A 121896-nucleotide genomic window follows, 5' to 3' on the forward strand; every position below is an offset into this window, starting at 1 on the left:
TGAGGGCATTTGTGTACCAAATCAGGATAGCCCTAGATTACTTATTAGCAGAGGAAGGGGGAGTCTGCGGGAAATTTAACGAATCGGAATGTTGTATTGAAATAGAATACTATTTCAATAGTCATTGAAAGAGAGACTATTAGGAGTTTGGCAGCGGAAATAAAGAGGGTGGCTCATGTCCCAGTCCAAAAATGGAATTCTATCTTAAATGCCTCTTGGTGGGATAATCTGTTTCATGGAGCATGGTGGAAGAAACTAATATTCTTCATCCTCTGCTCAGTAACAGGAATCATATTCTTACCCTGCCTGATACCATGTTTCATCAGATTAATACATTCAGTAGTACAAGGCATGCAAACAGCAGCCATGCCCATTGTTAGGAATATAAGTAGTAATTCGTGGAGATAAATAGTGTATAAAAATATATATGTGAACTGGAGAGAGAAAAAGGGGGGGGGAATCCCTTCGTTCCCTTTAGGTTAAGAAATCCAACAGGATGACGAGATCACAAAGCCGCAGCAGATGGACATCGCAGTATTTGCATCCGAAAGGAACTCCAGCTGCACCAAGGACGAACATTAATCAGCACCTACGCCCAAAGACACCAAGGTGCTGATGGCCCAGACAAGATGCCTATCTGTGGGGATCAGAACCATCAACACATTGAATCTGAATGCCAGATTCCGGGAACCAGAGAAATGGACCATTCCACCCCCGGACGAGGCTTTGGTCAGGGAAAGACCTGAAAGACCTTCTTGAATATGAAGAACTCAGAAGGAAACAAAGACTTTCTGCCGCAGGCCAAATAAACCGTATAAAAACTGCTACCTTGCAAGCAGTAAGTGTGGACGGGGAGGTCTAGGTACCAGTTGGTCCATTCCTCACGTTCACCCGTATCACTTCCCGGGGGGGGTACGCTGGCCGTTTTGGTGGTGGTTGTCGAGACTGTTTTTATGCTCGCGGAATAAATTTTATTTTTCATATTTTTATTAAAATTAGCTAATTCGCATTTTTTATTTATAACACCCATGGACCCCTAATGTGCCACAGAGAGGACATACCCGGTCTCTAAAATAATGAAACTAGAGGAAGGAAATCCACACAAATGGGCAGCAGACGCCTTGGCCCAATTTGAAAAACAAATAAAAGGAAATGAGATTGGGTATAAAATGTATACCCAGGAAATACCCAGGGAGGAATGGGAAAACGAAAATGGGACTGAATAGTGTTTATGCTTATGTCTTCTTTGTTTGAGCACAAAATCAATGTGTGTGAGGTAGGATCACACATGTGGAAAATAAAAAAAAAGGGGGGGAGAGGGCTAAAAATAAGTATGTATAAATATTTTTAGAAGAACAGCACTAATTAATAGATTTATAAAAAGAGGGGGAGGATTGTTATGAATAAGGTGGTAATTTGTGCCAGAAATGTAAGATTATTAATGTAATATAAAATAAAGTCTTAAGATCATGCCAGAAAAGGAGAGAGGGAGATTGCCACACAGAATGACAAAAGCCACAACTCGCAGCTGAGGAGGAGGTGTATCATTAACATACAAAGAAAAACTAGCCTGCACAGGAGATGGGCACTGCCGATGGTGTGAACGAGAAAACGCCCAGCGATGATGGCCCATGGAGATGTTCACCTCAGATAGACAGAACCATCAAAGACATACATCTGAATGAAGGATTCTGGGAACTGGGGACAGATACACATCAATTCCCGGGGGAGGCTTTGTCCAGCGCAGGACAGAGAATTGACACTGCAAGATATGAAGAACTCCAAGAGGGGACAAAGGGACTCCGCCGCGGGCAAGAAAAAGAGTATAAAACTCAAACTCAGCCAGGCGTCAGTGGTGAACAGGGGGATTCAGTGTGATAGAGGCTGGATCATAGTTCACCTACTCAGATCCCAGGGTCAGGGCCGCTTTTTAATTGGGAGATTTTGTACATTGGGAGAGAGTAAATTTTATTTTTATTTTTGATTTAATTGGCTGGATCAATTTTTACCTACACCTCTTCCTGCACTCCACTCAAATCACAAACTTGCTGAAGAATGAGAGACCCATCTCTATTCCCTAGAAAAATTCATCACTTTTCAGGGTTTACTCTGTTGGCTTCCTTTAGACCGGTTTGCTTCTCCCCTGGGCCTGGACAGTCACCATTAGGAGGAGAAGGGGATATGGGTTATTTCCAAAATTTCTTGAACAAATTAGTGTTCATTCCCATGGCAAAGGAAATAACAGCACAACGTACCATGGATAGTGGTGCCAGGGAAGGAATCTGTGGACCTTGGATTGTTTTTGTCAAGATGAAACTGCTGAGAGTTTAGGACATAAACAGTATAAGGCCAGGGGAGCCAGTGATGCTCACAGTGCTGCTACTGGGTCTGAGTAAGAACCTGCATTGCTCACCAAGTTGGAAAACACTCAGTGCCTAACCCACAGCCACCCGTGAAGGTAAATTGTCTCGTTTGGAAGTTTTTTGTGGTTTGGTTGTTTGGATTTATTTTGGGCTTTTTTTCTATTTACTCAATGTGCAAAGCAGCCAGTGAATTATAAGTACTGCCTTTTCCTTGCTGGAGATGGACCAGCTCATCCACCTTCCTTCATGTTCTCCATTCTCTATATTACCTGTCTTCCACAACGTGGAGGCTGCTCTGTGATTGCAGGACGTGCTGACCTCCTTCCAGTTCACAGACAGATGCTTTTATTCCATCTTTTCCAGAACTCATCTCCTGGCAATCAGCTGAGCTTGCAGTCTGTAGCAGGAATCTGCCACAGAGTGAACTGAAAAGTGTGGCCTTAGGGCAGAAGTGCTGTGTGTTTCTGAGCACTGCCATAGGCTCATTCCCCTCTGGCTGCCTGCATGGAGACCTGTGGGCTGCCTGCACAACGTGGCTTTGAACAGCAGCAGCTTTTTGACATCCCAGCTTGGGACAGAGAGGTACTACTTCCTGAGACAGGTCAGCAAAGACAGAGGAACAGCCCCACTGTGGTGTTACTTGTCTGTGACTCCCAGAGATGCATTTTGGGGTCTTGGGATGCTGCAGTGGCAGCACCTTGTTTTTTAATGTCAAAAGTTAAATGGCAAGATTATACCACTCCTTTTTTTTTTTTTCTTTTGTGGGTTTGTTTTATTTTTGGTTGGTTGGTCTTGGTTTTTGGTTTTTGTTTTTTTTTAATCCTTGTCAGGGTAACTAGTGCCTGACTCCTGTGGAGCTGCAGGGTCAGGACCCACCTCTGAGTTGCCATGCTGAGTGTCCAGTGTGGGAACAGCATGTGGCACATGTTCCAGCAGAGATCCCTGTCCCAGTGCTGGGGGCTGTCCCAGTGCCCTTCTGTGGCTGCCCTGAGCAGTGTGGCCAGGACTGGCAGTGACAGGTGTCACCACCCCAAACAACTTCCCTGGAAACCAGTAAGAACTGGGACTTCTGAGGTGCTGGGGGAGACGAGGAGTCTGCTGATTTAAGGTGTGGAAGGTGGTGCAAAGTGGAGGCTGGGGGGCAAAGCTTTGGAACTGATTACTTAGACAGCTGGATGGCCCAGTCTGTGGAGGGAAGGGGAACCCAAAACTTGTGCTTGCAGTGGGATAGAAGGTGTATCAAGGAAAGGACCTATCACAGAGAAGATAATTTTGCAAGCTCCTGAAATGCAGTGGCACTGAAGAGACCAGGTAGTTCTGTAAGGCCACTGTGATGCTTTTTCTGTATTGGTATCAGAAAATAATTACAAAGTGCCTCCCATACCTGGTGAGGGGGGAAAGCCTGAGGATGGAGGGCCTCAGACAGTTCCCCTGTACTGAACTCACCCCCATGCAAGACTCTCCAAGGTGAGCTGGTACCTGTGGTTACTCAAGCAGATCTGTCTCTCCTTGTAGTCACAGCAGATGCCATGCAGGAATTTAGTGCTGATATCAACAGAGCCACATCAGCACATTGTGTGCTGCCACTCTCAGGGGGTCAGTGGGACAGAACCAGCTCAGGCAGAGAACTCCATTACACTGCAGGGAAGCTTTGTTGGCTTGCAAAGACAGAGAGGAAGGAGAGTCAGAAACATCAGCAGCTTTGATCTCACAACTCTACCAAGAATTAATTAATTTTGTACTATTCATGTTATGGACAATATCGCTCACATCACCAACTTCAGAGAACATTTTTTTTGACTTGTTAAGCATCTTTAAAGGTAAGACACATCTAAGTAAAAACAATATAACATGTGCAATTAAGTTGGTGGTAAGTTCCCCAAATGACACTTTGAAGAACTGAGATTATCTTGCCTCAATTACACATTCAATCCAAATTTTTATAGGGATTGTCTACTTATTATTTTAAAGTTTTAGTAAAGATACATTTTAGTTACATACTGCAAGCTTAAGTGGTTCTGTGGTATCTAAATTGCTGAAATTATTCTTCTAATTAGATTTAGTACCAACTGTTCCCTCTCCTGTGACATGTTAAAAAATTCCTTGCCTAACTTAATGACTGTGTTCATTCCTGAATGATGAGCATGTAACCTTTTTGACAGAGTCCATAATTTTTGGTTGTTTATCTTTGGCATGTAGTAGGAAAAGCCTTGAGAGATTATTTGCCTCAGAGTAATCCTGGAGAGCAGGTTATAGTCCTGTCCTGCACAGTGCTAAGAGTGATCTGCGGCCCTGTGGCAGTGCCACCCACACCCCCCCGCCCCGAGAGCGGGCACTGCTACAAGCTGCTGGCATCAGGCACAACTCTGCTTTAACTGTAGCTGAGGTTTTTGGACTCTGAGATGAGGTAGGAAAATTGGTCACAGGACCAGAACACACAGGTACAATTCTGAAAACGCTTTCCACTGACTGAGAGTGCTTTGTTTTCAGGTGGATTTGGGTTTGTTTTGTTTTTTTCTTTTCCTTTCCACCTCACCTTTAGGAATAAGCTAAAGTGCTTATAAGGAAATGCGCTTTTTTATTCTTACTATTCACTAAAGTGCATAAGAAATTTACAATATTCAGATGCTAACAAGACATTTCCTGTGTGCACCTGAGCAGCAACAGCCAAGGCCCCTGCCCCTACTGTAGCATGGGAAGTCCAGGTTTGCTGCTCTGTACTTGAGGGAGAGCTTGGGAGCCACCTCCTGGAGGATTGTGCCAGTGGGAAGCACATGCCATCCTCCTCAGAGACAGCAAGATGAGGAAACACAGACCTGCTGGGCTCTCTCTTCCACCTCTCCATTCCATTTCTGCTCCTTGCCCTCCTCATTCCACTTCCCAAGTCAGGAACGAGTCAATACGGCCCTTGCACTTTAAGGTGGGACCACAAAACCGACTTTGCCTGCAGAGAAGGCTTGAATGGTTTAGTTTGTACATGACACAAACATAAATGTACGTAAACGGAGACCAAAACCCGATGGCTTTGATATTTCCCTGCAGCTGCCCAGGCACTTACACAACCTCAAGGGTAGGATTTGCCATCCAACCACAGCCCTTGTTCCAGTACTGTCAGTCAACCTCAGGCAGATCCAGTTCAAATGCAAACCTCACAGCCCAGCCCCACAAGGCTCTCTTGTAATCCACACCTTAGCCTGGTACTCACTTTTAACATTCCTCCAGAGCCTTGCTGATCCCCAAACTTCAGAAAGCACCTGGCAAACAAAGCCACCTCCCCAGCAGAGAGCAAACAGAACCTGATGACAGGAAACAAGACACTGCTGGTATTAAATACCTGTCTGGGTATGCCAGTGCATTCCTGCTTTACACATTGCAGTTTATGTTTTAAACAGGCACAATGCAAAGTGCAGATCAGACATCACATGGGCAGAAGCTATTAGATTTTACTGAGCCTGTGATGGGCACAGAACTGTGTGAGTGATGGTTGTCAGTGAATGGCTTAAAGAGCTGCCATGACTGAGACTCTGCTTGCCGTTCAAGAGCTTTTTGGTTGCCCCAGTTACAGGGTTTTATCAGATTTCTCAGCCCTACAACAAAATCTGAGTGATTTTATTCAAGTTTGAAATTAGCTCAGCTCTAAGCAGGTAGTGGGACTTGTTGACTTTCCCCTGCAAATTTTTTTGAGGCAGGGCTTTTGGGCTTGTCAGCTTCAGAGTTTGAAGTTAGAAGTCAGTGAAAGGAAGGACAAGGAGGTTTGTCAGAGTGGTGCTGTGAGACCCCACCTGACAGTCTGTGCTTGGTGTGTGAGGTCGTCGTGTATTTGCAATGCAGGGAATGAATGTCCCCTTCCCAGTTCAGCCCAGCAGATCCCAAGGGCTCTTACAGGAATATTTAGCCTTTACTTCCCTTTGTGACAACTTCATCTCCACCCTGCCATGTACAGCTCCTTGATTTCTCCTGGAGAAAACCTTATGGCAGAGGGTATTTGCAAAGGAGCCCAAGTTTGTTTGGAGCAGAGAGTGCTGAGAGCTGCATCTGTCTGTGCTGCCACAGCCTGGCAATATCCTCATGGAACAGCCAGGGCAGATGGGATTAGATGGAGCAAAATCCCTTCATAAAAGGGATTTTCTCCTGTGCAGGTCAGGCATGGGGCAGGAAGTGAACTTTGGAAATCAGCAGATTTCCCCCAGCAAACATCACTCACATAATCATGAATGGTATGACCTGTGCCCACAGCCCAGGATTCACCCAGCCAAAAACAAGAGCAAAGGGTGGTTTGGGTTTGAGAACTTGAAATAACTTTGAAACAGAATACTTCCTTCCTTCCGCCACTTCCTTCCTTCCTTCCTTCTTGCCTCTGTGGACATGTGCTGAGCTCTCACTGCAGGGAGCTGTCAGGCCTTGAGGGCTGTGAGGGCATGTTCTTCTCACTGAGGAATTGGAAATAATTATTAATTAATTGCAGAAAAGTTTTCTGAAAGCTTTCCCCTTTTGTGCCCTGCTGTGTGGAACAAGGGCAGAGAGAGCGAGCAGAGGAGCGGCTTCAGGCTGGAGAGGGGCAGGAGAAAGGCAAAAGGACCTCCCTGGTGTCACCAGGGCACCTGTGGGGAGCAGAAGGGACACTCTGAGGGCAAGTGGAGGTGAGGAGTGGATAGTCTGGGGCAAAATCTGAACTCATCTGCAGGGAAATAAGTAGGGGATATTTTGGAGAGGAAAGCTGAGGTGATGAGTTCACCCAGCTTGGCCCAAGTTGAGTTTGCACAAAATGGGACCAGAGGTGAAGGTCAATCCAAAGCCAACCCTGCTCAACCTCTTAAGTCCCAGAATAAATTCTACAAGCTGCCTATGAAGGGACTAAAAATACATAAAAACAGAACCAGGAGCATTTCAAGAGCAAACCAGAAGGTTCCTGGGAATCCCATTACTGTGTTGTCATAGTCTTTTTAACAGATCTTTAAGATTTTTATGACAACACTGCATTTCTCTGCTGGGATCACTCACTCCATGGGATGTGAGGTTTATTTGGATTTGAACTCCCTCACAGTGGCCCTGACACTGCTCAGGAGCTGTGAGGAAAAGCAGAGTCAGAGCTCCTGGCAGGGCCACGGTGTTTTCCCCTAGAGCTGCTGCCCACCAGCGTGGCCAGGAGGGATCTGCTTCGGCTTCTTCAGGGAAAGAATGTTTTCAGTGGTTCAGATGAGATTCCAGCAGCTTCGTATCCTGGCGCTTCCCGGGCAGTCGATCCGCTCTCCTGCCCCTTCTGCTCCCAGCCCCTGCCCATCCAGGCCAACTGTGCCCAGGGGAATTTGTCTTGCCAGCAGCAGGGGAAGGACATGAGCTCCCACCCTGGCACTTGGATTGTCCCTCTGGAGGATGCTGGGATTTATGGAATTCCATACATTTGGCTGCTGAAATTTCTCAGCCCAGGGGCTTTAGCTGACAGGGCAGCACAAAGATTGTTCTCTGTGTGATGCCCAGATTTGGGGATCAGTATCAGCTTTGCTACTTCAGATGAATTATACCCACAGCATCAAATTCCCTGCTGGAATAACCTTCTCAGGTTTAGTGCTGCTGAAATGAATCCTGAGGTATTAAAGAATCTTTTTTCCCAGCCCCACAACCAAAGAAGCAGCCAACATGCCTTGGTTCTGCTTTTCAAGGTTGTTTATTTTTCGTTATCACATTCTTTTTTTACCTGCGGAGGTCTGTCTGGCAGGTCGGTTTGTGGCACACTGACCGCCCTTGGGGCGGTGTTATCTTTTTATACTAAAAACTATATGTACTTTATTTACAATAATTTTCCAATACCTATCACCTATGTTCGACAGTCTGTCTCTAAACCAATCTAAAAGTGCCACCATCAAACAGAAAATGGAGGCTAAGAAGGAGAAGGAGGAAGGACAGGGCATGCCCAAATCCCTCCATCTTGCCTCCTGAACGCCCATTCTAAAAACCCCAAAATTCTACTTTCTTCACCCTGTGACAAGTCATCACTCTACTTAAACTCTCGTGGATTGTACATCTTCATACAAAGCTGGTAATTTTTTCCATGGGTTAAAATCAAAGGCACAGGTGTCTTTAACTCTGTGCCAAGGTCTCTGAGTTCCCTGCCACGGCCTCAAGTCCTCCAGGGCAGTCAGAGGAAAGTCCTGAGTTCCAACATAACCTGACGGTGCTTTGTGGAGTGTGGACATTCCCATGCAGAGCTGCCATTTTAACACCAGCTGTGGCAGGAACCAGCAGTGGTTCCAGGGAAGCTCAGTGGGATCAGGAAAAGGACAGGTTTATATTCCACCGAATTTGCTATTTATAATCCTCATCCCCCAGCTCCACTGATGTCCCTGGGGGACACTTGACAGAGTTCCCTGGAATTCAGCTGATTTCACCCGCCCTGAGGTTGGGTCCTGTTGATATTTTAAGGCAGGAGAAGGCGGTTGCCAGATGCGCTCCCGGCTTGTGCTGAGGCAGCTCCTGTGCCCAGGGCAGGATATATCTCCCTGCAGAAGCTGAATCCATTTCAGAGCCTCAGCAGCGCCTCTGCAAGTTCTTTTCCCTCAAGAAAGGGATGCACATCTCTGCTTTCAGCACAGCTTCAGAGGGAAAGCTTTCCATCAGTTCTGTGGTTCCAGGTGGCTCCCTGAAAAACTCCACACTTCATCAAAACAAAACTTCATCTCACTTGAACCCTTGATTTTAAGGCATCTCTGAGGGCATTGCTTGGGGATTCATTTCTGTGAGGGAAGATTCCCTTGACTTTAATACTGCTGATGGATGATGTCCCCAGGCTGGAAGGGAAGGGGTTTGGGGGGCTGGGACATACCTGGGGTGTGCAGGAGCTCTAGGACCTCAGCACCAGGAATTGCTGTCTGAGCCTCTCCTCAAACGCACTGTGCCAACATTCCCAGGCAACGCCAGCTGTTCCTCAGGGTAATTTTGGGGTGTCAGTGGGGTCTGTCTGGGCTGAAGCATCTCTGGGTGCCTGTTCAGAGCAGCCCCTGGCCAAGGAGCCGTGGGCAGCTCTTTATCCACGTCCATCCCAGTGCTGCCCAGGCATCCCAGCGCCCATCCCCAGGATGTGTGTTTGGCATGCTGCCTGCCACGGGCAGAGCACTGAGGCACAGCTCCTCCCCTGCAAATACCGAGGACAAGAGATGCTCCTTCTCTTCCTGGGGCTCCCAGACTCCTCCTGCCCTGCATTCCCAGCCAGCTGGGACACACTGAGGAGCACCAAGGAATGTTCCTGGCAGGGAGTGGGAGTCACCAAGGCCTCCATGCAGCTCTGGCCCCAGCCTCAGCACCTGCAGTGATTTTGGGCTGTGAAGATTCAACTGCAGGAAAGACCCCTCTGCAGGTGGGACCAGCCCTGACACTCTCCAGAAGAACTTTGGCCATGGACCAAGTGATTCCTCAGGACTTGTCCTGCTCATTTCTCCCTGGAAAGGGACATGGAATGAGCACCTTTACAGCTGGGTAAATCCTGGAAAGGACAGGAAACCAGGGTTATTGGAAGAGTTTTGTGCTGTCATGTCAGGTACCAGCCAGTTCTGCTCTAGAGCCAGTCTAGGAGCTGGTGTGTAAAGCAGCATTAGCAGGAAAGAAGGAGCTACATTTGCATAGCAATTCCCTTGCTGGCAGCAGCCATTCCCATCCCAGGCAGGACCTCACTCATGAGCCTGAGATTGACTCAGGTGCTTGGAGCAGGGTGCTGACAAGGCCAAGATTCTGAATTCACTGTAGGCCAGTCACTTATCACTGTTTGACTTGATCTTCATCCTCTTTTCAACTCAGAATCTCCTGTGCTCCCGAAATAAAGAGCAAACCGTTTTCACTGGCTTTTTAAACTCATGGGTTTTTCCATTGGAGAGTTCGAGCCATAGAGGAAGTGGGGGAGAGGAGGGAGAGCAGCAAGTCTCACCCGGTGGCTGTTGGATGAGGGAGGACCGAGCCCTGGCAGGGCCCCGGTTCCACACCAGGCGCAGTCCGGACTCGGGCGCAGCGCCCGCCCCGGATTGGCTCCTCCCGCCTGCGGCGATCCAGCCCCGGTCGTTCCGCGGGGGCGCGGCGGGCGGGAGCCCCCGGGGTTCGGGCACGGGGGAGGAGGGCGCTGCTCTGCCCAGGAGGGTGCAGTGACCTCGGGGTTCCGGGGCGGGGAAGCTCCGCACCCCCGGGGCGCTGTGGGGCCGGGACCGTGCCGGAGCGCGCCGCCGCCTCGTGTCCGCCAGGTGGCGCCCCACGGGCCGGGGCCGCGGGCGGTGCTGAGGGAGCGGCGGCGTCGGGAGGGTCCCGGGGCCACACGGTTAGGGTTAGGGTGCCCGCCCTAAGCGCGCCCGGCCCGCTTCCAGCAGCGATCCAGCGCCTGCTCCAGGGAACCGCCGTCTTTCCCCTGGGCACGGCCCCGGCTCCCCGCGGTCGCACCAGTACCGTAACCCGGAGTCGCGGCGAGACCGCAGCCCCGCGCCGGCCGAAGCGGCAGCGCCAGGCTCGGTCCCAGCGCCCGTTCCCCAGCGACTCTTTTCGCCCGGGTCGATCCCGGTCCTCACCCCAGCCCAAATCCCGCACCCTGCCCGCCGAAGAAAAAGCGGCTCCGCCCGGGACCCACAGCAGACACCAGCAGGACCCGGACCCAGATCTCCGGGCCCGGATCCCGGTGCCGTGCCCACCTCAGCGCCTGAAGCCCCGCGCAGCGCTCCGAGCGACAGTGCCGCCGCACCCCGGGACGAGCATCCACCGCACGAAGGGGCGCGGGCGTGAATCCGCCGGGATTTATGGACCGGGCGGGGCCGAGCGGATTGAAACCGCGGGGAGGACCCTGCGCAGTTATTTGCCCCTCGGCGCTCGTTACGGGCCGGGCTCTCTCTCTATATTTCTTGATATTTTTTCCGTACTTCTTTTTCTCGATACCTCTCCTTTCTCCCCTCCCTCCTATCCATCTACGCACCCCAACTCTACGCACGCATCCTTCCTTCCTTCCTTCCTTCCTTCCTTCCTTCCTTCCTCAGCTCGCCCCTGCCCCTATTCCCCTTCCTACCCCAGTCTCCCCCATCTGCCTTCAATCCTCTTCCTTCCTTCTTCCACCCTGCCTTTCTCTCCCCTGGTGCCCTGCACACCCCTGAAATAAATGGGCAGGAGATCTTTCTCCTTTTTAATGCCTTTATTAAGAAGAATCAGCTCAGGTGGGGAGAAATCGACGGGTTGCGCCCACACCGCGGTTGCTCCCAGGCGTGGCACGAAAAAGATTCAAGCAGGTACGGGACAATGCTCCCATCCTTAGACGTCACTTTAAGTCACTTGTTGGCTCGTGATTTTAGGGGTTTTTCTTATAAAAACTGTAAAACTGTAAAAACCCAGGGTGCACTGCATTTGTCATTTGCATGTTGTCTCTGGTGTCACTGCCCATCTCTTTACGCGGGAGGGTTTCCCTTGGTATTTTCTTGGCATGCGGCCAGCATCAGGGAAACAATCAGTTAATCACCTGCCATTAACAGGTATTTGAAAAGCTTTCCTTCGGCAGCGAAACCAAAGGAGGCTGACGGTCTGGCTTGGTTTTTTTAACTCTGAAACTTAAAAAAAATTACAATTTTCTATTCATAACACCCCGACGTCTCCTCACCTGCCCTCTGTCCTTGTCACCCTCCCCTTGACAACACCTCTGCCCCCCTATTCCCGTTCTCCATCTCCCGCTCTCTTTTCTGTCCACGGCCGCGGAGCTCGGGCTGCCGGAGAATAAAGCCCAGAGGGCCCGAGCCCGGCGCCCGCTGCCCTCGCTGGTTTCTCCCCCTCCCCCGCCCCCACAGGGCCGGACCCGCTCGGTGGGTCCGCCCATACCGGTCGAATACACCGCCCCACACGGTCGGGGTTGCGGCTTTCCCAACATCACACTGGGGGGAAAGGCCATCACACTGCGCTGAGGATCAGGGAGGGCCCCCTCCTCCGGAAGGGGTCCTGGGGGGAGAGGGTATGGATGGGTTAGGGGGAACCCTCTCCTCCGGAGGGGATGGGGGTGGATTAGGAAGGGCCCCCTCCTTAGGAGAGGTCCTAGAGGGGCGGGGGGGTTGAAGAGGGCCCCTCCGGAGGACGGGGTGCCGGGGGGTGCGCGGATCGGGGTGGCCCCTCCAGAGGAGGAGGGGCCCTCCCTGCGCCCACAATGTGATGTGTGGAAGCCGGAGTGCCGCGCTGTGTGTGAACAGCACTGTGGACCTGCCGAGCAGGTCCGGTCCCATGTGGGGACTTCAGCGGGGGCAGGGGGCGCCGGGCTCCGGCCCTATGGGCTTTATTCTCCGGCAGCCCGAGGCCCGCGGCTGTGGGAAAGAGGGAGAGGGAAGGACGGGGAGGGGAGATGTGGGGAGGGTGAGGAGGGAAGCGGGAGGGGAAGGGAAAGGCCAGCTGGGGGTGTGAAATATACATATTATATTATTGTCTCTTCGCAAATATTAAAATTAATACTATATGTTATAGGTAAAAATGAAATAAGCCAAATTCTAATAAAATAAAAAGGAATTTATTCGCGACTGTGTTACAGTCCTGACATCCAACAATCAAACTGACAGGCCAACACTCCCGGGAGATAGGCTGGATGAACGTGGATCTGGTCTCTAGTGCACCAAATCCCCCTGCATTCACACTGGCTGTTCCGAGGCTGCAGTTCTTATACTCTTTATTTTGCCCGCGGCAGAGTCCCTTTGTCTCCTTTTTGAGTTCTTCATATTCAAGTTGGTTCTTTTCTTCAGCCTGAACTAAACAAAGCCTTCGTCCGGGAATTGATAAGTGCGTTTCCTCGATTCCCAGAATCCTGTATTCAGGCGGCAGGTGTTGATGGCTCCGGTTATCTCAGATGGATATCACCTCCGGGCCATCATCTCTTGGGCGTCACTGGCTACATGCGTCCATGAATGCCCATCTGTGCAGCCGAGGTTTCCTTCGTATTGGTATCTCCTTGCCAGTATGCCGCGGTTTCGCCATCCTAGCTTTAACCAGTTTTGGGTGATCTCCCTTCTCCCCTCCTCACTGAATTCCCACTGCCAAATCCCAGCCTGAGGCTCAGCCTGAGGCTCAGCTCCCTCTGAGGAACTGGACTTGGATTTCCCAATCCAGCAGGGCAGCAATGCTGTTTCTCCTCACTGTGTATCTTGATTGCAGCAACTACTTATGAAATAATTCAAAGAAATTCAGAGAATGAAGAGACAATGAAGAAGAGCTGCCAGCTCCAACCAAGGGCTGCCCAGCCCCCTTCTCAATGATTTGCTTTAATTAACCAATGCAAATGAACCAATCCAAATCGCATTGATATGGTTTTATTTATTTAATCGAGTTCTAGAGAAATATTGCAGAATATAAAAGAACATTTTTAACCCCAAAACTCTTCTAGGAGATACACAGGGCAGGGCTGCACTGCACTCCCGAAGTGAGAATTGGGAGAACCGGGAGAAAAGAAAATCCAGACTGACATTCCTGGGAGATTGGTGCAGCTTCTGCCAGCCAGAACAATCCTTGGTCTGAGCACACATCTGCAGGATGTCATCAATAGCCTCCTGGGCCTTTTCATTAAAAGCAATTTCCAAATATAATTAATGAAATATAGAAAATTAAATGGAAACGAAAAGGAGTAGCAGAACCTTGGAGTTCCTGGAGTTAGTCAGGAGCTTTGCCAAAAGACTGGAAGAAAAATTCACATCCCTGACAGAGATAAAATCAGAGGGGAAAAATGCAACCCATGGTGATGAAAAGAGAAGGGAATGATTGGAACCATTTGAAATGGATGAAAGGAAATGGCCTGATGTGATCCCAGGGGAGGTTTAGGCTGGATGTTGGGAAGTCTCACAGTGGAAAGGTTGTCCAGCCCTGGCACAGCTTCTCAGGGCAGTGGTGGAGGCCTCATTCCTGGAGGGATTTAAAGCTGTGTGGATATGGCACTTGGGGACATGGGATGATGGTGGCCTTAGCAGCACCAGGGAACAGTTGGGCGCCGTGATCTCCGAGGGCTTCTCCAGCCTGAAGGATTCCACGATTCCAAGGTCACCCTGTACACGGCCAGCACAGACACACCTGTGCCTGCTGCAAGCATAATTTCCCTTCCTCTCCTTCGCTTGGCTGCCAAACATTCCCTGGCAGCAGGGAACACAGGAGCAGTCCTTGCTGTGGGAGAAGCCAGCAGGATTAGATCCAATTCCCTTCAGAAAGAGCTGACAGGATCCAGCCAGTCTGTCCCCAGCTGCTCAGGAAGCTCCCAGTCCCTTCCAGTAGCAAGAGAGAGAAATCACCTCATGCCAAGGGACAATGACACGAGAGCTGTGGGGAGACAGTGGGAGAGGGAGCAACAGCAGAGATGGGAGAGGAGCAACAGCATGCTTTGCAAAGGGAATACCTGCCAGATCAACCTCCAGGACCTGTGGAAAACATTTTCCAGCTGAGCTGTGTGTCCATCTACTCCTGTCTTCCACTCACTGACTTTTCAGCCACAGCCAGGAGCTGCTCTGGATGGAAGGTCCCCTCTGTGTCCATGGATGTGGCTTTTCCCTCACTGTCCCCATGGTCTATGGGGAGCTAAAGGAGAAGAAAAGGATTGAACAGGGAATAAAGTATCCATAAATACAGCAGATATGGCCACGTGCCCTCACTGAGGTCACAGAACAAATAATATCCTAAGCTGTTGTGATTAAACTCCCTTTTAGCTGGGAAAAGCAAGAGAAAACATTCCTGGTCCCCATCTCTGGCACACTCCCTTCCTGGAGTGCCAGGAAAACAGGGAATGGCTTCCCACTGACACAGGGCAGGGACAGATGGCATCTTGGGAAGAAATTCTTTCCTGTGAGGCTGCTGAGGTCCTGGCACAGGTTGCCCAGAGAAGCTGTGGCTGCCCTCTAGATCCCTGGCAGTGTCTAAGGTCAGGCTGGACAGGGCTGGGAACAACCTGGGATAGTGGACGGTGTCCCTTGTTCATGGAACTGAATGGGCTTTAAGGTCCCTTCCCACCAAACCATTCCAGGATTCCATGGCTCTACACAAGAGGACTGGTGCTCAGCTTTGAGCTGGGAAGTTTAGGGAATCAAATAAATTATCAAATTAAGTCCAAGCTGCTTATATTTTAGGGAATGGCAACCTCTAGACAGTAATAAACACTTAGAAAGTCAAGGGAGATGCCCAAAAGAGCAAATAGCCCAAGGCAATGAGGTGAACCCCTCACCTGACCAGTGACTGCCAGGCTGGGACAGTACTGTGTCTTCTCAGTATGGAATTCCCCAAATAACTCTGTTATGAATCCTGTTTCTATTTCTCCTGAAGGGAAAATTACAATAATAATTATCAATAAAAATTTAAAGGTCACATGTTACAAACAAGTATGTATGTATCTGTCCCACATACAAAATACTACATGTATACAGACTCAGTTAAACACTGAACTTGGCTGAAAGTTTCAAAACTAAGAGGGAAAACTGCTTTTCACCCTGAGATAAGAAGTCCAGCTGTGTTTCTGTAGATGCTTAAGAAATGAAATTACATTTTTTCATTTTTGGATTACCAGGGGAATGGGGACATGGTGATGTCTGGTTTTGTTTTCCCTAAACGCATCATGGACTTAAATAAACCAGAAACATCCGAAAATTGACAGCTCTGAGTCTTGCATCATGACTAAAAGGATTAAAAAGTATTTCTGCAGCTTTTAAAATAAAAGCAATTATTCAAGAGCAGTCCTAGAGGTTTTTCATCCAACCAAGACTTGTCCTACATGGTTCCATGAAAAGATCAAGCTCATGGGAAAACCCCACCCCAATAACTGAGCTTAAGCAGGAAAGACAAATAATAAAATGCTGACCTTGAAGCAGCTTTTACAGCTCATTGGAGTCAGTGGTGATCTGGATGATGTCTGACCACTGCTGGTGGAATTCTGTGGCTGTAGTGAAACTCTGGAAATCAGTTTGGCTACCTCAGCCTGAGGGAAAACCCAGCTGAGCAGTGCCAGGAGAGCTCATGCCATTCATTAACCTCACAACAAATCCTGAACTGCACCCTGGATGACATCCGAGTGCTCCTCACCCAGCTCTAGAAGGCAGCAGAGGCATTCCCACAGCCCAGCCAAAGCAGAAAAGGGAGACAGAGCCAGAAGAAAGGGCCAGCAGGAGCAGTGCAGCAGCTGGAACAAATGGGGAGCACAGGGGGGCACGGATGAAGGCGGGGGGACACCTCAGCTCCCAGCCCAGCAGGTCTGGATAGATGCCGCGGCACAGCCATGGATCCAGGCCCAGCAGCTTGGGAGGTGCCGCTGCTCTGGGGCACCTCTGGCAAAGCACACGGAGCCTCTGGCACACAGAGGGAGTTTGCCTTTCCCTGAGCCCCTCATTTTCAGTAGTTCTGGTCTCAACACCCATTTCTGCTGTGCCTTCTGGACAGCAGGGAGGTGGAACCTTCCCAAAGGGGTCCTCTGCCCCTTCTCCTGGCAGAGGGAACGCTGACCCTCCGAGCAAGACTCCAAGCAAGACCGAGTTCATCAACTGCTTCCAGAAAACCAAATGGGCTTTGAACCTCTTGGTGAGACATGGAGGAGTTTCCATCCCATGCAGGGACAGAGCTTTTTCCAGTGCATCCCAGCAGTGAGTGTTCAGAGGGAAATTAGAACAGAAAACACTGCCAAGGGACAAAGGTGTGAATTCCAGGTTCTTCAGAACCCAGGACAAACACTGTGTCAGGTTTGTGCAGGTTTCCTGGGACAAGCTGTTAAACCAAAACTAGAAATATCCAGTCCAGGATGGGACAGAGCATCAGAGGGTTGCAATGCCTGGATCTTTTCAGATCTAGGCTTGGGAAGTCTCGGCTTGACAGCAGCTGAAGTCCCTCATTGCCCCAGTATTCCTGGCTCCTCTCTTTCTCCATTGCCAGACCCTCTGGATTGTGGAGGGAGTGAAAAGCAAAAGATATTCCCAGTGCTGCCAGCTCTGCTCAATGAAACATGAGAGACCAGGAGGGGAAGGAGCCAGCAGGAATTCTGTCAGTTGTGACCAAACTTGTCCAGCAAACACATCCTCCAAGTTCCTTCCTGGGCAGTCATTAATAAGGAAACCCCAGAGGTTGTAAACAACCTTAATGCAGGACACCAAGCTCAGCCTTTTCCTTGAGAAGCAAATAGGGATAATTTGTGCCTGCTCAGGATCAGAAGGAGCAGCTGATCGGGCAAGAGCCCAGGGCTGAGGGTGGAGCAGAGCTGGGACTCCATGGTGGAGCCCTGCCATGTTCCTCCCCACGTGGCTGCCGAGTCCCTGGCAAGTGCCCGTTCAGTGGGTCACCCTGCTGCCAGCAGTTGTTTCCCACTTCCCACTCTACACTAATGTTTCATCTCTGACATTTCCAATGCTTTGCATTTCAGTAGGAGTGGGGAGCCTGTCTCCCAGTGCCAGGAGCCCAGGACAGGAGGAGGAGCTGCATGGAAGCACAAACTGGAGAGGTTTCTCACCACAGCTGTGCTGATCACTGCTGCCACAACCCAGTCCTTGCAGTAAATCAATTCCAAGTGTTTGCTCCTCCATTCCACCACAGCTCACATCAAATACCAGTGGATTTGGAGCCTTTCAGTGGCCAGGGCAGCTCCAGGTGCCACAGACAAGACCTTTCTGGCAACTTTTCCTTGTCAGAAATTTGCCAAGGGACCCTCAAAACACCAATCCTGTTGTTTTCATTTGTGGAACCAGTGGGATTCTCAACGCTGCAAGAGGCAAAAGCAACCTTAACCCTGGCCTCTCCTCACTAGGACTTCCAAAAGAAGGCAAGGTTTGTGTGTCTGTTCAAATCACCTTCAAAGGCACTGATTTAACAGAGAGGGGATTCCACCCCTCCTGAAATTCATCCAGAATTAGAAATGGACACAAAATAAAAAGGAATTATTCCTATGCCCTACACCACATTCTCGTCTCATCAGTCTGCAACACTCCTCCCGTGTGACAGAAAAGAGAAAGCACACTCAAGGTAGGGTTAAACCGTGTTTCCTTCCTTTTTCCAGGCCAAACTAAGGAAGCATATCCAGAATCCCCACTCTTTGGAGTTGGTGCATTTCCTATTTGGGCCAGAGGAACTGGGAAATCTTATTCCCAGGTCTCATGAGGAGAAGCAGCTTGAAGTGAACACAGAAACCCCAGCAAATCTGAATCTTTCCACCCAATCAATAAAGCCTTACTGTGAATATCAAAACCTGGGCCTCCAGACCTTTTTTAGCAGGATTTGTTAATTTCCTAATATTATCTCTTCCCAACAAAGCACTGGGCATCCAAGGAATATAGAAAGGGGTGTGCCAACCACTGGTTACCTCTCTGGAATGTCAGAGCTTGGAAAGAAGGGCAGCTGGGGCTTTTCCTGTTGGTACCCATGAGCTCCTTCCCACGTCTCCCCCTGTATCCACCAAAAATCCCCAGCTGTATCCACCAGTTCATTCCTCCTGCTTCCTCCCTCTTTTCCTTTACCCAACAGAATTTCAACAAGTGAATATTCCCCTCTGGAATAGCACCTTTCATTCCAAACCTAATAGCAAACAAATCATTTCCTCTGACCTTCACTATTAGGATTTCACCAAGAGCTGGTGGATGGAAAATTATCCTCTCCTGGCCCCTGCTGGATTCTTGGAGCAGGGATTCTTTCCCTCCTTCCCCTGCCCCATTTCAGGCTTTGTTCTGCAGCTTTTGCTTCTAATCCTTGGATCCTTTCCTCTCTCCAGGAGCTCCCCAGCAGTTGCACATCCTCTTTTCTCCCATCCTGATAATTTCTCCAGGAATGGATCTGTGCATTTCAATTCCATTTTCTTTCCTCCAACAGTTCCCACCATCCAGACCTAAAGCTGACACAAGGAGCGCTTGGTGCCCACAAATCCGAACCCAGACCTTGCCATCCCTAAACCAGCAACTCCAAACACACAATCCTGGAAAATTTGTATTAATTCAAACCTAACATTCAGGCCCCACAGCTCAGGCTGCAGCACAAAGTCAATGCAACAAGTGATCCACAGGAGCCATGGGATGTTCTGCTCCTCCTGCAATGGCATTTATGGCTAAGCAGGTCAGAACAAGGCCTGAGCAGACAAGACTGGAGAATCAACACCAAGCAACGACCCCTGTGCTTGACAGAGGTGTGGAACATCCCAGTCCAGGCCCTGGGCTTTTATGTGCTTGCTTCTACTGCAGTGAACCTGGCATGGGAAGTGGTAAATCACAAACCCTACAAGGAGACACTTCTTCAAGCAGAAATAAAATCCAGCTGCCGCAAAGCCCATGGCCACATTTAGAAACCCTTCAGAAAAAAAAAAAAACCAAAAACTTGGAAAAGCAAAGGTGGTATGGTTACCTGGAGCTCCAGGGGACTGAGGGGAAGGTAGGCAAGAAGCAGCCAGCAAACAGCTGCCACTGCTTCCCCCTCCAACCACTGCAGCAAAAGCAGCTTCCCTGCAGTTTCACACTCAGCATCTCTACCAAGCTCAACAGGCCACCAAAAGGCACTCCAAGATTTACTTCAGACTTTTTCAGTGCTGCGCTTGCCATGATCCTTTGGGCACAAGGAACCTTCCAGATGTTCCCACACCTTCACTGGCTCATTTTGGCACAGCTGGAAAAGTTCACTGTCCCTTCCAAAAGGATCTTTCTGACGCCAGAACATCCCCAGCTTTGCTTTCCCCTTAAATGTTCTGTTCCCTGCACAGCCAAGGCCCTTCCAGTGCTTGGCAAGTGCCAGCTGAGTAATCCAAGCCCAGAGCCTGCCTGAGAGGGAGGAATGTGTGTGCTACAGGAAGAGCATCCCAAACCTGTCACTGCCAGCCCTCCCTTCTCACCATGGCTCCAATGGCACCAGAACTGTCCCTGCAGGCAGAAATCCCCTTCAGGAACAGCATGAGCTGTCTTCAATGTACCACTGGGCTGAAAGAACAGACCAGCAGCTCACAGGGAGATCAGGGGCACCTGCTGAGCCAAGCCAACAGGAGCTGTGAGAAAGGCACGGAGGCAGTACCTCACCAAAACTACATTAAATGCCAACACATCAGGAGTCACTCCAGTGTTGACTTCCTAAAGCAAAAACAAAAAAATATTTTAATTTTTAGATTATGAAAAATGCATTTTATATGATTGGATCTTCTCAAATATTAAAATTAATACTATATATGTTATGTTGGAAAGTTATGCTGTATTAATCTCTTTTAAGTAGTGTGGTAAATATAGCTTTTAGGCTATGGCATAATATAAAGTAGAAACTATGTGATGTAAGATACTTTTTGTAACTAGCTCAAGGAATGGATACGATAATCAAGAAATTCTTCACATAGAGATAACAGCAAGAAGACACCAAGATCCCAAGAGAAGAATTACTGCCTCCTTATTGGGATAGCGCAGACTTTGAGGGACCAAGACGATTGATTTACAAGATGAGGGGGGGAGTTGACAATAACCAGAAAACACCCTTTGTTTGAAAGGAATTTCTGCATCATGCATGAGATATACGAATATGCAATGGGCTATTGCTTTTAAAGGTTAATCCTTCCTTAGCAAAATGTGTTCGGAACAGAGCAGAATACCCACGTCTGTAATCCTTTGCTTTTTTATTGTCCTTTATTGTCCTAACTCTGATTGTCCAAATTCTTATTGCTCTAATTTTCATTACAATTTTTATAAACATTTTATTATTATTAAACTTTAAAAATTTTAAAACAAGTGATTGGCGTTTTTCACAAGATGCTTGGGAGAAGTCCGTGCCATGTTAACCCATTTCTCTGCCTTGTTTCCAGACTGCTGATGTTCACTTCCCAGCTCTCACCCGGCTGCCAGCGCTATGGCTGGCTCCACACAGACACACGAGGCTGCTGCCAGCTGCCATTTCAGCAGCTCCCGGGGACATGAGCACTCCCCACACCTCCCACCTCCCTAGCCCGAATCCACCCAGCACTGCCAGGGAGCTACTGGCAGTGGGAATTCTCCCTGCTGGCCCTGCCTGGCAAACCTTGTCTCCAGCTCCGGCTGCCACCTCGCACCTCCTGCGAAAGAGGAGCTGCATCCTGCTGCCTACTCCCGGCGCCGCTGGCCCCACAGCCCATGTCCCCACACCGGGAAACGCCGTGAAAAGCAGGAAGCGCGGAATCGGCGTTGGAGTCGGGTTCAGGCAATCGAACAGACGTCTTTGAGAAGAGCGGGCTCCTTCCAGGATGCGACTTCTTCCCCTACCCAAGGCTCATGAGCAAGATACCGCCATCTTTGGAAGGTCAAATAAACCCAGTGCCGACCCTCCACCTTCGGTGTGTCATCACGTGACTGCCGGCACATTGGCTACTGGCAGGTCACTGTCGGATGAGACACCATCTTTAGTGTGCCGTCACGTGATCAACTTTTTTTTTTTGCTATCTTTTGTACTGGCGGAAGTAACTCCCGGGTGAGACGCCATTTTTGGTGTGGCATCACGTCACCGCCTCACTTCGTCACCATCTTAGGTGCTGGCAGAAGCAGCTTTCTGCTGGGCCGCCATCTTTGGTATGGTACCAGTAAGGCCCTCGCTCCTTACAAAGGTGTCTACTCGGCTGCCTGACGCCGACCCCTCTGCGATGCCGACCCGGCCGCGGTGTCCGTCCTGGCCCCGCCCCTGCCCGCCATCGTGCCTCCCGTAGTGACGCACAGATCGTCGCTGTGGAAAGGATTGCACAGCCCGGCAATAGCTTCAGAAAGAACCATTAAATTCAAGGGAAAGGCCATTTTCAAGAGAGGTGTTGGAGGGGCGAAGGCAGCGTGTGCGGTTCTGAGCTGAGCTGCTCACGCCAAGCTTCTGCCTGGGCTCTGATCTGCAGTTGCCCAGCTCAGACCAAGGGTCCCCGCAGATCTCTGGTGGTGCTCGGAGCTCGCCCTTGTCTGTCCTGACCAAGCAGGGAGGTGACGGGGGCTCTGCCAGTCTCCCTTTTTGTTCTGCAGTGCAGGCACACACACGTTCAGTGCAGCTCTGTGTGAGGTCTCTGTGCTATTCGAGTCGTTGGTAAAGATGTGGGTTGTGGTCAGCGTGAGCGGCTGGGGAAGAGATTTCTGAGGTGAAATTTAGCTACTACACTTGTTTGTGACTATCCTCTAAATCACCACTTGCAAAGCCCTTTGCCAACACACTCATCCCGTTCCTTTGCCCCCTCACAGAGCCAGCAGCTGGCTGGCATCCAGTCTCTTTAAAATGGTAAATAAACAAAGGTCCGGGAGCAAGCCAGTGTGACTCTGATCATGCATTTCAGGGCTCTGGAGAGCTAATTGTCTTCATCAGGTCCTTCCAGCTACGCCTTACACTCTGCTAGAGCAACACCACCTCCTGTGCACTTGTCTTATGTCACCTTAACCCCTCAGATGACACCGGGAGCATTGGCAGGAGCAGGGACACAAAGCAGCAGGCAGGGAACAGGATCATCATCACCTTTTTTCCCAGTTTCATGTCTTTCATCTCTAGCCTGGAATCAGCTTTTTCATATATTGCAGCCAGCCAGGTACTCAGCATTAATTCGCTCAGAAGTTTTTCCTGTTTTGCAACACACAAGTCCTTGTGGCAGTCCTTTAAATCCTTCCATCTGGAAGGACCCAAATTTGTTTATGAACAGTAATTCTTGGGTACCTCAAGTCTGAAACACATCCTCTGTGTCGTAGAGTGAATTCAATCCAACAATTCCCAGATCAATGCCAAACTCTGGGTTATTTTTGGATGAATTTTTCTTCATTTCCCACAATGGAGCAGATGTATGTAGACCACCATACACCCACATAACATATCCAAATGGATCCTTTGAAAAGTTTTGAAGTATTTTGTTAATTTATTTAGCTTAAAATTCTTGACTAGTGTGATCTCAGTTCACAGATTTCTCTAATAAATTGTCCACTGGTGGTTTTTTCCCCAGGCTCACCTTGGTGTTTCTCAGAAAGGGCTGGAAGGTGCTTGCAGAACACCACGGAAATCAAGGAACAGTGACAGTAACCGTCAGTTTCTCTGCCAGTAACTTTGTTACCTTGTCCCACATCACCTCCCATGGCTTTAATGGGAAATATTTTTTATCCTTTACCCACCCCTTATGTCTTACTCTGAAGCATTCTGCTTGGTGAAGCAGCATTTTGCATTTGACTGCTGGACCCTGCAGATACTTAATCTAGAAACCACTTTGATTCATTTTAGATTAAAGAATTCACAATACTTCCCATTAAAGTTAGTGTTAGGTTTGGGTTTTTCCCCCTTAATGAAAGTCTTCAACAACCAACCTTTAAACAACTCAGTCGATTTTGTAAAACTGCCTCCATTTCCATATTAAAGATGTTCTTTGAGAAGCAGCTCCTGACAATATAAAATGTAATATATATTACACACTATACTGTTTGCTGTAAAGGAAAAGAAAAAGAATTCAGCATTAGTTTTTGTATTAGTATATTATATATATATTATATATATTATATCTACAAATATTTGTACATTATTTGAAAAAAAAATCCGCACATGAAATTATTCTGAAATGCTGTGTTAAAATGTTAGTTTTTACAATTGTTGAAACAGAACCGTACTTCTTTATTGAAAAGGATTTTTTGTTTGTTTTTCCCCAAGAAATGCAATTACAGAAATTGATTTGTATCTGCAAAATATTTATGTTTTGATAAACACCACATTTTGTAATTGCAAAATCTGGTAGTTCAATCTGTCTTTGCACTACCTTATGGGATCAGTGTGTCCTGCTCCAGACCTGCAGGCACTTTGCATATCCCCTGCCATGTAAAACCTTCCTAATCCTGTTTTTCCCCTCAGATTTCTCAGCAGAGCCTGAGGCCCATGAAAAGACACCTTATGAATTGAAAAAGTTATTCATATCCATAAATCACCAAATAAACTATACCTATGGGATCCAGAAATCTTATGGGATGCTTTTGTCAGTTCTCAGCACTCCAAATTCACTGGGGTTGGTTTAATCCTCACAGGATCCTGGAGAAAGAAGGGAATGAATAATTCTGCATCCAGTCTGAGGGCTACATGATATGTTGAATAATTGCACATCAAGTGAGGAGGATCAAAGGGACTATTGCAAACCAGCTCATTTGCTGGAAAAAAGGCAGCATCCTATGAGAGGAGAAATTTGTGATCATCAATTAAGAAATATGTAATTATCCCTACACTTAAGGGGTCTGAGCTTCCAGTTTACTTAGGAAGGAAGTCAGCCTCACCTAGATCCATAGGAAAGGTATGGAGCAACTAATCCTGGATTTTCAGACACATGAAGGACAAGCCAATCTCAACCAGTCTGAGGTTCTGTATTGCTCTAAGTTCTATAAAATAGTCATTTACAACAAGTTGATTGGAAATATTCAGAAAATGTAGACAGGCAGAAATTACTTAGTCCATGCAAAAGTTTTTGTTACCTAAGTTGGTGGATTGATTTCTTCCAATGTAATTCAAACGACTTTGAATACTGAAGCAGAGGAAATGTATTATAAATTGGCAGCTAGAAAAGGAAAAATAAAGTTACTCTATAGGGTTTTTTTCATATTAAAATAAAAAACCCATGGGAAAAAATTGCAAATTTTCTGTCACAGTATATTTCACAGCTTGTATACTGTAGTTTTTTTGTTGAATGGATTTTTCAGTAAACTCTAAAATTAACTTGAGGAAGAAAAAAATCAACTAACAACTTCACTGAAAATTTGATGTATCAATACACATTGTGCCTTGATTATACATTTTCCATAACATAATTAAACTATCCTCTTGAAATTTATTCCAATGAGCACCTTTTTAGAAATTTTCATCTATCCTGAAAAGTGAAAAAGGAAACAGAGTAACATATTCTTAAAGTCATATAATGAACACAACATTGAGGATTAAAAGCTATGGGATAAAAAAATATTTTTTGTCTCTTATGTGTACACAGGGATTCAGTGAGAACTGTAATCGCAGCTGGCTTTGCTGTCTCAGCCATGTTCAGCAAAGGAAGCTCTCCAAAGACCTCTTCAGCTGCAAGAACCGTCAAAGCATCGTTGAGAAGTGGAGATCAGGAGGGCAGATAAAGGAAAAAACAAACAGGACAGAGAAGTAAGGAAAAACTTTGTGTATAGAAACACTTTATTTCCTTGCCTGTGGAGGATGTGGAGAAGGCCATGTCCCTGATGCTCCAGTTCATGCATCCACCTGGGTGAAAACGATGGATATAAGCAGAAAGTGATATGGGGAGAATGTGGAATAAAGATGGGGTGCTGGTGAGTGCAAAACTGCAAAAGTGAGTAGAAACAGCACCAAAGCTACACTCGTGGAGGCTGTAAAAAAACTGGGAGAAGGACGGGGAAAAGGAAGAAGACACAGGCAGGAAGCCGAGAGACAGATATAGGCAGTGGCAGCGAAATGAGGCAGGAGCGGGACAGCAGGGGTGAAAACTAAATGCCCTAGGAGGGTGGGAACTAGAGGACAGCCGCAGGAATGAAAGTGCCGACGGGAGAAAAGTGGGAAGAAATAGGAGTGACCGCGGCAATGCAGACACCCCGCAGCCCCTCAGCAGCACGCTCCTAGCTCGCACGGAACACCCGCACCCCAAGCCCCCCTCAGGCGGACCCGCCCGCCTGCGCGCCCCCGCGCAATCTCCCTCCAGCGCCGCGCCCGCGCAGCGCTCCGAGCGGGACGGCCTCAGGGACCGTGCACACAGACACACGGACACACTCACCTATGTGCACGTGTGGCCACGGACAGGCACGGACAAGCGGCCGGAGAGCGCCCACCCATGCCGTGCAATGCTATGTCCCCGAATCAGGGAATACGCCCTGCGCTGGAAGAGACCCACAAGGATCATCCAGTTCCCGGCTCTGCGCGAGACCGTTCCCAATAATCCCACCCTGTGCATCCCTGAGAGCGCTGTCCAAACGCTCCTAGAGCTCTAGCAGCCTTGGGGCCGTGACCATTCTCTGGGGAGCCTGTACAGTGCCCCAGCACCCTCTGGGGAAGAACCTTTCCGTGATATCCAACCTAAACTTCCCCTGACGCAGCTCCAGCCGTTCCCTGGATCCTGTCCCTGGTCACCAGAGAGAGGAGATTAGGGCCTGTCCCTCCGCTTCCCATCACGAAGAAGTTGTAGATTGCCGCGCCGCCACGGCACGCACACCCAGCACCACCCGCTGCCTGCCGGCGCGGCCCCTTTAAATGCTAATGAGGCGGCGCGCGTGCCGCGCCGGCCCCCCGCTGACTGTGTTAAAACTTCGGCGGGGCCATTTTGGGGGCAGTAAGACCGAGCGTGGCCGAGCACCCAACAGCTCTGCCCGGCACTATGAGCGAGGCGCCGGAGACCGGTACCGCCAGCCCCGCGCCCGCCGCGCCGCCCGTCCCGGCCGCAGCTGCCGCGCCGCCCGCGCCTGCCGTCCCGGACGCCGCTCCCAAGAGCCCCGCCAGCGCCGCCGCGTCGGGTGCGGCTGTTGTTGAGGCTGCCCCCGGCGCCGCCGCCGCAGCCACAACCGCGGCGGCCGAGTCGGCGAAGAAGGTGCTGGGTGAGTACCGGGCCCTGCTCGTAACTTGGCGGCGTACCTGCGGCGGCGCCGGGGGTCCGCTGGCGGCCGCCGCCCGCAGCCCGGGCTGGCGCGCTCGCCCCTCCTCCGCGGTGAGTCAGGCCGGGCCGCCTCCTCCTCCCCGCGGGCCGGGGGAGCCGCGCGGCGCCGGCCGTGACGCGCTCGGAGCTGGGCGGGAGCCCGTGTGTGCCTTATCGGCCCGGAGTGTGCGGGCCAGCGAGTGGGGCACAGCTGGGCTCAGCCCCTTCCCAGCACGTGCCGGCGGCGTCTCCCCCGGAATGGGCTGCTGGACACCATGTGTGCCTCTCCTTAATGTTAAGGTCCTGGCACAACTTTTCTATCTATTAAGTATCTTGCTTTGGTAATGCTTCCAGGTTTAGTAGGATTTGTTTGTTTTGAGGTTTTTTTTGGAGGGGCGGGGTTCGGCTTCTACTTTACTGTTAGTAAGAAGGCAAACGAAATGTCATGTTGCCATCTCTGCTCAAGCCCGATGGGTAGCAAGTGTGACTCGTTTTCATTGCGATTAAATAGGATCAACCTGTTGAAAAGGACAGGACTTCAATCTGCAGGCTGCTGCCGATAGGGGTGTACTGTTTCTAACTGTGTAACTTTTGAGGGTTTGGTAAAGGCAAAGTTGAAGCTGACTTACAGTGTAGAGTCCCAAATTTCCTTAAGGATACATAGGACCTTCTCTTCTGAAGGGGAGAACTGAGGTCTTGCTGCAAGAAAGAGAAGCCAGGTAAAGGATTTCTCTGGAGTGGAGTTAGGAAGAATTGCAGTAGAGCTGAGATCGGAGGCACAGCTTATGCAATTCTTTTTTTTTTTTCCCCATTGCCTCATTTGTCAGTAATTAGTACACAGGAATCAACACATTCATATCTGCTGGTATATCTGGCTGCTTCTTGCCTTAATGTGGCTTGTTTCATTCCTGGTAATGCTTTTAGCTTGTTTGCCTATTCCTATTGCTTGGAGAGAAGGGGTGGGGGGAAGTGAAGGTAGAAGTACCTTTCCTGAACTAGCAGGAAAATGAAAACCACCGTGGTGATGGTTTTGCAAAATGGCCTTATTGCTAGGCAAGCTTTTTATTAGGAATGGTGAGGAAAGGGATCACTGTAAATACTAGTTGAAAATGGACTTAAAGTCCACCTTAAATGTCCCTATTAATGGTCGCCTCTGTAGTTAGGTTCCCTTAAGCCTTCTTTTACAAAGACTCTGTTAGAAGCAAAATCTTATGCTTGCTTGAGGCATCCAAATGTCTGACTTCTGAGCATATGGGTAAAGGTTACTCAGCTTTCTCTTTTCGCCTGGTCATAGGAAGCTTTGGCTCTCCTTGTTAAAAACCTATTTTGTTGTGGGTAGGAGTGGCTGGCAATTGCTTCCTCTGATAGTGTCAGAGGACAGCATCTTGTAGAAATATGTGGGCTTCCATTTGCTGGTGGGAAGTACGTCAGCACATCAACTGCCTTCTGTGACTCATCAGTTTAGTTGGTTACTATGTTTTCCTCTGGGCTTGTCCTCCTCCTTGCCAGACCTCCATGCTCAGGCTTACCAGTGACTGTGCCATGTATGTTCAGTGTCATGCTTTTGCCTGAGGTTCTTTTGGCCCACAGTGATACTTAGGGAGACTGTAAATGTCTGCAGGGAATAATATTTTGCTAGCATGCTGTTTTAGGGGGAATATATTGGAGTCACCTCCATGGAACAATGTTGTTTTTAAACTGTGTGCATACTTCTCCACTTAGCTGCAGCCAGCTGGCCAGAGAGTGAGTTTTGACTGCCTCTCCTTCCCTAGCCTCTTGACCCCTCTGAGGGTTTTTGTCATGTTTCTTGGGCTTCTTCCGCATCTTGTTCAAGTAGGCTAACAGATTCCAAAGCTATTTTGCAGGGGAAAGAAGGGATGATGTTGAGGGAAGCAGTGGTACTGGCATTGTTTCTCAAAGCAGGCTGAAACCTACAGGTACCATTGGTGTTATTTCTGTGTTCCCCCATCCCCTCCTGTTGACTTGTGTGAGTGTAGAGAGCTCTTGTAGCCAATGCCATTGTGGTAGCAGGAAGTGTCTATATGTGGTGATGTCCCGATGAAACTAAACCTAAAAGCACAGCTATAAATACTGGTGCTGAACACTGTTTACTGAACCAGTGTTTGGCACTGAAGGTATGCTTTTTCTGTTTCAGTAAACAAGAATTCTTGGGAATGCATGTTCTACTAGGCAGAGTCCTTTTTTCTAGGTAATATCTCAGTCATGTTAAGACTTCACTGCTTCTGAATAAGAACATTTTTTACTAAAAAGTGTATTAAAGAAGACCAAAAACTTCACTTCTAAAAGGGCAATGGGAAAGGCCTGTTATTGACAGTAATAACAGCAGCAGTGCTACAATGCACTACACTTGTCAGACGATGTTCTTACTTTAGGGGTGTGTGAGAATAGCAAGACTCCATGAGCCCAAAGGTCTGGCTGGCTCCGTCATCTCCTTGTGAATATTTAGAAAAGAATAGAGGTGTAGAGTAGATGGAGGTAACAATTTACAGTGTGTTCTTGCCTCTAGCAGAGTGATGTGGACTTCTAAACTGGAGATTCTCTAGTCTGTTTTCCTTTATATTTCCTCTTCAGTTCCTGCCACTCCCAAAACATGTATGTGAGGTTTTTAGCAAGCAGCTGTCTGTAGGTGACTAGACCCTTTTCAAGTAAGTACACGGGTTGCTTAAGTAGTTATAATCAAGCTGTGTTAACAAGTAACAGCTCTTAAGTTATAGAGGCTAGAACTCTCCTTTAACTAGGGGTTTGAAAAGTACAAGTTGGTGGTGTCCATCCAGTTGCTGTGAGGTAAGGAGAGGTTGAACTGCCTCCATCACTGTCGAGTTCCTCCTACACATTCCTACAAGTTGGAGAAACAGGTTTTGCCCGGTCCTGTAAGACAATGCCGTATGGCTTCTAAGTAGATGCTGGTTTCCTGTTGAGACAGGAGCTTGCCTTGATACTGAAAGTCATGGAAAGTGAAGTTGGTCACTTGTAGCTAAACAACTGATGCCTAGAGAGGCTAACCTGGAGCAGAGGCTAAACAGTGTTAAAGGATAAAGTAGGTATTTATTAAAAGGCCTTCGAAGGATACACTTTGGACAGTACAAGAGCCTGGCTGTGGCTCTACTCAAGATGTATGAACAGTCACGAGTTTTCACACTTTAATAAGTTTTGGTCTATTTGCATATTGGGACTAATTGTCCAATTAAAGCTTCAGGTTATGAAGTCACATCCTCCCACATTGCTCTCCTCAATTTGCTGTTGTTTGTGCTTTTTGGGCCGGAAGCTGTAACAGTGTCCTTGGTTCTCAGGCTGGAAAAGGATTGTTTTGTCTAATTCAACTGTGAAGAGGACTTGCTAACACTTTATATGAAGTTTAGAGTTAATGAGACAGTACAGAATCTGAAAACTGTGAAAGCTAAAACTTAAGGCATCGCAATTACACGTCATCTTAGCAGTAGAAGTACTTAAAAAAAAAAAAAAGTAGGGTCTTACTTGGTTAGTGTGATGCTGACAATGCAAGAAGGAGCTTTTCCAGAATAAGGATGTGCTGCCTTTCCGCTTGAGAGGGTTGCACAGTACTTCTTTGGGCAGTTCTGGTTTCCAAGGAAGAAAGAAGGGTAACTAAGTAAAAGGGGAATTGTAAAACATAGCTTCCTTCAGCTATGTTTCCATATCTAGCTACTAACCTGAAGAGAACTGGTGAACTGCAGTGGGATTTTCAGCTTTGCTGCCCATTTCTGGGATAGGAAATTAAAAAAAGGGATGGATGGTCTATTCTGGTATTAGAGGTAGGTTTTGTGCTGTATGGTAAACCAGTGACTGAAGAATAGTGTGTTAAAGCACTGTATCTTTTTACGGCTTTGGAATGAGTCTGGTTGCAACTTCATATGCTATTATAGAAGTATTTATGTAACATTATTGTACTTTCTTATATTTTAGATTAACTTCTTTAATTTTCTTTCCAGCCACCAAAGTTCTTGGCACAGTCAAGTGGTTCAATGTCAGAAATGGATATGGTTTTATCAACAGGTATGTTTAAATTCTGATAGTTGTATTTGTGCTGTACTAAGACTCGTAGTTCACAAGATAGGCCATGTGTTACTGATTGCAACAGAGACCTCAGGACCTGACTACAAGTTCATGCAGTTGCTAGTCAGCTTAGGCCAGGCACTCAGCAAAGTTTCTGAAGCACCTCAGCCCCTAATCAAAGGTTATGTGTATGGGGAGAAAACAGAGTCAAACTCTACAAATTTGGTCTGTTACCTGTTTCACATGTTGACTTCTACTAACTACACTCTTAATGAGCTGCATGTTCTTTAGTGACTGCCTGGCTTTTTTCAAAGGCCTGAGAAAGGTAGGAGGATGAGGGGAAATACTTTTGGGTAAACTTCAAGTGTTAGCTGCTTGGTCAGAATACCTCCTGTGGATGCTTATTGGGATTCTCTGATAGTATCTCACTGAAAATATGCGAGGCCTGGGTTTCATAGAAATTTTCTCTTTGTATCTTTTGGTTTTTTTCCCTCTTCTCTGGGCAGAAACAAATCTCTGAATAGCAATTAGAATCCAAACAGTTGTAGGCAAGATTGGTCATCTGTAACCTTAGGTGTAGAAGACCCACGCTTCCAATTTACTGGAGGAAACTCTGGCTTTTAAGGTTGAAATGTCTTTGTGGTTGAGAGGCTTAAATGTTGTGTGCTTTTTTGAGGAATGAAACTGGTGCATGCTGAACATTTGTCTACAAAAAAACATACCTGGCAAGTTATTTCACTCTGCAAGTCCTTGAGCTTTTACACATCAGGCATATTTGGGTGAGTTGGACAGCATAGAAAAGGGTAGAAGACCTCACGTTCATGGATCTGAAGCCAGTTGTGGTATTAATCTCAGTCTCTGGAGGTTATTATCCAGTGTTGCATAAGCTTTGAAGAAGAGTTTTAATTAGGAAGTCCTCTTAAAATCTGTAATAGCAGTTGATGTAAGAGCCTTCACCTGGTTGTGGTGTAATAACTTGTTAGCTTTCTTCCTAACATGAAGTTTACTATTGCTTCAATCCAGGACAACAAATTTGGGATTATGCTTTATTTTCACAAACTCTTTGACCCACCTGTTCCGTTTGCTGAGAAGGAATTGATAGCAGGGCTTAGGCTCTTTTTTATTGTATGGGAACACAGATTCAAGGTCTCAGACTTATCTCTGTGTTTTCTGTGTGGAAGTCTGAAGTGTCTGGCTTAATCCAGAAAACATCACATTCATGTCTGGGTCCTCCTCCTGTGGACTTTCCTAACAGCTCTTGTGCCTCTTTGCTTTGAATTTTACTGAAAGGAGATCTCTGTTAACAGCTGTGGCCAGTCCTGTTGATAGTTGTTTGACCTCTGGGGTAACAGCTCAGGTTGCAGTCCCTCCGGAAGTGTTTTTGTGGAGTTAGAGTAGTGAAAAACAAGCAGTCCAGTCATCAACTCTGCCCTGCGTAAAAAGAAAACACTGCATATTTGCCAGAAGATTACAGAGAATCTCCCCCGTCCTCTCATACTTTTGAAGGCCGGGATCCCTTTCTGTTCTCAAGCAAATGACCATAGAAGTTCAGAGCAGGGTTTTGGTAGCATAGGCTTAGACAGAATGTATGGAATTCAGGGCATGTGCTACAGGCTGGGAGAAGGAGGGTTTCACTTAAGAAGTCAGGAGTTTCTATTAAAGTCTCTTTAGTCTAAACTCTTATGACTTCTCACTTTCTTTTCACAGAAATGATACCAAAGAAGATGTATTTGTTCATCAGGTAAGACAGCAGGAGTTGTGCTTAGACATGTGTGCTGTGGTTGGTTTCTAATGCAGCTTCCTGGAACAGCTACACAACCTTGTCCTGGCTTCTCCTTAGAATATTTTCTGCAGATAACTTGAGTGGATGTATGTGTTGAAATTTTCAGGGAGAAATGTTAGGTTGTTTTCCTTCTCTATGAAGGGCTAGGTATTTTAACCCTTCTTAACCCTTTTTGTCTGCTCTAATTTGAACACTAAAGGTATTTTTTGGTGTGGATTTTGTTTGGTTGTCTCCCCTTGGTGAGATGGCTCCTCTGTGAATACCTAGCTGCAGCTGTCTGTCCTTGCCCTGTTTCCTCATGTTCCTTGTGCCTTTTGTTTCTTCCTACCCTCTTCACTTGCAGGTCTCTTCTGTCTGCCCTCCCTGGTATTTGAGAGAAAGTGATCTAGTCTGGCTCTTGACCAGCCTGGGTTGCCATCAGCTGTTTCTGCACAAAGCAGCTGCTCTTAGGCAGAAGAAGAGGAAGGCTGTGTGCCAAGTATGCCCAAGCAGAGAGAGCTTGCCCAGCAGCTTGTTATTGGTTAACTTTCCTTGAGCTGTCAGGAGGCTGTTCTAAGTTTATACTGTGACTCTCAGGTTGCAGGCAAAGAATGGAGACAGCATCCTCTGTCTTGCCATGCTGATGTCAAATGATTAGTTGGCTTAGATCTGGTTTTGCATAATTCACCAGAAAGTGCAATCTTGCCCCTAGAGTTTGTCCCATATTAAAATGTCTGCAGGCTCATGCGATCTTTGAAAGCATGAGCTTTCTCTGTGGTGTGACAGTATTTCTATCAAATGTAACCAGAAAGTTTGTTCCCAGAGCTGGTTACTGAGAATGAGAATGTGTGTATATCCTTAGCTGATGAGTCAACACTGAGAGTTAGTTTAGTTCTTGTGTCTTGATGACTAAATAGTGGTAACCGTGGTAACAGTGGTAACTGTTCTCTGGGTTATAGGGTGTACATCCATTATCTGAACCTGGCTGGAGCTGGAAGGGGATAAATCTAGTGCCTGTTATGAGAAAATTATGTTGGGAAGTGTGCACAGTACATATTCTTGGTTCAGCTGGTGGGCTTGAGAGCAAGAGCTGTCAATGCATGTACTGATTTTTGATGGTCATTTTCCTTCCTTAGCAGCCTGTGCTGTGGGCATGCTGACACATCTGTGGTCTGGTGGGATTGTGTCCAGAGGAGGGTGGGAACAATTCTGGAAGAGAACTACGTACTGGATAGGCTGCGCTGCCTTAAAGACAAATGAGGTTTCCTTGGTACTTGTGAGACAATATCCTGGAAGATGGCTGCTATGCTGATGACAGATAACATGGATCAATGTTATTCTGCTTGGGAGGGCTGCCAGCTGAGACCCAAACAGAAAGGTTGTGTTATCTGTGCTGTTTTGTCTCCTTCACCTGTAGAAGAGATTATTCCCCTAAGTGTAAACTGGTGGGTGTGTTTGGAGAGGGGTGGGCACTTCCCATCTCCTGTGGCTGAAGTCCTTTTGGTGAGCAAAACTTTGTTTCAGAAATACCACATCATGTGCAGACCTGCATTAGATTAACCCTGTTGGTAGGCTGAGCATGGCAGAGTAGAGGGCGTTCCTCATCCTGTACATGGATGTGCTCAGTCCCAGAGCCTGAGACATTCTGGCCAGAGCTCCTGATGAGGCTCTCTGAGGAGGATGGCAAATCCTTGCTGTGAGCAAACATCCTGCTTCAAGCTCCCTCTGCACTGATAGTGCCTGCTCTGCCCCTCCCTCGTGCCTGGGAGGGGCTGGATTACAACCCTAATCCTTTCAGAATAAGGCTGACCTAGTTGAATAGATACAGCTTCTCCCTGCCTCCCCTGCATGCATCTGCATGGGGAGGGAATGGGCCCGATCTCATGACTGGACTGAGGGTTAGTGCTTGGTGGCTGGCTACTGGTTGCTATTTATAACTAGTGCGGATTAAAATGTTTTTCTTTTTAGGGCATGCATGGCTTGCTTTGAGTTAACCCTTTGTCTTGCAGGGGCCCCAGGCAGTGTTTTTGGGAAGGGCAGTTCTTCACTTTGCATCCCTGTCTGGTTGGTTGGTGCAAGGTGCTGTCCAGGGCACTGTGTCAGTCAGCTACAGGTGCTGTGAGCAGAAGGTGTCCATCTACCTCGTGGCTGCAGTGTGTCTCACAATTTAACAACAGGAAAAGTGTCAGCAGGCAGAGCAGTTACATATAATTAGGTAGAGTTTAAATCAACGAGCTGTGAGGAGGAGTTAATCCCTTTCTCTTCACTTCACTGGGTTGTGTTGATCATGCACAGCCTGAAGTACCTGCACCAGGAATCAGTGTAACAAATTTTGGCTGTTACTGGGACACAATGCTGGATGTGCTGATGATGTAGTGGTATAAGCGTATGGAAAGAACTCTTTCAAACAGGAACCTGAACTAGCTCTGGAGGCTTTTCTGGTTGCCTGTTCATCAGGGTTCCCCCTGGGAAAGGAAAGGCTTTGTTGTTGAGTGTTGTCCATTAATATGAAACATCTGTCTTCTGAATCAGAAACTGGAGCCTGCAGGATGCTGCTAAACAGTAACAGGGACCATAGTGCTCTCTTCCCTCTGGATACACAGAGTAAAAGTCTTTTCATCAAGCTTAGAGCTTAGGCTTATTAGAGGCTTATTTCAGTGATGTTTATCTGCAGCTGAAGTAGTAAATCTTTAGGGTTTCTGCTTGGATTTCTAGGATTTATTCGAAGCTGTCCTGATTGCCTTTATAAAACAAGCTCCAGCTTACTGCAGCCTCTCACCTTCTGTTGGCAGTTGCAGATCTGGATTCCTGAAGTTTCTGCCCGTAAAGCTGGGAACAGAACATGTGGAATACTGTTGCTTTTGTCTTTCATTATGCTTTTGGAAGAATACTTGAGGAGCTTTATCTATCTTATGTGTACACTCTGCTGAAAAGAAATTTCTTAGTCCTTTCTTCTTCTGCACTAAAGGGGAAGGAGTTTGAAATACAGCTTCTTGACATCTCTGTCACATGCAAAGCAAAAGTATTAAAAGTTTTAGTCAGTTGTTTCAGTACAAATAGTACTAAATCATTAACTTTGCTGCAGATTAAGGGTTTTAGTACTAGTATATAAAATTTATGGAAAAGCAAACATTTTGATCTGATTTTTAGAAATGGGACAGTTACACTAAAAGGTCAGCAGAAAGCAAACAAAGTTGTTTGAGATAATTGTGGAGTCTGCTTGCTAAAGTAATTCCCAAAGGAATTGACTTGAACAGCTCATTCTGTTTCTGTATTAAAAAACTCAAAACTCTTGGAATGTTTCTTCTTTGACAATTATAGTATGTACACTATTGCATCCTTCCTTAGGCTGTTCAGGGATGCTGCAGGATATAGGGAAAGGTATGGCTAGAAGGACATTTCTGTGGTCTGAAACACAAAGGAGACTGTATTGAGCGGCAAGGAAGGTAGGTTTCCTAGACTGGTCAAGATGAGCTTTAAACTGAATAAATTTTTCCTTCAGCTGGAAATATTTTGGGGCTGTTATTGACTAAATATTGTTGCTATGCAAAGGTAACGGCTCCACTGATAGTCATTCTGCAGTTTTTCTTGAACTGCAGACAGATAGGACAACTGGCTGTCCTGTGTCTGCCCTACATCTGATTTCTTAAGCCGGATTTATGCCCTGTGTTTCCGTGTGTGTTTCTCTTTGCTGGCTCTGCACCTCCCTCCTTCATGCTAACTAAAGTTTCCCACATCAGGAAACAAAATGTGAATTGATCTTTAATAATCTAGTGCAAGATAATAATCTTTCAGTAAGAAAATAGCTACTGGATTAGCTTGTCCAATGTATGTCTTGGTCTTTTCTCCCTGGCATCTTCCAGTTTTCAAAGCCTTGCCTAATGAACAGACCATAGGCTTGTCTTGATAAAAAGCCTTTTGTGGAATCTTAGAAATACTCCACAGAGTACAAGCAAGGTATTTGTAGCTGACAGACTGAAAATTGCTCCAGGAGGTTTGAGTGTTTCCTGTGAGTCTGAGGAGGTGTACAACTGGCTTTGATCCAAACCCATGTTATTTTTATGTAATAATAATAGTATTATTATTAATAGCTGTTATTATAGTACTTTTCTGTCCAGGGGATGGCTAAGATTCAATCTGTCTATTCTGGTACTATTCTGTGTTATCACAGACTCACCTAATATTTGGGGTTTCATTTACAATGCTTCGATAAAATGTTAATTTGTTACACCAGAGTTAGAGTAATTCTTTTCTAGTTGCTATGACTTGACATGATACCATATAGTTAATGCTTCTACAGAAATGCTCTGGGTCTTGAGTTCTCTTTAGATGGTCTACAGCCTTCCTAATGACTGAAGGCAGGAATTGCACTTGCTGCTAGTGCTGCCTTGGTACAGCTTGGAGGAAATCAGGCACTGAGTATGAACTTTGTTCATGCAGAGATTTGCAATAATTTCCATATCCAGTGTGCTGGACAGAGCAGGTACTGGGGCAGCAGCTGATTTATGAACTCATAAATAGTGAGAGAAGAGGAGACCTTGATTTTTATTTATTTATATATTATATTTATATATATATATATTTATATATTGGTGGGCCTGTGAAATTAGAGGCATCTGTCTATTTGAAATACCTTAGTGTGGTGACTGCTCTAGTGTGTAGAGTTGGAATTGTAGCAGAGAAATACTGCCCTTCCCTCATCTGTGGGGCTAAGAATGTGTAAGATAAGTATAATAAAATAATATATTTTTATGCATCTTCCTTTCAAGACGGCGATAAAGAAAAACAATCCACGGAAGTACCTGCGCAGCGTTGGCGATGGAGAGACTGTAGAATTTGATGTGGTTGAGGGAGAGAAGGTGAGAGATCATGGAGCCTCAGGGTGCGGTACAACAGAGATAAAACATCACAAAACTTTAGCTGTGTCTTTGATGTGTCTGTCTGATGTGTTAACCACTGAGTTGGTGGCATTCATACAGCTTTTCTGGGGGAAATCTGTTTTTGAAAGGTGTCATTAAGGCATATTTCTAGATATGTATCAAAACTACTAGGAAACTGCATCCTAGTGCTTCTGGAATCTGCAGTTGCTACTTGAGAGAACATGTGAAGCCTACCGCCTGCCCATAATTATTAACTGAGGCCTATATTGCCCTGAACAATTTGTCTTGGAGTCTGGTAGCTTAACTGTAAGAACTTTCAACTTCCTTATGCTTTTACTTTCCTGGATATTTTTTGAGGTTTATTTTTGTCTGTCAGTTCTTCTTGCTTCCTTCTCTAAACTCAGGCCATTGGATAGGATTTCAGTATCTTAACTCATGATAATTCTCTTGGTTAAGGGTTTGGAAATAACAAACCTCCATTTGCCTTGTGTATGAGAAAGGAATCACCGTAGCTTGGAACTTACGCAAAAAAGGCTCTTTTCTGTTTCAAATTCTCCCTGTAGCTGGTTGTTCTTTTCTCACACCACCGTGGCTACCTTTCTTTTGCCCTTAAAGGGTGCAGAAGCAGCTAATGTCACTGGTCCAGATGGAGTCCCTGTGGAAGGCAGCCGCTACGCTGCAGACCGGCGCCGCTATCGACGGGGCTACTTTGGCCGACGCCGGGGCCCACCTCGGAGTGTGAGTTCACTTTTGCTGCATTGCTACTGCCACACACAATACTGGGGGCTCACTTGATTGTCTGAGTCACTTCTGATCATGCAACATACATCTAATAAACTTTCAAGTTACGGTGTACAAGCATCTTGAGAAAACCAGAACAGTTTGGTATTGCAAAGTGGATAAGCACTATAAAGCTGTTGTAAACTGAGAAATGTTATTTTTTGAGTTCTGAGTCTCTCAATTATATCTCAACTGCTGTCAGATACTGTCTGTGCCTACTGTCTATCCTAGTTCCTTTGGATATTTAGTTATGCTGATCAATTTTATGCATGAGAGAACATTACAGATGATTGCAGGGTTTTTAATTGTGTATGGATGTGGTGGTTAAAATGGCTGTGCAGAATGGGAAGGATACCTGTCAAACTTAAGGTAGACTACTAAGGGCTGTTAGGAGGCTACAGTTTTATCTTCCTACTGGATCAGATGCAGAAGATGCACTTCTGTTTCTAGACATCTTGTTAAATCCCTTCTTTTAAGGGGAAGAATAATACACGAGGAACTCTTAACTCATGTAACATTTTATAAAACAGACATTACCGATGGCTGGCATTTAAACACAAACCACAAACAAAAATCAAACCAGAAAAATCGCCCAAACCAACATGCAGCTTTATCAATTAACAACTAAAGGGGAAAGAGAACCACTGCATCTCTGAAAGATTGAAAGGACTGTGTAGAAAGAGTGTTTGATGTGAGGTAATGCAGTTTATCTATCTTAAAACTTCTGATGTTTTTGTGGGGGGGTCCCTGTGGAATGGGGCTTAGTGTAGAATGTGACACTGTAGTGTCAGTGGCAAATTTGTGTGATGTCTTTGTTAGCTTTTCAAATAAAGAATTGTCCTGATCAGTAGCTGCCTTGCCATAACGTGTATCCCTTACAGTGCATTTCATGTACTGAAATGCAGTTAATATGTATCAGAGAGAATGTTCTAAGAACAGCTTCTTAGTCTGTGAGGAGCAGGAGCAGCACTGATGGCTCCTGTTTAGTCCTCATCTTAACTTTGCCCAAATTTAAGCTTTTTGAGCATCTGCAGCTTCTTTTTACCCAATATGCTGGAATTTCTGTACTGATCTATTTGCTTTGGGCTTGCATTCAGGGTTTTGGTTAATATACTGCCTGTCAAGTATAACACTTGTTTTCTTTTGGTAGCAGGGTGGTGAGGGAGAAGTCAAGGATGGGGTCACAGAAGGAGGACAACTTCAGCAAGTGCACAGGAATCCTACCTACCGTCCCCGCTATCGCAGGTCTGTAGGTCTGTACAGTTCCTCTGCTCAGTTACTCAGATGCTTTTGTGTTCTGTAGAGGCTTCCAAGTAAGAACGCTTACGCAAATGGTAGGCACAGTGAGAAGCATTTTAATTACTTGGAGAAATTTTTTCATGTGCTTATATGTTCGGAATCATAATGGCCCAGAAAGGGCAAAGAATTCTTAGCATCTCATTACTTCTCACAACTGAGCAGCATATTGAAGTGAGCTGCAGTGTCCATGTCTTCCCAGCTGAACACTCATACTTTTCTGGATAAGTAATAACCCAAATACTTTATCTGGGACCCTGCTGGGCGTACTGGTGGATGAAAACTTGTGTGTAAGCTAGTAAATGTGGAGTTGCAGCCCAGAAAGCTGCCCATATCCTGGGCTGCAGCAGGAGCAGCATGGCCAGCAGGCTGAGGGAGCTGACTGCCCAGTACATGAATGGGGCTTATAGTAAAGATGGAGGTTAACTTATTAGCAGGGCCTGTTGTGTTAGTATGAGAGGTAATGGTTTTAAACTAAGAGAGATTGAGTATAAATGGAAGGAAGATGTTTTTTACTATGAATGTGGTAGAACACTGAAACAATGTTCTACTGAAAAGATTGCCCAGAGTGTTGGTAGATGCCTCTTACAAGGTCAGGTTGGAGAGGGCTCTGAGCAACCTGATCTTGTTGAAAGGGATTGGACAAATGGCCTTTAAAGGTCCTCAAGGAGCTGGTTTGTCTGCCATTCACTCAGTTTCCCCTCATGATATTGTCCTTGTTTATCAAGTAGCTTATTTCAATATTCTAAATTCCAATACAGAATTTAGAGATGAACTATGAAAATGATGTAATCCCCATTTTTCCATGTTCAAAAACAAAAAGTAAGAGGTGAATAACAGTGCAAGAGCAGCAACGTGCTGAATTTGATAGGGATAACAAGATTGTTCTTAATTGTAATGACTTGCCTGTTCCATGCATAATGGATCCATCCTTTTGGAATCTGGGTCTAAAACAACAAGCCTTCCACCTCTAGTTTGGGCTTTTCTTTTTGTGCATATTCATGTTTAATTGGGCTCTTTTATCTGGGACTGTGGTAAATGGGATACTACTGATGCTTGCTGCTTGTTAGCATCCAAGCTTAATTTAATCCAAATTTAATTTCTGAAAGTCTTCGCTAGTTTTGGGCAATCAGAGATAGCACCATAGCAAGTTCAGTGAGACTTTTGCATGTCATGTGGTTGAATCACAGGCTGAGTAACTTGTCCATGACTAATGGAAACTTGTGATTTTCTGATGCAATTTTCATATGAAAGGAATGACACAGCCTATCAGTGCACAATGCTTCTGTTTGAGTTCACAGGTATTGCTTTTGTTTGCAGGCACTCAATCCAGTGACACTGGCACTTTTGTTAGGTTCCTTTGGAAAAGCTAAATTGGTTTTTGGGGCTAGGTAGCTGTGAATTAGCTAATGGAAACTGGATTTTCACTGTGTTTGAAAAGTTTATAAACATTGTTTATACTAGAAATAAGGTGAAATGCTCTTGTATACATCAAGAGCATGGACTTGATAGCTTAGTGTTAAACAGGTCCAGCTCACCTGTGATAGGTGTTTTTTGTAATTGGTTAAGAGGGGCAACATGAGGCAAAGAGCCAAGATCCAGGAATGGTTTTCAGGTAGAAGTGAGGAGGATTGCAAGGACTCCATTGTTAATTAGAAATAGGACTAGGCTGGTATGTAGCCATGCCAAAGCTAACTCGGCACAATCAGCCTGTGTGGCCACTTATTGGCTTGTTTCTTCTGCTAGCCAGCAATTCAAAGGGGCAAACTGCATCTTCATTGCGGGATAGACAGCAGAATATGGTGATGTAGTTTCAGCAGTGAAGAGACACCCACTTTCCTTGTCCTTCCTTTCCAACCATATGCCAGCCAAACCCTGAAGGGATGGTTTGCTAGAACTCAAAACTGCTGAGGATGATACTTGGTTTTGGGAGATTTTGCTGGGCTAAAATTACTGTAGTTTAACATTTCTTGGTTTTGTTCTTAACACCTCTTCCTGCCCCTCTCAGAGGGCCCCCTCGCCCACGCCCTGCCCCAGTGACTGGAGAGGCTGAAAACAAGGAGAACCATCACGAGGCCAATGCCATGAGCCAGCAGCCGCTGCGCCGCGGCTACCGGCGCCCCTACAACTACCGTCGCCGGCCACGCCCAGCCAGTGCTCTGGCACAGGAGGGCAAAGAGGTATGGCTAGCGAGCTGCTGAGAGGCATGAGCAGCTCTCCTGCGAGGGAAGGCTGGAGGAGTTGGGATCGTTCGGCCTGGGGAAGAGAAGGCTTTGGGGTGGCCTCATTGTGGCCTTGCAGGGCCTGAAAGGAAAGATGAGGCAAGACAGTTGCGAGGGCCTGGAGTGACAGGACAAGAGGCAATGAATTAAAATTGAAAGAGTAGGTTTAGATTTGATATGAAGGAAAAAATTTCTCCCTGTGAGGATGCTGAGGCCCTGGCACAGGTTGCCCAGGTAAGCTGTGGCTGCCCAATTCCTGGAAGAGTTCAAGACCAGGTTGGATGGGGCTCCGAGCAGCCTGGGATAGTGAAAGGTGTCCTTGCCCATGGCAAATGGTTGGAATGAGGTGATCTTCAAGGTCTCCTTCCAACCCAAGCGATTTTATGATTGTATATAGCAGAGGTTTTAATGGGGTGAATGCCCAAAACCTTCTGCCCTGTGTGAGTTTTTAATAAATATATTCATGTGCTGGATATGTCTGATGACCAAATCTGACATGCTGATTTCCTTGCCTGCTTTTTCTGACCCTCTTTGAGAATAAGCACCTTATGTTAAAAGGAACTGGCAGTGGGATAGGGATTGCTTCTAGATAGTTCTTAATTGGGGTCAGACTGTAACAACTATTGTTGACGTGGAAACAGTTGTGTTATCTTGCTTCCACAAACCTTAACTCTGTATGTAGCATGTGTGATAGATTTGAAAGCTCTAGATCCATTTTCTGAACCGTTTGAACCAGATAATTTCAGGAAACTGTTTTCAAACAGAGATTCTGGTGTAATGAAGGAAGATTTTTGCATTCGGTGTCTACTTCAGGTGTTCCTTTGACAGAATCTGTTGTGTAATACCCCATTGCAAGAAATACACTAAAATTTAATATCTTCTGGAGATGCATTTTTCTTGATTGTTTTAAAAACTGCATTATGCTGGCTGTACTGCTGAAGAGAGGAGGGGTGTGGAGGTCAGCCTTTGCTATAATAAGAGTTTGTTGTGTCTCAGACAAAGGCAACTGAAACACCTGCTGAAAATTCTGCTCCAGTGACAGAGCAGAGTGGCGCTGAGTAATGTCCGGCTCTCCAGGCACCTTTACCATCACTCAGGTAAGGAATATGGACGGTTCTGTTTCGCAATAAAAGCAGAGTGTGTATTCTTCTAGGATTCTGGCCAGATACCCTTACATATGGCTTGATATTTGTGATAAGTTCTGAGGGTGCTGTAGAGGCAAACCAAGATACTGCTTTTCTCTTCTTTCTTTCTTCTGCCTCTGTATTTATCACAAAGTAAGTTTTACTTTATAATTGATTTTGTTTTTTCCAGAAAGCTCTCTGGTCTGTATGGTAATAGTATCTACTGATGAGTTATTTCATTTTAGGAAGATCCTGATTATGGACAGAATAAGTCAGTTGTGCTTATCCAGCCTGTTATAACTCTTTTCATTTGACATCTCATTCTATTTATTGAGACAAGAAACTTAAACTGCGTTTTTTTTACGTGTGGCTCTTCAACAGGTGTCCTAAAGTACAAGTCAAAAGTAACACCAAAGAAACACACAAGCAATAAATTGTCAACAGTGATGACGAAAGCAAAGATTTGAAATACTAAAATGTAAAAGAAAATTTACCAGCAGCTGAGATCCAGGGAACACCTACAAGATAGATGCATGAAGAGAGAAAGAGAGCGAGATTCAGAAAGAACACCCTCCCTAGTTTCAACAGCAACTGTGGAGCTTTTTGGGTTTTTTTCCCCTAGAATTTCACTGTTTTGCTAGTATTGATTTTTTTCAATTTTTCTTTTGGTATCAAACTGAAAAGGGGAAAAAAAAAACAACCAAAGAACTAAAATTGAAATAAAATGCTTTTTTTATTGGATGCTGGTGCTAAACCTCCCAAGTGTGAGGTTTTTTTCTGTGCCCGTCCTGTTCACTGCAGGACATGGGGAGGACAAACTTCCGCTTTCCTTGTTAAGATCTTTTTGAAACTGTGCAGCATGGGTGACGTTCCTCACAAATAAAAGTGATTTCAACTACCAAAGAAAAAAATCTGGTTTAGAGTGTTTTTTCATGTTTGCTTTTTAAAGAATTCATTATTTTCATCTTGTTCCTTCAGCGTTTATATGTAAAGGAGAGCTGCCTCTTTGGTGTGTCTTGCTGGATGATACCTGGGCATGGTTAGGTGGATATACTTGAATACAAAACTTCTGCAAAGAAATCACTAAACAGCTATAACTTACAGTGTTCCCTCTGTTCCTTTGGCTCTAATGATGTTTGATAGTTGGGTTTTCCTGTTACTGTTTTGTGGCAGGAGTTTGGGGGATGTGAAGTGAGTTCCTGGAATGTTTTTTTTCCTCATCTGTTTTGCTAAGCTTTTGTGTTGTGTAAACAGTAGAATCCAAGTTTTGAGACTCTGCTCAAGAAGGACACTGGCATAGTAACTACCATTTTATCTAAGCTTCTGTTTTGAATAATGCTTGACTGGCTTCTCCACTTTTTATTCAAACCAGTAAAATCTCTGTACCTGTGCCATCTTGTGTTAATGAGCAAAGTACTGAGCTATCTTATAATATCAGTGGCATTTTAGTGTTCCTCGCTAAAACTTGGCTGTCTTCCAGGTGTTATCAGTCTGCTTCCAGTTGTTGAATATGGGTGCATTTCTTGTGTCCTTCATTGTCTAGTCCAGCATTTCTCACTGTCTTGCAGTTGTTGTTACCCAACTCCTAGATAAGCATATTTGTTTCTCAAACAGTCATGTTATTCTTCAGGAGTTGAGCAGAGTGCAGGGCATAATTGCACTCAAAAGGTTTTTGCTTCCAGCTTCTGGGAAGGTGAGGAAGGGCCCTTACACCCTATTGCCTTTGCCTTGGGGACAAGGAGGGTGGGAAATGGCCGTGTTGCCCGAGCTGCATTGATTACAGCTGACTGAATTGCAAGGGATTAGGAACCTCTTAATGAGTTGTGAAGTGAAAGCCATAAGCTTGGTTGAGGAAGAAATCTTCACTTGGAAGATGAAGAAATACGTCTGTTTTCACACAAAATAAAATGCAGTAAGGTGAGGAAAATATAAGTAATGGTACCTTAAAAAAATTCTTAAGCAGGATAAAGTTTTTTAGGCTTAAATTTTGCTCCAAACTAAATGTGCAAGCATACTGGGGAGAGGTTGATAATTTTACCATAACAAGCAGATACAGGTTATTTATAAATACTGAAATGGTTCTGCAGCACTTGTCATAAAAACTACTTGAACTGCCTTCATTTGGTGTTTTTGCTTGAGAGATTTGACAGGCTAAAGAGAATTTTCTTAATCTCTGCAAAAATGTAGGTCAGATTGAATCAGGTTAACAAAAGTATCTTAACTACCTAACTAGTCATCTTCTTTTTTTTATGAATGGAGAAAGTGAGGGAGAGATGCAAGTAATGTCCTAGTAGTATTGGACATTTGTCATTGTTATTTCTGTCCTGCCTAGTAAGAATGTTTGCATAAAACAGAAGCCAGTGACTGACATAACCTACTTCCCTCAGTTCCCTGATAATGAAAATTTAAGCTTAACTCTAATGAAGTTTAAAGCACTTACTAAAATTACATCTTGGATGTCTTGGGCTATACATAAATTGTTCCTTTACTAGGCCTCTTATGCTCTTGTTAGCTGAATTTGCCAGAAAAAAAAAATAAACCTGGTGCTCAATAATGAGGGTCATTTCTCTTGGCAGCTGGTGCTTGTGCTGTAAAGAAGGCTATGGGTTATCTGCATCAAGCAGAATTTCAGATGAGAGCTTAGTTTGTGTTATGTTGGTTTGATTTCTTACAAAGACATTTTGCTCCATGGATTTTGAATTTGCAGAGTAGCTGATGTGCTGCAAAAACATTCCCTGTGGCTTGTGAACTTGAGGAGGATAAAGAAAGGAAGAAGACAGTTCTGTAGGCCTTCCTTTGTGCATTGTTTCATTTGAACATGATTGCAGTACAAGGCATTCACAGTCTGGAGAGATGGGTGTACTGTAAGCTTCTGTCTCAGGCAGTGCTGCTGTCACGGGAGAGCTACACAGGTGCTAAAAGTGCCTTGGAAGTGAAACACTTTCTGTTGGAAAAAAGCTCTGGAAATAAAGCCTGTGCTACGGAGTTTGCTATAAGGCGTGTGAAAACAGCTGTGGATGTCTGACTGTTACTTGCTGTGGATTTTTTAGTCTCTTTGCAGATGCTGAGTTCAAAGCCATGGCTTTAGACATCATTCTGCTTTCTGCTGGTTTGGCTTTTTGGAGAACCAATAAGCCTTCAGTACCACTGTGATTTTGTGGAGAGAAAGTCCATGCTCTGAAATCCTCAGAGCTGTAGGGGAAATAATCTGTGTGAGCCAAGTGGCAGTGGGATCCTGTTGCAGGTGTAAAAGGGGATGAGAAGATTTCGGAGGCCATGTCAGCTAAGTAGTAGCTTAAACTTTCTATTTTGTGCTGTTTGCAATAATGGAGCAAGGCTGCTATGATTGAATTTTTAGTCCTAGAACAGGACAATGATGCACTGAGCAGAAAATGGATCTTGATGACTTAGTACCACCAGCTGATGAAATGAGTAATTAATATTTTAAGGTTTTAAAATGTGATAGAAAAGACTCAGAGCTTCATTATACTTTCTGACTAGTGTCAAAATACATTATTCTTCAATGTTTGGCTGTAAGTTTTGACTTGTAAATAGTGATTTGAGGAGGACCACAAAGGTCCTTAAAATTAATTAATTGTACACTGCCGCTTTCATGCCAATAGTGCCTATGTGATACAGTTCTTGTTCAGGAAAAAAAAAATCATTTTAATAGTATGTGTAAATAGAGGTGTTACAGATTCAGTTTCAGGAAAAATTGCTGCAAGAATCTGGACTGAACTTTTGAAAATATACTAAAAGGTGAAACAGCTCATATGGCTTCTTGAGCCTTTCTGATGTAATTGGGGCTATAATAAAGAACTGGAGGGCAGTAGTAGTAAATGAAAAAATATTCTAAACAGAGCTCTAGGACATGTTCTGACATGGTCAAGATCCCAGAGTGTGAAATGTTCTCATTTCAGCCCCCTTTCAGTTGTTTTACACTGGAAAGAAGGGCACAGTTTCAACCAGAAGAATTTCCATTGGAATTTGCAGAAGGCTTTGTATAAGTCTCATGTGTTTCTTGGTAAGAAACTGTTAATGGAAACTCTAAAACAGAATATTGAGAATACTTATGGCTCCACTTGATGACTCTTGGATAGGTTACTCTTGGGCATCAGCCTCTTGACTTACCAACAGGTGCAGTGCATAACTAAGATCAGTAAATTTTGCTTTGCCATGCAAAAGCATTGCAGTGTTACACACCATGCTACTGCTGACACTTCTCATCACAGAAAATGGGTTCTGGGGTGTTAAGAGATGTCAACAATCCAGTTTACTGGTACTGTTATGTGAGCACTAGATGGGGCTCTTACTCCACTTAATTTGTTCTGGAAATTTATAGATGCACCCCTGTGACAGGAAATAAAGGTGTTAGTGTGGGCTATCTGGGTTCTGCTGCAGGCTCTAGGGGGGCTGAAATAGGGTAGATGGTAAGTAATAACCCAATAAATAAATAAAGGATAAAAATAGCAAAGTTAAAATATAAATATCTTGCTGTATAGTTTTTCTAGGAATAAGCACTGCTGCCTATCCCTAACTTTCCTCTCATAACCATCACATAACTGCAAAGAAAATCTTGGGCAGAACTGAAGACCTACCCATGGGAAAGTCAAGTGTACAGTTCAAAGTTTGTTCTTACCATTTGTACCTCTGGAAATACTTGGTGTTAAAAAACAAACAAACCCAAAGTTAAATTGACTACATATTTTTTACTTCAATGGATAAACATTTTGTCTGAGTTTAGATCAACCACTCTCAAATACACAACCTAAACGTTGGCAAACTTTCAGGGATTATTTAGATGTGATTTAAATCATTACCTCTTCAGAGGAGATGGAGGTGCTCTCACTTGCTGCATGGTGGTTACTTTCTTGTTAAAAGAGACTGATTTTAATAAAATAAAATCCTTAAAATTTATTGCACTGAATTCCATCTCTGATAAATTACTCATTTATGTAAAACCACAAACCATGAGATGCTGCTCTTAATTCACATCCTGACTAAAGAATTTTTTTTGTCCTTTTTTAATATTTCACAGTAAGAACATATGGAGAGAAGCATGTTTTATAGCATGATTAGTTTGGTTTCTGCAGCAATGTCACCACACTCACTGCAGTCTATAATTACAAAAAAAAATTTATTTCATGCCACCTTCTTAGGGTTTGAGAGGAACAATCTTTCTGGGGAAATCAGTTCAAAAAAATGGTTAAAAATCTAATGAAAGAAGATGCAACAACTGTGGATGGTCTATCTAAATAATAAAACTATGTAATTGAACACCTAGATGATAATACTAAATAAAACCATATAAATCTATCTGCAGATCTGGAATTTATAACCTGTGTTTCATTTGGGAAAATAAGCAATTCTTCAGTTTTCTTTGAAAGGCATGGGCTAGTACAATGCTACTAGGCTGGCCCTCTACAGCACCCCTGCTCTCCATCCCCCCAGTTTGTTCAGGTTTCTAAGAATTGCAGTTATACTGACCATGAAGTGAGTATGATCTTCTGGGGAAAAGGTCAGAGGGTGTGTCAGTTGTGTGTGGAAACTCTACAGGGATTACTGATGGGCAGCATGCAAATACACACATTGTTGCCTTTTACCCTCAACTATATGAAGCTATATGTGTAATCTCATTAAAATAATTCCACAGACATTCACGAATAAGTAGTTCCTAGCAAGAGGAAAGCCCATTTCCCACCACATTTCTCCCAGCTGTGGTGAAACCTCCACAGCTGGGAGAAAAAAGGACCTAAGTGGTTTTCCAAGGGATGTCATTCTGGCAGTATGACCGAGTTCAATCTATTCCTTTTTTTGCTCTTCACCTATAGATTCCTGTAGCACCTCTTGCCATTTCTTCTCCATCTGCTCTTTGCACATCAGGAAGACATCTTCCAAGTGCTGCATGGCGTTGGACAGGTCTGGGTTGGTCTGGATGGCCACGCAGTCGTAGGCCATCCAGGTTGCACGCACTGCAAACACAACAGGTATTACTATTCTCTGGCCAGGAAAAAACAATGACTGATTCAATAAACAAATTCAATAAGCAAATTCAATTAATAAAATGAATTATTATCAGTTCAGATCTCAGAGAAGGATGGAAAAAAATAGAAACTGCCTATATTAATACTAGATTAAATAGACTGTTCAGTATTGCTTCTTTATAAATGTTTCAAAATAGTTCATAATGATGGTACACTGATATGAATTACAAAACAAGGATGGACACTTCATCGAAAAATGACAGCAAAACAGGTAATCAAATGGAAAGGGTCAAGAGAGTGTTTAAAAATATATGAATATTATATAAGGAATCCTCCCTCCAGACTGGTTGCAACTTGTGTTAGGTGAGAAAGAATAAGATTGAGGACATTGCAACAGAGATGAAATGTTTTAAGGACAACTTAAGTAATGATCTTGAAATAATCAGTACTTTAAATAATGGAATTGATTTTGAAATAATGAGTATCTGACAAAGCTGAGCAAATAGTTTTAGCACTTATGTACTAATGTATGCTTACGTACTTTCCCTTTTATTTTACCAAGCATTCACTATAGTACACTGACCTGAGAGGTGATATGTATCAATTTTTTAGAATTAAGTCTTGTTTTATAGACTATATTTTAATAATTGTACATTAAACACCTTAGTAATATTTCTGGTTTTAACCAAGACTCTCAACTAAGCATGCATCACCTACTGATTTTTAATTCTGACCATCTGAACCACCTAAATTATTTGCATGCTTTTTCACAATTAAGAACCCGAGGACATTAGTTGATGGTGATTGTTTTAATTACATTTCTATCACACAAAAGTTTACAGAATAAATATAAAAGTAAATCTTCAGTGTCTTTAGTACAAAAATCCATATAATTCCTAATAAAGACCTGTACCTGTTAGTTTTTCCATTTCCTCCAGAAGTTCCTCCATATCTGTTTTAAAGTTCTCCACCATCTTTCCCCTGTTATAATAGTTTCCTTCCTGAGATTCTGATTCAGCCATCTATAAGGAAACCAGGAATCTCCTACTTTATTTTACTCTAAAGTGAGTTGATTTTCATAGTTGAGACAAAGTAACATTGCAATAAAAAATAAAAGCATATACTTTTTAGGTTTACATGTGAATTCAGTAAGAAGCTGACCTTAAGGTTGCTGGTGATCTGTATGCTGCATATGACTTGTGACTCATTTTGAAATTAGTAGAAAGAATTAGCTAAAATGTGCTGTGCTTGTGCAAAATAAATATTTTTGGTATCAGTAATAAAGATCATTGTGTCAAACCCTTCACTAGCAAACTTCATTACCCTGTTGCAGTTGTCTTCCAGCTTCTCTCCCAAATACTCTGACCCAGGTCAACTCCTTATTTTCAAAGTTAGTTGTAAAATCCCCATTTGTAACAGTATTTATTTCACAATTGCAGGCTCCAGCCAGGTTAAGTACAAACAATAAATTCTGTCACCATAGAGGCAGATAGGTGAATATGATTCCCTAATCTCTGCTTAGTTGTAGGGAATTAAATTCTAGGAAGTAAAAATGCTTGGGGTAAGGATAGAGTTTTAGAACCTTAGTGTTCACCGAAAATGTGACACAAAGTATTGCCTTTAATTTCCTTTTCTGAAAACCATCAATGGATGGGACGGCACTGTGAAGAAAGAGACAGAAGAGCTTCAGTGGAGTGACTTTATACATCACACTGCAGAGTTTTTATCCTATGATTTTTCAGACTCAGTAGGTATCTGTTTTCCGGGATTTATTGCCGATATGTGCGGAAGGAACGCGACCGGTGGTTTGTAATGGCTTTTACAGCAGTTTAAACCGGTGCCAAACCTCGGACGCTAGGTGTTCCAAGTGTCTCTTCATACAACGAGGTAAAACTGAGGTTAACCGGGCATCTCCCTTGCCTCGGAGGCCTTAGAGAGCCCAAGCCGCGGTGCTGTCCCACACCACGGGCACCTTTCGGCCGCCGCCACGGCCGCGTCCCCCGGGGCGCAGTGGCCGCGCTGCCGCCCGCCCTCACGGACAGGGCGGGCGGTAACGGGACACCAAACACTGCCCGGCCGCCGTACCCGCCCCTCCCGCCCGCTCCTTGCCCGGGCTCGCGAGCTCGGTTGATTCTGTGTTTCACGAATACAGTCGCTTGTGAGAGCTCGGCGGCCGGGGGAGCGGCGCGGTTGGCACTCCGCAGCGTCGGGCTGTGGTTGTGCCCTGGCACCGTGTTCCGTCTGCTCCTCGCTTCCAGCGCTGCCTCGGCCGGCTCTGTGCGCCATCACAGACAGAATCACAAAATCACTAGGTTGGAAGAGACCTTCAAGATCATCGAGTCCAATCCATGCCCTAACACCTCAAGTAAACCATGACACCGAGTGCCACATCCAGTCTTTTTTTAAACACATCCAGGAATGGTGACTCCACCACCTCCCTGGCAGACAATTCCAGTACTTTATCACTCTTTCTGTAAAAAACTTCTTCCTAATATCCAGCCTATATTTCCCTTGACACAGCTTGAGACTGTGTCCTCTGGTTCTGTCAGTTTCTGCCTGGAGAAAGAGACCAACCCCACCTGACTACACCCGCCTTTCAGGTGGCAGTACAGATTGATAAGGTCACCTCTGAGTCTCCTTTTCTCTAGGCTAAACACCCCCAGCTCCCTCAGTCGTTCCTCACAGGGCTTGTGTTCCAAGGCCCTCATCAGCCTCGTTGCCCTCCTCTGGATGTGCTCAAGCATCTCAACATCCTTCCCAAACCGAGGGGCCAGAACTGGACACAGCACTCAAGGTGTGGCCTCACCAGTGCAAAATACAGGGGAAGAACGACCTCCCTGCTCCTGCTGGCCACACTGCTCCTGACACAGGCCAGGATGCTGTTGGCCTTCTTGGCCACCAGAGCACACTGCTGGCTCGTGCTCAGCTGGCTGTCAACCAAGACCCCCAGGTCCCTTTCTGTATGGGCACTGCCCATCCACACTGTCCCCAACCCATACCGTTGCAGGTGGTTATTGTGGCTAAAATGCAGGACTTGGCACTTGGACTTATACATCATCTTATTGGGCTCTGCCCATCCATCCAACCGAGCCATGTGTGTGGTTTGGGTGGTTTCTACGTGTGCTACAGCTGTCCTGCAGATAGAGGACGGTTATGTTAATAAAACTGCCAGTCTGCTGCCTTTCAGTGTGCTTAACCATAAAGAAAAAAGAACATAGGACATAAAGAAAAAGACAGAGGATGTTAAACAGAACCGGGCCTGCCGTGCTGGGCAGCGCGGCACCCCTCCGCCCCGTACCCGGCGCTGTGCAGTTCCCGCACCCGGAGCAGGGGAGTCGCACCCTCCGTGCCTTCATCTCCGCTGCAGCACGGACCGCCCTCCTCCTCCGCCAGCCCTGCCCGCACCGTCCCCGGGCACGGCGAGCCGCAGGAACTGCAGTCGTGGCGAGAGCGGCCGCTCCAGATGGGCTGTGGTGTCAGGGATTTTCCTGTCAGTAACCCAGAAGGTACATCTGAATTTAAAGCTGGGTGGGGCTTCTGCTGCTCTTCTCAGGGAGTCTCTTCCTGCCTGCGGGATGGAGTGAGACGTCTGACCAGGGCCGGTAATGACAGCACAACGAGCAGCAGGTTCACGGCTAAGGAGAGTAGGTTTATATTGGATATAAGGAAAAAATACTTGCCAGTGAGGATGGTGAGAAGTTGGAACAGGTTGCCTTGAGAAAGTTGTGGATGCCCATCCGTGGAAGTGTTCAGGGTCAGGCTGTATGGACTAGTGGAAAGTGTCTCTGCCCACGGCAGGGGGATTGGAACTGCATCGTCTATGAAGGTCCCTTCCAAACTGTTCTATGATTCTATGATTTTTGCATAATTAAAACAAAAAAAGCCAGAGAAGGTGTTTGCAGGACTAGGCAAAATCAGGTTAGAATTTTTCTGCAGAAAAAGCAACAAAACTCAAGGTTTGTCAGGTGTTAATAGATAGGAATTACCTGCTTTATAGCAGAGTCCCATTTCTGAATTGTCCGTGGTCCAGGTCATGTCCCATTCCAGATCAATATCCAAACACTGAATGGTTTGGGCTGTCTCTTGTTATCCTTTTTCATCCTCACAAACACAAACTTAGTCCTATTTTTAAATTATTTGGTATATTAGTATTCTCATTATGCAGCAGACTTGCTCATCTCTTGCAATTACCGCTCATTTCCCTGCCAACTGAGTAGCTGATTTAAAGATGAGATTCTGTCTTCAAAATAGAATTAAGTATTTATTCACCTAAGTTGCATGAATGCAACTTTATCACAGAGCATTGTGTTGCTAAAGTTTTGCAGGGGTTCAAAAGCAGCTGAGTAAAATCCCTGAATAGAGGGAGTGCTAGTAAATTACTGGACCTTTAGCTGGCTGATGAAGATTGATGCCTAATCATTAGGTCATTTCAGTTTTCTACTTTATTTCTTTTCATATGGTGCAACCTTTGGAAATTTCAAATAACAAATACCGCAGGGCTGAACTGAAAATCACAACAGAATTGCCATTAAAAAAATAGGCTTGTAATTTTTCTTGATTAAGAAACGTGCTACTTAGAGAGGCAAAACTCATGAGGCAGAGTAGACACTTGAGATAATGATGGGAGGTTTTCTTGCACGTTAAGATTGTTCCTGTGCTGTGCCATGTTGTGCTTATCTGCAGAAACTATATCAAGGGTGTGTGTACCATAAAAGTGCTGCCCTTCCTTCTGCATGGCCCCTTCCCCCACCACATCTTGTTCTTTCTCACAGCGTGCTGTTACCAGCGATCCTTGGTTGGCTCTGCAGCTGCCTGGCTGCTGTTGTTTGAGATTTACACATCAGCCCCTTATCTTCTGAGTTTCTATGCCTTGTGGGCTTAAGTTGACCAAAAGATCAGTCACAATATATCAGCTATAAGCCACAGTTTTAAGTCATATTAGAAGGTGAAAATAACTCAAGAAGTTCACTGCTTAGTCCCAGAACCCATCTTGAGGCTATGGTGCAGCAGCCTATGGTGCAGTTAGGTAGGTTTGTACATGTGCTACAGCTGTCTTGGAGATCAAGAGGATGTTTATGTTAATAAAACTGCCAGTCTGCTGCCTTTGAGTGTGCTTAATCATAAGGAAAAAACAAAGAAGGATAGAGGATGTAAACAAGTAATGTTTTCTTTGTGGATGCACATACAATACAAGACATAGCAGGAAAATTCTGTTTTTCACAGGACAATAAATTACTTCTGTCACTTCACTAAGCAGGGCAAAAAGCATGTTGATGAATGAGGAGGATTATATAGGCTGAAGCCTGAATTCTGAACCATTAAAATCTTATCCGACCAGTCAGACTGGGAGCACAACAGAGACACTGGTGGGGGAAATTAAAAGCTGCAGCCATTGTTGCTTTTGCATATGCTTACCCTGAATATTTAACCCTTTGCCTTTGACACTCTCTTCCACAGTAGGGAGGTGTAGAAACTGAAAGGGGGAAGATTTTCAGTTGTCATATTTTTAAACAGTAATCTGAAAAGGTTTTTCTCCAGGTGCCCTTGAGGAGGGTGCCTGTGGAATGTAACTCATTTCAGTAAGAAACTCATTTAAATGAGGCACTGTTATTTGCATTTTACTTACTGTTTAATGGAGAATGAGGTATGAGACAGATCCCCTGCTCCTTCATGGAGATAACACTACAGAGAGTCAATGCAAATTAGTACCAGAATGAGAGGAAAGCTGAAATCAAGAGTCTAAACCTACATTCTGCAGCTGTAGTGATCTTTCTATTTAAAGAAAATTTTCAATCTAGAATATGTCTCTCCTGGTTTCTCAGGAGATAAAAATCCATATCACAGGACTATTTTGCTGATACTACTTTGCCCACTCCTGCCAGTGTCTGTAGAGAGATCAAGTAATGAAAAAGTCATTCCTGTTTTCACCATTTTGCACACATGGGTTAATGCCAGCTGGAGGAATAATGCTAAGGAGAAGTCTCTCTTAAATTAGCTATTGTCTTTTGATACCCAAAAGTATTGATGGTGCCACAACTAAATTTTCACCACAACAACATAATTATATGCAGCAACAAAATGTTAATAGGAGTAGGTGAGTTTGGCCAAAACGGTTGGCAGAGATCACATTATCTGCTGCAGCTTCCCCAAACCACCTGCATCGAGTTTCTGAGTGTGAAATGAAGTTTGTCTCTCAACAAGAAGTAGGTCTCATGGTTTTTACTCTTGAAATGCAGCTCCTCTCACTCCTATGAGTAGGTAAGCAGATAATCTTGTGCAGACTCACATAAGCAGGACTCTGGAACTCTTAACACAAGATTTATCAGTAATAGGGGAGGGCAGACCAACAGCTGGGCTTGCATACATGGATTGGTTGGGAAGAAAGTCCCCAGAACTGAAATGCAGAGGTGTGATGAAGATTAGACCCCACGGCTGCTGAGGACACCAGCAGAGCACAATGGAGATCCCCAGGCCATCATGGCAGGAAAAGGTCACAGGGAAGTTCAGGAATATTGTCTGGTGTGTTTGGGGAGCTCAGAGTGATGTGAGGAAAGGGCAGGGGAAAGCCAAACTTTCCAAAGTTCTGGCAGAATGCCTGAACAGCCCAAGCAGGAGGGTCACCAAGGGGCAAGGCAGAATGTGAAAAACTCTGTGTTTCTGCTGTCTGCTGTAGCATGTTTTGATATCATTAGTCTTTTATCTCTTTCTTCATTTGCAGGCTGTGTTCCTGACGGAATGCTTTTTCAGCCTCTGGAGTCCTGGGGGTTTTGTACAGATTTTCTGTCCCAGGAGCACATTCTTTGTAAACATGAACCTGTAGCCAAAAGCGTATGAATTCTATTTATTACATAACCTGTCCCTCTGTATTGGTGTGCCTTTCAAACCCCACTGCAGGTGCCTGCTGAGGGCTCTTTGTTGTGCCTGTCTCTGTAGTCAGCCCATGCGCAGCTGGTGTGTGGAAGCTAGGCAGACCTGTTCTGCAAGTATCTGCCTTCCTGTCAGCTGTGTGTTGGATATCCCAGGGGAGACCAGCAAAGAGCTGAAGCTGGGCGGGACTGGATTAGAAAAATCAGCGAGGAGGAACTTAATCATAAGAATTAAAACCCTGCCAAGGTAGTCATAGGAGTTAATGGGAGTGGCCTCACAAGCTGGGAACCGGCAGCAGGAGAGCTTCAGGAAAAGACAACCGCCGGGCAAGGGAAGTGGTGTCATTCAGGTAAGTGAGAGAAAGCACTTCTGGAAGATCAGCCCATGACTATTTATTTCTTAAAAGACTTTTATTAACATAAATGTGACCTGAATTAGAAGGTGGCTGTACTGTAGAGTCTATATGTCTGTGTGTGTGCATGTACATATGTGCATGTGCTTACTGCTGGTAGTGAAGCTACTTAGAGCCATTTCTGTGATCATTATGGTGTTGGGGTTTGATGAAAAAAATAAAAGAGGGATGTGTCTACACACTGTCTGATTTTAATTAAATCACTCACAGGCTTTTTTTAAGGAGGAAGAAATTAACAAAGCAATTAAGTTTTGTATAAAATTAGTCTCAGTTCACTGAAACAGGGTGATGCTATGAATATGTGTATAAATATGTCCAGTCTTAAGTAATACATGCTTAGGGCTGAATTCAGAACTAATTACTGTTTTACTGCCATCGCTGTTGCTTGATTGTAATGCAGTGATCTCTAACCCAAAGTGGTGCAGATATCTAGTTTTTCCTGTGTTTACCTGTGTGTGCATGAGCTACTGATTAAGTTACAAACAAAATCTGTGTTAAATCCACCAAGAAACATCCAGAACTTGGGAAACTAAAACTAAAGTTGTCTACACAACTTCAGGTGGCTGTGAATTTATCAAAGCAGATTCAGGTTTGATTTCTGAAACCATTAAGCAGCAATGTGATGTCATACAGTGTTTTTATCACACAGTAGATTTTCCACAAGAGCTATATGTATGTGTGGTCCTTTGAAACAAAAATCCTTCATTCTTCTCATGTTCTGTCATAGCTTTTACTGTCACAGTTTTTCAGAATTTCTGTATTTGTGCTGGGGTTTGATACAGGCTTAATACAGGCACCTACCAGCAAAATCAGAGCTCAGTCAGCAGGGAGACATTTTCAAAAGTAGTATATGATTTTGCTTTCATAAAAGGAAGCCATAGGTGGTAGTGTACTGCTGAAAGTTTGGCCTCTAGACTTTTAATAGCCTGCTCATTAAGGCCTTCAGCTTAATGTATTCCTTGGGGTTTTTTATTATTTTAACTCATTCTTCAGATTACCTGTGAGGAATTACTTTTGGTGGCCTTAATTAATTTGGAATGTTCAAGATATATGTTAATTTTCCAGAAACTATAGTAGTCCATGTCTGCATTAGAAAAAATGTCTTAATCCTCATTCAGGTTCTGTACCATTTCACATTTCTGTACTTAGATTTCCTTATGCAGCACAAATAAATTAATTTTTGTAGATGATCTAAGCAAAACCTAGCACTGTAAGAACTTGCATATCTCCACTGAAATGGTGCCAGTTAGAGCTAACATTTTTAGCATAAAAGCACAGCAGCATTGAGTCCTCCTGACTAATTTTTCAGTGCAGTAGTAACTGTTAACTTTGCCTGCTTTTTCTGCTATATTGAAAAGGAGCCAAGTTTCCTCTAAGTAACCACCTGCTGAAATAGCAGCATGAGCCTCATTATTTGCTGTTTTCTCTATGTTCTAGCTCTTCAAAAGTGGGCAGCCTAATTTTCTTCCACTCCCTTAATATCCTTCTGTAGCAGCTAGCCTAGGTTTAATATGCAAGTATTGCTTCTAATTTTGGACCAAAAGAAAATCTTGTGTTTCCGTATCTGATTTTTGAAACACTTTGTTTTCTTACAGGGTATTACAGCTACCAGCTGTTTCAAAAGTGAGTTATAATACTAAATCTTGATAGCTGAGACAGTCCAACAGCAAGCCACAGGATATTATTTTTAGTCCTTGTCCACAAGGACAGAAGGGACGCTGGTGTAGCTGGTCAGAATTTTCCATTCAGCACAGGTGAAGATGCTGCTTGGTAACCCACAGGTGCCTTGCAGTGAGAGATTAGGTGACTCCATGGGCCAGGGAAGCCTTGAAAAAATGACATGGTCTGTCAGGCTGTTGGAAATAGTCACTAAGGTCTTCTTCAGGCAGAAGAGACAGAATATGCAGTCTAACAAATGCATGGCTGAAACCTGTCGGGCTCATTTTTTTATTTGTTTTGGATGCTGCTTTTAGTAAATGGTGGACAAAGCAGAGGAAAAAAAATCTCTTTTTCTCTGTTTGCTTTGCAATGGTGCTTTATTCCTCCCTCTTTTCTTACATTCAGTGTCCACAACTGCCTACTCCTGTGGTTTCCTGCTGCTTTGGTTCCTGTAATTCCCTGGTAGCTCCTCTCCCTTCCTGCTGCACAGCCAGCACAGTGCACTTGTGCACAGCAGTTGCCAAAGCCTTGACTGTTGACCATGTTCAAAGGTCAGATAAAAGAGGAGGGAAATAGTAAAAGCAGCAGTGAAATGGTAACGGGAGAAGCTAGAGAGCAAGGTTTTGCCACTGCAGGAAACTGAGTGGAAGACATAACGTTTAAGGATTTGTCTTTTATCACTCAGACAGTGTGCTGGACTGCAGTTACTGAATGACTCAGCTGTACTTTATATGTCTGTAGTCACATTACAGCTGGTCCTCGCAATTGGTGCATGAAAAACAAGTGTAAGAATATTTTTATAAAAAAGTGGTGTGCAGTTAACATGGGACAGGATGTCTGGAGAAATAACTGCATTAAGTCCATGTCAGCGCATAGCACTTTTTAAAGGGTCTAATGAAGATCTAGATGAATCTTAGCCTTTATTTTCGTCATATTTAATTAATCAGCTGTTTCTTTAGACCTTTAGCTAATCATTACACAAGGATTTACATGTTTGCACTGATGATGAGAACTGCTCGTAGCTTACAAATTAGACATATTCAGAGGCAAAACTGTGAATTTGGACAACTTACTATCCTGAACATGGCAGGAGCAAGCAGCAGGCAGCTTCTGTGTGGGCAGTATTTGAGCTGTCTGTTCCATATATTCCATGGGCGTCTTAAGTCTTGATATTTCTTTTCAGTCTTCACCACAAAGTTTGTCACTCAGACTTCTTAAGTCTTAGTCCTGACACTTTAAATAACATAATTTGAACTTAATGAGAACTTCAAGGCCATAAAATGTCAGAGAGCATTGATTATTTCAGGTCTTTACAATTATGTGAATGCTTCTGCTATTGCTGAGGGGACAGTTCCATGTGAGAATGAGTGACAGGGGATTGGAAAAATCACGGTAAGGCTTCTGCTGGCGCCCAGTGCTTGTGGATCTGTGCTGACACAGGGAGTGGTTTCACACTGCAGCTTTAGATGAATTAGCCATTCACCCCTGACTAATACCAGCCACTAAAATAGCAGGAAATCATGGCAAAAGAGCAATGGATTTTTCCTGCTAGGTTAGTAGTTTGAATCAAGTTACCATGTGATCGATTGCACAACTGAGAGCAAAGCAAGAAATGAGAACACAGCAGAGACAGGAGATAATTCCTTCTTTTGGCATTGGTGAACACTTAATTCAGCTCAGCTACATTCACATTCAGTATTTGGGTTTCCTGAACTGCTTTAAGCAGCTCCCACAGATGATACCTTCTAGCTGCTTGTTCCTGTCCCTGTGTTGCCCAAGTGCTCATCCTGTTCGCAAATGTGCAAAGAGGAACAGTGTTGGTGTAGGATGAGAGCTAATTAATCTGTCACTGCTGCCAAGCTGTGGAACTGCTGTGCCACATGTAGTGCACCAAGTAGTCTGCTAGGAGCGGTTTGCAAGTGCAGGTGACTGTAGTTTAATTTCTGCTAAGGTTTTGCCTTATATTTCCCATTGTCTAAGAACAGCTGCTTCTGCTATTTTTAGCTACTGTGGTCTTCATTGTATATTTGGCTTTGACATCAGGATTTGGGTTCAGGTTGAGGGTCAGAAGGCTCTGCAGAGGGATCTGGACAGGCTGAATCCATGGGCTTGGTCCAGGTGTGTGGGGTTCAACAAGGCCAGGTTGTGGGTCCTGCCCTTGGGTCACACCAACCCCCTGCAGCTCCAGGCTGGGGCAGAGGGGCTGGAAAGCTGGGAAAGGCCCTGGGGGTGCTGGGGACAGCACTGGACAGGAGCCCAGGGGTGCCCAGGGGGCAGGAGGCCAATGGCACCTGAGCTGTGCCAGCCATGGTGTGGCAGCAGGGCCAGGACAGTGACTGTCCCCTGGGCTGGCACTGCTGGGGCCACACCTCAGATCCTGGGGAAGTTCTGGGAACCTCAGGACAAGAAACACATTGAGGGGCTGGAGCATGTCCAGAGAAGGGAATGGAGCTAGGAGAGGGTGTGGAGCACGAGGAGGGGCTGAGGGAGCTGGGGGGCTCAGCCTGGAGAAAAGGAGGCTCAGGGGGGACCTTCTGGCTCTGCACCACTCCTGATAGGAGGGGACAGCTGGGGAGGATTGGGCTCTGCTCCCAGGGAACAAGGGACAGGACAAGAGGAAACAGCCTCACGTTGTGTCAGGGGATGTTTATATTAGATCAGGAAAAAGTTCTTTACTAAGAGTTATTAAACATTGGAATGGGCTGCCCAGTGAAATTGGTGGAGTCACCATGCCTGGAAATGTACAAAAAGCCTGTGGATGTGGCACATGAGGGCATGGTTTAGTGGTGAACATGGTGGTGGTGCTGGGCTGACTGTGCGATTTGATGGTTTTAATGATCTTTTCCAACCTTTACAGCTCTATGAATTCCAGTGAATGGAATTCAGTCTGTGTAAAGGAAAATTTCAAAAATTCAGTGGAATGAACAAGCTGACATTTAGTAAAAATTGCACAAATTCTCTAATGCAAATCCTAAACTGAAGTAACACAGTGTATGTGTGCACATGATCTAGACAGCACTGATCTTGGTACAGTGTTAACCCACAGGCAAGAAAAATCAGAATGCCAGTAAGGCACAGATTTTGAACCTTTTAAGATATTTTTGTTTCCTTTATTCTGTCTTGAAAAATGTCTTAATCTAATAAAATTAGTTGAGCACTGTCAGTAGTCCTGCTCTGTGTTGAGTATGCACATGAACATGTTAGTTCCACATAATTTTCATGTGTCTCCCATTGCAAAAAATATTAAATATATAACATGAGTTCTGTGGATTTCCAAGTTACCATTCTCTTTGTGAGGATAGGAATGTAAGAACTGCAGTGATATTACTGTTAGACAAGTAAGCTGCAGAAACAGCCTAGTCCAGGAATTTATTTAGTCTTGACCTGAAAAGTAGCACTGAAAGGCACTTCTTCAGAATTACCTTACTGAGCAAAACTTCTTTTTCTGCTTGCTGAGTATTGTGAGAGGATAGAGAGGTAGAGTGTAAGTGCGCTTCTGTAATCAATCTTTTCCAGTGCTTACACCTCCATGTGAAACCACAGCACATGGGAGTGCCAGGGCAAATAAAGACAAATGACTGCCACTGTTTTCATTCCTGGATGCCATGGTTCTGCCCTGAGTATGGTTGGAAAACATGAGTGCCACCCACTGGCACTGGTGAACACTGCTGGAAGGTGCATAAAGAGTAGGGAGGAATCTTTTTTACAGACAGGGACCAGTGTAGACATGGCTGCTGTGTCAGAGCTTTTTCCATGGATCTTTGCTGCTCTCTCTGTAAGCATAAATTGGGATGTGTGTGCTTTTGTGTGCCTGTGCTTGCATGGTGTGTAAATATCAGTGTGCATTTCTAGTAAGCACCTGTACAAAGCCATTGGCAAGTTTTAAGATGGAGCTTGGACTGTTCATGACTTATACAATATGATTACTGGCTACTGGTCCTGAAATCTGTGTGTACCTGAGAATGAAGGAAGCCAGGCCTGGTCCTGTGTATTTGTGTGTAAATGTGTGTGTGTGTTAGAGCTGAGGTGGGTTGTTTCAGTGTGCTTGCTTTCAGAGTGTACATGAAAAGCTTGGTATTATTGCTGTGTTATTACTCCTTTGACTGGATTCCTGGTGTAGCCAGCCTTGGAACTAGGTAAATCTGCTAGCATATTAAGAATGAAATCAAATAAAAAAAGGAAACAGGCTTTTTGTGATACCTTAAAGCACAGATATATTCCATTTTCCTCTTTCTGCTGTCTCTGATGTGCAACTGGTAAAGAATAATTTCACTCATTAATTTTAAGCATGAGGACAAACTATTAAACTTTTCATCACCAAATTCCATAAAATCAATGCTCTATATTTGCCATTGAGGTTAATTGCCTAAAACGCATAGCTGAAAACAAAGTAGATGTTTTCAGGATAGAAGTCATGATTCCTATAAAATGTTCTAGATAATACTGTTTGCGAAGCTGTTACATTTTGGCAATGTTTATAAGAAGCAGTGACTAAACAAGGTGCATGCTTGTACAGGCTGTGGATTTTCAGCTACAAATGCAGAAGAGTTGCAGATGTTGTGTTTCAGAATACCTACAGACTTGGCAGTGCTCAGAAGTTGGTACAAGAGAGCCCTATGACAACTCTTTTTTCTCCTTGTCTTTGTACAGCAACAGGAGGAGTTGTGGCAAGGACTGTAGTCAAGAATGACATTTTCTCTGCATGCTGCTGATCTGTTCACTTGTAATATAGCAGAAGATAAAATGCTGAGCCATTCTGGCATCTTCAAAATGGGTTAGCTAGGAGGGTATTAGATGTTCTTTAAATATAATTAGGTTCATATCTATGGATTTTTGTACATATGCCAGCCTTTAGGACTAGGGGTCCTCATTTGCTTGTGGAGCACTGCAGAACAAGCTTAACCCTAAATTCTCTCTGGTCATGCAGTGCATCGTCCACAGGATGTGATAGTGCATATCCTGCGTCATTCTGGAAGCCTTTAAATCCCAGTGCTGCTTCATGCAGCCACTGATTGTAAGGGGTAAAAAGCTCCCTATTCACTTCACTTGTTGCTTCATCATCATCCTTTCTCCTAATAAACTGTTGTTATTCTTTATGTCTGTGCAGGAAGTGGGGGTTGGAGGCTTGCTTGCTTGTAACTGAACATGGCAGGGGATGCGAAAAGATTCTCACGGATGCTTCTGGAGTGCAATAGCAATGACAAGCTATGTGGTAAGATTCACACATTCCTTTAATAAGATTTCACATGCTTGCAGGAAGGCCAGGTTCACTGAAAAAATGTGCCAAGCCTTTTCTCTTCCTCCACTGCATCCCAGTCCACACAGAAAGATTTGATGGAGCTTTTCCTGTGTTGTGTTTCAGGGAAGAAATGTTTATGGGGATGAAGCCTCTGTGGCTGGATTAATCTCACGTAATTTCAGCCATTTTAGAGAATTCCTACTTCAAATGAGGTGTACAGCAGGCATTAAAGATTCCCTGCAGCTTCCCAAAGGACTAGTTTTGTGGGATTTTGATTTTGTGACTTTGCCATCTTTCAGAATGGAAAAAATGGTCTCGACCACCTCCAAATCTGGGGACATGTGAAAGATAGTTACCTTCACAAGCCTTGCTAATTGCAATGTCTTCCAGTCAAATTCCAAAGGTGACCACGCCTAGTTTCCTTTAAAATGCTCTGTGTAATTTTACTGGAAGGAGCTGGAGCTGTAATTGCATGTGATGACATAGCAAAATCCAGCCCGTCCCATCTCCCTGCTGTCCTGCTTCCAGTGCTGCTTCTGTTTCACTAGTGGATGTGACTTCAAATGGCTACAATTCCTGGCCTGCATATTAAAGCATCTAAATAAGTGACCTTAGGTGTGGGAGTCTTAGTGATTTCATGCAGTTTAGGTACTCAGCACCTTTGAAAAATAAGGTGTCAGCACTAACAGTGTTCAGCTATTCCAGAGGATGGACCACACACTTTTGGTGTTGAAAGTTACTGAAATGGATTGTTGCTACATGGTTATACAGAACTAAGTGTGCTGCTTACTCCTTGGTTTTCCATTTTCTTTCTCTGCTGACAGTTGTGCGTGAGTATCAAACAGAAGTGATCATTGTCCCAGTTCTCCTGGTGGGAGTTTTTGTCACTGTCCTCACTGTGATCCTTTGGCTCCACTGCCGCGGCCTGCGAGCAAAGCAGGAGCAATCAGCACCAGCTGAAACCCAAGGTAAAAAAATGCTTTTCAACAAGAGGAAAGAGTATTGTTTTCACAGCCAAAAGCCAATTCCATTTCCCCATCACTTGAGCTGTTAGGCAAAACCATTTATGAGGATCCTGACTGGTATTCAGCAATCCAGTAAACATTAGGAAAATTGTGAACAATGATATACTTAATTTTGCAGTGTTACAGCAGCCTCCTTGAACCAGGTCTCATAAGCTCTTGGAGGTTTATAACACACCCAAGATAGCTCAGCTACCTTTGGAGGCATAAAATCAGCAGGATGGCTTCTGTTGCAGTGTTGGAAACAAAAAAGTTTAATAAAAGGCAAAATAACAAACAGAGAAAAACCGAGCCAGGTGCAGGAGGTTCTTGCTCCTGGTAAAACACCTCACAAAAGTGATTAGTTTCTTTGTTCACTTATTTTTCTAGTAAATTGCCCAGGTGGGACTTTTTGGCTTCTGTCCAGTTAGCTATCCTTAAGTTTGAGGTGAAGTCCCCTAGGCCTATGAGATGCCTTTTCACCTAATCAGGGAGTGAAACTTCTGGGCCTCTTTCCTTTTTAAGGGGACAATGGATAGTATTGTCACTCCATCAACAGAGGGGCACATTCCTACATTGCAGGAGCAGTAGTGGAATCTGTAGTATGGATGGATCTGGGAAAATCTAAAGCATCGTGTCATGTAGGCTGTTTAACATGCTGTGGTAATAACATCACAAGAGCTGTGAAGTGTATTTATGTAACAGCATATGAAGGCTGCTGCAAGGAGAGTTTTACTAGGGTAATTATGAATGATAGTAATTTTTATGTAGATTACACCTAGTTAATCTATTTTGTATACTGCCATTTAAGAAATTTAATTTCAAGCTGCTGTCACCCTCTTCCTTTGGAGACAACATGAAGTAGAACAGGGTGAGGGGGTAGTAGGTAGTAGAACAGGGTGAAGTAGAACTGGTAAGGGGGTAGGGAAAGGCTTGTGGGTACATGTGTGGCTGTGGAAATGAAAATGCATTTCTGAACTAATTTTGGGTATGTTGAGGGAAACAGATCTTGAGCCTATATTAAGAGAAATAATTGAGAACTGGTAATAAAAGAAAATGTTCATTTTCTTTTATTTTTCATTTTCATGGGAATGAAGTCCAAATGTGTCTTATCTATTAAGGTTATGTAGTTAAATATGGAAGAAATTTCTAGACTGGTTCTGTCTTCATCAAATAGAGTGGGAAATAAATTCTTTGTCCTCTTCAGGGGCCAGGATAAGTAGGATACAATAACAGTTCCTTACTTTGCCCTGATTTCTGAAACACTGTGGAGCAAAAATTAAAGAGCATGGAAGGATGAGCATACTGGCTGATGTCACTCCTATTCTCCTCATACCTGGAGGGTCTGTCCTGGTGTCCTTCCCTGGCAAGCGGCCAGCATCAGGGGGACAATGGTTAATCACCAGCCATTAACAGGTAATTGAAGAACTCCTCTTTAGCAGTGAAACTAGCTTACAGCAACTGGTCTGACTTGTTTTTTAACTCTGCAACCTAAAAAAAAATAGATAGCTTTCTATTCATAACAATTGCCATCTATTACAAGAGTAATAGATGTCTGTCTGCTTTTATGCATCATATGTATTTGCTTTTGTCAGTGACAAGAAAGAATCAGCAGGAACCCTGCTCAACAGAGAACCACTACATCCAGCTGACTGAGAGATCTGTGGAGAGCCTGCTAAATTCTGGATCCTTGACTCTGAAAGAATTAGAGATACCACGAGAGAAACTCTTACCAGACACCTTGCAGCTGATAAAACTTGGGAGCTATGGGAGCATCTACAGAGGACAGCTAGAAACTGGGAGCTCTGGGAAGACAAAGACTGTGATATTGAAAGCCTTGCAAGGTGTGGCCCGTGATCAGGATCCATTTTGGTACAGTCTCTGTATCCCAGACATGGTGCTGGGAAGAGCGTTGCCATCAGTACTGGACAAGAACAAGCTATGTTCAGTACAGTAAGTCCGAGATGTTCCTGTAGGAATGTCTTGGTAGGATTAAAGATTGCTGATCATGTTGGTTTTAGCTGTCAGCCTGTTGTTTGCTGCTTTCTTTTGTTGTTGGTTTGGTTTTTTAAAATTTGTTTTCTTTTGTTCTCTCAGATCCAGCTAGTCCCCAGAAAGTAAAGGATTTCTTGGGAAGGATTAAATTTCATCAAAATCTTGGCCATCATGAGAACCTGGTTGAATTGGTTGGATGTTGTGTAGACCAGCTCCCACTTTATATGATCATGGAAGATGTGTCTCTTGGTGACCTGTTGACATTTCTGTGGACATGTCGGAAGGTGAGTCAAAAGAAGCGATGACAGAATAGCTTCTTGAGTTCCTTAGGTACATATCTATCCCTAAGTCATAAAGTATTTTTTTCATCTCTCCATGCATCCCTCTATATAAATCAAAACTATTTCCATGCTCCAAAGAAGTTCTACACAGTCCTACTTGGCAGACCATTGAAGGGCATTGCAGGCAGTAGAATTAGAATGAATTCATACAGCCACCTGCATTTCTAAAGTTTTCAATCATGTCTCACTCCAAATGCTTTTAAGAAAGAAGAGCAGTTACAACACAGGGGAAGGTCATGGGATGATAACTAATTGGTAAAATACAGAAAATAGAATATAAGAATGAAAGGTTGGTACTTGCACTGAAGGGAGGTCAGCTATCTAGGGCATGGTGCTGTTAATTCTATGTATTAATACCCTAAAAATGGGATGATAGTGACGTGAGGATATTTGCTGATGATTCCAGCCAGTAAAGCCAAGGGCAGACCCAAAGGAATTGCAGAAGGATCTTCCAAGATTGAGAGACTTGTCAATAAAAAGAACAGATGAAATTCAGCATAGTTAAAAATGAAATAATGCACAGGAAGAAGTTTCATATATGTGAATGATGTCTTCATGTCTGCCCATTGCTGATGAGGTCTGATGTATGAAAATATGCAGTTCATTGAAAATGAACTCAAGCTAAAAAAAGAGCCTAAATATCAGGGGAGGTTTCTATTGGATAGCAGGAAGATATTCTTTCCCCAGAGGGTGGTGGGGCACTGAACAGGTGCTCCAGGGAGTGGTCACAGCTGCAAGACTGTCTGAGCTCCTGGATTGTTTGGACGACACCATCAGGGACAGGGTGGGGTTGTTGGGATGTCCTATGCAGGACCAGGGGTTGGACTTAATGGTCTTTTTGGGTCGCTTCCCCTTCAGCATATTCTGATTCTATGACTCATTGTTACAAAAGACACGGAAACAAAACTCTGCTGTTACCATGTAAATCCATCACTCTCCTACATCTGAAACTCTAAATAGAGAAGGATTGATTCCTGTCCTGTTCAGCAGAAGGTCCAGATGGTAGGAAATAAGGCTAGTACATGTCACATTCAAAACAAATAAATGGAGCTGATTCTTCATGATCTAAGGATTTGACTAATGGAATGTCAGTGACTGCTGTGGATAGCCACTGACTGCTGTGGATACTGACAGTTCATATGAGGTCAGTTATGGAAGGTAATCTTTCAAAGGTTACTGAACATGTTGAAACCATAACCATCTAAGGAAGTTTTAAGTAGAACGTATCTGTAGGCTGTAAAGTGGCACAGGAAGAACATTGTATGCTTACCTTACTCTCTCTCTCATCTCTCTCTCTCTTACTGTTACAGGCAGGGTGGTAGGAGAGATGGATTGTTATTCTCATACCAGGTGCCCAATTCAAGTGTTAGAAATGTGCTTTTCTACTCATCATTTTAATTTATAATATATCTTTTATTCACCTGCGTGGATTGTCATTCTTCACTGTCATTCTGACAATTTCTAACATTAATTTTTTCCCCACATGTCAATTTGCCCACCAGATGTCTATAATAGACTTGTTTTACTCAACACACTCTCAACATCACCCATCCACATCCTCCTACATTTCAGTCAATTTATGAGAGATTATGAGAAGGAAGAGTATAAGAATACATAGATTAGAAGGAAACATTCCCCACAATCCTACTGTGGCAAGTGCTGTGGCATTTGCTTGAACCAAGGTCTCTTACTTTGTGTCTAGGATGTAATGGCAATGGATGGTGTCCCCTATGACCTCACTGAGAGGCAGGTATATGAGGTTGGACAGCAGGTTGCAGCAGCTCTGGTAAGTCTGCTCAGGTTGGCTGTATTTTTTCCTTCTTGCTTGACTGTAACACAAGTTTGTGTGGTGGCTGAAGTCTTCTTGGCCTAAGCACTGAGAATAAAGGCTTTGTTAAAATATGCTTCCATTATGTCGGTGGCACATGTAACTTCACAATATTGAAGGTAAGCATAAACTCAGTGACAATTTGTATCAGTTAAATTTGCTTTTAAAAATCATCCTGTCTTCTTTCTTTTCCAATTTCCCAGGCTTATCTCGAAGAAAAGAACTTGTTCCATGGTGACATTGCTGCCAAGAATGTCCTTCTCCATGACAACTTCACTGCTAAGCTCTGTGGTTTGGGCCTGGCCTATGAAACTCACACACATGGTGCCAGCTCAGTCACACGGAAAGTGCCCGTCAAGTGGCAGGCACCAGAGAGGCTCCTGAGCAAACCCCCTACCATCAAGGCAGACATGTATGGCTTCATTTTGGGACTAGAAGTTCACCTGTCTCTTCCACTCCTTTATGTATGATTTCATGTCCTGAAATTCACAGGAAGGCAGATGTAGTTTCAGCATAACACTCCACTTTTACAGCTCATTCTTTCTCCTGTCTGCAGGCCATACCTAGTTGTTTTTAGGTATTTAAGCCAGCAAACAACATTACTTTGTTTTATTTTCTTGCAGATGGTCTTTTGGAATTCTACTGTATGAAATGATTACATTAGGTAAGAAGATTTAATGCTAATTAAAAAAAAAAAGAAAAAACATAGGGAAGCAGCAAATTAACAAGATCCAAAATCTCAAATTTTAGAATGTAAAGTTGGGCCATTTAAATGAGCACTCTGCTTTTTTCCAATTTGCAAAGTCTCATCAATTCCTTTTAGACCTTCTGTTATTGTAAATTGTGGTAGGAAAAAAATCCCAGATTTTGGTAGGGAAGGAAGGCAGTCTTGCACAGAAGCTGCTCTCTGCAACCACTGCCATAGAGTTTTCTACCATTGCTCCTTTTGCCCTTCCAGGTGCTCCACCATATCCTGAGGTGCCACCTTCTGACATCTTATCATACCTGCAGAAACAGAATATTATGAAGCAGCCCTTGAGCTGTCAGCAAGCCATGTAAGCCACTTGCTTTGTGGACAATTGAACATGAGGTTGGCAAAACTAAATGGAAATGAGACATAGAAAATGAGATTTTATACAAAATTTCTAAGTCTAGATTATGCAGAGAGTAATCTGCTAGCTGAGGAGGTTTGTGTCTGCTGCATCTCCTTACTGAGTTCTGCTGCATAAAACCTCTGTGGCCAAAACCTTTCTGTCCTGTTGAAAATGACACTTGTTTCTGTTTGCTTAAGTACCCTTGCATTTTGCTGCTCCACTGCTTCCTTGCAAGGTGCAGCACTGCTGGGGAATGATTTTTCTCCTCTAAGTTATAGGATATTCTCTGAAGCAAACAAAGTATCCAAAGGGAAGATCTAAGATACATTTCATTGTATGAAGGCATAATTTCATAATTTCTTGATTTACAGGTACTGCATCATGAAGTCCTGCTGGCAGTGGAGTGCAGCTCACCGGCCTTCCCCAGCACAGCTCTTGTGCTCCCTGAAAACAGCTATGAAGACCAGCAATGGGCACACAGTGCTGCAGGTGCCTGAGCCAGTGGTGCCTGAACTCTATGCTGATGTTGCTGGTGTTGATGTGCATAGCCTGGTGAGGGAATACACAATCCTCTAAAGGGTCCTTTCATATTTTGGTAAAGCAGAAAGAAGTCTCAGAGTTTCCCTTTCTAAATATTTTGCAAGCTTGGAATGAGGTGTGTATATTGGAAGGGATCCCTTTGTTCTTCAAACATCTATATATCTTCATGCTAGACACAAGAAACTGTTATCATCATTGTTAAATCAACTTGTTGGTATCATTCTGCCCATCATTTGGAAGTAAAGTGTGTTAGGAAGCTGTAGAAAATGTAATGAGAAACTTGAATTAAAGGAGTGTTTGGTTTGTCTGGCAAGGTTTTGGTGGTGGGGTGGACTGCAGAGGTGACTTCTGTGAGAAGATGCCAGAAACTTCCCTCAGCTCCACGATGGACCTGCTGCTGGTCAAGGCTAAGCCCTTCAGCAACACTGGTAGCACCTCCATGATTACATATTTAAGAAAGTGTAAAAGATACTGCACAACAGCAGGTGAAAGAGAGGAGTGTGAATGTGAGCGGAACAGCTGTGCAAACACCCGGGGCAGGGCAGAAGGAGGGGTAGGAGCTGCTCCAGAGCTGAGATTTCCCTGAGATTCTGTGGTACAGCCCACAGAGAGGTGGCTGAGCCCCTGCAGCCCTTGCAGGGCAGGGGCGGGTGCAGAGATCCACCTGCAGTCCCTGAAGGAGCCTACCCCCGAGCAGGGGCATGTCTGAAGGAGGCTGTGACTCCAAGGGAAGCCTGTGCTGGAGCAGAATCTGTCCTAGCAGAATCTGTGGAGAGAGGAGCCCTCACTGGAGAAGGACTGCACCTCATAGAAAGGGACTCATGCTGGAGCACTTCATGAAAAACAACCCTTGCGAAGAAATTCTTGTAGGACCTACTTTCCTTTGGAGGGATGCCACACTGGAGCAGGGAAAGCGTGTGAGGAGTCCTCTCCGTGCGGAGGAAGGAGCAGCAGAGACAATGTGAGAAGAATTCACCACAACCCCCATTCTCCCTGCTGGATGAGAAAAGGTAGAGAAATTGGGAGTGAAGCTGAGCCTGGGAAGAAGGGAAGGGTAGAGGAAGGTGCTGTAATACTTGGTTTTATTTCTCATTATACTTCCTAATTTGATTAGCAAAAAACTATTTTTTCTCAAGTTGAGTCTGTTTTGCCAATAACAGTAATTGGTGAATGATCTCTTGCTCTCCTTGTCTTGAGCTGGGAGCCTTTTGTTATATTTTCTCTCCCCTGTCCAGTTAAGAAGAGGAAATTACACAGTGGCTGGATGGGTACCTGCCATGAGGTTTCTGGAAATTTTTCACCATCTTTTCTGTCCCAGGAAAATGCATCAGTTGGGTATTTGAAAGAGAAGATGTCCTGGGGAACATGCTGTGGTGGTATTCAATAATTCTCTGGGATTTCTCCAGTGCTTTATGCTCTAGCTTCCCTTGGGAGCATGTGCACTGTATTCAAACACACATAAAACCAATCCCCACGCCTCCTTTCCCAGCAACAACAACAAAACCAAGCAAAACCCTTCTGTGGATGCAGAAGCTGTTACATAAATGTCATACATCTTCAATGGAGAGTGTGCTTTCTCTGCAGGTCAGGGGAGTACTCCAAAGCTTATATGAAATTTTTTTATCATTGATTTTCATGGACATGCAGACATGATAAAAAATTTGCACTGGAAGTTGTGGCTATTTTACTTTCATTTAAAAAGAAGCAGAATCAGTCTGTGAAACAGATTTTCTCGCGTCTGTTTTTAAAGTTGACAGTATCTTAGGGTTATTTTTTCTCTTACTATTTTGAAACTGTGAGCACTAAAGATCCTTGTGAAAAAAGACTAAATACACATTAAAGGAATAATTTTACCATTCTGTGTGAAGAGTGGATTCAGTGTTCACTCAGCATCTCCCTACTTAGCATGACTCTTTCCATTCTGGTTTCCATCAAAACTTGTTGGTCTTCTTTCAAAGACAATGGTAAGAAGTTTTCTATTTTTAATGCAAAATGACATGAATGTAATAGTTGTAATAGTTCCGTCACTTAGGCTTTGTCGGAAATGATGTTTGCTTCCATAAATAAATGTGAGTTCATTGCAAAGTCCATTCAAGAGGAAGCAGTCAGCTTTCTGACTTTTCCCATGGTGTTAGCTAATTGCCACCTGGATCTTCATAAACCAGTTGGTGTAAATCTGACGTGGAGAATTGAGATACCTTCTTTTCCAAATGGTAGAATAATAACATCCTTTTCTCTCTCCCTCACTTGGAAACAGTTTGAAAGCTACCGGGTAAATTAGGTAAAATTCAGTTATCTTTGGTGAATAAACTATTTATTTAAAAAATCATTTGATTGGTTCAAACCTCCCACTGAAAAGTGGGTACTCAGAAAGGTCTTGCCTGTGAAATGTGGGTATGTGACATGATGGAGAAGGAAGACTCGTTCACCAGATGATGATCTACAAGTCTCTCTTTATTCCTGAATCGCCAATTATTATACACTTTTTAATTAGCTCATGCATAGTGCAAAATCCCAGCTCACCATTGGCTAATTAGCTATCAGCTATCTACGTGCTGTTTTGGTGTAACTATCACTACTTTCCTAAGCTGTCCTGCTCCACCACCTGTCTCTGTGCATTTCTTCATCCGTGGGCCAAGGACACAGTTTAATTGGAATGGCAACTCCCCTCATTCTCTATCTCGGTCCAATTAATCTCACTGTGACCTTTAGCTCGGAGCCAGCTTGTTACAAAGCTCTCAACAGTGACAGATAATACAATCCCAGAGCTGTGAAAGCATCCCCAGCTCCTGCAGATTTGACAAAAAACACACAAGGTGCCTCATTAAACAGAGGTAACAAATGCAGCACTCTTCTCAGAGCACAGAAAGCAATGCTCTGATTTACACAAATGCTCATATTTTATTTCTGTTGTGAAAGCTCTGATTAAGGAAATCCATGGGAATTCAGATGCTGAGCACCTCACAGCCTCCAACAAAAGATCTACTTTGGTTTCCCCTGCAAGCAAATCTGTGCCAAGACCCTGCTTATGAATTTGCCCACAGAAAGACATTTTCTTACTGTATGATAAGATGTGATTTAATTTCCCTTCAATAACGTGTCCTTATTAATTCTAAGAATGTAAGCATTCTTACTCTGATTTGTCTTCCCCTGGTTAATTTATGTTGGTTTGGAAGTAACTGAATCTGAATGATAATAAATTTTATACTGGCATAATGTAATTGTACATGTGGAGTTACCCTAGTTTAACTGCCCTCCCTGCTTTTTTAAGTAGCCTATACAGAAATCTTTTCCACATAGCAGTCTCCATTTTACGATTAATGTAGACTCATGCATCAATTTCTCCTTAGTGAACCCACTGAGTACTTGGTGGAAATTTTTAAGATGTTTTGTGGAGAATCATGGCTTTTCAGTTTTTAGTGATAGACTTGGTTTTAGTTTTTAATTAGAATATTTTGTTCCCATCAAAAATGTTGCCTTTCTATTATTATATTTAATTTTCTCAAAGATGTCAGGGCCATCTGCATAATTTAATTAGTTTCTGGTGGATTGTTTCTTTGTTCTTCTTAAACATAGCTTATCTTTCATTCAAAGCCTTATCTCTTCTACATGTCTTCTTCAGGTATCTGATCACCTTTTCAGTGAGAGACTCAGTTAGATCAAATAGATCTCCTAAGGATGAGGAAATCCTATCCAGAGCAGGCAGAGAGTGAAAAAAGTGGTCCAAAAAGTGACAACAGACAGGAAGTACACATATTAAATTTTCCTGATATGATTTGGCTTCACCATGCTTTGAACTTTTTTAAACCACACATGAGCAATATGAACTTTGGAAGTCTTTGAACTGTAAAATCTTCTTTGTGCTACAGTGGGCATGTTGCAAAGGACTCTTGTTCAGCCACATGGAAGAGAAGTACTGCAGTACTCTTGCTTTTCTGCCTTCACAGAATTGCATTTTTGGTGAGGGCTTTGGTCGTCATGAGAATGTGAGAGTGCACTGGTTTATGTGCTACCTCCTACAGCTTATGGGTCTATTTGTAGCAGGTGCTGCACCATCAAGAAATAGCAATAATCCACAAACATCCCCCCAACTCTCCAAGACACATAAAAAGGCTACTTTTTTCACCTAAGTTTCATGTTACTCTCATATTTTTGGGTCTTTCTATCTATGATAAAAGCAGGAGGTGAGCTAGTGTTTTCTTCTTGCCTTGTTTTTAAACAGCCCCCGCTTCTGCAAGGGGCATTTTACTTCATAGAATCACAGTCACAGAATACCCTGAGTTGGAAGGGATCCATGAGGATTACCGAGAGGAATTGTTCTTCATACTGATGTTAAACCCAAGATAAATAATGAAGGTATGAAAGACAAATTGCCTGTTTTGATTTTTCATTTCATTTTGCTCACCTTTTCGTGTACAACATTTTCAGAAATAAAACAATGCAGAATTTCACGTCCATCCTCTGATATTATGGGTAAAATGTGCCCTCTGTTATGTGCACCAGGTTTCTGTCTCTATAGCTTATTATAATCTTATGCATTTAAATGGACCTTGATTGGGTGATGGTAATGAAGTGGATGTGCTCAACTCCCATATGGCCTTGCAGAAATATTTTTTTAATTGATCAGCTTCCTATGATTAAGTCTTTAAAATTCAGTACATGGAGGTGAAGAATGATGCTTGGGTGGGTAAGAAGAGACTCTTTTGATGTGGAAAGGCTATAGCAGAGCTGTTGCCACTGGAGAAATCTTTCTTTACTTTCCGCCTGAACCATTGCAACAAGAATGAGAGCAATTAGGTATTTATGCCTCAGCCTGGTCGTGGTCAGTTTTTACTTTTTTCTTTACACCAATAGCATTTCCACAGCTGAGCTGTGGCTCTCAACTCTTGATCTCAGCCTGCCTTCAAGACAAGCTGACATTTCCTGCCTGGTTTAAATAAATGTTTTCAGAAAAAGCATTTCCTGTGAGCTAGTGTTATCTTTTCAAAGGGTGGATTTACTGTGATTTACCATTTGTGATTAAAAAAAAAAAGAGCTAGATACAAGTTGAATTGTCTGTGATCAAAGTTGTGGGGTTTTTTTTAGTGGTGGTTTTTTTTTTTTTTAAATGTGTATTTTTGGAACAAATGTACTCCAGCTCCAAGCTGGAGAAGAGCATTTAGTTTGATGAGTTACGTTTAATAAGTGTCATTACTTAATCTCTTACACTGAATTATTGATTTTATTGATCTTACTGAATTAAATCCTACATTCTATATTTAAATGTTTTGCAATAGAATATACAGTCAGCTGCAGCAGCACAGTGAAGAAATCAGGGATGTAGGGGCAGAATTTAGATTCAGCTTTCTGGCAAGTGACAGAAGTCTGATGTTTATGTCAAAAATCTGCCTACACCGAGCCAAAAACTTGTAAAACAGGGCTAAAGTTCTGTGTTCATTCAGTGTTCATCCTTTGTGTGATTTCTGCTGTGTGCACAATTGATTCTAGGAGGAGCTGTACTAGCTCGTTTTGCCCCCTGAATCACTACTCTGTCTGGATGAGTTTGAAATATCAAAAGCCACAGAATTACTCTATGAAAATGGGTCAACAGCATCCTGCAGCTCACTCCGACAGGACTGTCCCTGAAGCTGGTATGGACCTGCCAGCCCCTTAAACCACACAGCACAAAAGTGGAGTGAGGGAGGAGGAGAAGGAGGAGATCTTTGGATGTAGAGGCTGTGAAAAATCTCCTTTAGACCTTATTAGGCCACACAGCACAAGACAGAGCAACCTGTTCAAGCCCAAGGAGTTCCTTTCAGTAGCCAAAGGTTTATTGTAAAGATTTATTTTAAAATGTCAGTTCCTGACTGTCTTGTAGTTCCCTGTCTTCTTGAAGACATTTGCTGCCACCTTTGTTTTGTATCATACTTTTTTGGGACAAACCATTGTTGAGTTCAGTGGAGCTGATCCTTGAAAACCAGTCCCATCCTGAGCCTCTCTTCTCTACAGGACTCTCTGCCATGGGTTTTCTCCTGTGAACACAAACTCCTGAGCAGACCAAAGTCTGTTCTCTTAAAGTCCAGGCTTGATTGTGATTTTGTTTTTGTATTTCCCCCCTCTTTTCAGGAGCTCCAGCATCTCATGATTACTGCCTGCCTTTGTCCCTGACCAGTTCTTCTCTGTGTTCTTAAAAATAAATGGAGTATAAGAAGAAAAAGGAGGGAAAGGAAATTAAGGAAAGGGGTAGAGAATATTTATATGTTTGACAATTAAGCATATATGTTCCTGGTAGCCTATAAAGTAAAAGTAATCACACAAATTTTAATAGAATTATATTTTCAGATTTTAATAATTATCAGAATCAGCAAAAATAATGATTTGTGAAGGCCCCCCTTCTGAAGATACTATAGTTTCTGTTTTCTGTCTGAAGTCCTGACCTAGCCTTGAGCAAATGTGAGCAACTTTTTTCTACACAAATCAAAGAGTCGAGTGGAAAGACTGGGGATACTGCTGGATAGGTCAGTGAAATTGTTGCTATGGAAAAGGGCTGGCAGTACAAGCACATGATTTTAGTAATGGATTCCACAGATCGAACTTTTTCAATATATTCTCTTGCTCCATGAACATGACATAAGAAATAGCTCAGAGTTTGGTGCAGCCATGGCAGGAACAGATTGCCATGGTTGTCACTGCAAGTCTGAAATGGTAGAGCTTTGTTCTGGAGTGGAAGAATTCAAGTTTCCTGTGTGGGTCACCACAATAATTATTTCTCATCTTGTAGTTGCCCTGTTTCAGTCAGAATAGTTGCTTTGCCACCCCGCAGAGTCACATATGGAGAATAGGACAGAGGCACCACCGGTACTACTGTTACATTTCAGCTTCCTACTGTGGAGTTAAGGTAACCCCCCCTTCAATTTTCTTGTCCCAATTCTCAAACTCTTGTGTTTTGCTGTGTTGTTAATATAAATAAATAAATTTATATAATTAAGGATGTTGGTACGGATCAAACGCACCTGCATTGCTTTCATTGATGGTGCTTGCAGTAAAAGAAAAGAGCAATCTGTAAATTATCCCACTAGAATTGCCTGTTTGCTAAGTGAGGAAATTTAATTCCTCACCTTTTTCATCTTGGTCAAGCCTAAATTGCTTATTTATGTGATGTGAAGAATGCTAGATGACTTCACTCCCCTGTCAAAGCAAGTTTCCTTCAATGATTTATGGAGCATACATCAGAGCAGCAGTTTAACATGAAAGATTGACTTCTTTGTGATCTATTGTCATTGCTTAAACCATTTTGTATTCAAAAAAGCTGATGTATGACATCATTCCTTATGAATATTACTGCTAATAATATGCTCTGTCATTAGAAATTATTCCAAAGTGTTGTGAGGAAAGCTCAACTGACCCTTAGAGAAATCCAGATCCATGTCCAGGCTTTGTGGCAGATGGGACTTCTAAATTCCAAGTAAAGCAAAGTTTAAAAAAGCAACACTTAAAAGCATGTGACAGGGATAAAAAGGAGCATTTCTGTCCGAATGTGAAACACAGAACTGACAAGAACAGCGAAGACAAAGAACAGAGGGGAACAGGGACATAAAGAATAAAGTCTGTTAATAAGGTACATGCATTAGTAAATAAGCAGTCTAGCAGATTTCATATCTGAATTAGAGATATGCATTTGTATGCTACAAGTTTTCCTTTCTGTCCTGCTGTTTGAGATTGGGCAGGATTGGCAGTTCAAGGTACGTTAAAGTTGAAGATTTGCAGCTCCGACAGAGTGATCTAAGAACTTCTGTTGGTGCTGTATCAAAACATTCATGGTATTTGGACTTCCCTTCAGATGGAAAGCTAAGTTGTGACTAATTAATAAGCCCCTATAATGAGTGAGTCTTAATGGAGGGACTCTCACAGCAAAGTGCAAGGTACTGATGAAGTCTGCAATGACTGAATTTTTTTGATTAACATTTGTATCAGTTGGGTGGAGCAGCTGATTATATCAGCTGGCTGTGTAATTTTTTTTTCATGAGTTAATCAAAAGAGCATTAATTTCTTTCTAAGTTAACCAGACCAGCATGGGGACAGTGTGTGTATCTATCTATCTATCTATCTATCTATCTATCTATCTATCTATCTATCTATCGCCTGATACATATTTCTTCCTGGTGCTAGCCAGCATTGCAATGGTGAACATATAATAAATTATGCCAGTGAGAATCACATTTGTATTGTGATTCATGTCTTTATTGAAATTGCTACATTCTGTTAGTTTGCTCCTGTGCTTCCAGCACATAGCTGTGGTTGATTCTGGTATAATGGCTGCTTCCAGCCAGGGTATGCCTGGTGGGGTGCCTTGGTCTGGATGGCGCAGTCCTGTTCAGCACAGCCTGTCCGAGCTCCCAAGCAGCTGCTAGCCACTGGCAACCTTAGCAAGCTCAAGTGATATCAGCTCTTAATGATTATCAGCTCATTTGCGATTTCAGCTCTTTAGCTTGCTAGGTGCTAGGCAGACACGAGGAGAGAAAGGAGAAGGCCGTGTGAGGTTCCGAAGAAATTCCTTATTAGGGTCTTCTACTAAGGTTCTCAGTGACAGCTCTTCTGGTGAACTGGGCAGAAGTAGGGGTTTATATACCTTACAGGGGTTTTGGAAATTGTCCAATGAAATAAATGGGGCGGGAGATCTTTCTCCTTTTTAAATGCCTTTATTAAAAAGAATCAGCTCAGGTGGGGAGCAATCGACAGGTCACGCCCACGCCGCCGGTGCTCCCAGGAATGGCCCGGAGGAGGAGGAGGATGATGGAGCTGTGTCCCCTGGTCTGCAGGCAGAGCTGGGACTTCCGTCCTCACGGGAGAGTAGGAAATTCCCACCTTTTCGGTCTAACATTCCAGGTCCTCTTTCTAGTTAAGACCTTTTTAGGTTAGGGTGAGAAGCAAAAGGATCTTAGCAGATACTGGATTAAGTTCCTCATCTTTAGACGTCACTCAGGTCTCTTAATTCCATGTTGGCTCGTTGTTTTTAGGGATTTTTTTCCTGAAACTTACAGGTGAAATGCATTCTCATCTGCATACTAGCTCTGATGTCACTCCCCTTCCCCAGCTGCCTGCGGGGTCTGGTATCACCCCTGGCAAGCATTAGAGGGGAGGATGGCTAATCACCAACCATTAACAGGTAGTTGAAGAAGAACTCTTAACAACAGGTCACTGCAACATGCAGGTAACCTTCAATTTAACAGCAATTGGTTCAACTTTTTTAACTTTGCAACCTTCAAAAAAATTGATAACTTTTTTATTCATTACATCCAATAGTAAGGGTCAAGGGAAAGTGACCTACAGGCTTGCAGAGAGATAAGCAAGGGTCTGAGAGAAATCTGCTCAGTGAGCTCTGTGGACCTTGTCTGAGGAAGTATTCTTTGGAGAGCTGTCCTAAGGCCTGATTCCTGTGAGGTTTCTTTCAGAAGAGTTGTGCTCCTTGGGCCTGTGCCGCCTGCCACACTGCAAGGAATGAATGCAGCTGCCAGAGGAGGTCTGAGCTCCTGGCTCTGTTCAGGATCACTGTGGTGATGTTCACATTCATAGCCCTCCCTTAGTGACAGACAGTTTTCAAAGTGGTAGAGAAAGGGGAGGAGAGATTTCTCTGAGTCTCTCAGTCATTTTCAGAGGTACTTGAGCACTGTCACTGCTGTTTTGAAGTCCTAGGGGGAGGTAAGCTTGTAATCTCTGAGCTCACGCAAGGTTTGAGTTTATTTCCCTCTTTTGTGACACTGGTGACACGCACCAAAGCTGAAAGCTAGCCTGAAGTTTGAAGCTGGCCTATTTTTGCAAGTGATCAGATGATGTCCACAGGACCTTTCTAACCTAAATTCTTCTGTGGTTTATGTTTGTACCTGGAAAAAACTGGAGCACGACTCCTAGTGTTATGTTGCTGTGTAAATAGCTGCCAAGGAGTGAACCCGCTACCCTGCTGAGCTGAAAATAAACATGAATTGCTTCTAACAATTTCTTCAGTAGTCACTTTTTCTGTTTTCCTCCCCAGTATTATTGCTTAGTGCATTTGTTGATTTATAAAAAGGCAAAATGAAGCTGGTGGCAGGAACAAAGTCAGGAGAGCAGGGGATAAAATACTTTGCAATAACACTGCAGCAGAAGTACAGCCACTGAAGAGTTTCCTACCCCAAGGGATTAAGGACTGACAAATTTACTTTTTTACTGTAGCCAAATGAGTGCAGCCCTTCATCTTCCAGTCCCTTTGTCCAAAGGCCCACCTTGGCCATGGTTCAAGTGACCTGCACCACCCCTGAGGTGTCTGTTTGCCCTCTGCTCAGAGTTTCCTCCAGAACAGATCTCTCCCTAAAGAAGTCGTGCCAGACCCCTCATCCAGCACTTCTTCTCAGGGGACACAGCAGACAGATAAATATAGTTTTAATTTTTGAGACAAGTAGGCCATAATCACTGTTATGAATAGAAAGTTGTATTTTTTTGAGTTTCAGAGTTAAAAACAAGTCAGACCAGTCAGACCTCTTTGGTTTCGCTGCAAAAGAAAAGCTCCGCAATTACCCATTAATGGCCGGTGATTAACCATTGTTTCCCTGATGCTGGCCGCTTGCCAAGAAGACACCAGGACAGACCCTCCAAGGTAAAGAGAATAGGCAGTGACACCAGAGCCAGTATGCAGATGAGAAATGCATTGCACCCGCCCCGAATTTTTACAGTTTTTACAAGAAAAACCCCTAAAATCACGAGCCAACAAGTGACTTAAGTGACGTCTAAGGATGGGAGCGTAGTCCCGTACCTGCTTAGACCCTTTTTGCTTCTCACCCTAACCTGAAAAGATACTATTAAAGAGACGCCCCGGGGTGTTAGACAAACAAGCCAGGAATCTGTTAATCTCCCGTGAGGACGGAATCCCCAGCTCTGTCTGCAGACCAGTGGACAAAGCTGCATCACCCTCCTTCTCCGTGCCACGCCTGGGAGCAGCAGCAGCGTGGGCACAACCCGTCGATTTCTCCCCACCTGAGCTGATTCTTCTTAATAAAAGCATTAAAAAGGAGAAAGATTTCCTGCCCATTTATTTCAATCACAAAATGTCCTGTGCTGTGCAACAGCACCTAGACTACAAGATAGGATGACTGTGATGACTTTTTAGGGACAATCTGGTGGTCTGTTACAGCAGTATTTCTTAAAATACCGATGATTATGTTGTTAGGTTCATTGCCCTAAGCAGTCACAAAATAAGTTATTAGAATTAGCTGGAAGAAGTATGTTTGTTACAGAAATAAAGCTGGTTTTTACCAAGAAAATTGAGATGCTAGTGTAACACCCAGAAGGTTTGAGATGACAAAACAGTTGTTGCCTAAAGAACATTTCTTTAGTACTCCTTTAGTATTAAAAAAATTGTAAGGTTAATTAAAGTTATACAATAGTAGCTTATTATTTTCCTGCATTCGTCAAAAGAATTATTAAAGAATGTTTAATTCTCATAATACCTTAGTTATTTTAAAATTGTTACCTGTTCAGAAGCAATTTGAAAAGTTACTTCTTTATGTTCTTTAGTTTTCTATAAGAGCTATTCACTTTGAATTACAAAACCCAACAGAGCATGTGAGAAAAACAGGAGAGGTGCTCCAAATACTTCAATAAATTCTGTTGTTTTCTGTATTTCTTCTAGCAAAATGTAAAGTAAACCAGGCAGGATCCTTGGCTTTTAAATTCCTCTCACCTGGGGTATTGTTTCAGCCTCTGAGGAGCACTCTCCTGTTTAATATGTATGATAGCTCCTCATGAATATACAAGTCTTTTCTCTGCATATCGAATTTTTGTCTGGTCTCCCTATAGAGTTTGGGGCATGAAAGAAATAGGATTGTGTTTCTTCTGCAAGTTTGTGACTTTTCCATAATCAATATTAGATTTATAAACTATACTGACAGCACTGGAGGTGAGGGAAATTGTGTGGGCTATGGAATGAAACCAGTATATACACATTTTAAGGAAAAAAAATACTACAATACAGCTTTCTTTTAAAGCTGTATTGTAGTATTTTAAATTTTAAAGGTGCTGTACACTGCTGAGCTGCTCATCAGGAAAACCGAGGAAGAATATTAAATATATCTGCCTTGCTTTTTGTCTTGGTGAAAACCCTGTTAGCTTTCTGTTCTATGCTGCCTTCAGGGTGTTAAATGACTGAGCTTTTTCTTATGGCATTTTATACAATTTGAAAGCAGTTCTGCTGTGTACACAGTGTCAGATAATAATGGAGAAAAGCCAAGTTTAGATAATCAGCATTTTTAAAGAATTTGTATCTCTAGTCTATTTTGTTTAGTAATATTAATTACAGAGGAATAAGGGAATTTTTCTCTGTGATATGACTTCTTTTGTATTGCCAGCATTTTGGGTATTAGTGGCGTGAAATATTCATTAATTCCACTATTGTGGTTTGGGATGGAACTTTCAGCTGATTTTCAGCTGAGAACTTCTAAGAATAGTTCCTATTTTATGTAGTTAGTTTGGAAAGCAGAAAAAATATCATGTGTGTAAAAAAAAAACTGTCTTACCGACTTCCTACAGGAGCAGATGCTGCCAGATCTGGCAGTTCTTAGCACTTTGAACCTTTAAAATATGCTTTTCAACAGTAATTAAGTAGCAGCAAGTAATATGTTTGAAATAAACTTCCAATTATATGTAATGTTTCTGCAGACATGCATTTTAATATTTTCAATTAATTTAAATTTCTTTAAAATTTTTCTTTCATTACTTCTGGACTGGACTTCATTACTTCTTGCCAGTTGACATCAAATAAAGCATGTAGGTGAGTCAGACCTGCTAATTAATTTTGTTGCTCTGTTTGTTGTTTGTTTTTTCTTTCAAATTCCCAAGTATTTTGATGAAATGCATTTGATTAGTGTTACATTTGTCAGGAAAAAAATTTGCTTGAAGGAAAACTGATTTTATCAAATTAGTTGTTTTGATGCCAGGGAAGGAGAGAGATTTTAAGCTGGTGCTTATAGAGTAGGCAAAATGTTACTGTGCAACTCTGCCAATCTCAGTGCCAGGAATGTAGCCTAGAGCAGAATTTGTTTCAGATTTTAGATGCAGAGCATGCTCTGATAAAATCCAAACTGAATCTGTTCTGTACTGCCAGTGAAAGCAGAAACAAGCAGCTAATATTTTTCTTTTAGTGTAAATTCTTAAGGCTCCTTTGATGCTCTTTCCTAACCTTTAAACTCTCTTGGTATTTCTTGCTCCAGAGAAATGTATAGTTATTTTGTCATTGTTATCCAGCTGGAAGGATATGGTTATTCTCCTTTATACTGTAAATACTTTCACAGAATTGACAAGCTTTTATCTCAGGGAAGGAGAGAGATTTTAAGCTGGTGCTTATAGAGTAGGCAAAATGTTACTGTGCAACTCTGCCAATCTCAGTGCCAGGAATGTAGCCTAGAGCAGAATTTGTTTCAGATTTTAGATGCAGAGCATGCTCTGATAAAATCCAAACTGAATCTGTTCTGTACTGCCAGTGAAAGCAGAAACAAGCAGCTAATATTTTTCTTTTAGTGTAAATTCTTAAGGCTCCTTTGATGCTCTTTCCTAACCTTTAAACTCTCTTGGTATTTCTTGCTCCAGAGAAATGTATAGTTATTTTGTCATTGTTATCCAGCTGGAAGGATATGGTTATTCTCCTTTATACTGTAAATACTTTCACAGAATTGACAGGATTGACAAGCTTTTATCCAAATTTCATAGCAGTGAATCCTACTTAATGTTATGGTCTTGGGTCCTGCACTAACATTATTGAATCTGTCCCATCTGATGACTTTTTAATCTCTGCTCCACACTTTGGAGATTCACATCTCCTACACCCCACCAGGCAGACAAATAAATATCTTACATAAGCAGTGGTTCTTTGAGTCCTTTGACTAAGGCATGAGTTCTTAATAGAAAAAGCTTATGATAGTTGGTGAGAGTGGAAAATGAGAATAACTGGGGTTTATCTGTCTCACACTGGGTTAGACTAGTTCAACCCATATCTTTTTAAGAGGCAGTACAAAACTTCACAGAAAACACACAATCACCAAATTGTAGCCACCCTATATATTTTTTTCTCTGCTATTTCCTTATGTAAGTTAGTATTTGATTTTCCAGCTTTTAAAACTTCCACATGGCTTACATCTTTCATTTTTCCAATCAAAACCATGCAATGTGGAAACAGAATATTATTTTCAAACTATGCTCATGAATGATCTTCAGTATTTCTCCAAGTATTGATCCAGTTCCAGCAGACAGTATTCCCCCTCTCCTGCTTCAGAGCCCCGAGGTTTTAATGTTTTTCCTACCCTGTAGGTAGCTGATCTGTGATTGTTTTCTGTAGCTTGAAGAACAGCTGCCTTTCCATAACCAGGACGATCATTTTAGTATCAATCTCTGTAGATTGCTTTGAGATCCTTTGGCAATGGGAGTTAGGCTTGACATGTGATGCAACTTGCCCAGAACTATCACTCAGAAAAAATGAGACGTGAATCTGGTAAGTCCTAGGGAAAATAAGGAAACCACAAACAGCTGTGGCAGGAAAGCTCAGCTAAGGCTCTGAACTACACCCTTGCTGTTCCAAATAATTCAGGTACAGATCAGAAAGAAACATGAAGGAACTGGTAACAACCTTACATCACTGTGACATATTAGTGACACCAGAAATGACCATTAATTAACATGTGGAGAAATCTAAAGCAGCCTTGCCTGAAAATGATGAAATTGGTGACTTTCTGGCCACCTACATTAGGCAGTAAAACAATTGTTGCTGAGGACAGGAACCCCATCACACAGAAGGCCAAACTTGAGTTGGAACTGTTACATGAACAAGCTCTGCCGACAGTTTGCTCTTGAGCAGTTTTACCAGTGGAGTAAGGGCACGTGTCATGGCCAAAGTAGTCTTGACTTGGAGAATTTAATTTAATTTATCACCAACTAGAGCAAATTTTTGATTATTGACTTGGCCTTTGAGGAAAAAAAAAAAAGTAAAACTAAATTATTAAATAAATACTTAGGTAAACACCTCTTTTTTTCTTCTAACTCAATTTCAGTCCAACACCACTCCCAAGAAGGTTGAGACCTTCTTGGTCCCAGCTTACCTTGTTTTTCCCATGGATTACACTCAATCTCTCCCACTCCTTTCAATGTGGTGGGCAGTGCAGGAGGCTGAGGTTGGAATGCAGTGATTTCTCTCTGCCAATCCATGCATCTGGCTTATTTTCTTCTGCTCTGATATGGGTTTTCCACAAACCACGGTACCTCAGGTGTGTACCTGCTACGGGTGTTGCTCTTTCTTAAATATGTTTGAGCAGGGGTGTCACACTCTCTGTTGGGTATTTTCTGACTGGCTTTGACAGGCTGAGGTTTTTGAAGCATCCTGGGCTGTTCACATCCATATCAAAGTGATCTGGAAGCAGCTGTGAGGTGGCTCCTGCACATGGTAGCCTGGCAGCCTTGCTATAGAAACCCTGCTCAATACAGACTTGTTCCTGTTACCCCTCACAGACACAAATGGAGTTTTCAGTTGGGTTATTTGTGTGTGTGTTTGTGTGCCACAGCTAGAAATTGCCAGCTGCTCACTAAATCATGCCCTTCAGCAACCAAAGCTTAGATTTTAAGTCACCACACTGAGTGGTGTTCTTTTCTTGTTGCTACCTCAATCTTAATTGCCCAGCACAGCTTACCTTCCTTTTCAAATTGTTTCTTTATTATCTTGTTCAAGCATATGCTGCTAGACCAGGTGGCATGTTCAGATCCTCCCTGGGGAGCAGGCTCTGACCTAGAATTCTTTGCAAAGGAGATTTTTGTAATTTTGTAGTTTGGACAACCCAACACCAATTGCAGAAAGCAGAGAAAATGTCCAAACTACGGGAGCAACTGGCCTACAACAACTGAGTCAAGAGAAGTGTGAGTGCACCACGTCAAATTACAGCTCTTTCTACATGGGGATGCCCTACTTGTGTGTGTTTTCTGCTTTCTGGAAAAACAGGAAATTATTATAATAAAAGAAGATACTGAAATATGACCTGCCTCAGCAGCTTTGTGATTTTTCAAGAGCTCAGAAACTGGCCCAAATACCCACTTCATTCTGCCTTCTGGAACAGTCAAAATTTGCAAAGTTTGTGAAACATGTTCATAGTAAAATAGAAGACCAGATACCTTTTAAATCCTTTAAATAATTTTAAGTTGCCAAAAATCCAACAAAATTTAAATGACAAGAAAAAAATGAGACTTTTTTTTTCCAGGCCCGCACTGTGATTTCTATTTTGTTCCAGTGAAAGAAGTCACAGATAAATGTATCAATGAGCTTTGCAGAGAGCTGTTGCTCAAAGACAATTCAGCAGTATTTCCTTGGCAGTATGTCAAGAGGAGGAACTACCTTATTGTTGCTGCTTCTGGCAAAGAAATCAGAGCTTTTCCAGTCCACAAATGGCAGAACATCAAAATGTTACAACACTGCATTCCTAGAGCTAATGAGGGGGTTCTTTCATTAATTAAAGATCTATGAAAATACAGAATCCACATTTCAAATTATGCTGTGTAAAGAGCAGAGGGTGGTATTAGAAGTTCTAGAGACTAGAGAGATAAGGCTTTTTTTCTGACTCTTTTTCATTGTATGGCCTTGAGGCAAGCCAGTCCACAAGTCTGCACCTCCATTTCCCCAGCAGAGGCTGGAGACAGTAAGAGCTACCCCATAGGGCCACTGAGAGTCTGAATAGATCACTTCTGAAAGAACTGAGACTGGCATATGGAACTTTGTATATAAGTGTGAAGTAATAGCATGCAAACTAATGAAATATGATCAGACCTGTCACTGCTCATTTTCTGCTGTATTCTCCTTGGAAAATATGTACTGAGTGAGTGAGATCTGAAATATTTCAATGTTACATCTGAACAACCACTGTAAAGTGGAGCAATACTTATTTCAGATTCTAATTTGCATTACCACCTTCTCCATCATTATTATATACATTTTTGCATAGTGAATTGCAGCTTCACACCTGCCTTTTCTTGGCTCCCATTCTAAAAGGCTTGTTTTACCCATTGTTTTCTACTTCCCTTTCCTAAATACTTTATTAGATTGCCAGCATATCTGCATAATGATACCATTCCTCCAATCATATGCTAATTTTGCTCTTGGGCTCAGAACACCTCTAAAGAAAAAGAAGGGTTTTCCCTGTGTGAGCTGTTCCCTCCCTTGCCCTGCCATGAGTTTTCTATGTGACAACAGGCAAAAGCATTTAGGATGTCCTGTACCTGCAGCCTGAATGTCTGTAGGAGCAACCACCTACCTAATCCAGAGGAGCTTTTTCTTCAATAACTTTGGCATTAGTTTAAATCCTTTTCACTCCTGCCTTGGAAATCAATATGTTACTTCAGTGCTGGGCTTCCCATGCAATTCTGCCAGGTTCATCTATATCCTGCAGTCTCCTCACTCATCTGTCCTCACTCCCCTCCCACACCTTGTTCCTCCATGCTAGTACCTCCATCTGCACTCCACAAACTGAAAATACACCAGCTTTGCCTCCCTCTTTTCATCCCAACACAATCCAGTCCTAGTCAGAAGGGTCCTGCTTTTTCAGACTCCAATTTTCACCTTCAGTTGGAAGAGAAAGAGGGGGATTTCATAGTTCTTTGCCTCTGAAAAATGGCTGTGTGTAGTGGGCTTCCTTCTTTCAGGGTTTCCTGTGACACAATGCTTTCTTGGCATCCTTTGCACTCCATAGATGAAAGGCACTTGAGTAGCTGTAGACTTTTCTGAAGGCTACAGGTTCTTTTTCCCCTCCTTTTTCACTTGCAAGTTTTTCTGTAATTACCTGAACTACATAAAAAGGCTACAGAGCCAGGGAATGCCCAGATTAGAAGAACAGATTCCTGGCTCTCCTCCTGTAAGCTTTCTCTGGCTCACTACTTTACCTGATAGGGATTTGCACAATTAAGGGTTTTGGTCCCTTTAGGCACCAACAGGTATGAAGAGGTATGAAGAATTCAGGGCTACAAAAGAGAGATGAATATGAACTTCTACTCACTTATTTTTGCTTGTCTGGGCTTAAAGTTTTAGAGATTAAAAATATTACTTCATACCTTTAAAAGATACATTGATCCTTCTGTTAAATAATCTGCAGTAGTTATTGTCTTGGTTTGAAAAGACAGGAGTCTGTGAAGGAAGGCAAAAGCCTCCTGTGAAATGGAAAAGGTAAACCCCCTCCTTCCGAATTATCACAATTTCAGAATTAAAAGGGCTCTCAGGCAAAGATATGGGAACGGGAATAACAGTTCTTTACTAGGAAGAAAAAAAAACTAAATAACAATGTAATTTAGCACAAGCAAAAAAACCACTGGCAGAGTGAGAAAAACCTGACACCCTGAGAAGTCAGGGTGTTGATAGTAGTCCAGCCAGATGGTGGCTGCTCCTCCTGGAGCGGCGATCTGCAGAAGGGTGTAGATCCTTTCTGAAAATGTGGCAAAGGAGCAGCTGGGCCTCGGTTCCTGATTCCTCTGGGAAATCCAGCGAAGAAGGCTGTCTGTGGTCTCAGAAATGCTTGTTTTATGGTGGCAGGGATGCTTGGCTCCTCCCTCTGGGTGAAGCATCTCCCAATGGGATGATGTAACTAATCTTACCAACCACAGCGGGTAATTCAATAGCCCATTAGCAGGAGATTATCTTCCTGGCAGTGTCATTGTTCTTGAAAGAGATAAGAAAAACTGCCTAACCCCCAACAGATGGCAAAAATAGAATACATGCTTATTTTACAAGCCAGGACAGTTATGAACATGATTCTTCTTTGTGTTTCCATATGTGAATTAGTTGGATAAAGGACATGAGCTGTTTCTTTGCTTTTATTTTTAGTTCAGAGAATAGCCATCCTCATGCCTAGATGTCTTGAAACAAAAATACCTTCCTGGGATTAGCAGTGTTTTGAAAAACTTCTACAACATTGTGGAAATATTCAGATGGGCTAATTGCCTCCAACTAAAACACCTGCGTTCTGACTACCTACATACTCCATCCAAGCACCTAAATGACTGTGTATTATTCCATGCATTTTTTTCCACCCTGTATTTCACTGTTCATTTCCACTCTATGGTGGGAGGTGTGGCAGAAAAGGTGGATGTGCTTGTGTTCCAGGTGTGTTTGGGATTAGCATGGTGTGGTGTACAGGAAATAAGGTACAGAAAGTAGCCACACTTCTGGGTGTGTGGGCAAGGTGTGTGTTCACTGTGGGAATGATGTGGGATGTGAGGCATTTTCAGCCCTGCTCAATGGTTGCAAAATGTCTTTGAACCCCAGGTCATGGAGATAGAGGACGGCTGCTGTGTGAGAAAACATCTCTGTCATCTCTGAGAGAGAAGGTGGCTGTAGGGTTGCCAGAGGGTGGGGAAAGTTTCCTGTTCCTGCTGATTTTGCTGGGAAAAGGGCAGGTGCTAGTCGAGTAATAGCAGGATACCAGAGGACACAAGAGGCAAAGAAAAGGTAAAGGGTTTACACTATGAAGAACTCTCTTTGTACAAGTGTATACACCATGAACTCCTGATTTCCCTGACACATCAGGAAACACTCTCAAGTTTTGCAGGCAGTTGCCATCCTCTTGTCACCCCCTGTGCTCCATCAGTCCCTTGGCAACAGCATCCATAATCTGCTGAGCACTAGCAGAAGGGATCCTATTTGGGAGAGCAAAGCCAGATTTTCAGCAGCAACGATACAGTCTTCAAATTTGGTGGCAGCTGTGACACTTGCCACATGTGCTGGAAACACTGAGTGGGAATGCTTTTGCTCTAGTAAACAGCAGAGAGTTAAATCCTCTGCAAACAGTAGAGATTTATTAACGTAGGGATTTACATTCACTGACCTCAAGGTCTGCTGCTACATGGAAAATGGTAAAGGGGTCAAGTAGCAAGCTAGCAAACCCAAGGTTTTATCAGCCTGAAAAGGTTATATCAGCTGGCTCAAGGATAGTGAGGCACAAAAAATGCTGCCTCCTGAAAGCTCTCTAGGTTTCTGAATGGTGTGTGGACACTGCAGGAGGTAGCTCAAGTGATAAAGAGAGGGTTATGACAAAAAGCCAAAACAGGGTCCTGAGCTCTGACAAAGACTCCTCCCAGATATGGGGGGAATAAAGAGTGGTCAGGAAATGAATCAGATCAGTTTTTCCTTCAGCTGATAATTCAGTACATTCAACCTTATTGCAGTTCTAGCAATGTCCTCCCTTGAAAGTTAGGATCTTTATGTTCTTCCCCTGCTTCCATGTAGCACTGTTTTTAGCATTCATTAACAATCTTTTAATTCCCAGAGAACAGTACAACACGCAGATAGCATTAGCCAGAGTGCAAAATCAGGGAGAATCAGACCCTTCCTTTAGGGAAAGGTGCTGCAAGATCCAGCTTTTTCAGTAGAATATTAACTAATTCCTGTAACACATCTATATCCAGGCCTGGGCTGTGCTTTGGGATGGCTGTAAGCTTCCAGGAACATAAACACGTCCTAAAGACTGGCAACAAGAGCTGGGGCAGCTGTTTTGCATGGTCAGCTGTGCTCTGCTTGGGTCAGTCCTGCAAGCGCCATGCCAACAATGAGCTCTCCAGTCACTCTCTGTGCCTCACCCTGGGGAAGCATTCATCTGAGTGACAACACTGAGCTGGACTTTCTCCCTTTGGCAGTCTTATTTCTGTTTTAATTGGTGTTTCTTTAATCTCAGACATGACTGTTTTATGGAAGTGAAAACATCAGTATTCAGCTGACTTGGGACTTTTTATATTAGTCCAGATATGTCCTTCATAGTGATGTTGTAAGGCCCCAAAATAAGTGATCTCTTAACTTGGGTAGTCTCTGCTCCAGGAAAATATTTTCTTCAAAGGAAAGCATCAGGATGACTGGAGAAAGGATCCCAGGTGGAGCAATAGTGACCAAGGGAGAGTATTAATTATTTAACCTCTCTAAACCAGCTGAGCTCATCATTTCCCCCGGGTCTTGCTTTAATACCATTTCTATAGCCCACAAAACAAAGGTTATAAATAAAACAGCCTTGGAGCACAAGCTAATATTCCACATTTGGATCAGGTAAATTACATTCAGCAATGTACTGGCCTGCACATTTTGTGTTAGTGCCTCTCAGCAGTGGAACTGATACAAACATGCAAAGCAGCATGGCAGGTACAAACTCTGTGGCACCATTTTCTTAGGAAAGGGGTGAGAGGGGGGATGAGAGGAGGAGTGGGAGATGACTACTTAGATATACTTTATACCACTTTTCTACCTGAGCCAGCAAATGATACCACAATCCACACAATCCACACAAAAAAATCTTCGAAACTAAAATTCAAATTATTCCAGCTAATAGTGTATGGTGCATCTGTGCCCATCTGGCTGTAGTCACAGCACCCTTCTGCCACACAGGGACAGCTTGTTTCAGTCACAGTGGTAGATATGAGCTCAGAAATGGCTGCTCCAATGGACAGGCTCCAATGCAGGATGAATTACTCTCCTCCTCAGTAGTAGCAACAGAAGCTCTCACAGTGGCTCCCCTCTGTATGCAGTGGGAAGAGAAAGTCCTATTAAGCATAGCAAGTTTTATGCCTGTGGATTTCAGTGTTGTAATCTTGACTTTATCACTCCAAGCAACTCCCTCGCTCAGTGCTCAGGGCTGGAGCCAATGGTCCCCCTGAAGCATTGCCATGGCCCATTCCTGCCCCCTCAGCCAGAGGGACCCACACAAACCACAGGTGATATGGAAGGAGGGAGGGGCAGGAAGTGGCATGTCTGTCACTGCTTCTGCAGGTGACAGCATGCATCCCTTTCCTCTTCACACACTGCTACGGCCTGGCTTGGAGTCAGCTTGGTGCTGAACAAATGGCACCCCCTGGTTTTGCCAGCTCCCAGCAGGACTTCTTCCCCCTCAGTGCACAAATATTCACAAGGAAAAGCAGTCTCATTTGTCACTACTGCAGGCTTCTTTTTCAAGGAATCCCAGATTTCCTTATCTTTGCTCTCCTACCTTTAAAGGACCTTGTGGCATGGCAGGCACCCTGGGCCTCTCCCACTTCTTCCCATGGGGAGTTCCACCTCAGGCTGGGCTGCAGTGACACAGGATGGATGCATGGCTTCGTGAGGGACTTGGCTGGCACAGCACATGGGACTTGTCCTACTGCACCCACCCGAGGCAGTGGGGCATAGCCAGAGGAGGTGACCAGCCCCATCCATAGGTGACAAGGCAGGAATCCTGCCAGCCTGCCAGGGCCTGGCAAAGGCAGGGCTGAGGGCAGAGCCTCAGTGGGCCCATGGCTGTGCAGGGCTGAGGGCAGCTGCAGGCCAGCCCTGCTGGAGCAGCACCACACTCCTGAGGGGCTGACAGGGACAGTGCCAGGACAGATATGAACAGTCCTGGGCCATGGGCATCAGGACAAGTGGCCCAAGGTGCCTGGCAGGGAGAGGCAGGGCTGGTGATGTCCAACACCCCATTACTGTTCAAGGCCTTAAAATGGCAGAAAATGCATCAGTGTATTCATTATGCATCTTAAGACTCTTACATCATCCAGGTGTAATTGAAGATCCCACTAGTGGCATAGCAAGACACAGCTAGGTGTGTATGTGACAGTACCACCAAAAATAGGAGAGATGGGACTTGTCCTGGTAGACAGGAGAGAATAAACCTGGGGTTGTGGGAAAAAGTAGCAGTAAAAGTTCTGGCAAAGCTGTCCCTTTATTTATAAGCCCATATCAGGAAGAAATGCTAGTCACCCATTTTGGACCTATCTGTGATTTTCAAATGCATCTTTATTGATCAGTTGATTAAGCTCTAGTCTGAACTTTATTTTACAGGAACCTGCAGCTAATCAGCACAAAAAAATTACCATCACCACCTCGTAAAATACTAGCGCAAAAACAGAAATGCCACAATTCAGTTGAAAGGACTGGAAAAGAACTAAATTAAATCACAAACTCTACACGTAACAAACAGTTGCCATTAGTCCCACATGTCATTTAAACCCAGCAGCAGGAGAGGAGGACTGAACACAAAACCAAGCACCCCAAGTGCCAACTCTTTCTCCCCTGAGTGTGCTTAACCACGAGCTTGGCATGAACAAGTGGGACAGCAGCAGAGAGATGCACACCATCTGCCTGTGTCTTCTCTTTTATGCTAGAAAGCCTCCTGGGTCTGTCCTCTGCTTCAGAATATTCAGAGCTCACTAAAACAAGAGATTGATGCAGATTTGCACCCAAAGGATGTGAAGAAAGCCTGGTAGCTGAAGGAGAGTGAGTCTAAAAGAGAGGACTGAGCAGTGCAGGCAGAAACTGAAGTTATCCAAGTTGGCAGTAGGTACAATGCATCCAAACACATTTATTCCAGATGAACACAGGATGGAACAGCAAACCTGAAGTTCAGGATGTAATACTGGGGATATTATGCCAACCATCACATCATCTGTGCCCTCATTTTCTGTCTGCCCATTCTGACTACTCTGTCTGCATCCTTTGTGATTCTTCCCTTCTTTCCCATTCTTCTGGTACTTCCCACCCACACAGGCAGTAACCCTCCCACCCCACCTCCCTCCCTGACCTTCACACAGTCATGCCCGCATCTCCCACTTGACACTCCCATCAGCTCTCCTGCTTCATGCACCTCCATGTAACAACACTAAGAGAAAGCTGAAACGTCATTTCCTGTTCCCCACACTCAGAGGAGCACTCATCTTGATTTCTCATTCCTGAGGAACATAGGGAATGGTGATCTAACTTTACAAGTAAGTAAATTGAGTAAACTCCTCCAACTTAATTTGGAATTTACCTGTATTCTCCATCCTTCTCATTTCCTCCCTCTTGGTCCCTCTCTTTTAAATGTAGGAATGTTTACAGTAATTCAGGCCTGATTTTTACATAAGACCCCAGAATTTTCCTGGAAGTCAGCTCACTCTCCAAGACCTATTCCATCATAGTTACAGCAGTCATGGGAAAATGTGCTGTTTGTGCCACTGAGAAGAAACTGCTTTGGCATGACAACGTAAGGCTTGCACAGCATCTGACACCCTTCTAAGAACAACACCGGCTCAAAACAAAGTAAGAAAAAAATCTAAAGATAACCTATTCCCTTTTCCCTTCAAGTCTAAAAGAACCTCTCTTGTGGCACAGAGAGGCACTGTTACCCAATCACAAAAAGCCAGCAAAACACATGCGGCAGTGACTGATTTCCTACGCTTGTGCACATGGTGCAAGGGCTGTACAGGGATGAGACATGGAAGGGAAGGCTAAACCCACAGGAACTCTGCCATCCTCAAATCTGCAGAAGACTGGTACAAAGACAACACTGATAGATAATTTTCTGTGTTCACCAAAAACAAGACCACTAGTAGTTAGTTACCTTAATGCACAGCAAGGGTGACTAAAGTTAGGTATCAGGAAAAGCAATCTCACTTGTAGGCTAGCTAGGAACTGAACAGACAATCTCAGCAGCCTCCAGGATCTTCCTCAGTGAAGTTCAGTAAAGAACAAGTTTGATGAGAAGCCATGGTGGACATGTTTGGGATACTCAGTCGTCTCAGAGCTGGTGTGGGCTCTTGAGGTCCTTTCTAGCCCTGCGCTTACAAGTTTATCAGTTGACTACACTGAAAAGAACAAAAGGGTAATTTTTCTGTCCAGCAGTTGCAATTAAAGCAACAAAGGAAAAAAATTGCAGAATTTTTCCTTCCTTTCCCCAACCTTCATGTCTTATAGCTGAGGAGTTCCTGGCCCTCAGTGTAAGCCCTTCTAATACTGATGAACAGAGCTACTAGCCCTTCTAATACTGATGGAAATGATGGGAAACACAATACCCTTGGAACAATTCACAGGTAGTAGCTGGAGTGATGACTGTCAGCACAGGACAGCCTTGTGTGGGCAGAGTGAAGTATTTCACAGTTCACTGAATGGGAGCCATGGACAAGACAGGACAAGGTCAGTGTACAATACATGGCATGCCTTCTTCATCCAATGAAAGGATTACATGAAAATGGCCATCCTGCCCAGTCACTCTCCTTGAGCTTCACTACACTGGCTTGTCTAGCAGCCTCCAGCACTAACTACTTCCAGCTGTGGCAAGAGAAGAATTGTGAACAGTGGAGTTTCCCCAACCCCCCCAGTGTGGAACCTCTCCTTAATCTTCAAGCTCACCCTGTCCCCCTACCCTGACTCCCCTCAATTTAAAAAATAATGGTGATAATGTGTGGAAGCTGGTGACATTGTGCATGTGGTTCACTTCCAGTTCTCTTTTTCTCTTCTCATGCATCCTCCTCCTGCCTCTCCAGCAACCCTCATCCCCGCCAATCCATTCCATCAGTCCATCCAGCCTGCATGCCTGGGGGGCTGCTGCTCACTTGCCATAGACACTCTCATCGCTGTAGGCCACATAGAGAAAATAATCCTCCTCATGGTTATCCTGCCAGGGGACAAAGAGACAAAGTGAGGAGCCAAAGCTGGAAACTCACTGCATGTGAGAAAGCTCAACCCAGAGATCATTGTAACATGAGCAGGTAACTTCTTTTTCACTGCTCCTCTCTGTTTACATCGAAGGCTTCGCTTCCTAAGACCAAAGAGAACTCTGGTCACAGCTCTGCTTCTACACACAGGCAGGACGCATTTCTGTACATAGGGAATTTACTTGAAGAGCCACAGCCAGGCTGAGTTGCAAGCATGCAACAGAAACAGCTCTGACTGTTCACCAGTATCTCAGCAGTGGTATGGTCTTAAGATTGAGAGAGAGACTTGGAAGGATTTAGCAAGTCAAAAATCACCTCTAGATGGTATTTTTTTCAGAACACTTTGACAAGTGGCTGTATTTCTAAGTCCTGTTTTACATACGAGCAGTAGAGCTGATATGTTAAGTGATTACACTGACACAAAAATTCTGTGCTGTGCCAGCAACAGAGATCTGACCTCAGCTCTAGACATCAGACACTTTCCTTCAGCGTGTTCAGATTTGGAAAGCATCCTGCCTGTGTTTTCTTTTATTATCTTCATTAGTATACAGACTGATGAAGTGTCCAGTTACTGCCAAAAAGTGACAATCCAAACTAGGCTCACAGCACCATGCTGGAGCTCTTTTATTAAAACACCCAGCTAAAGGAGGAATAAAGGAGAAATCAATCCAGGCTGCAAATCACCCATGATATAATGGCTATGGAACTGAGAAATATGGGCATCCAATATGTCTTTAAGGTTGTTCAAATAACACTGCTAAGTAGAAATAGTGGGCAGCAATGCTCATAGCATCCTACATAATCCTCACTTACACAGTGCAAGTGACGAAAGAGTAATTCTAGACAAAGAATAAGTGTTCCATAAGAAAGTATTTCTAGACAGATGGATGCTCAGTGATACTGGCCCTTTTACTAGCTTTTTACTTATTTTTACTGGCTAAAAGGAAATCTCTTTTGTATACACAGCCAAACCTATGCTCACCACCCTCCCCAGCCCCAATCTCTGAAAAGGAAGTGGTTTATTTCAATACTTTGTTAAAGTAGTAGGAGCAATATATCATTGCTGGGGCAAGTATTTGCCACAACCCTTTCAACTAGCAAACAACCAGTTGAATTGATAAGGCTCCCCAGATTCCTGACTGGGGGATGGAATTCCCCACACCAGATGATGGGATACAGCTCAGGCAAGAGGGTGCCCATGTTCAGGCATCTGTGACCAAGCTGAAACCACTGACACTTCTGGACATTGCTCTTGGCAGTGAAAGGCAAGAGAAAAGGGCCAGGCTTACCTCATACAGCTGGCCCATGGTAGCACTGGTGGGAGGGATGGTGTTATTGACGAAGAAGAACAAAGCATCTTCCGGCCTCAGGTGGATCCGCTTTCGGATTAAGAAGTAGAATTGACCAACTGAAGAGGAACAAAGTATGCCTTAAGATGCAGAAGGAATGTTGGAGGGGTTTTTTTTGATGTTGTTGCTGTTTATTTCTATATTTTAACCCTAACCATGGCTGTTTTCTTTTAGTGGTGGAAGTCACATATTGTATATAAAAAGTAGGGGAAAATGAACAATGCAGGACAAAAAGCAAGAGAAGAAAGCAGTAACTTCATGACTGTAACCACATGAGCAGCCAATCCAGTCTGAGCTGGCAGTTTGTCAGGTACACATCCCATGCCATGTCCCCTCTAAATCCACACTCCACCTACTATGGTATGAAATGCTATACTGAGGGTAATTGGTGGGAAGACCTTTAACTAGCTTAACCTTTAGATTCTACAGATCAAAAACACCTTAAGAGAATTTAGCCTTGGTATATATGGTTATAATCATTCCTGAAAAAAAAATCCTTATTATTTACTACTTTGCACAAGAAAGTTTTTCAGTCCATTAAATACTGCAAGAGGAAGAAGAAACGCTGTTCCTTTAACTCATTAATGTTCTTAAATAAAAACAGATGTAAAAACACAATCAAGATCACCATGACCATTCAGAAAAAGAACCTTGTAACTATGACTACAGCTACAGGGGTGGAAAACGTGGGGACTATTGCAAGAACTTGTCTCTTCCTGCAACAAGAGCACAGCCTCTGGCAACTCCGCAGCTAAGTCATCATTGACTGGCCATGACATTGTCCATGATACATAATTTAGTTAGTCACTGTTGTCATGGTTAGAACTCAGTTGTGACACGCTACCTAAGCCAGTGAGATACCTCAAAAGATCTGAGAGAATTCTGCCTGTTGAAATCCAGGCTATAAGGTAGAAATATAACAAGGACAGCAGACAAACAAGATGTTGAGCCTATCTGGATATTTTCTTTGTGCTGATCACAGAGTAAAAAGCACTTCTGAGACCCTCTCGCTGAAGATCAGGAGGAAAGGAGGTAGACATTGTTACCTGTGAGGTCGGAAGGTACAAGATACTTTCTTTTGTCCAAGTCAGGTACTCTGGCTTTGGGTGCTTTTTCCACGATTACCTGTAAAGAGAGAGAGAGAAAGCAAGAAACAGATGAGTATCATAAACCAAAACAGTCCAAAAAGCAACAGTGGATAAGGACATTACCCTCTGATGGTGTTACTAGGCCTTTAGGTATATAATCTGTAACAAATACACAACATTAAAGAATACATAGGTGAGATGACTTAAAGAAGAACAGAAGACAATCTAAAATCACTCTCAATAGCTGTGCAGGGAGCCCAGGCCTGCAGCTGTAAGCATGGGGAGTGAAAAAAAAGAGTCCAGAACAGACATAAAAATAAACCATAATGGCTGAGAAAAAAAAAAAATAGGACACCTTGATGTTCCCAGTTCAGGTTAATTTTGTGAGAAGCAGCTGTCAGGAGGCTAATACATGAACACAAGCAAGTAAAACGGTTTCCAGGTTACAGTTCCAAACTGCCCTGCACAAAATCAGCCCTACTCCCAGTAGTCCCGCATCCTAATTTCTACTTTCACCAACACCAAGTGCTCTAGAACGAAGCAAAGACTTAAAGAGAAACTACAGCTCACTGGGGATTTTTTTTTAAATCTCCAATTCTTCAGGAGTTATTATCTACTCTGAAATTCATATCCTTTAAGTTTATTATCCATAGTTCACATAACTATGGACATTTCCTCAGTCAAGTAAACAAACATACAATAATTAAAACCAGCCTACCATCTGGGCAACTGGATCCATTGAGATCTCTTGACAAAAATACTAATTTGTTTATATTCTAACGCAGAAAAATACAAAGCTCAGCAGCTTTAAGATCAAACAGACCAAGAGGTCTTTTGCTAAAAAACGTAATTTTTGTTAGCAGAGTTAGGCAAAATATTTACCTCAGAAACAGGAATTATTCCAAAGTGACCTGATCTCCTTTTCCATTGAAACCTTTGGAACTACTGCGTTTGTGCAGAAAAAAGCTGCAGGGCTTTTTTTTTTTTTTGTTATATGTATTTTTGAACTGGTAAAAGATACATCATGTTTCAATCTATGCGGCTTGCTGTTCTGCAGAAGCCATTCTTACCACCCAAACTAAATCTCTGGATTTTCTGAACTTCCTAAACTTTTAAATTTCCTTAGGTCCCATAATAGTGAATACTCCAACTGAAACACTGTGGGACTAATTTCTAAGGGTTCCATGCTCCCATTGCTCTTTGGCAACCCAAATCAGCAAATACAGCTGCTGTCTAAGAAAAAAGATTGAACTGCTGTGGACTAAGCATTCTTTGGAAGCAAAACAATGTTGCCCCACCAGTGAGACACCACACCAGAACAAAAAGTTATCATGAGCTTGGTGTATTTATCCTGGACATGGTGCTGTGCTAACCTCAATCCTTCTAGAGCCAAGTGAGTGTCTGCAAAATATCTCACACCAGAGAGGTCCGAACTAGGACATTTTTTCTCTGTGCTCCATTTGAATGTGGCCAGCACAGCCAAACCCCCTGAAATTTCCGTGTTTGATTTTAAAATAGAAACAGGGTTGCCTCAGCTACTTCAAGATTTCCAAGTACCTTCGTTAGCACAAGGCACTCAAGCTCCTTCAGGCAGTTTGAGGTAGGACATACATTTCTGTACAAGATGCAGTTGGTAAATGCTGAGGAAAGGACACTACCCCAATCTCACTGAACAGCAACAGCACTTCTCACATTTATTACCAGCACAGCCAAACAAGGCAGTATCTAACACAATTAACTGCAGTGGGGAGTTCTTGCCTCCAATTAAAAAAACCTACTGACAAGCCAAACTGCTTGCTGTGACTACCCTAACTGGGGCGGGAAGGGGAAGGAGTGGCTTGTAGATTGATCATTAGATAGCAAAGGAAAAGAAGTCATGCCTATGTGAATGAGGTGAGTGTTAGGGCTTATAAACCCCTTGGAAAGGTTTAAATCAGATCACCACTGATTTAAGAAATGTTAAGAAACATCTCCCTCGTGCAAAGATGCACAGAAGGAATGGAGGTGCTGTGCTAAGCTGACTGGCAACTGTAGTCAGTTTGCTGGATAATGCAGGTTATCTCTTCTGAAGCACTAAACCCTTCACATATCTAGACAAAACCTACAAGGAAAATCCTAAGGGCAGAATACAGACTATCCACATTTGAGCTGCTGCTGAGTAGTGACTGTGGTAATGCAGGGCAGTGAAATCTCATCAAAATGCTGAGATGTATCATGGCACTGCAGCGTAGGCTGCCAAAAGGATGATATCTTCAAGGATCCTGCTGTCAGGAAAGGCAGACACAGAAGCGATGTGAAGAACAGAGTGCTGCATGAACTCTGGGCCTTGCTGTGCATCATTCCAATAATCCTTAACTTCAGCACACCCTGTAATTCTGGTCCTGGTTTTCTTCACAAAGTTCTGCTGATGCCCCCTATCCTGACCTCCATTGCGTCCTGCCAGACTAGGCCTTGTCCTGTGCTCCCCACAGGGTTCTTCCTGACACATTTGTCATGGCCTGCTGTGCAATCTGCCACATTAATCCTAAATTTACACCTTCTCTCTCCACCGACCTAGAGAGCCCCCATCATAAATACCCAACCCCACACACTTCAAGCTGCCCTGCTGCATGCTCAACCTATGCTATGCCAGGCCTCCCAAACACAGAGAAAACAAAGGCACCCAAATACTGACTTCCAAAAACTTTTTCAGGTCTATTTGAGGGTCACCCCCAAGACAAACATGCTGCTAGCCTGCAGGAAAACATGGGGTGTAACTGTTCCCCCTCTGTCATTAGTTTTATAGGGGGGGGGTCCTAGTTTTTTTGAAAGCAGTACACCTGTGCAGTAAATCTAGGGCAGACCTCTCCAGTGGGGATGGAAAAAAGTAATACTTGCAAAATGTTTATTAAAAAGGAAAAAAAAACAAAAACCCTACACTTAATAGATTTTCTTCTTTTTGTCTTTTTTTTTGGTCCCAATAATTATTTGGAATTACGAAGTCAGAAGTTTTCCACTGGCACTCCAAAGGGGCCTAAGAATGAGGAAGCAAAATTTAGCTAGATGACCTTGCATTCCAAAAGACATTTTCTCCACAGGATGCTTAAACAGGAGAGCAAAAGGATTGAGAAGTATCATTTTTTTGCTCGCAAAGGAAAAGAGAAAGGCTATATCGAAAAGACAAAACAAACTGAAGCAAAATAAAAATAACAAGGACATATGAGATGACCCGGATGCAGACCATGTTTAGTATGAAGAGTACCCAGTTAACCCATTCACTGATCTCCATTTTCACAGAAACAAGGGTGAGCTTCTTGCCCACTCACCCCCATCCATGCCAGAAAACGATCAGCAGGGTTCGCATTATGGAATTACTGCGGATCCCAGGGAAAAAGGTGTGTTTCACCCCCCACCCACAATGCAGCCCTTCGCGCACCATAAATAGACCCAGCTTCGCACTAAGGAGGAAAGCAGCCGGGGATTTGAATCAGAGCAGCGAGATCACGATCATCTGCACTAAACTCATTTCTTTCGCCTTCAAAATAAGACAAGCAGCAGCCGACGGCCGGCACGGAAAACAAAGGCGGCCGAGCCCGGGCTCGCAGCCATAGCCGCCCTGGCAGCGCGCACTCACGGGGACTCTGTCGGGGTATTTCTTCCGGATCTTCTCCCCTTCTTTTTTCCTGTACTCGAACGGGTGGTCTTCCTTGTACTGGAACTTCATGGCGCCGGGCTGTCCCACCGCTCGCGGCTGCGGCTGCAGCTGCCTGCGACCCGGCCGGCGCTGCGCACACAGCTCCGCCCGCCGAGCTCCGGGAGCCGCCCCGACACAGCGCCGCTGTGACGTCACGGCCAGGCGTCGCCCCGACCCAGCGGCAGGGGGACGCTGCTCGGAGGAGACCCCTCCGCCCAGCCGAGCCGTAATGTCACGGGGAGGTGCCCCCCGAGCCGAGCCGAGCCGAGCCGAGCCGAGCCGAGCCGCGCTCTGACGTCATGGGGAGGCGCCGCGGTGTTCGGGGAGCGGTGAGGGGACAAAGAAGGGCGCGTCCTGTTCGTCTGTTCGTGCACCGATTTATTGCCCGGTAGAACATAAACAAACAAACAAATAAATACTTAAAAGCCGCTTTTTTCTTTCTTTTCTTTTTTTTTTTTTTTTTTTTTTTTTTTTTAATCTTAAAGGCAGCAGAGCGCCACCCGCCCTCCGCAGCGTGACTCAGGGTTATAAACACGGCCCCAGCCGTGCTGGGGCACAGCACCCGCCCTGGGGGGACATGGCTTGGGGCTCCCCGGGTGAGGCCTGAATGCCCCCGCTGGTCCAAATGAATGTGACCTGCGCTCTCTGTGGCTGCGAGATGTAACATGTACACACAAAAATAGTTGTTTGTTCTCGGACCGTCCCCGTGACTGCTGGATCTGGGCTGTTGCCTTATTAGTAGCATGTCGGCGGCAGAAAGCATGCCATGTAATGTGTCACACCAGATGCATGTTGCAAACAGCAGACAGCTAAAGGTCTGCAAACAAGCCAAAACAGCGAGCCAATTTCAGCCCAGTTACTCAGCTGGCACATACAATATCTGGGTTTTTTTTCCCTTAGGAGTAGATAAACTCACAATTATTCACTGATCAGCGGAAGAGCAGCTATTAATGAATGGCTCAGCATGCTCAAATCAGGATAAAAATCAATTGCTGCTACCCTAGGGACAATGAGTTGGATTGTGTTAAATTACTTTTTCTTTGCATACTTTACCTAGAGGAAGCAGAATTTTGCCAAGGCTGATCTTTTATCGGTGCAGGTGTTTTAGCTGTAGCAGAATGTATGTGGAACAGCCAGATGCATAAGGTGATTCTCCATGTCCACACCAAAGGCAGAGGTAAAAGACAGATTTCCTAATTCAACCCCATGTCTTGACTGAGGATGAGCAGGGGTAGGAAAAGGTGTGTTGGGGTGTGATTTTTCTCACTTGAATCATGACACCTACTTTTGGATAGCTGAAGTGTGTCTACAAAAAACTCTGGCAGGTCCTTTACTTTCTAAGCTTTTATTACTGGTACTTTTTTTATACCAAATACTTTTATTAGTATGGGGTATTGTGACCTCCTGCTAATAGTCAGCTCCAGCAGGTGCATGCCCAAATCTCCTAAGGATCAAGCAGCCCACAGTGGGAATGTCACCAGCCAATATGTCCCAGCCTTCACTAGTTTGTGTGCATCAGGTTTGTACAGGAAGCACCATCAACATGTCTGTCCTAGGGCATGTAAACATTCTCCCATGGTTGCCAGGTCAGAGGGGTGAGTCAGAAGGAAGGAACTGTTTTTTGCAGTCCCATAGCAAATAGCTTGGATTGAAGGAACCCCAGGGTTTAGACCCAAGGAAAATTTTGGTTTCATGGCATTAAACTTTTATATGAAGCCTGTGTTTGGCCTCCTTGCTTCCTAATTGCCTGCAGCACAGCAGTGCTGAGGTGTACTGAAGGTCTGTAGTGATGCCTCTTCCACAAGCACAAAAGAGAGGAAGGTTTCTAGCCTGTTTCACTTAAGCCACCAACATATTCTGACAATTTAAACAGACTGATCTCAAACTCCTCTTACCCTGTGAATTGCTGTTTTTATTCTCAGGACTGCTCCCAAGGCAGCTAAGGTAACACCTGGTTTTAATTTCTCATGTCAAATCAGAGAGAAGTGACAGGTTTTTTTCCTGTTCTGATGCAAAGACATGACCCTGTGAGCAGATTGCTAGGTGACTTCTCAGCAACTCCCCTGACTGAAGTCTCTCCCTGCCCTGATGGTGCAGCCCTGGATGTGCAGCCCCAAGACTCGCTCTTCCTGCTTCCCCTCTTTGTCAGGCACTGAATTCCCAGCTCTCTCCTTCAGCTTCAATAATAACAATAACATCACTGGCCAAGCAGGCAGGAAGATGATACATGCAGAAGCAGTGACAAACACCTAAACATGTGACTCAGGGTTGTTAAAATGTCAGCCCATGTGCATGTGACAAACCCTATGTTCTGGATTTGTTTGCCAGAGGGAGGAACTGGAAATGGTGTTGGCTAATTTTCCTACCCTGGGCTGCCAGCACAAGTGCTCCTTCAAGGACTGTCAAAACAATATATTTCTTCTTCATTTAGAGTGTCAGAACAGCTCTGAGCACATACTGTACTGCTGTGTCTGCAGGTCATGTGGGTACATTCTACAAGGGATTTCCCAAGCATTGGCAATGCTGCAATCATTGGAGCAGGAGACAAAAATATTTGCACAGAACCTGGGGGCATGTTTTGCAGTCTGTGCTGTACTATACAGTCCTCCTGCTTATAAGTCTGGAGTCCCTAGCATACTTATTTCTTTATTACCTCCCAGTGGGTAATTTATGCCTCTACAGACTGATTTTTAAATTTTTTTAAAATCCTAATTGTGGACTCTGCATATCCAAGTCTCTTTTGTCAGAAAATTTGTGCTTTGTGGTCTGAATGGTGATTAAACCACAGATGGCATACCTGAAGGCACTCATGCTTCTGATCTGCTCGCTGCCACCCATGGCACAGTCCTTTCCTGGTGTCTCTGCTATATCCCTCGTGACTGGTCATCAGTTTTTCTTGGCACTGGATCTGTAGTACCTTCAGAGCCAGTATGGGCACATTGGTCTTGGATGAGGGCACAGGGTTAGTCACTCCCAGTAAACAATGTCTAACTGTGTAAATGTTTTCCTTTCCTCTAGGAAAGCACTCTGTATTGTCCATGCTGGGCTGCTCTATTTTCTACAATTTCTTATTTATTTTTTTACCAAAAAAAAAAAAAACAAAAACAAAAACAAAACAAAACAAAAAAAAAACCCCACAACCCAAAAAAAAAAAAAAAAAAACAAAACAAAAAAACCCCAAAAAACCACCTGCTCTTTCTTACCATACTTCTTGTATGGCCCAGCTTCAGCTAAAGTTGCTTAAAGGCATACAAATGATGCTCTGAGGAGATTAAGGAATACAATCACAATTGGTGCATGATCAAAAGCAGCAGCAAAGGACAACAGCCCAGACTTGCAAAGCAGAGTTTGAGATCCATTTGTTCCAGCCAGTGATTGGGAGTGGCCTGTTGGAGAGGGGCATCATTGTTCCTGTGAAAACAAAGAAGCAACAGTGGGGCCAGTGGGATGTTTCTGAAAACCGTTTTTTCTCAAGTACTCTGTTTTAGGGGAACCTAAGGGCGGCACTGTTACCAAACAAGTTAATATTTCTTTTAAAAGGAGTGGGGAGGGTAATTGCTTTAAGGATATTTAATCATTGAATTGGGTAACAGATTGCAAGCAACCTATGGGTAATGCCCATGTGTTAGAAAAACAAACTACAAATTTAGGGACTGACGTGCTCTTCGACCAGAGAGAGAAATTTGTTTTTGAGACCTGGACACAAAGAATGCAGAATTTATAACCAATGACACAGAAACAGGAGATGAAGGAGAAACTAACAAAGACGATTACTGAGATTTTCTTTATCTGGGAAAAAGAAATAAATTATAAAAGTACTAAAATGTGGATTAATTTGCATTAGAAGCAATAAATAAATAACAATAGGTGGTAGAATACTATTTAATGAAGATAACTATGTAGCTTGTAAGTCAATGAACACTAATTTCTTTTTTTGCTTAAATGTATAAATAGTTAAAGGTTTGATAACTGGCATGTTCTGTGGAGCTATCCCCATATACCCTACCACTGAATAAAGTTATGTTGACTTTCTACCCTAACAAACTGGTTAAACAGTTTATTTCCCAGCTTTTGGTGCCAGTTTCTGGTACCCCAGATGGGACAAAGAGGTGCCAACTCAGTGGACCAGAGGAATCATCAGCACTCCAGTGCACACCAAAATATTTCCAGGGAGATCTTCTTGTTTCTTTGTCTGATGAGTAGATCACTCTGCCCTTTGTGGAAAAAAGAATACACTATTACTTAAGGTACTTTATTTGAAGGTATTTTTCCTGCCCATAAGTTGCCCTAATAGAAAGTTTGCGGTGTGAGGCTCAGAGGTTTTTCAAACCGGCTTGGGTTTTAGGAAATGTTGTGAAAAGTTGTAAAAGATTGTAAGAAGTTATGGAAAGCTTGTAAAAGGTTTTAAAGGTGTTAAAAGTTTTTTTCCTAACATGGTAAATATGGGAGTGAGGCTATCCTCATAGCTCCCATGAGAAGAGATCCCAAAGGGTTCTCTTTTGGATTCTGTCCTGAGGAACTGGAAAAAGTTGGGGGTTTGGGAGGGTGACCCCCTGACACAAAAACAACTTGTTGAATATTGTAGTCACTGGTGGCCAATATATAAACTTAATGGTTGTGAAAAGTGAGCAGTTAATGGGATTGCAAATTACAAATACCATTTTGCAAACAATGCTGTTTTTTAAAAGGAATGCAATGGACCACCCCCCATATGCTTCTTTTTTTTTTTTTTTTTAATTTTTTCATTAGTGGAATAATTCTGATTAGTGGAAGTAATGTATGCATGTGCCTAGAGATCTGATGGTGTTAGCATTAGAAGAGAAGGGATGGGAAACCACCCAAAAGATGCTGCTCTGGCTGCAGTCCAGGCTGAATCCCCAGTGTCAAGCATGTGGCTGCGGGTTCCTGTGGCACAATGAGCTGGGTGAGTTTGTCCTGCAGCCAGGGGACTAGTGCAGCTCAGCACTGGGGCTGCTCGGGGAACATCATGTGGAAAGGCTTCACCTTGGAGCTGGACTTGTGCTTTAGGATATTTACTATTTCACAAGGACAAAGGAGTTTGGTCCAGGAAGGAAAAGAGGCTGTCTGTCCAATCCTGATCCCCCTTCTAAGAGAGAGTTGAGCCTGACTGCAGGAAGGGCTTTCAGGAACTGAAAGATGCTTTAATGACTGCTCCTGCACTGGGACTACTGGGCTTTCTAGGCAGAATTGCTGCCCTGTAGAGCAGAGTAACCATCACATGTTAAATGACAGCTCCAGGTTTGCAGGCAGGATGAGCTGGATGTTCCCCCTGGAAAGCACCGTGAAGATTTCCAGGGAGTTTCTGGGCTTGACAGTACTTGACATATGTTCAGCAGACTCAAATGTTTCTGCTTGCTTCAGGCTTTTACTGTGGAGTAAACAAGAGCCTTCCAGCAAATGTTCTGCAGCTTGGTGGAGCCAGGCCTGAACAGCACTTCAGAGAGCAGCTGATAAGAGATCATTCTAATAGGTGTTCCACAAGCAGTTATTATTATTTGAAAGGCCAGGCTGGATGGGGCTCTGAGCAACCTGGTCTAGCCAAAGGTGTCACTGCCCATGGCAGGGAGGTTGGAACCCCATGATTTTTAAGGTTCCCTGTAATCTGTACCATTCTACAATTCTAAGACTGAAGAAAGCAGAAGAGACATAAACTTACATATCTCTTCTTTACTTATTCCATTCCAGTTTATAACTTGCTAATGATACAGTTAATAATGACTAGACAATTTAGGAAGAAGTTTGTGACCTGAAAATCAAGCCCCTCATTAAATTCCTTTAAATACAAAATTCCTGTGACTGGTCAACATCTGGGGCATCACTGAAGATGTTTTAGTTGTTCAATTTAGCTTTATTCTATCCCTGAAACTATTTTATCAACCTTCTCTAAAATTTTCTATGGTTGTGATCTCAACAGCAGTTAGGTTCCTAAATATGTTTGGGACCTAGTCCTAGTAGTTGGACCTTGTCCAACATTGTCCTTGTCCTTCTTATCTACAAAATAACTGTTTTTTCTGTATTTCACAGGAAATACAGGAAAGGAGACCAGCATATTAACTAAAGCTGGAATTTGGGTACTTCAGCAGGAAGAGCCATGCAGGCATTTCAAAAAGATGTGACTTGTGTCTTCATATCAACATGAACATATACATGCAATTCATGGCTGAATGAATCATCATGTGATATTTAATGCTGTGCTGCTTTAATGCTTTCAGATGTTGAATCCAGGGTAGAGACAACACTGATGTGGTTCAACACTCACCTTCTCCTGACAGCTTAGTCCAAGGTTTTACAGATGGGCCATACCTGTGTTCATCCAGTTTCATTAATATTTCTGGATGGTTCAGCATATTTGTATTGACCAGGACTGACTCACAAATTATTCAATCTGAGAAATGGCTTGCATATTTTAAATGGTGTTACTTCAATTGATCTGGTTTTGACAGCAACATTAGGAATTAATAAATGATACTATATGAATGCATTGAAAATATGATTGAGCTTTATTTCAGAGGTAGTGTTCTTGCTCCTCCTGTTATTTGATCTGTTGGTACATATGTAATATTCTTTTAATTCAAATATAAGAGCTTGTGACTACCATTTCAGAATTCTTATATACCCCATTCAGAACCAGACTCTGTTCATTCTATGTATCCTGCAGGGCATTAAGGGTCCACTGTGTACATACTGTCTATACGTATGCTGTCTTTCATTTACATGCAGATTGTTTCAATTTTTTTAAAATTTACTATAAATGATTGGCAATTTCCAGAAGTTTGGTGTTAATATTGGGTTGTAATAGACTCTTGAAAATGTCTTTTTTTGTTTGTTTGTTTTTCTTTTTTTATTTTATTTTCTCCCCCTGCTTTGAAGATCTCTTGCCATCCTGAGGAAACTTAGGCTAAAGGCAAGAGGAATGAGACTCCATCTGCAGGCACCCTGCAGATCACTAGCCTACAAAATGGCTCAGCACCTTGATCCTGCTGCCTGCTTATTTGTGCAAAGTGTGATTCTAGTGTTGTGTGCATGTAATGAATGGGCTTGGAGAATGCAAATTATCTGAAGGAGGTGTCAAAAAGAGCCATTAGACTATGCTAGATCTGAAAATATTTGGAATTTTAGTTGTTTCCCCTGCCCTACCCCCCTTTCTCAATTGACTAAGGAAGTTAATCTCAAATTCTTAAATCCCTCCCCACCTGAATTAGTCTCTGCATGCAACTATCCTGTATTTTTTGGTATCAGTAAAACCAGACATCCATCAGTGTCCTGGGAGGTCTGGCTGGGTGTCCTTGCACTCGGTGGGCACCTGTGGCTTTTCCTCTGGCACTGGATCCAGGTCTGGCACCTTCTGCCCCGCCTTGGCCACGGTGAACCTGCTCATGTGCAGAGCTTCTTCGTAGACTGGAGGGGTGTCTGATGCAGAGAGGGGAGGGGTTCCCTGGGCAGCGTTGTGGGAGTGTGCCACGGCTAATATCCTCCTGGCAGCAGGCCCAAACACTGAGTGGAGAGCTGGAAGAAAGGAGACCAAAGCTGTTTGCCTCATCCAGAAAGCATCATGTTGTTAGAAGAGGGCAAGGATATCCACAGGGCATAGGCTCTTCGCACACCCAGAATGTTTTCCTTTTCCTGCTCCTTCAGACTTCCCTAAAAGAATATGTATACGAAATCCTGCTAGCAGCATCCCACAATTCCTCTCTCCTAAAATGCCACTGAACCCTTATTCCACCCAAACATGTCTCACAGCTGAGCACCTTAGTTTGTAGGATACACAGAGGTCACTTTCCCTGCGTCCTGCCATGAACTTCCCTCTGTCAGCCTCGGGATGTCACCAGCTGGGCTTTACAGTAAAGCCCCTCGCTTCACAGGCTGTTGAAGTCCCCAGGATGGGGCAAGGCCAACTCACAAGTGATGGTGCTCTGGAGGGTGCTGTCATGGTCAAACGCAATGACGGTGACCTCATAGGGCTGGGGGCCCGCCTCATCCCCTGTCTGATGGCACTGGAAGCAGCACCTCATGCAGACAAAGACCAGGCCACACAGGAGCAGGAGCCCCCCGACCACCAGCACCAGCCTGCAATGGGAGGGCACAAAGAATTAGGACAGAAAGATTTTGTTTACAGGACACCTCTTAATGTCTCTGATTGCTTACAGCATGGCTAACCTCAAAGCTAAACAAAGTCACCTGGGGCTTTGTCCAGCTGAGTTTGGACACTATCCAGGGATGCAGATCCATCATTCCCTCCAGGCACCTGTTCAAGAGCTGCACCATTGTCAGGGGAAGCACTTTTTCTCCTGTCTAATCAGAATTTTCCTGTCTGCAGTTTGGTCAGCCACCTTATGTCCTTCTACTGAGCACCTCTGAGAAGTCTCTGCCTTTATCTTCTCTCAAGATCCCCCATGGGTAGTGGAAAACTGCAATTACTTTGTCCCCTTAGCTTCCTCCAGGCTGAAGAAACCTGTTTCTTTTTATTTGCTTTATCTGGCTTCAGTTTGCCAACATCTGTTTTGTACTAGGGGACCAAAACTAGGAATTCCAGACATCTCGTCATAAGTGACAAGCAGAGAGGAAAAATTGGATCTTGAAATCTACTGGCATACCCTTATCAATTCAGCCTTCCAGATGTTCAACAACTACCATCCTTCTTAATCTCATCATGGTGGGAATAACTAAGAAATCAGACAGAACTTACTTTAAAAATCAGTCTTTTAAAAGGCATATTGTACCACGAATGCTTTATTAATAGTGTTCATATGTCTAAATATGTGGAATAAAAAAGGAGGCTGGTGGGTCAACTTTTGTTAAAGACAATGAGATATCTGAGGGGTTGCCTTGCTCTTGCAGAGCTTTAGAGAATCCCAGGGAAAAGGAGGGGATGGCATCACTCTTGAGCAAGTCACATTTAATCCCACCCTTTTCTACTGGAATTGTCTAGAGATGCAGATATTTAGAGTAAACATGTTATCTTACCAGATATACCACAGACGGTCCCATTCTGTACCTGAACAGCTGAAGAGAAGAGGGTACAAGAAATAGTTATCCATAGAACACCAAATAAAGGCAAAGATCCCTATGGTACCCTCCTCCCTCTCCCCTCATGCTCCTCACTTACTGTCCATATTCCAGATGCCACAATGACGAAATACTCATTGTGCTTTGTGAAGGACACAGTTGTCCAACCTCAGCAATATCCCTGTCAGGTGAATTTCCCTTCTGTTGGCTTTATATTTTGATTGTTTTCCTGATATTTATCCTTGCCCAATTCCCTTTTCAAACCTTAGAGATCTGCATTCATGTTTGGTTTTTTTCTTTTTTGTCAATATATCATTTTGGTTATTCTTAAAAATGATATCACTGATAGTAATATTCACCAAAGCAGTGTATTTCAAACAATTTTTTCAAGGAAAGTTTGATTCTAAATTATAATCCCAGTCAACTGAAATTACAGCAGAAAGCTCTTAACTATTGAAGTAATGCAAATAGGCAGCAGGAGCTGTACCACACAATCAGTATCTTGATCAATAAAAATAGTAATTGATAGAGGTCATATTGAAAGTAATGGTGATTTCACATGAATTTTTAATACAACTAAATAAGATTTTCTGGAAAATGTCAACCATCAGGTCATAACACCCATGTCCAGTATTGCCTTTGTTGTTCACTGTTTTCTCTAAAGAAGAGCAAGATTGAGAAATACTTAACTGTTCATTGTTAAGGCAGCCTTCCTCACCTCTCACATGGGGGAGCTAGAAGGAGAAAAGCAGCAGAGACACAGCTAGAGTGAATGAAATTTTTGTCAAATACATCTTGTATATCTTTCATATTATGAGTCTGGATCTCCTATGGTAAGGACGTATAGTTACCTATCTTCCATTGTTTCTATTGTATATTTTGCTGTAGATTTGAAGTTACTCTTACCAACAGCATTGTTTCATATATTAACTTTCTCTAGTCCTTAAAATGTTATTTAGTACTGTTCTGAACTTCATCGTCACTACAACCTTCCCTTTCTCCACTAAAAGCCATGTCATTCCCCAGCTGTAAATCCTTCTTCATGCTCAAATATTAAGAACATTTAAAAACCCTGCTTCCTATTATACCTACCCTGGCTTGAAAACTGCTCTGTCCCTACAGCACTCCTATCCTTTCATTCCTTTCCCTTGGGTTCCTTGATGTCTGAGTTACCATCCCTGGAATAACAGCAAATATTATCTTCTCTGTGTGTGCCTTTTAAATGTCCAGCTCTTTCTAATATCTAGGAAGTTATTATTCCTAATGGCTTTTCATCTTTCCAATGTAACTCCATAGCCAAGCAGAGACTCCATGAAGAGGAAAGTCAAAGATGACTTACCCATAAGAAACTTCCTACAACAAAGCAGATCATGTCTGAGTTGTGCATCCCTGTAAGGTGGTTCTGTGGCCTCTTGGTGTTTCAAGCTGCTTGGAGTCTTCTTGTCCTATCTACTTTCAGTTCATCCTCACCAGTCCAGTGGCCAGGAGAAGGAGCAGCTTCTGTGCTGTGTATTGAATCCACTCTCTTCCTCCTACTCTGCTTCTTTCTGCCCTTCAGTTTTTGCTTTCCCTCTTTTCCTTTTTATCACTGGCATTTCCTGATTTTTTCTGCCTGTCTCTTTTTTGTTATTCTATTGGCCCACTTCTCTTCCTCTTTTGAAGGGGTTTCTAAAACCTTCCAGTCAGATCAGGAGAAGAGCAGTGGCTACAGGTTCTAACTTTAGATGTTTAACTAGTTCAGTGAAAGGCATCATGAGATCTCTGCAGGCCTGACCCTTCCCTTCTATGAGCAGAAAGGGTCTCTGAGTTTGTTCATTCCTGATTATTTCTCTCCCCGCCCCTGCCCTGAGGGGAGTGGGTTGAAAGTCATGTTACTGACCTGTTTAAATGGAGTTCAGATACCTCTCCATCCTCCAGTACCTTTTCTGCTCCTGCACTCACATTGTCCTACCTCTGACCATCCAATCTACTGACTTGGAAGTGAAAGAATGACATATAATGACTATATCCTGCATTTTATATATATATGTGTATGTGTATGTGTGTATATATATATATACACACACATATATATACCATTATATGTATATGTAAACATATGTGTGTGTATATATATGCAACATATATGTATGCATAGACATATATATATATGAATATATATATATATATATATATATTCAATGCAGCAACTCTTGTACCTCCCATTTTAAGGCTCTGCCATCATCATCCCTCTTACCTGTTCATGTCGTGCTATGTCACTCTTGCAGCTGAGAGTCTGTTCACTCACAGGTTCCACTCCTAAACTTCCTGCAAGGCCAGCTAAATCCCCCTCAACCCCTTGCAGCAGAGGGATTACATGTTGATTCTCCTGTCCTGTATACTATTAGTCCTACAGCTGGTTATATTCACAGGCTTCATTCAATGACCCATTAATTTTCTCTGTCTTGTAGAATTGCTTAAAATTTCTGTTAGTGCTCATGGCTATGCACAGTTATTACAGTCATGTAATTGGGTTCTCCTAATCTTTCTCTTTTGAATACCTGGGACAGGAAAAAATGCTCTGCAGTAATGTGTAACTATTTCTGTTTGGGAACCACCTGGGACTGGTGCATAAATGTTTGTTGAAGGCAGGATAGCAGCCAGTGAGACTTGTTGCCCCTTGTTGCAATCACAGCCCTTTCACATTAAACTGGTGAATCATTAGCCCTGGTGGTGCATTTTAGAGTTGCAGAGCAGAACCAATGGATTCATGAACATGTTTTCTCCCAAGGCAGGCTAAAACCCATTTGCCATTCTCTAATTATAAAAGTAGTGGTGCATTATAAACATGCCTTAGCAGTAGTTTATCCATCCATCCATCCATCCATCCATCCATCCATCCATCCATCCATCCATCCCTATCTGCTGGAAGGAGGTTTCTGATGTACAAATAACAAAGAAAGAAAGAAACATGTCCTACTGACATTGTATTTCTATAGGAATTGACCAACAGTCTTTCGGTCTCCTTCTCCTAAATTCTTTGGTGTATTATAGAAGTCTTAGAAGAAAAGTCACAGCAGAACTGTAAAATAGCTTTTCTTGTATGCATGGCTTTTGAAACTGGTGGAAAAGAAGTACATATCACCAATGTTGCCAGGGCTTTTTATTATCAGTATGATAATTCAATAGATCATAATTTGATTTTATCTGAAATTCAGTCATACATTAATCTCAAATTCCAGGATGATCCAAATGCAGAAATAGCAGGAAAAGTGACAAAAAAATTCCCTAAAGAAAAAGCTACACGTGACATGAAACAATGACCCCTCCAAAAGGATATAATAATTAATTCTTACTGAAACTCATTGATTAATCTTCTCCAATTTCTATGGCATTGCTATTAACACTCTGCTTCCACTGTCACCAAAAATAGGTAAAAATGCAAACTCTTTAACCAATGTAGCATTAAGAAGCAGGCATTCTTTATTTGGCTGGATGCATGTGGGGATATCCTCTGGAATATTGTGCATGCTGAGTACAGAAAAAGCTCCTATTTAGAGGCTTTATTTTACACACATTCATTGATTTTCATGATAAGCATACATACATTTAATAATCATTTCCCCAAAATCATTAACATATTTTCCCTTCTCTCTGCAGATGTGTTTTTCTGTCCTGGGGGTCTTTTTGGTGGTCCCTGGTGGCTGGTGATCCCAAAGTCAAACCTGACTGCCTGGTGAACTGATAAAAGTTGGCACAACTGGGCTGGCTCCTCTTCAGTTCTTCTTCCTACAGAATGGGCATAGTGCAGTTCCATAGGCCAGTGGTTTTTCAGCAGTGATCATTGTCTTGACCCACCAGGTGCAAACAATTCTTTATCTGGCAACATTCTCCCCTTAAGGCTTGTGAATCTTGTCTTTAACTGTTCCAGGAGGTGGCCTTTTCTTGCTATGGGATTGTTTTTTAAACAAATTGGACATTGCATTGTTACAAATTTTTCTATTTCAGTCATTTCCACACTAAGTACAGAGTTTTGGAGACTAGATGTCTGGGACTCAATTCCCCTGAGGGATTTGTTGTGTTCTTTTCCTATTACTTTCCTCCTTATAGGAAGTGGAACCTGTTGGCTGTTTGTTACTCACCATCCCTCTTGGAACTTAGTGGCTTTTAATATATTTTCTAAATATTGATCTTCACTGTCAGAATTAGCCTTCAATTATGTCAATTTATTTTTGTGGCACTAACACAAACAGAAGGTTGGGATGCCTTTTGCAGCTGCTTTTGAAGCTGCTTTGTCTGCCAGTCGGTTTCCCACTCTAACATTAGTTTGCCCAGATTGAAGTGCTTTACAATGCATCACTGCCACCTCCTTTGGTTTTTTAACTTTCAGAAGTTGTAAAATTTCTTCTCTGTGTTGAATAGGTGATCCTTGAGCCGATAGCAGTCCTCTTCCCTTCCATATGGGCATGAATCACAACAAATGCATATCTAGGATCAATACAGATATTCACTCTTTTGCCCACTGCCAAGTTCAATGCTTATTTTAGTGCTATTATCTCTGCTTTTTGTCTGATGTATTAATTGGTAAAGACTGAGCTTCTAATACCTCAGTGGCAGTCACCACTGCCTATCTTGCCATCCATTTCCCAACTTTCATGAAACGCCTGCCATCTGTAAACAATTCTAAATCAGGACTCTCTATTGGTTCATCCTCCACATGGGTTCTGCTGGAATATACCTGTTCCATGGTTTGGAGACAATCATGTGTCAGGGCTCCCTCATCCATTGCCTTTGGATCAAGGAAAACTGCTGGATTCATGGCTACTGTCATCTTCAACTCCACATCATCCTGTTCCAAGAGCACAACTTGGTATCTGAGCATACTGCTGGGACAGCCAACATTCCAACTTTTGCTCTAATATGGATGTCACCATGTGAGGGACAAAAGCAGTGATGTGCTGCCCAACCCTGAGCTTCCTGGCCCCTTGGATCAGGAGAACAGTTGCAGCAATTGCTTGCAAGCATCCCAGCCATCCTCTGCTCATGTTGTCTAGCTGTTTGGAGAAATAGCCCACAGGTCTCCTCCAGGTTCCTGACTTCTGCATCAGGACCCCCAGGCCTGCTCAGCTTATCTGCGCATCCAATTTTCCCCATAAGTCTCTCCCCAACAAGGGGACTGGGCATTAAACATATATAGAAACTGATGAGTAGTGCAGTTCTTTCCTAATTTAAATTTCATGGGCTGTAAAAATAACCAAGTTTCACTTTTCTTTGTAGCACCAGTTATATTTACCACAGTGTACATTTACCACATGTATCAATTTACACTTAACTATTAGCAATTTGCAATTTATAATTTACCAATTTATATTTACCTCATCCTTACTAAGTTTGCATTCAGTGTATTCAATACAGAATAAGCTGGCCGTGTGCTTACCAAAAATCCCACTTCTTTCCCCAGCCTCAGGGGTTCAGCTGTGGTAGAATCCCCCGTTTCCCTTCAATCTTCATCTTCTTGTGTAACAGCCTATAAAGCAAGGTCCAGCTTCCCAGCCTACGGCCATTCCCGCTCCCAAGGCCCCTTTTCCTTACCAAGTGCGCTCTGGTTTTCCTCCAATCGTTCTCCGGGAAACGACGGGAGCCCCCCGCCTCCCTTTCCCCTTGTTCGGTCTCTTCTTCCCCTTTCTCCTGCCCTGTTGCGCGGTCCCTTAGCACCCTCTAGAGTTCCAAGTAGGTTTTCGTGACTCTAGTTTTCCTTTCCAGCCTGTCACATTTCCTTTTCCCGACCTATCCCTGTTTTGATATGCTTTCCAAGCTTCATCTAACAACTTTCCTGAGTCACAGCACTCCAGTCCTTCCATTTTCTGGAGTTTGCTTCTAATATCTGGGGCCGTCCTATAAGGAAACCATATTTCTATATATAGAAAATATTTCTATCTTTATAAAAACTATAAAAAGATAGTTTTGAACTGCACAGCCTCCTCTAGGTTCTCAGGATCCAGAATAGTGTATTTTCTGGCAGTCACCGTCAATCATTCAATGAAAGTTGCAGTCCTGTCCTGCTTTACCTCACATAGTTTTGACCAGTTCATGGCTTTCAGTCTAGCATGCTTTACACCAAATAATACCCATCTGTGATACCTTGCTAAATGCTCTCCAGCCCAGGTAAATTAGGGTCCCACCTTGAGTCTGTTGGAGGAAATTTTGATCTACAGTTGCTTCTAAGTCTCCATGAGCATGTGCTTCCTCCACCTGATTTCTACACCATCTTTTTTTCTGTACTAACCAACGAGGTTAACTAATAAATCATCACTTTTCAGTCAGGGTCTTGAGTACTTCTTATGGTTCCTGGTGTAATTCCAGCTGTTTGGGTCAGCCCTGGTTTAGCAGTTACAGGATCACAGGATCATTTGTGTTGGAAAAGGCCTCTGAGACCATCCAGTCCAACCTGTGACTGATCATGACCCTATCAACCGGACCATGGCAGTAAGCACCATGTCCAGTCTTTCTTTAAACTAGTCCTGAGACAGTGACTCCACCACCTCCCTGGACAGTTCCTTCCACTCCAACCTCACCAAATTGCTTTTAGATTTTTCCACATGTCAGGATAAGGGCAGTCCCTGGCTTTCTGCCTTCTTTCTCTTTCTCCACTGCTTTAGCTTGAACTTTTTAATAGAATTACCTCCCAGCCAACCTTGAAGACAAATGGTGCGTGAAATTATCCTGTGAAGTGAGACCAGAAAGGCTTTGGCAAACCCTGTATTTAAATGCTCCTCCTAAAAGCTGCAGAGAACACAGGCTGTTGAAGAAATCAAGCTTTTCCCTTCAGTGACTGATACTGAAGCAGTGCCATATGTTGTGCTAATTCCCTTGATTCAGCCACATAACACAAAGGAAAGCAAGAACTAGAGTTGCCTGGCATAGTCCCAAAAAAGCAAGACAGCAGCTAGTGCAAAATAATGAAAAAAAGAAGTGCAGTTTTATATAGCTAGAGACTAATGAAGTGAGCCTTAAGCCCACCAGCCAATTTGAAATGACTGCATATGCCAGTGTCCATGAATCCTGAAAATTCAGAGCTCAGGATGAAACAAATTCACTGAGATTCCATGAGGGCCATCACAAGGGGAAAAATATACTGAACATATCCAGGCCCATGTTACAGCTTCAGTTGTGTCACTCCTGTGCTTTCTACTGCAGTTCAGACTTGAAGGAGGGCCACACACCTAGTGGAATGAAGAAATAAAGATACAGGGAAAAACTATAGGATGCAGTTGCTTAACTTTTTCCTTGAGTCTGGGAAATTATGCTGATGTTGCTTTTCTTGGGGGCACAGAAAGAAACTCCGACTTGAAAACAGCAGTTCAGTGGGTGCATCAGCTAGTTATTTATGGTTGAGCTATATGTGTCAGATGGCAACAGGTAAAAGCACAGTTCATTTCTGTGGTAATGCAAGGATAATGCTTTCATAACTATAGAGCACCCACAGGTCAGCACAGCACCCCTTGATTTGAGATCCCCCTTTCTAGTTTCAGCAAACTTGATGCCTCTGAAGTCCACCCCTATTTAGGACACAGGGTTTTGCTTAATTTTGTTTGTCCAAGGTGTGCAACACAAAAAGAAAAGGGCCTCCTGAAAGAAAGGAATTGGCTGAAAATGCACTATCTTGCCTATCTGGGTTGTGATGTGGTTGTTTCATGCAGTGGTCAAGGTTCCCTCTGCTGATAACAGGAAGCTGATCTTGCTTCTTCAGGGAAACTGCTCCCAGAGATTTCTAAGCACAGAGGAAAATTAGCAACTTTCTTGTCTGAGGTGACTACCCTGTTTGGGACTTTTGTAATATCGAAAACCAGACTCCAGTTTGGTTTTCCCATGTCCTTATATAGATGCAGATTCCAATTTACCCCTCCCTCCTCTGCAGGGGAAGAGTAGGAGGCAAATAGCTGGCATCCTATGTGATTCCACAGGGGGAGGGCTTGGAGTTTTTGGGCAAACAATAGCTGAGACTCTTGGACAGCACAAACTTCAGACTCTGTATTTACACCTATAGATTAAAATAATCTATCTCCTCAGCTACACAGGTAGTCCTGTCCCTTCTGGGAACAAGGATGTGCAAGAAGTTTGATGACCGGAAAATCTGTGTATACAAGTATGTTACCAGATGGGGAATCAGAGACTATGGAGTACAGGACTCACCTGTCTTTATGATAGATATACCATATTTTACTGAAAATGTGGAGCAGATGGAGTGGGGAATGCTCAGAGCCCCATCCAGCCTGGTCTTGGACACTTCCAGGGATGAGGCAGCCACAGCTTCTATGTGCAACCTGTGCCAGGGCCTCAGCACTCTTTAAACCGAATAATTTCTTGCAAGTATCTAATCTAAACCCAGTCCTTATCTGAACTATTCCCAGAGTTTCTGTTGTGGTCAGCAAAAAGAAATTAGCATTTCTAGAGCACAATATATCTCAGTCTGTTGTCGATTTCTAAATTAAGTGAGCTGTATCCTGTTATGAATAGAAAGTTGTATTTTTTTGAGTTTCAGAGTTAAAAACAAGTCAGACCAGTCAGACCTCTTTGGTTTCGCTGCCAAAGAAAAGCTCCTCAATTACCCGTTAATGGCGGTGATTAACCATTGTTTCCCTGATGCTGGCCGCTTGCCAAGAAGACACCAGGACAGACCCTCCAAGGTAAAGAGAATAGGCAGTGACACCAGAGCCAGTATGCAGATGAGAAATGCATTGCACCCCGAATTTTTACAGTTTTTACAAGAAAAACCCCTAAAATCACGAGCCAACAAGTGACTTAAGTGACGTCTAAGGATGGGAGCGTAGTCCCGTACCTGCTTGGACCCTTTTTGTTTCTCACCCTAACCTGAAAAGATACTATTAAAGAGACACCCCGGGGTGTTAAACAAACAAGCCAGGAATCTGCTAATGTCCCGTGAGGACGGAATCCCCAGCTCTGTCTGCAGACCAGTGGACAAAGCTGCATCACCCTCCTTCTCCGTGACACGCCTGAGAGCAGCGGCGGCGTGGGCACAACCCGTCGATTTCTCCCCACCTGAGCTGATCTTCTTAATAAAGGCATTAAAAAAGGAGAAAGATCTCCTGCCCATTTATTTCATATCCTTAAAGCCTGTGTCATTTCTGGGCAAAGCCAGCTGAGAGTGCGCTTGCTGGATCTCCTCTGTACATATCTTGCAGGCTGTTCCCAGTTATCACAGAGTGAGCTTTAGTGTCTCCTTGGACACTGAAGTTGGGCAAGATGAACTTGGTGTGTCTGGCTGTTTGTTCCTGTTTTTTAAGAAGTGTTTGCAAATTGTCTTGTTTGCTTTTCAGAAATACTTTGGCTTCTTCTCACCTTGGTCTGGCTTTAGCTAAAAATGACATCTGGGTAACTGATTTATGCCAAATACATGCATCCTTTCCTGCACATTGAAAAAAATTGCAAGAGAACAAAGGACAAAATTGTTCTTTGGGTTACTGAAGCCTGATCTCTGTAAAGCATTAGAAATATCACAAGCACTTATACGCAATTTCAGGCCACTTCTTTTTTTTTTTTTCCTTTTTCTTCTCTCCACATAGTTATTTTGTTAGGGTTTTATTCTGTGTCTTACCAGATCAATACTACATCTAGTTAAAATACACACAGCCTTCTAAAAGTAGGAATAGGGAAAGGGGAAGAGAGCTAGGATTTCAAAGCTCTCTGACTAGTGTTACGGAAATAAACATCCACCTGCCAAATTAACTCCCCAAATTCAACTTTGCCTGTGAAAGGCCATAACAAGGTGCTATGAACCACTGCTTTGAAGTGAGTAACACCTGATCCTTCTGACTAGAGATCTTTTGACTGAGAATTCTGTGCTGATATCCCTGTGTCGCCTCTGCTGTGCAAACAGAGGAAAGGTCACAAACATCCAGCTTCTCCCACATTAAGGACTGAACCTGAGAGCCCTGAACATGGGTCCAGTAAAATCCACAGCCTGCAAAATGCTTCAGGCTCACACAGGAGAGAATCTGAATTAATACTTCAAATGCTGAATGCTTTTCCTGCTAAAATCTTTGTTTCTCCAGGAGATGGATAGATGGGAAATAGAAATTTCCTCAGCTTCTCTGGCACTCATTGGATGCCTCAAAGCACAATCTGCTGTGTGGGCAGCCAGGGAATATTTTGAAGAGATAAAGCAGATATCTCAGAAAATCTATAAGCTTTAGTGCAGGGAGTAACCATGGCAAACAAAGTGTTTGCAAAGGCCCAGCCTCCATGATTTCTCCCAATGGGCTCAAGTGGGAGAAAACTGATTGTCATTGTCACCTAATCCCTTCAGCCGAGCTCCTGCATTCTGAGAAGCACTTCTCAGAGACAGGTACCTCGGGAAACAATGATGCCAGGTAGACCACTGGGCAGCTAGCAGCCTGTTTTATCCATGCATATGCCTTTGGATGCCAGGCTGAATAATTCAACTGGCCTGGTGCTCATTTGGCTCATTTGCTAATGGCATCAGTCAATGCCATCAGCCCAATGCAAGTTATTTCAGAAAGAAGCTTTGCACAAGATATGTCTGAAATTTGACATTCAGGTAGAAATAAATCAAGATAACTGATGACTAAAATATTTGTTATGTCAATAATCTGTCAGACAGCTCTCTCAGTTACACTGGTGACTGGCTGGACATCTCTTGTTGCCTGAACTGATGTCAGTAAAAAGGAGATTTAGTTTTTTTCTGGAGGCAGAGATAGGCCTTCCCCGGATGGATGAAGGGAGACCACTATTCAGATTATGTGGGAAGAGAATTAAGTTATTTGGACTGAGAACTTAAAGGACTGGTCAGCCTGAGTCAGTGAATTATAGGGGATGGTCTCCAAATAAAGGAAGAACAGCTCTATATTTCCATTGGATCAAATGAACATGAGGGCTGGTTTCAGTTTGGGTTTGTTTTTTTTTCATTTCAGTAGGCTTTGGAAGATGCTTCTGCTTTGAAGACCTGCCCAGTGCAGGTCACTAGTCAGCTTTTCAAAAAGCTTTTGTTACATTCCAGACAAGCAAGAAAACAAATGGAGCCCCCTGAAAACAAACAAACAAACAAACAAACAAATATTAATAGCAAAACAACCCTCCAGAGCAAGGCATCTGGATTGCTGAGTCTGATCTCACCATGGTGGTGAACCTTTTGCTCTAATATGAAAGAAGTAGTAACTCAGATATTGGTATTTCTACTCTTCAGTATTTAACTTTGTTTTTTTCTTATTTTTCAAATAAACCCACTTACCCAGTATGAAACGTTTTTCTCTTAGTTCCCTGTGAGTTCTGACTTGTGCAATTATCCTAAGCTTACATTGATGTGTGATGTTTCACTTTTAAGCATACCAATCTAAGCCCACCCGACTCTGCTTTGAAAAGCATTCAT

The 121896-nt window shown here is 43.6% G+C and overlaps 5 protein-coding genes and 2 long non-coding RNA genes across 21 annotated transcripts; 2 read left to right on the forward strand and 5 right to left on the reverse strand.

Annotated features, from left to right (window-relative positions):
* Window positions 1-20905: 20905 nt before the first annotated feature.
* Window positions 20906-30836, reverse strand: LOC120507769. 6 transcript variants are annotated; one of them, XR_005628844.1, is made up of 6 exons: window positions 26874-30836; window positions 26023-26124; window positions 24731-24813; window positions 24211-24296; window positions 23588-23660; window positions 20906-22369 (listed from the first exon to the last, which is right to left on the reverse strand). It is a non-coding gene; the product is annotated as an uncharacterized LOC120507769 (long non-coding RNA). The 6 variants fall into 6 exon arrangements; XR_005628843.1 differs by lacking the exon at window positions 26874-30836 and adding an exon at window positions 24536-24637 and having other exon boundaries at window positions 26023-26408; XR_005628849.1 differs by lacking the exon at window positions 24731-24813.
* Window positions 26557-43881, forward strand: YBX3 (Y-box binding protein 3). Of its 2 annotated transcripts, none has more exons than XM_039720809.1 (9): window positions 26557-26836; window positions 30843-30906; window positions 32614-32647; window positions 37438-37527; window positions 38164-38286; window positions 39479-39573; window positions 41633-41804; window positions 42843-42943; window positions 43352-43881. In XM_039720809.1, exons 1-8 carry the CDS (start codon window positions 26620-26622, stop codon window positions 42906-42908), a joined length of 861 nt encoding a protein of 286 aa, XP_039576743.1. In that variant the 5' UTR covers window positions 26557-26619; the 3' UTR covers window positions 42909-42943; window positions 43352-43881. The 2 variants fall into 2 exon arrangements, with proteins under 2 accessions (XP_039576743.1, XP_039576753.1); XM_039720819.1 differs by having other exon boundaries at window positions 26561-26836; window positions 39482-39573.
* Window positions 43619-50782, reverse strand: SYCE3 (synaptonemal complex central element protein 3). The gene is made up of 2 exons (XM_039720834.1): window positions 49868-50782; window positions 43619-48942 (listed from the first exon to the last, which is right to left on the reverse strand). Exons 1-2 carry the CDS (start codon window positions 49974-49976, stop codon window positions 48773-48775), a joined length of 279 nt encoding a protein of 92 aa, XP_039576768.1. The 5' UTR covers window positions 49977-50782; the 3' UTR covers window positions 43619-48772.
* Window positions 50783-52364: 1582 nt separating this feature from the next.
* Window positions 52365-71786, forward strand: STYK1 (serine/threonine/tyrosine kinase 1). 3 transcript variants are annotated; one of them, XM_039720510.1, is made up of 11 exons: window positions 52365-52460; window positions 55673-56170; window positions 63000-63104; window positions 63956-64099; window positions 65728-65976; window positions 66230-66411; window positions 68171-68254; window positions 68500-68708; window positions 68920-68960; window positions 69255-69351; window positions 69762-71786. In XM_039720510.1, the coding sequence occupies exons 3-11, from the start codon at window positions 63038-63040 to the stop codon at window positions 69964-69966; spliced, it is 1278 nt and encodes a 425-aa protein (XP_039576444.1). In that variant the 5' UTR covers window positions 52365-52460; window positions 55673-56170; window positions 63000-63037; the 3' UTR covers window positions 69967-71786. The 3 variants fall into 3 exon arrangements, with proteins under 3 accessions (XP_039576444.1, XP_039576453.1, XP_039576462.1); XM_039720519.1 differs by having other exon boundaries at window positions 52366-52460; window positions 55849-56170; XM_039720528.1 differs by lacking the exon at window positions 55673-56170 and having other exon boundaries at window positions 52373-52460.
* Window positions 71787-91234: 19448 nt separating this feature from the next.
* GABARAPL1 (GABA type A receptor associated protein like 1) lies at window positions 91235-102102 on the reverse strand. 3 transcript variants are annotated; one of them, XM_039721191.1, is made up of 5 exons: window positions 101424-102095; window positions 97769-97847; window positions 96663-96781; window positions 95272-95333; window positions 91298-91451 (listed from the first exon to the last, which is right to left on the reverse strand). In XM_039721191.1, exons 1-5 carry the CDS (start codon window positions 101511-101513, stop codon window positions 91436-91438), a joined length of 366 nt encoding a protein of 121 aa, XP_039577125.1. In that variant the 5' UTR covers window positions 101514-102095; the 3' UTR covers window positions 91298-91435. The 3 variants fall into 3 exon arrangements, with proteins under 3 accessions (XP_039577117.1, XP_039577125.1, XP_039577107.1); XM_039721173.1 differs by lacking the exon at window positions 91298-91451 and adding an exon at window positions 92464-92551 and having other exon boundaries at window positions 101424-102100; XM_039721183.1 differs by lacking the exon at window positions 95272-95333 and having other exon boundaries at window positions 91235-91451; window positions 101424-102102.
* Window positions 102103-103925: 1823 nt separating this feature from the next.
* TMEM52B (transmembrane protein 52B) lies at window positions 103926-112534 on the reverse strand. Of its 4 annotated transcripts, none has more exons than XM_039721145.1 (6): window positions 111850-112489; window positions 111229-111244; window positions 110469-110507; window positions 109405-109571; window positions 108808-109010; window positions 103927-105697 (listed from the first exon to the last, which is right to left on the reverse strand). In XM_039721145.1, exons 1-6 carry the CDS (start codon window positions 111851-111853, stop codon window positions 105515-105517), a joined length of 612 nt encoding a protein of 203 aa, XP_039577079.1. In that variant the 5' UTR covers window positions 111854-112489; the 3' UTR covers window positions 103927-105514. The 4 variants fall into 4 exon arrangements, with proteins under 4 accessions (XP_039577095.1, XP_039577079.1, XP_039577071.1 ...); XM_039721137.1 differs by having other exon boundaries at window positions 103933-105697; window positions 111201-111244; window positions 111850-112482; XM_039721161.1 differs by lacking the exon at window positions 109405-109571 and having other exon boundaries at window positions 103926-105697; window positions 111850-112534.
* A 1415-nt stretch (window positions 112535-113949) lies between these two features.
* Window positions 113950-116071, reverse strand: LOC120507979. Of its 2 annotated transcripts, XR_005628887.1 has the most exons (3): window positions 115927-116071; window positions 115228-115338; window positions 113950-114977 (listed from the first exon to the last, which is right to left on the reverse strand). It is a non-coding gene; the product is annotated as an uncharacterized LOC120507979 (long non-coding RNA). The 2 variants fall into 2 exon arrangements; XR_005628886.1 differs by lacking the exon at window positions 115228-115338.
* Window positions 116072-121896: the final 5825 nt, after the last annotated feature.

The sequence above is a fragment of the Passer montanus genome, unplaced genomic scaffold, assembly GCF_014805655.1.
Source record: "Passer montanus isolate IOZ18808 unplaced genomic scaffold, ASM1480565v1 scaffold106, whole genome shotgun sequence".
Classification (NCBI taxonomy): Eukaryota; Metazoa; Chordata; class Aves; order Passeriformes; family Passeridae; genus Passer; species Passer montanus.

Excerpts from the sequence above, each read along its gene's own strand:
- TMEM52B (XM_039721137.1), bottom strand. The coding sequence starts at position 111,897 with ATGCACAACTCAGACATGATCTGCTTTGTTGTAGGAAGTTTCTTATGG. Across the intron at positions 111,245-111,849 it reads TTGTAGGAAGTTTCTTATGG|CTCCCCCATGTGAGAGGTGA; the intron begins GTAAGTCATCTT and ends TTCTCCTTCTAG. Across the intron at positions 110,508-111,200 it reads GGCTGCCTTAACAATGAACA|CTGTTCAGGTACAGAATGGG; the intron begins GTTAAGTATTTC and ends TCTTCTCTTCAG.
- YBX3 (XM_039720809.1), top strand. The coding sequence starts at position 26,620 with ATGAGCGAGGCGCCGGAGACCGGTACCGCCAGCCCCGCGCCCGCCGCG. Across the intron at positions 37,528-38,163 it reads ATGTGGTTGAGGGAGAGAAG|GGTGCAGAAGCAGCTAATGT; the intron begins GTGAGAGATCAT and ends TTGCCCTTAAAG. Across the intron at positions 39,574-41,632 it reads TACCGTCCCCGCTATCGCAG|AGGGCCCCCTCGCCCACGCC; the intron begins GTCTGTAGGTCT and ends TGCCCCTCTCAG.
- SYCE3 (XM_039720834.1), bottom strand. The coding sequence starts at position 49,976 with ATGGCTGAATCAGAATCTCAGGAAGGAAACTATTATAACAGGGGAAAG. Across the intron at positions 48,943-49,867 it reads GGAAATGGAAAAACTAACAG|TGCGTGCAACCTGGATGGCC; the intron begins GTACAGGTCTTT and ends TTGTGTTTGCAG.
- GABARAPL1 (XM_039721173.1), bottom strand. The coding sequence starts at position 101,513 with ATGAAGTTCCAGTACAAGGAAGACCACCCGTTCGAGTACAGGAAAAAA. Across the intron at positions 97,848-101,423 it reads AATACCCCGACAGAGTCCCC|GTAATCGTGGAAAAAGCACC; the intron begins GTGAGTGCGCGC and ends CTCTCTTTACAG. Across the intron at positions 96,782-97,768 it reads TGTACCTTCCGACCTCACAG|TTGGTCAATTCTACTTCTTA; the intron begins GTAACAATGTCT and ends GTTCCTCTTCAG.
- STYK1 (XM_039720510.1), top strand. The coding sequence starts at position 63,038 with ATGGCAGGGGATGCGAAAAGATTCTCACGGATGCTTCTGGAGTGCAAT. Across the intron at positions 65,977-66,229 it reads GATATTGAAAGCCTTGCAAG|ATCCAGCTAGTCCCCAGAAA; the intron begins GTGTGGCCCGTG and ends TTGTTCTCTCAG. Across the intron at positions 68,961-69,254 it reads GTATGAAATGATTACATTAG|GTGCTCCACCATATCCTGAG; the intron begins GTAAGAAGATTT and ends TTGCCCTTCCAG.